Source organism: Aquarana catesbeiana, linkage group LG10, assembly GCF_042186555.1.
Source record: "Aquarana catesbeiana isolate 2022-GZ linkage group LG10, ASM4218655v1, whole genome shotgun sequence".
Classification (NCBI taxonomy): Eukaryota; Metazoa; Chordata; class Amphibia; order Anura; family Ranidae; genus Aquarana; species Aquarana catesbeiana.
In genome coordinates, this window is record NC_133333.1 from 17,125,443 (window position 1) to 17,249,258 (window position 123,816).

Consider the following 123,816-nt stretch of genomic DNA (forward strand, 5'->3'; position numbering starts at 1 on the left):
ATAGTGTCATGGCGTGGGCATGTATGGCTGCCAATGGAACTGGTTCTCTTGTATTTATTGATGATGTGACTGCTGACAAAAGCAGCAGGATGAATTCTGAAGTGTTTCGGGCAATATTATCTGCTCATATTCAGCAAAATGCTTCAGAACTCATTGGACGGCGCTTCACAGTGCAGATGGACAATGAACCGAAGCATACTGTGAAAGCAACCAAAGAGTTTTTTTCGGGAAAGAAGTGGAATGTTATGCAATGACCAAGTCAATCACCTGACCTGAATCCGCTTTGAGCATGCATTTCACTTGCTGAAGACAAAACTGAAGGGAAAATTCCCCCAAGAACAAGCAGGAACTGAAGACAGTTGCAGTAGAGGCCTGGCAGAGCATCACCAGGGATGAAACCCACCGTCTGGTGATGTTTATGTGTTCCAGACTTCAGGCTGTAATTGACTGCAAAGGATTTGCAACCAAGTATTAAAAAGTGAAAGTTTGATGGATGATTGCTAATCTGTCCCATTACTTTTGGTCCCTTAAAAAGTGGGAGGCACATATACAAATCGTTGTAATTCCTACACCGTTCACCTGATTTGGATGTAAATACCCTCAAATTAAAGCTGAAAGTCTGCAGTTAAAGCACATCTTGTTCGTTTCATTTCAGAACCATTGTGGTGGTGTATAGAGCCTAAAAGATTAGAATTGTGTCGATGTCCCAATATTTAAGTTTAATTTTTAAAAAATTGATACACTGCCAAACATGAGGTATACAGGTAAGTGGATACCCCCTTCACCACATCCCGACAATAATTTTTGGAGAGATAAACAAAAGAGACCTTGGGATTGTACGGGTGAGGGGGGGGGGGGGGGGGGGGGAGTGGAAGTAAATTACCTAAGAAGTAAGGAGTGAAGAGGGGTTTTTTTTTTTTGTTTTGTTTTTTTGAAAGGGATAATATGATTGGTAATACAGGTACCCAGGAGTAATAAAAAATATATATACTTTATTAGAAATATGCAAAAGAAATATTTAAAACAGTGAACAGTTCATACAAAATATCTAGACCATATACATGAGTGTTTTAATCAAGGAAAACATGCATATACGTGGTACTTGAGAACCCAACATGTTTCGGATAAAAAATGCAATTCCTTCTTCAGGGGTTTCCTGTAAGGATATTGTATGATCTGGGGGGGTACATAGGTAGAATATACCAATCATTAGTACACATATACAGTATACATTATACATATAGCTATAAATGGTAGGTCATAGGAGCTTATAAGGGCAAACAATCATGATAAGAACCTGGGAAAACGAGAAATATATGTATATTTGTATACATCATAAGGAAGAGAAAGGACTTACTCGTTCACAGAAATGTGTGCATATCCCAGGCCGGACTGTAACTTGGTAGCTTAACAGATGGTGCTCCAAATCCTAGTCACCACAGCATCAGTTACGCATTGTGTTTAAATATATATAGCCACATATAGGCTTATATAGTAAAAGCCAAGGGCCAAAGGTTGGATGGAATTTCTGTAGTGATAATACTGGGGGATCTTACTGTCCCAATATTTATGGACCTGACTGTATGTATCCAGGAACAACTGACCTCCCAGCACCAAAAGACCCCCTAGCAACAATAGATCCTCCAACAACAACAATGGACCCCCCCCCCCAGAACAATAGGCCCCCCTTGTGACAATAGATCTCACAGCAGCCAGCATCGATAGACCCTCCAGCACACCCCAGCACCCCTTGCATTCCACCCCCCCCAGGTTCCCACTGATAAAAAAAGCCCTGGTGGCCAGCCCAGATCTATTGTGCTTGAGTGTTAAAGACATAAACATGCACATATTTCTGCCATCTGTCGCTTTCTCTGATTTTCCCATTGTCTCTGCTCTTTCCCATAATCACATATTGTTCTAATGATCTCCTTCTCGTGTCACCCCAGTAGAAGCTCTGAAATGCAAACACTGCCTGGAGCCAAAATCTGATCACTGCGCGTCTGAAGACACCACAGATTGCGATGCCGACGATGGGTGTGCCGCAGTGTCTGGTTTCTTTCAGACTGGTAAGTGTCAATTTTCTAGTTTAATTTACACAGGTGGCCAGGGGATGGTAAAAATTGGGATGCAGTTTTAATGCCCCTCCACAGCCTGCTTTGATTTGCAATAGCAGCCAAATGGTGTTGTACACATGCAAAAATTATACCCCATGTTGTGTTGTGGGGGTACAGTGCTGCCACCAAATGTACACTATATTACCAAAAGTATTGGGACACCTCGCACATGAACTTTAATGTCATCCCAGTCTTAGTCCGTAGGGTTCAGTATTGAGTTGGCCCACCCTTTGCAGCTATAACAGCTTCAACTCTTCTGGGAAGGCCGTCCACAAGGTTTAGGAGTGTGTCTATGGGAATGTTTGACCATTCTTCCAGAAGAGCATTTGTGAGGTCAGGCACTGATGTTGGACGAGAAGGCCTGGCTCACAGTCTCTGCTTAAATTCATCCCAAAGGTATTCTATCGGGTTGAGGTTAGGACTCTGTGCAGGCCAGTCAAGTTCCTCCACCCCAAACTCGTGAATGGAGAAACCCCCTAGGGGGTGGGACTTTGAAGGCACTACCATACCAAAAATTATGTAAAAATGTATAAAGTGTATTATATATAGAAAACAAGACACATAATAAATGAAGAATAAACAAATACAAATTGATGCATTATGATGTACAAACGTTTGGCGAAAAAGATATGATACAAAATCCTAAACCCAACGATGTCTCAGAGATGAACCGTAGTCTCCTTCATCGGGGGTTTTCAAGGAAGTACATTGCCTATGAGATTTAAATACACAATGGTCAATCAATAGGTCCTGACATATAATGCATATTAATCAAACGTATATAACAATACTTACATCATAATAGCAAAACAGTACATAGACGCATCCAAACAAACTTTAAAAAGTGAGGAATAACTGAGACGAGGGGTCCCCCACGGACCACATCCACCGGACAATGGTCAATATAGAATAAAATGGAAAGATTGGTATGGAGGTAGGGAAGAAAAAAAGAGTAAAAATCCCTTCCTCCCATCCAACAGCCCCACTGGATTCCGATGAACAGACCAGCAGCAAACTGACACATGCACTGGGGTCCAAATTGTCTTTATGGAACTTGCTTTGTGCACTGGTCCAAATCATTTCTTGGAAGGGGGATTATGGTGTGGGGTTGTTTTTCAGGGGTTGGGCTTGGCCTCTTAGTTCCAGTAAAGGGAACACTTAAGGCGTCAGCATACCAAGACATTTTGGACAATTTCATGTTCCCAACTTTGTGGGACCAGTTTGGGGATTGCCCCTTCCTGTTCCAACATGACTGCGCACCAGTGCACAAAGCAAGGTCCATAAAGACATGGATGAGCGAGTTTAGGGTGGAGGAACTTGACTGGCCTGCACAGAGTCCTGACCTCAACCCCATAGAGCACCTTTGGGATGAATTAGAGCAGAGCCTGTGACCCAGGCCTTCTTGTTTACATCAGTGCCTGACCTCACAAATGCTCTTCTGGAAGAATGGTCAAACATTCCCATAGACACACTCCTAAACCTTGTGGACAGCCTTCCCAGAAGAGTTGAAGCTGTTATAGCTGCAAAGGGCGGGCCAACTCAATATTGAACCCTACGGAACTAAGACTGGGATGCCATTAAAGTTCATGTGCGTGTAAAGGCAGGCGTCCCAATACTTTTGTTAATATAGTGTATATAGCTGCATAAAGTGATCCTTTCCTGAAAGAAATATTGACCATCAAAGTTGTACCCGTAAGGAAGCCATTAAATACTTATCTGCTGCCCATGTGACCGAACATCACTCCGATCCAGAGAAAAAGCCCCTAAAGTCTTGTGCAGAAACGGATCGTTCTGGCAATGTCAGTCTCCTGGTCCCCCACAATGCTCAGTGGCTCCTCTTGTCAACCCTTCACATGGCTACAGGACACAATGGTGGTGTGAAGGATAGCAAGAGGAACCAGTGTTGCAGGGGACAGCAAAAATTTGCTTTGCAGGAGGAAATCTGCTGAACCCGGACATGGACACCCCACTTAGGTCTAAGGGAACCAAATCCTATTTTTTCTGCCCTCTTTCGAAGGCCAATTTGGAAGCTTTTCCCAAAAAAATTATGGATAACTTGGCATCATCATGAACTAATGCAAAAAAATAAAATAATTAAAAATACCATCTGCAGGGCTGAGCAGGTTTTTTAATGTGGCCTAAAGCACAAATCCGTTAACCACTTGACCACCTGAAAATTGAACCCCCTTCATGACCACCAGACACAGTGGTCACGGGATAGCACCACAGCACCCAGAGGGAACACCAGGATGTACGTGCGCCACAATGTACCAGTACGTTGCGTTGCCTGCAGCTACTGCCCACTCACAGTAAGAATACTGTGGGCGGGTGCCAAAGTGGTTAAACAACATTCATTGAGGAAGCCTTAAACCTGCACATGAAATTGTGAAGAAGTAAATATATTCTTAAAGTGCCCTTTTTTTTTTTTTTACACAGTGGCCAGGGATCTGTCATTTAGTGGTAGCAATGCTGAGGGATGGTCGAGGGACTCATCCCTCAGGGATGAGATTTCCCCACAGTAGTTTGTGTCTCCTCCGCCCCTCACAAAGCCTCAAAGGGAGGCATCACTTGGCTTGGCAATGGCCACAACAGTTGGGCGGAGATGGAAATCTAGGTGGAAATTTCTCAACTCTGGAAGGACAGACAAGTATGATTAAACCCACCAGCAAGAATACAGAAGTTAGATTTTATGGTGGGTGAAGAAGGCTTTTAAATGATTAAGATTTTATTTTCGATCCTTCAGTACCCAGAGAGAATGATCAAAGTAGCAGCATCGACTGCGGATCTTGATACGGAAGAGGCTCTACACAAAGATGCTACCCAACACAGACACGGCAATGTAGATGTGATGAGGTGCTGTGCATGAAATATGGAAGAGATGGCATTAAACCAGGTAATGGGGCCAGTAGTTATTGGTAGGGATGATCAAAAAAATTTTGGCAAAATTTCAATCATCAGGAGTTGCTGATGTCAGGGTTCCCCACTGCTACACAGCCAGTCACGCAGTATTTCCTTCTCGCATCAGACACAGAAATAAGCCCCTTGGCTTGCTTTTGTTGTTTTATTAGGGGATGATAACTTATGCCGTGTACACAAGATCGGAATTTCGGCCCGCAAAAGACCGATGAGAGTTTTTCATGGGAAAATGCGACCAAATTCCAGCCAGCAAAAGATTGTGAGCATGTTCTCAACTTTTCGGTCGGAAAAAGTTCCTATCCGAAAATGCGATCGTCTGTGGCAATTCCGACGCGCAAAATTCCTACGCATGCTCGGAAACAATTCGACGCATGCTCGGAAGCATTGAACTCCATTTTCTCGGCTCGTCGTAGTGTTGTACGTCACCGCGTTCTTGAAGGTCGTAAGTTCAGCAAACTTTTGTGTGACCGTGTGTATGCAAGGCAAGCTTGAGCGGAATCCCGTTGGAAAAGCCATCATATCTTTTTCCGACGAGAAGTCTGATCGCATGTACGGGGCATTAGATGGGGTAAGAGATTGTGGGATGTCCAACAAACAAAATCAAGGACTTCCTCCCTATTTACAGATTTCTCTTCTTCCTTATTCCTGCACAAACGTGGTTCCTTTGCACAGCTTCTGCTGGGTTCACTCCCTTGGATTTAACCATTTCTAGTTAGCTTAGCAACAGCCCATTACAGGCTAGGAACTCTCAGTCCCTTAGTGAAAGTGGCACATGTGAAGTGAACTGCATCTTGCACCACCTTCTGCTCCCTGTAGACACTGGTCCCAGTTCTACAGCTTGCAGAAATGCTAGACAGCTGGCTGCCACCTGCTGCTTTCCTCTTCCCAGTCCTCCTGACAGACATACACATGGAGACTCCCCAGGGCAAGGTTGGATGAAGACTTGGTGCTGTTTTCAAGAGAGCACTGCTACAGCTGGCAGTCTCTCCCCTTGTCTGTCCCTGCAGCATGCCGATCTACTCACTCTGTCTTTTTTTGCTCTTTCTGCCTCTCTAGTTAGGGTCCCTCCAAATGCCTCCTGTGGTGGGATCCTTCCAGGCCAGCCTCCCAAGCTCCAGCCTGAGGTAAAGCCCCTCCCCGGTAGGGGTCCCTCAAAGGCCACCAACAGGCTCCCTCAGCACTGCTTCTCTATCTTCCACCCAACTCCCCTGCTGGCATGACTTATGTCTGTTTAAGGGCTCCTTAGTTCCCTGCCAGGCCCACTTCTTGGCTAAGGGCCCTTAAATATTCAAGGCAACCCTTGCTATTGTTCCGCCCACTATTTTCTAGAAAGTCCTCAAACATTCTAGAAACGGGTAAGCACCAGAGAGCTGCCAGGATGAGTCATCCAGCCCTGGCCTCTAATAACCCTGACCCAGATCCAGTGACTGAGGTTTATCCCTGGGCCAGACTGTAGTTTGAGTACTCTAATTCTAGTAGCACACACTAGAGGGTGCTACAAATTCATTGCGCCTAGCTTAGGCAAAACTTGCTTGAAAACAAAAGATCTCCATGCATGCAAAGTAGAATGTCAGTGTAACACTCCCGTACTTCCTGGCCAGTGAACATGGCATTCCTGGGGGGCAGCCACATACCAGTAGGCTAGGCTTGCTTAGCTTATAGAAACCTATTAAGAAACTGACACTACACTGAGCTATATTCCCTGACAACTCGTACAGAGGTGACCATTACAGTACATTGGTTTTGATACAATTGGTTGATTTGTTTGACCTCACCTCAATGACCTAAATGAACTACCAAGGTGCTGTTGAGTGCTGTGGTAGTTCATTGATTCTTCCTGTCAGTGATGAAATTGCCTGCCCTTACAAGGTACGAGCAGACAGCTCACAATGACAGTCTGCAGGAGACTGGCATGGCACCAGCGATCTGCTGATCGCTGGTGCCATGCTTTCCAGGCACCTAAAAAAAAAAAAAAAATAGCAGATGCACATTTTTTTTGCCTGAAAATGTTTTTAATTCACTATTTTTTTTTTTTTAAAGGTGAACACAAATGGAGCTTTCTTTTGGTGGTATTTAATCACTTCTTGTTTATTTTTTATTTTTAGCTAAACAAACAAAAAAAGACTGAAAATTTTGAAACCAAACGTTTTTTCATATTTTTTATAACATTTTGCAAACAGGTAATTTTTCTCCTTCACTGATGGGCACTGATAGGCTGCACTGATGGGCACTAATCAGGAGGCACAGATGAGGCTGCGCTGATGGGTGGCACTGATGGGCACTGCTAGGCGGTACGGAGAGGTGGCATTTATAGGCGGCACTGATAGGTGGCATTGATAGATTGCACTGTGGTATACTGAAAGGTGGCACTGATGGGAACTGATGAACACTGATAGGTGGCACTGAGGAACACTGATAGGTGGCACTGATGGACACTGTTAGGTGGCACTGATGGGCTCTATTAGGTGGCTCAGATAGGCACCTACATGTACTGGTAGGTGGCACTGATACGCAGCACTGATGGACACTGATAGGTGACATTGGTGGGCACTGATAGGTGACACTAGTTTGCGCTGATTGATGGCACTGATTAACAGAACATGCGAGCACTAAGGGGGCCGATGTCCCTCTAATCCCTCTAAAAGAAGCAGCTGCTTTTTTTTCCTTCACGATGACCATGTAAAGAAAAAAAGAAACGATAAGCGGCATCTGTTTATTTCCGTAAGATTAATTAACAATGGTATGTGAATAAATCTGAATGGTGTTGCAGCTTCTTATAGCTGTTTAGCAATATGATTTCAACAGAGGCGTAACTAGAACCTTCAGGGCCCCGGTGCAAGAAACCATGATGGGCCCCCCTTCCATTCCAATTTTGGGAGGGTGTCCATGGACATCCTCCCAAAACCGTGCTTCCCACATGACCCCTGGGACAGGCATCCAGCGCAATCATTGTACCTGTAGAGGCAACAGTTCTACATTTTATCTGTACCTACATTCAATTGCGCGGATCCAAATCTCTATCTTTATTTCCGTAATACCGCTGTCATTGGCTGACAGCTGATCATGCGGTTAAAGGCCTGCTGTGATTGGCCCTTTACCCGATCCATGATCAGCCGAGTCTCACAGACTCGGCGATCACAGAGCGTGCCGCCCTGGGCGTGTGGGAAGCGCAAGAAATGGAGAATGTCCATGGGTGTCCTCCCGTAAATTTAAGGCTGCGCTGTAGCCATCTTTCGGCTATAGCGCAGGTGGCAAGAGGTTAAAAGAACAGGAGGAAAGTAATGTGCCCGCAGGATTTTTGTGATTAATACAAACAGAAGTCTATTGCAATATTTATAAGGTATTGCAATATTGGCAGCGCCTTCTCTTCTCTCCAAATCTAGACCACAATGTCTCTTTACTGAAGGTGTTTAACGTCAAGTCTATAAAGTCTTGCCAAGAGGAGCGTCTTGTATAATGGATGACAATCTCTTTCGTTCCCTCTCTTATGTATAAGAGTGCTGAGAATTTGCAGGACAGAGATAGAGAGAGAGAGAGAGAGAGAGAGAGAGAGAGAGAGAGAGAGAGAGAGAGAGAGAGAGAGAGAGGGATATCTGAGACTATCAGCCAACAATGCAGCTTCTAATAGTGTCCTTCTTCTGGTTTATAGTATATAATAGTGGTAAGCTAATTTTCCTAAATTTTCTTTTACCCAGATTTGTCCTAATATGCTGGTATCTATGTACGTACACATTGTCTTTTACCTCTCTCTTTAGCTCTCCAGATGTCTTTCTCTCCATCTATATATTATCTATTTTATTTCTCTCACCCTCTGTATACATTTTTTGGAAGTTTAAAAGGATATAAACTAGTTTGTGATATAATTTTCTAATTATTTGTATAACATATTTAATAACATTTAAAATGTTTTGTTTTAGGAACATTTTGTTTGATTTTCTAGTTGTTAGTGGGGTCAAATCGATGTTTGCTTTTGACCAGAGTGAGGAGGAAATTCGAAGGAGCAGGATGGAATTTTTTTTTTTCAAACAAATGAATTTCTAACCGTGAATGTGGTTTTCAATTAGGAAAGCCAATTTGTTTCAAAATTCATAAAATACAAAAAAGTGTAGCGCTAAATGTGCCAAGAAGGTGGAACACCACAGATATGGTGAACCAGGGAGAAAAGTGGGTAAAATTACTATGACGCAAGGTGATAGTGTTCAAAATCTCTTAAGGGTAAGAAACATAATAAGGTGTGTGATACCTAAACATAATAAAGTCCAGACACTAAATAAAAAGAAATATAAATAACTTCATGGAAAGTGTCCAATCAAATGGCTGTGATGAATGGTGAAACAATGTAGACCAGCCTTTTTCAACCTTCTCATCATTTAGGAACCCTTGATATAACTTTCCGGTCTCAGGGAACCCCTGCCAAAAATTACTTTATCTACAACTCATGATACATTAGTGTGATGGTCAGTAGGAAGAATTACCCCCTTACAGATAGTTAAAAAGAACAATGTTGAGAGGCAGACATTTCTCATTTCTCAAGGAACCCCTAGCAACCTCTGGAGGAACACTAGGGTTCCATGGAACCCTGGTTGAGAAACCCTGATGTAGACAAAAAAATTAACTGAGTGGCATATACAAAGCAGGATGGACATTCATCTGATAAGGGGTTGCGGTTAGATACTTCTTACCAGACAAGGTGGACCCACCTGCTGTACGACAGTGGGTCAATCGGGCTTAGACTGGCCAGAAGCCAGAAGCTCATCAGTGACACCAACTTGGAGATGGTCGTAGCCTGTAGAGGGATCACTCCAGGAGCAGATGTTAGATCAATCCACAAGTATGGATCCAGATATGGAAACCCAATCTCCAGGGCTCGGTTTGAGTCTTCAAAGCATCTAAGGGTAGAACCTCAATTGAGGGTCCACGTGAGGGACCAGTGACAAAATAGAACGTTGTCACATTAGAACCTTGTGGCCCAAAAAGAAAAAGGAAGAGAAAAAGGCTCCATATGGTGCAGGTCATAAAAATTAAAAGATTTTTAATCTTATAAAAAGCAGCACATCATATGACAAAAGAGTACATAAAAAGTGATCACAAAAATAGAATTAAAAGCAATGTGGGAAGCATGTATAGCAAGCCCAAGTTTCAAAATTGAATGTTAAAAGCAAACCAAATATTGAAGTACTTTTGAATGAAATTCGCCGAGTCAACAAATGTACTGAGAGTGTTTGTATAAACATTTTTACAAATCTTTGTACAACTTTAATATTAGGACAAGATCAGTGGGATCAAGGGAATCTTTACAGGAAACTATAATGGTTTTGGGCCAATTCCTTTAATTTTTTTTAAACCGGAAGGTTTTATCCCCTTAATCACCAGAGCACTTTTATCAATTTGGCACTGTGCTGCTTTAACTGGTAATTGCACGGCCATGAAATGTTTTACCTAAACAAAATTTGCGTCCTTTTTTCCCCACAAATAGAGCTTTCTTTAGGTGGTATTTGATAACCTCTGGGATTTTTATTTTTTGCGCTATAAATGAAAAAAAAAAAGTTGAAAAAAAAAAGATATTTTCTACTTTTTGTTATAAAAAAAATCCAATAAACTCAATTTTTGTCATACATTTAGGCCAAAATGTATTCAGCCACATGTCTTGGGTAAAAAAAATTCTAAAATGGCAGGGCAGTACAAACCCCCCAAATGATCCCTTTTTGGAAAGTAGACACCCCAAGGAATTTGCTGAGAGGCATGTTGAGTATTTTTCAGATCTCGCTTTTTCACACAAAGTTTTGAAAATTGAAAAAAGAAAAAAAAAGAGAAAATTTTCTTTCTTCATTTTCCAAAACAAATGAGAGCTGCCAAATACTCACCATGCCTCTTAGCAAATAGGTTGGGGTGTCTACTTTCCAAAATGGGTTCATTTGGGGGGGGTTGTGCTATTTTGACATTTCAGGGCCCCCGAAACTGTGATAGGTAGTAAGGAGTGAAGTCAATAATTTACGGCCTTAGAAAGCCTAAAGACGGTGATCGGTTTTCGGGGTCCTGTGCACGGCTAGGCAGAGGCAGCTCTAGGCTTTGTGAGGCCACTTCCAGGGCACCCTCCTCACCCATCAGACATATGCAGCCAATAAAAGATCTGGGACCCCGCAAGGTGGCAACCCCTCTAAGAATTTCCTGTGCCTTGGGAGAATAGGGAGGGGGTGTCACTGAGTCATTCCACATCTACAGAGGAAGAAGAGGATCCCAGCACAGCGCAGGGAGAGAGAGGAGAGAGGGGGAGAGAGAGACGGGGGGGGAGAGGGAGAGAGAGGGAGGGTGAGCAAGAGGGGGGGAGAGAGAGAGGGAGAGAAAGGGGGAGAGAGAGAGGGTGAGTGAAAGGGGGGAGAGAGGGGGGAGTGAGAGAGGAGGAGGCAGAGGAGGGGGGGAGAGGGAGGGAGGGGGAAAGAGGGAGGGGGTGACAGCGGTGGGAAGGGGTGAGTGGGGGTCAGGGCTGTCTTTAATATTAATTGGACCCTGGGCAAACATTTTCTTGGGGCCCCCATGCAATTTTGCCCCCCATCATTACACAGGACTCCCTTCCCCATACTACCCAAATCATTACATAGGACCCCCATTCCCCATATTACCCCTATAATTACAAGACCCTCCTTCCACATCACTACACAGGCCCTCTCCCCCATACTACGCCCATCACCACACAGGCCCTCTCCCCCATACTACCCCCCATTATTACACAGGATCCCTCCCCCATGATTACACAGTGTAGTATGGAGGGGGGCTCCATACTACATTGCTACTTATTAACCATCACCGCGCGGCTGTTTCTGCAGAATGGAGGGGTATTGCTGAGGGTGGAGAAGCAGGGAGGGTGGTTATTGGGGGTGGAGAGGCAGGGAGAGGGGTTATTGTTGGGGTGGAGAAGTGGGGAGGAGGTTATTGTTGGGGGTAGCGAGGCAGGGAGAAGCGGGTTATTGTTGAAGGTGAAGAAGTGGGGAGGGGTGATATTATTGAGGGTAGAGAAGCGGGGAGGGGTTTATTGTTGAGGGTGGAGAAGCAGAGGGGGGTTTATTGTTGAGGGTGGAGAAGCGGAGAGGGGTTTATTGTTGAGGGTGGAGAAGCGGAGAGGGGGGTTATTATTAAGGGTGGAGAAGCGGAGAGGGGGTTATTATTTAGGGTGCAGGTTATTATTAAAGGTGGAGAAGCGGAGAGGGGTTTATTGTTGAGGGTGGAGAAGCGGAGAGGGGGGTTATTATTAAGGGTGGAGAAGCGGAGAGGGGGTTATTATTTAGGGTGCAGGTTATTATTAAGGGTAGAGAAGCGGAGAAGGGGGTTATTGTTGCGACTGGAGAAGCAGAGAGGGGGTTATTATTTAGGGTGGAGAAGAGGGGAGGGGTTATTACTAAAGGTGGAGAAGTGGAGAGGGGGGTTATTATTAAGGGTGGAGAAGCGGAGAGGGGAGTTATTGTTGAGGGGGGAGAAGCAGAGAGGGGGTTATTATTAAGGGTGGAGAAGTGGGCAGGGGGGTATTGTTGAGGGTGGAGAAGCAGAGAGGGGGATTAATATTAAAGCTTAAGAAGCAAAATTATTATTTAGGATGGAGAAGCGAGGAGGGGGGTTATTATTAAGGGTGGAGAAGCGGAGAGGAGAGTTATTATTAAGGGTGGAGAAACGGAGGGGGTTATTGTTGAGGGTGGAGAAGTGGAGAGGGGTTATTATTAAGGGTGGAAAAGCGGGGACGGGGTTATTATTAAGGGGGTTATTATTTAGGGTGGAGAAGCGGGGAGGGGTATTATTAAGGGTGGAGAAGCGGAGAGGGGAGTTATTATTATGGGAGGAGAAGCGGAGAGGGGATTTATTATTAAGGGTGGAGAAGCAGAGAGGGGGTTATTATTTAGGGTGGAGAAGCAGAGAGGGGGTTATTATTTAGGTGGTTATTATTTAGGGTGGAGAAGCGGGGAGGGGGTTATTATTAAGGGTGGAGAAGTGGAGAGGAGGGTTATTATTAAGGGTGGAGAAGCTGAGAGCGGGGTTATTGTTGAGGGTGGAGAAGCAGAAAGGGTGGTTATTATTAGGGGGGAGAAGCAGAGAGGGGGGTTATTGTTGAGGGTGGAGAAGCAGAGAGGGGGGTTATTATTAAGGGTTAAGAAGCAAGGTTATTATTTAGGGTGGAGAAGCGGGGAGGGGGGTTATTATTAAGGGTGGAGAAGCGGAGAGGGGAGTTATTATTAAGGGTGGAGAAACAGAGGGGGGGTTATTGTTGATGGTGTAGAAGCGGAGAGGGGGTTATTATTAAGGGTGGAGAAGCAGAGAGGGGAATTATTATTAAGGGTGGAGAAGTGGAGAGGGAGTTATTATTAAGGGTGGAGAAGCGGGGAGGGGGGTTATTTTTAAGGGTGAAGAAGTGGAGAAGGGGTTATTGTTGAGTGTGGAGAAGCTGAGAGGGGGGTTGTTATTATTTAGGGTGGAGAAGCGGGTTTATTATTTAGGGTGGAGAAGCAGGGAGGGGAATTATTATTAAGGGTGGAGAAGCGGAGAGGGGAGTTATTGTTGAGGGTGGAGAAGCGGAGAGGGAGTTATTATTAAGGGTGGGGAAGCGGGGAGGGGGTTATTATTAAGGGTGAAGTGGAGAGGGGGGTTATTATTAAAGGTGGAGAAGCAGAGAGGGGGGTTATTATTAAGGGTGGAGAAGCGGAGAGGAGGGTTATTGTTGAGGGTGGAGAAGTGGAGAGGGGGGTTATTGCTGAGGGTGTAGAAGCGAAGAGGGGGTTATTATTAGGGGTGGAGAGGGGGGTTAATATTAAGGGTGGAGAAGTGGAGAGGGGGGTTATTGTTGAGGGTGGAGAAGCGGAGAGGGGGGTTATTATTAAGGGTGGAGAAGTGGAGAGGGGGTTATTGTTGAGGGTGGAGAAGCGCAGAGGGGAGTTATTATTAAGGGTGGAGAAGTGGAGGGGGGGTTATTGTTGAGGGTGGAGAAGCAGAGAGGGGGGGTTATTGTTGAGGGTGGAGAAGCGCAGGGGGGGTTATTGTTGAGGGTGGAGAAGTGGGAGCCCGGCTTAGGACAGCTCACAGTGTCTCCGAGGGAGACAGTTTACTTACTGTGCAGAGCGATGTAACCAGCAGCAACCCCCCCCCCCCCCCGCAGAGGAGGGATGGGAGCGGCGAAATGCAGCATGTCGCTGGGGAAGAGGCGGGGCCAGTAGAAGAGACATTGCGGGGACGTGACTTCACTTAACCCGTGCCGAGCTGGATAGTAAGGAGGACAGAACAAATGCAATTGACTTATCAGCGTTTGGGGCCCTCCAACAATGAATGGGCCCTGGGCAGATGCCCCATTTGCCCTGCGTTAAAGATGGCCCTGGTGGGGGTGAGAGGGAGGGGTGATAGAGAAGAGGGTGACAGAGGGGGAGGGGACTGAGAGAGAGGCAGGTGAGAAAGAGAGGGGGGTGAGGGAGAGAGATTAAAATTCGAGGGGTGAGAGAAAGGAGGGTGACAGAAAGAGGGAGAGGAGAGAGAGAGAGGGAGAGAAGGGGGAAAGAGAAAGAGAGAGGGAGGTGGAGAGAAGAAGGGGGAGAGAGGGAGCGAGGAGGGAGAGAGAAGGATGAGAGGGAGGGGTGGGAGAGGTGATAGGGAGTGGTCAGAGGGGGTAAGAGAGGGAAGAGGGAGAGAGGGGATGTGGGGAGGAGAAGGAGATGTAAAAGGGGGGGTGAGGGAGAGGGGCATTAGAGAGATCCCTCCTGTGCCACATGTCCCAGTCTGTAAGAGCACTGGGGGAGCAGAGAGCACTTGGTGCGAGCTGGAGAGCACTGGGGGGGGGGGGCAAAAAGCAGAGAGGAGCTGGAAAGCACTGGGGAGGCAGAGAGTAATGGATAAGGTGGAGAGTGGGGGGGGGGGGCTTGAGAGGGGGGCCAGAAAGAGTGGAGTGGGAGTGGAGAGCATGGGGGTGCTGAAGACTCAGAGCAGGGTGGGCAGAGAGCACTGACGGAGGAGCCAGGGAGGCCATGGAAAGATCAATTCTTCTATATGGAGATGCTCCACCGCTCCTCCTATCCACCTAGAGGCCTCTACTGTCCCACTCCCCGCACCTGCTGCCACCGGACTGGGACGCTCCATGATAAGACCGCTATTGGCCCAGGGCCCTCGGGCAGTACCTGGTTTGTCAGTCAGCTACTGGACCACAGAGTTCCAAGGGTGGGTAGGCGGAGCGCCGACATCAGTGTTTGATCACAGGCAAATTAGGTGTGTGCGAGGCCTTAGGCAACCGCCTAATTTGCCAAATTAAAGAGCCACCTTTGCGGCTAGTTTCCCAAAAAGTCTCACAAATGTGGTTTCCCCATACTCAGGAGAAGCAGCAGAATGTATTTTGGGGTGTAATTCCACATATGCCATGTGCAAGCAATATATAATTTTTTTTTTAAATCTTTTTATTGCAAGTTTAAGTCACAAACACATACACAGAACAAAGTAAGTGCTTAAAGGGGTTGTATAGGTTCATTTAAAAAAAATAAATAAATAACAAACATGTCATACTTACCTCCACTGTGCAGTTCGTTTTGCACAGAGTGGCCCCAATCCTCGTCTTCTGGGGTCCCTTGACGGGTGTCTCGGCTCCTCCCCGCAAGAGCTAACCCCCCTCTGGGAAGCACTCTCCCAAGGGGGTTAGCTTGCGGGTGCGCTCACGTGTGATACACTCGGCGGCCATAGCCGCCGAGTGTATCACTTGGCCCCGCCCCCCCGACACGCCACGTCATTGATTTGATTGACAGCAGCGAGAGCCAATAGCTGCGCTGCTATCAATCATCCAATGAAGAGCCCACAGGAGCTGGGGGAAAGCAACGCGGGATCGCGCCCACGAAGATTCGGGGGTCAGGTAAGTAAAACGGGGGCTCGTGGGGGCCGGAGAGTGTAAGGTGTTTTTTCACCTTAATGCATAGGATACATTAAGGTGAAAAAAACCCACAAAGCTTTACAACCCCTTTAACAATACATCGGTGAGACAACTGTATGGTGTTTCATTATATTTCTTTAGGTGTGAGTTGGATGAAAAACAACAAAGAGTTATGGGGTTCACCTCTCTATTACCTGAAGCGTCTACTCGCAAAATGACACATTGCCCACTAGCACATACACTGAGGGATGATAAGTTTCCTCTCCTGCGAACAAGTCATGTACATGCAAATATAGGAAGACGCACGGTACATGTAGTCCCTTCCCAAGTCCATTAAGCCGCTGTAGGTTCAGCTAACCATGTACCCCATACATTCAAAAGAAAGAGAGGATTTGGGAGGTATCTATGGCGGTGCTTATACAAATAATAATGGAAACCAATTAAATGTATATAAAATATACAACATTTTTTTTATTATAAACAGAGACTAAAACAAATAACAGAATACAATAAGTCATTGGATTTCATAGAATATCTCCATTATGTTGGTAAACATAGAGGCTTTATAGAGATTGAATGGTCGTATGTTATCCTGACATGTTTCGCCTCACGGCTTCATCAGGGGATATATGCATCAACCATAGACTAGCAAAAAAGCTATACAGAGACAAAAAAATATATGTAACATGAGAAAAATATTACAAAATTAGTTATTAAAAAACAGAAGCGATTTTGCCAAAGTTTACCAAAAGACAGAGAAAGACTCACCACCTCAGGCCCCCCCCCCCCCCCCCCCCCCCAGCACAAGGGGAGGAGAGGAGGAGGAAAAAAAAACAGAGTTTACTTCTTCTTTCATAAAAAAGTTATGTTCATCTTTACATTACTTTCGGTACAGTCCTCATACATGTTTTATGCTTCATATACACAATCATTGTTTTGCAAGTAAATATTTACTGCATGAATTGGAAAGTTGTTCAGCACTTCCAGTTTGCATTTGTAAAAGCTTCTTGTAGAAAAGAAGTGATTTCATAACTTAAGAGGGGATTGTTATAGAGTATATGATCAACTGTAACTCCATTTTGTCTTTTGTCTTGCATTTTACATTTTTTCTTGCATTATTTATTAGAAAAAGACGCAGCACATAGTTACATAGTTAGTCAGGTTGAAAGTCCATCTAGTTCAACCAAAAAAAATAATAATAATGCAATCCCATATACACAATCCTTCACCCACAGTTGATCCAGAGGAAGGCAAAAAACCCCAGCAAAGCATTCTCCAATTTGCTACAGCAGGGGAAAAAATTCCTTCCTGATCCCTTGAGAAGCAATCAGATTTTCCCTGGATCCACTTTACCTATAAATGTCAGTACCCAGTTATATTATGTACATTTAGGAAAGAATCTAGGCCTTTTTTAAAGCAATCTACTGAACCGGCCAGAACCACCTCTGGAGGGAATCTATTCCACATTTTCACAGCTCTTACTGTGAAGAAACCTTTCCATATTTGGAGATGAAATCTTTTTTCCTTTAGACGTGAAGAGTGCCCCCTTGTCCTCTGTGATGACCTTAAAGTGAATAACTCAACACCAAGTTCACTATATGGATCCCATATATATTTATACATGTTGATCATATCACCCCTTAATCTCCTCTTCTCAAGAGTGAAGAAATTCAGTTCCTCTAATCTTTCCTCATAGCTGAGCTCCTCCATGCCTCTTATCAGTTTGGTTGCCTTCTCTGCACTTTCTCCAGTTCCCCAATATCCTTTTTGAGAACCGGTGCCCAAAACTGAACTGCATATTCCAGATGAGGTCTTACTAATGATTTATACAGGGGGGCAAAATTATATCTCTCTCTGGAGTCCATACCTCTCTTAAAGCGGGAGTCCCGCGAAAATTTTTTTTTTTTAAAGTCAGCAGCTGCAAATACTGCAGCTGCTGACTTTTAAAATAAGGACACTCACCTGTCCCGGGGTCCAGCGATGTAGGCACCCGAGACCGAACTGTCCCTCGGTCCTCGGGTGCTGCCGCCGCCATTCTCAGTGAGGGAATCAGGAAGTGAAGCGTTGCGGCTTCACTTCCCGGTTCCCTACTGCGCATGCGCGAGTCGCGCTGCGTGTTCTCAATGGTCCCCGCTATCTCCTGGGACCTGTGTGTTTCCCAGGAGACAGCGGGGAAGTGTGGGAGGGGGCGTGACTCCCGCGGGAGTCTATTCCCGGAAGTGGGTGCAGATACCTGTATTATACAGGTATCTGCACCCCCCTCCCGCCTGGAAGGTGCCAACTGTGGCACCGGAGGGGGGGAGGAATCCGATGAGCAGAAGTTCCACTTTTGGGTGGAACCCCGCTTTAATACAAGAAAGGACTTTGCTCGCTTTGGAAACCGCAGCTTGGCATTGCATGCTATTATTGAGCTTATGATCTACCAGAACACCCAGATCCTTCTCCACTATTGATTCCCCCCCTTGTTCTCCCCCTAGTATGTATGACGCATATTCTTAGCCCACAAGTGCATAACTTTACATTTATCAACATTAAACCTCATTTGCCACATAGTCGCCCAATTAGTGCATTGAGGTCGGCTTGTAAATTGGAGACATCCTGTAGACATCCATATATGTGTATTGCTGTAGTAAAGGGGTTAAATCATCCCCTGGAAAAATAACATTTAATATTTGTGGCCAGACCAGATCTGTTGTGTTTGTGACTGGTAAAGACACAGCCGCGCACACGTTTCTGCATCGGTCTCTCCGATTTTCCCATTGTCTCTGCTCTTCCTCATCATCCCATATTATTTATAGTGATCTCTTCCTCTTGTCGCCCCAATAGAAGCCCTGAGATGCAAAAGCTGCTTGGAGCGATACTCGGATCACTGCGTGTCTGAAAAGACCATAGATTGCGGCGACAGCGAAGGGTGTGGTGCAGCGTCTGGCTTTTTTCAGATAGGTAAGTGCCAGTATACAGTACTGTGTTTTTTTGATATGTGTTTGTTGTATTCATTAGCAAGGGAATTTCTTTGTATAAAGTGTAATTTCAAGGAGCCATAAACATGATACTCTATAAGGTGAGTTAAACGCCAGAGATCCTATTTGTTATTGTTATCTGCATCTTTGGGTTTAATCACACCCATTCCACAGAATTAACGGCTCTAAAACTGGTTGAAGCAGAAATACAAACCTGTTATAAAGCTGAACAACCCCCCCCCCCCCCCCCGAGCTCAGGGCACTTTTTTATGGTCCTGCAGTGGGCCCTTCCACATGTTCTGCCATCTTGGGTAGGGGTTGCCACCTTTTCTTCACACCAGATCCGAACACTGTAGCGGCGCATGGCCAATTTATTTTTTATTTTTTGTAGTATTCACTTTACATATATTTTCTGATTAAATAACATTTCTAATCATATAGATTTAATCACAGGAGTCCCCCCTTACATCTAAATCCACAGCATTCCCCCTTTACACCTGAATCTGCAGTGTTCCTCTTTAAATCTGAATCCGCAGAGTTTTCCCTTACATCAGAGTCCACTGAGTTCCCCTTTACATTTGAATCTGCAGTGTTCCCCTTTAAATCTGAATCCACAGAGTTTTCCCTTTACATCTGAACCCACAGAGTTCCCCTTTACATCTGAATTTGCAGAATTTGCAGAATTCCCCTTTTACATCTGAACTTGCAGAGTTCCCCTACACTGTAAGGGGGGGGGGGCTCTGCAGACTCTGATGTAAGGGAGAACTTTGAGGACTCTAATTGAAGGGAAAAAACTGAGAATTCTGATGTACAGAGGGAACACTGATGTAAGGGGGGAACGCTGCAGACTCTGGTGTTAAGGGGAACTCTGATATAAGGAAGTCTTTGGTAACCAGAGCCCCAAATTACATCAGAGTTACCAGCATTCCCCTTTAATCAGGGTTCCCAGAGCCCCCCTTACATCAAAGTTCGCAGAGCCCCCCCTTACATCAGAGTCAGCAGAGCCTCCCTTAAATCAGAGTTTGAAGAGCCCCCCTTATATCAGAGTCTGCAGAGCCCACCTTACTTTAGCGTCCTCAGGGTTCTCCATTCACAGAGTCCTCCCTTACATCAGAGTCCACAAAGCCCCTCTTACATCAAAATCTGCAGAGTCCCCCTTACATCAGAGTCTGCAAAATTTACACAACCAGTGGTTGTGGAGGTCTGCGGGCGGAGGGCTTATCGGAATCTAGAAGCGCCCTTTACCAAGGGGGCCCACAGATCCCGCTATGTGAATAGGTATCCAGTATCCTGTACCCCTATCCATTCACCAAAAAAATGCCAAAAAAGTAAAAATGACAGGAGACAGTTTTGGACAATTCCTTTATTTATTTAAAAAAAAAAAAGTGTCCTGCGATGTACATCCATCATCAATCATGCCACCGACTGACCAAAAAAATAAAAACAAAATAAAAACGCATGCGCCTCTTTCAGAGGTGACTCTCTGAATGGGCTGTCTTTTTTTTGACAGCTCTTATATAGGCAAGGGCGGGGCCACTCGGTGATGTAAACGGGTGACCCGCCCCCTCTGAGGTCACGTGACATCACATGACGTCAGAAGGGGATGGGGAAACCCGGTTACATCACTGGGTGGCCCCGCCCTTGCCTATATAACAGCTGTTTTTTAGGCAGCGTGATTGACAATGGATGTACTTTGCTGGACAATTATTTTTTTTTTTTTTAATAAAGGAATCGTCCAAAACTGTCTCCTGTCACTTTTACTTTTTTGACACTTTTTTGATGAATGGATAGGGGTACAGTGTACCCCATACCCATTCACATAGGAGGGGCCTAGATCTGGGGGCCCCCTTGTTAAATGGGGCTTCCAGATTCCGATAAGCCCAATCACCCACAGACCCCCACAACCAACGGGCCAGGGTTGTGGGGGTGAGGCCCTTGTCCCCATCAACATGGGGACAAGGTGCTTGGGGGGGACTTCAAAGCACCCTCTCCATGTTGAGGGCATGTGGCCTCGTATGGTTCAGGATAGGAATTGGGTACAAGCTTGGCCCCCCTGTCCTGACCTGCCAGGTTGCATGCTGGATAAGGGTCTGGTATGGATTTGGGGGGACCCCTACGCCATTTTTTTTACATTTTGGCACAGGGTTCCCTTTAAAATCCATACCAGACCTGAAGGGCCTGGTATAGATTATGGGGGGGACTCCACACCATTTTTTTTTGTTTTTTTTGGCGCAGGGTTCCTCTTAACCACTTCAATACACTGTGTTATTTATACTACACTGATTGTACTATATTTTCTCCACTTTATTATATAAACTACAATGACTGCACTATATACTCTGAACTGCATTATATATACTGTACTGACTGCACTATATACTCTGAACTGCAATATATATATTGCAGTTCAGTTACGCTGCAGTTACGCCTTCTACCCCTGCAGGGGTGCAGGGTTCTGGTGAGTGGGGAACTGAAGGGGAGCACGGAAGTCACTTGTTTTATGGTCACGGCACGGACCACATTGGTTAAAGCACAAAAGTCACTGGAAACTCTGACACTACATGCAAGATATTGTGTGGACTTTAAAATAGAAATATTAATTGATTAAGTGTACCAGATTCTGTTGTAGAAATTCTTCACTGGACTTTTACCATACCTTTTTTACTGCATTTTTTAAGTTTATTTTTCATATTTTTCATCACTTTTCAAGATTGCATTTGTATGGTTTATATGGAATTATCAGTCACTGCGATCTCGCAGTGCATTATGGGGCATTCGAATTTGGCGCGAACACCCATAATGTTCACTGTTCGCGAACGGGCGAACACCCGATGTTCGAGTTGAACTTAAGTTCGACTCGAACATCAGGCTCATCCCTACTAGTTAGGTTGATGTGTCCAATGCATTTTGCAGCCAAGACATTTTGGAACATCCTTGGTCACGGCGTTAACAGAATTCTCTTGTCTCATTACACCAGGATCTGAAAGGAAGAATTTTATTTACAAAGGCTGCCGGTTTCCGATAGAATGCAATTCCTGGCTGCGCATTTCTATAAATGGTACCTATCTACAGTCCTACATCACGTGCTGCGATGGGGAGATGTGCGACCTGGATTATTATAGTAAGTAATGTGAACTGGAACAGAACCAACAAAAGGTCAGTGCCACCTACATTTTGCCCATAAAGTTAAAGCGGTTATACACTGTGGATGGTGCATACTAGCACATTATAAAATACTCAACTTGGAACTAAGCCCTCCAGCGCTGTAAAGTCACCAATGAGAGGACTGACATGTTCCCCCACCTGTCTTTCTTCTGGGTTTGCAAGGTCTGGCGCTGTTATTGGCCGGAGCTGCGATTACCTCGCTCTCACGCATGCCCGGGGGAGCCCCTGGTTCCGACACGAAGCTCTGAAGTTTCAGCAAGGTATGCCGGACCTTCAGAACACATGCACCAGTGATGTCATTGGCTAAATGCAGGGCGAATATCTCCTAAACGGTGCGTGTTTGGGAGATATTAGTTTTACCTACAGGTAAGCCTTATTATTGGCTTACCTATAGGTAAAAATTACCAAGCGGAGTTTACAACTAGGAATGGGCGAACGGTTCGGCCCGAGTATAAGTTCGGGCCGAATTTTTGCTGTTCGCATGTACGGCGAACATCCAAACAAACGGGTCGTTCGACCGTTTGTTTGGCCCCCCCGAACCAACCACAATGCATTGCGGTGCTGAACAGTGCATTGCAAGCCCTGATTGGCTGAAGCAGCCCCACAGTATAAAAGTATTCGTTCAATGGCAGCCATTTTCAGTGTGATTTCGGTATGGAGAGCGATAGAACAGGGCTCTGTTCAGTGCTATTAGTTAGTTAGTGTGCTATTTCGCTTCAATTGTTAGTGTAGAATATTAGTTTAGTGTCAGTCTAGGGATAGTGTGAGTATAGTGAGGAGGACCATCATTCAGCTTTGCATAGTGTGCAGCTAGAGTAGGGACAGCTCAGATAGTTTCAGTGTAGTGTAGTGAGACTGTGTCATTCATACATACATTAGTGTAGAGTGGGGACAGCTCAGATAGTTTCAGTGTAGTTTAGTGAGACAGTAATCTTTACATTAGTGTATAGCTAGAGAAGGGACAGTTCAGATAGCGCCAGTGTAGCAACGGTTGAACACCGTCTATTTGATTGCGTTACTGCCAGTTTAACGCCATATAGTTTTGTGTGCGTTACTGCCAGTTTAACACCATTTACTTCTGTTTGCATTACTGGCAGTTTAACAACATAAAGTTTTGTGTGCGTTACTGCCAGTTTAACACCATTTACTTCTGTATGTGTTACTGCCAGTTTAACGCCATATAGTTTTGTGTGCGTTACTGCCAGTGGTGTATTTAGGTTTTGTGCTGGCCCAGGTCTGACTGAACTTGTGCACCCCCTAATTTAAATATGACCCACCCCTCCCTGTCAAGGCCACACCCCTTCCTGTTTAAGACCCACCCTATAATCTGTAAACCACACCCCCTCCTCCGCCGCACCATTCAGAAAGCGCAACACGCTTCGCACATGCGCAGTAGGGAACGGCCATAATGGCGGCGGCAGTACCCGAGAGCCAATCCAAAAACAGCTGGGTTGTAGACATCGCGGGAACCCTGAACAGGTAAGTGTCCTAATATTGAAAGTCAGCAGCTACAGTATTTGTAGCCCTTTCACATGGGCTGTCCGATCAGGTCCGCCTGTCACCTTTTCAGGTGGACCTGATCAGATGCTTCATTCACTCCTATGGAGCGGTGGATGTCAGTGACAGTGGATGATGTGACATGTCTGCTGACACCTGCTGCTATCCGAAAAATCCAGACGAATGGAGACCTGATTTTCCATCATAGTTACATAGTAAGGTTGAATAAAGACACCAGTCCATCCAGTTCAACCTGAGTGAGTGTGGGTGCGTGTCTACAATTCTCCCTATCCCTGTACATTGTGTCTCATTAAGATGCTCATTTATTATATTATTATTTATTTATTTAAGGTACCCATATAGCACCATCAATTTACACATCGCTCCACACATACATTGCCCACTCACATCAGTTCCTGCCCTCAAGGAGCTTACAATCTAAGGTCCCTAACTCACATTCATACATACTAGAGACAATTTAGACAGGATCCAATTAACCTACCAGCATGTCTTTGGAGTGTGGGAGGAAACCAGAGTACCCGGAGGAAACCCACACAGGGAGAACATGCAAACTACAGGCAGGTAGTATCGTGGTTGGGATTTGAAGCAGCGGCCCTTTTTACTGCTAGGCGAGTGTGCTACCCACTACACCACTGTGCCGCCCGAATCCCCATCCGTCTGGTCGATCGGATGAGAATGTACAGGCGTTCTGTTTTCATCCGATCTCCCCATAGAGGACAGCGGGGCTCTGACAGGTCCGTCCCTGCACAGTGAGCAGAGACAGACCTGTCATCTGCCTGCTCAGCAGGGAATAAACCCCCCACTGAGCAAAGCGGAGTCCACCAGGAGGACCGCCCGTGTGAAGAAGACCTGAAATAAATGTAAACAAAATGGGGCAAGCACACCCAAGCACTTTAGGAAATAGTGGAAATAATAAGGATTAAACGTATCAAATGAGTGAGAATCAAAAAAAAAATCCAGTCTATAGGCAGCTGCTAAAAAAATCCAGATAAGATCCAAACATAAATATATAGCAGAAATGAGCACTGCTCATTTCTGCTATAGTAGAAGAAATTAATTTCACCTGCTGTCCAGGCTGCTGCCTGGGGTTCCCCTCATGCTCCTCTCTCTCTCCTCCTCCTATCGTCACAGACAGACCCGGACCAGGGAGAAGATGCAGCCAATGAACGAAAGCCGCACGGAGGAGGGTAAGCGGAGCATTAGGCTCCGCCTCCGCCAGTCAAATGGGATGCAGCCAGTCAGCGGCCGCTTATGGGGATGCCAGTCGCTCCACCCCCCTCGGCTAAGCACGCCCAAACTACTGCTGCCCACTACAGCAATACGGGAGGCAGTCGCGGGGGAGGGCGCGGGAGCTGGGACTCGGTAGGACGGGTCGGGGTTTTTTTTTTCTCGTGCACAAAGTGCCGCCCTAGGCGTGGGCCTTGTTGGCCTAGGCCAAAAGAAAGCACTGGCTACTGCCACTGGTACAGGCCTCACACCGGTACCATTTTTTAGAGCTAGTGGTCAGCTCTCTCATAATAACAACCGATGCAGATAATGAGCTACTCAGCCGTTATCATAAGGAGTGGGAGGGGACATTCCCCCCCCCCTCCCGCCGCTTTCCGCCGATCTGCCTGGGTCTCCCGTCCCATTCGGAGACCGGAGCGATCATCCGCCAGCTGTGTGGAGTCCCGAATGAAGCCAGAATCAGAGTCTCCGATGTAAAAACCCAGAGGGGACGTCACAACGTCACTTCCAGTTCAATCGGCTGCCAATGGTGCCGATTTAAAAAAAAATGTCAGTATTCCAAAATGGCGATCCTGGCATTTTTAATACTTTGAAGTGCAAAGGAGGGATTTGGGGTCTTTTAGACACCCGATCCCTCCATAAAGAGTACCTGTCACTGCCTATTACTCTCACAAGGGAACTTGGTAACACAGAACAGTCCAATTCTTATCTCACAGTATCTCGCTGTAGATCTTCACTCACTGAGCTCCCAGTCTCTCACTAGACTTCCAGATCCCAGTCATCACTGGATCTCCTGAGTTCTTCCACAGCTATCCCACTGTGTACTCCTCAAGCATTATGTCCGCTATCCTGCTGGGTCCCTGACTTGACACTTGCTGATGTTTCCCACTTCTTCACCGTTCCTGGTTGGTGAAAAGGCTGCTCTGGTGCTTGCTCAAGCTTACTCACAGTAGTCACCGGTAGTGAAATGGATGGTCCCTTAGTGGCGACAGCTTCCCTTCTACCTCCGACCACAACTGGTTCCCCGCTGAACCTTCTCAACTTGGTTGGACTCCAATCCTGCAATCCCAACCCTATGCTGCTTTTCCTGCTCCTGGATAGGCCTCAGGCAGCCTAGCAGCCAGGCGTCCCTGGGATAGGCCTCAGGCGTCCGGCCTAGCAGCCCAGGGCAACATAACACATGTTCACCTAGACAGCCGTCCAGGTGGCACAGAACCCCGATCACCTGACTCCACCCAAATAAATAGGCTCTCCCAGCAGGCTAAGGGACTAAGGAAACCCCTGCCAATTGGCTGAGACACCCCATCCATTCATACTCTGACCTTGCAAAGCCCTCTGTCATTATAATGTCACCAGCCACAGTAACACCTAGTGACAGAAGAGAAAAGGTGCAGCAATTCCAGAATTAGAGAGGAATCAATTGTTCTTCCAACAATTAACCAGGAAAATTACCACCTGGCAAACTAAATTTGTTAGCAAGCCTGCCTAAACACCAGGGTACTACACATCAATAATGAGGCGATTGACAAAATGCCCCAGGTGGACACTCCACCATCAGAGGCTGAAACCTTACAGGCCATCAGCCAGTTGTGCAGAGGCGATTTAAGCTGAAATCTATAAGGCTGGTGGTGCAGTGATCGTTGACAAATTTACTCAGCTTCTCCAGTCTTGGAATCAAGGATTCATTCCTCAGGAACTAAGACGCGTCCATTGTACACCTCTACACGAGGTAAGGAAATAGACAAGTCTGCCATTACCATAGAGAAATATCACTGCTTTCCACTGCAGGCAAGATCCTTGCATGAGTGTTGCTGAATCGTCTGATTGACCACCTGGAACAGGGTCTACTGCCCAAGACACAGTGCGGCTTCCGCAAAGATTGTGGCTTGGTGGACATAATCTTCGCAGCCCGTCAGTTCCCGAAGTGTCAAGAGCAGAGCAGTGTCAAGAGCAGAATTGTGAACTGTATACCATTTTCGTGGCTCTCACCAAGACTTTTGACACTGTCAGTTGCGAAGGTCTGTGGCGCATCATGTCAAAGTTTGGGTGTCCTGACAGATTCATCCTAATGGTACGTCAGTTCAATGACAGCATGGCGGCTCGTGTTCTGGATGACGGAGAAGCTTCAGAGGCCTTTCCCGTCACCAACGGCATTGAGCAAGGGTGCGTGCTAGCACCGACCCTGTTCAGCATAATGTTTTCAGCCACAATTTCAGATGCCTTTCATAACAGTCCCTCAGTTCTGTATCAGCCTGAGATGCAGAACCGATGGGAAATTATTCAACATGCAAAGACTCCAGGCTGTCACCAAGATAAAGGAGGTGCTACAAGAGTTCATTTTTGCTGAAAACTGTGCCCTGAATGCTGGACCACAGCAGGAAATGCAAGCCAGTATGGCCAAATTCTCAGCAGCATGCGACAACTTCGGCCTCTTTATCAATACAAAGAAAACCAAAGTAATGCACCAGCCAGCTCCAAAAGCTGAAAACCAAGAGCCCAACATCACATTGAGGGGACAAAAACTGCAGGCAGTGGACCAATTTATATACCTTGGCGGCAGCACCCTCTCCCATGCAGTGACGATTAACATCGAGATCAACTGCAGAATCACCAAGGAAAGCTCTGAATTCGGCAGACTGTGGACCAATATGTTGGACCGCCGTGGAATAAGCCTTGCTACAAAGCTTAAAGTCTCCTTGGCAGTAGTGCTAACTACCCTGATGTATGCCAGTGAGACTTGGACTGTATAAAGGAGGCATGCTAGGCAACTGAACCACTTCAACGCGACTTGCCTAAGCAGACTTCTGGGGATCCGGTGGCAGGACAAGGTGCCAGACACAGAAGTCCTCTCCAGAGCAGGCCTGCCGTCAGTTCACAACCTACTGATGAAAGCCCGGACACGCTGGGAAGGCTATGTTGCAAGGATGCCAGACCACCGCATCCCCAAACAGTTCCTCTATGGTGAGCTGTCTCAAGGAAAGCGTTTGTGCAGGGGACAAAATAAGCGATACAAAGACACGCTGAATGCTTCTCTCAAGCCCCTGGATATCGACACCACCTCTTGGGAAACCCTGGCACTAGAGCGATCGACGTGGTGTGTAGCAAGGTCTCTGGCCTTGTCCAGTCTAATGAGAACTTACCAGACCAAAGATAGCTGACATCCTTCTGTATGTGGTGGGTTGTGAGGCATAGTGGGTGCAAGGTGGACAAAGTTATTGGGCGCCAGACACTTCTTGAATGTAAAAGAGGTTTTATTTCTCTTAACAGTCCTTTTTGTATTTTTGGGGGAAAGGAGGGTTAGGGCCAGGACACCGTTAAGTAGCTGTAAATTCAATTAGCGGACTCCGACACTTTAATTGGAGGACAGCCATGCAGGGGAAGGCCCCAACAAGGTGCCACATCTGCACATGCAGGAATGCTGTCTCCTATGGTAACAGTCTTTAACAGTTCCCAACTCAAATGTAACAGTTCCTTCAGCTTCACTACAACTGCCTCTTGTAGTTCTTCAACACTGAGCTCCCGTTCTCTCACTAGACCCTCTGATTCACTGACTGTGAATCCCTTGAGCTCCTCTAATCTTTGCGGTGGTATCTCCCTCAAGTGTCACCCACGCTTCCCTGCTGGGTCCCTAGCTTGGCACTCCAGATACTTCTCAAGCTTCACCCCTGCTGACTGGCTCAGTCCCTAGCTTGACACACAAGGCTGCTCTGCAAGCGTCACCTTCGCTGGTTGGGTCCCTGACTTGTTCACCGCCTGAAGTTTCCCGATTCTCTGCCGTGCCCGTTCGGTGAGAATGCTGCTCCAGTACTTGCTTCAGTTACTCACTGTGGTCTCTGGTAATAAGGTGTGTAGGTCCCTTTGTGGCGACAGCTTCCTTTCTACCTCCGATTACTGACAGGTTCCCCAGCCGGCAGAACCATCACTTCTGATTGGACTGCAAGCCACAATCCCAACCCAGGGCTGCTCTCTTACTTCTGAATAGGCCCTCACACAGCCTGGCAGCCAGATGCCCCCAGGATAGGCCCAATGTCTGGCCTAGCAGCCCGGGGGGACACGACACACGTCCACCCAGACAGCCGTTGAGGTGTCACAGAACATAGATCACCTGACTCCACCCGTATATTTAGGTTCTCCCAGCAGGCCAAGGGATTCAAGAAAACCCTTTCCCATTGGCTGAGACACCCCACATACCCATAACTTGACCTTGGGTTGCCCTTCTCATATCTAGTACCCCCAAGATTTTTTGTGTGTATGGCCAACCGAACACTTCCAGCTCTCACATAAATCACAGTACTCTCTCAGACTGCCTTCTTTTCCTGTTTTCTCCAGGAGGATGGTGCCATCATTATTCAGGTATCATCCAGGGTCACTATCTAATTCCTGGACAGGAGATGATGACTCAGAGAAGCAACAATAATGCAAATCCTGGTGCCTGTGCAGCTTTTTGCTGTGTTTAAAATGATCTTATACAAATATCATACCTTCCAACTTTTTGAGATGGGAATGAGGGACACCTATCAGCAAAAGTATGCGAGCATAGGACACACCCCTTGCCACGCCCTCTTTAAAGGAGAATTGTACAAAAAACAAGATTGGTTAAACTCACAAGTGCTTTTTTTTTACCACTACTATTCCCTTATATTGGCTTTTGGAATTTACAAATGCAGCAATTTAGAAATCAGATAAAAAAGTTTAGTGCTGGGAAACATTTTTTGATAGATAAAAAGTGAATTTTATATACACCTATATAGATCAGACCGAAATGAGGGTCAAATGAGGAGGAATGAGGGACAGAGGGACATTGCTCCAAATCAGGGACAATCCGAAATCAGGGACAGTTGGGAGCTATGCAAATTAGTCCCCTATTTCAACCTCTTGACGTGTTGTGCCTTGCTGCACAATTACTATGTTGCAGTCTGATCACTAGGGGAGAGGAAACTGAGGAAATGCCTCCTCCTGTTAGCAGCAGACTGATGACATCATCTCAGCTTAGACAAAGTCAGTGAATTGTAGCTTTTTAATAAAAATTGGAGCTTTTCTAAATGATACTGTTGCTATTTATTTTTACGTTGTTACTAACAATTACTAAAAGGTCCAGCTAAAGTTGGCTGTATCTATTAATTACTATATCCACTTGCCGGTGGCTTCTTTTCATGAAAGCAGCCTGAGCGGCTCATTAGCCACTAGATCGCTTTCAGAAACAGGGGGTGGGGGATGGAAGGTCCCCTCACCCTCCCGCTGCTCACTGGTGCTCAGGGCTGGAGCAAGGATTTTTGACACCCTAGGCGAAACCTCATTTTGCCGCCCTCCCCCTTGTCCTGCCCATGTATACCCACCTTTTTTATGAAGTGCCCATCAAATGCAGCCTCACCAGCGCCCATCAATGCAGCCACACCAGCGCCCATCAATGCAGCCTCACCAGTGCCTATCTATGTAGCCTACCAGTGCCTATCTATGTAGCCTACCAGTGCCCATCAATGCAGCCTCACCAGCACCCATCAAATGCAGCCTCACCAGCGCCCATCAAATGCAACCTCACCAGCGCCCATCAATGCAGCCTACCAGTGCCCATCAATGCAGCCTCACCAGCGCCCATCAATGCAGCCTCACCAGTGCCCATCAATGCAGCCTCACCAGCACCCATCAATGTAGCCTCACCATTGCCCATCACTGCAGCCTACCAGTGCCCATCTACAGCCTCACCAGCGCCCATCAATGCAGCCGCGCCAGCGCCCATCAAAGGCAGCCTCACCAGCGCCCATCAAATGCAGTCTCACCATCGCCCATCAATGCAGCCTCACTAGTGCCCATCAATGCAGCCTACCAGTGCCCATCAATGCAGCCTCACCAGTGCCCATCAATGAATGTTGGCTTGCTTTCATACATTCGGGAGTCGGAAAACAGTCTGCCGTCCACTGCACCTCTGACACTATGTGCGAATGGAGCAATGGCTGCCTGCTGATGCTGAGACTTAGTTGCTTGCTGCAGAGAGAAGAGAGTAGGAACACCAATGGCTGGACGCCCTAGGCAGCAGTGCGCCCTAGGTGGCTGCCTAGTTTGCCTAGTGGTAGCACCGGCCCTGCTGGTGTTTCTCGGGCTAACCATTTTTACTGGTGTGCCTGAGAAATTATCCAACAGTGTGGCCGGCTGGTCACAGAGATGAACAGAGACCAGGTCATCTCTGATCGTCTCTATGGCCTTGGAGCGACACCATGACATTACTTCTGGTCTAGGGCGAAAGTAAACAATTTTTCTTTAAAACAAAAGATCAAAATTCTTTTTTTTGGTATCCTTTGCTTTTAAAAGCGAGATTTGGGGTCTTTTTGACCCCCAGATCTCTCCATAAAGAGGTCCTGTCATGCTTATTTCTATTACCAGAGATGTTTACATTTCTGGTAATAGAAAAAAAAGTGATCAAAACAAATAAATAAATGAAAGGGACAGTGTAAAAATAAAAAATTAAATAATAATAATATTTTTTTTATAAAGCACCCACATCTCTCTCTGCTCGCACTACAATGTGAGGTATTGCTGCGATGGTTAGAGTGAGAGCAATAATTCTAGCACTAGACCTCCTCTGTAACTCTAAACAGGTAACCTGTAAAATTATCTAAAGCATCGCCTATGGAGATTTTTAAGTAGCGCAGCATGTCACCATTCCATGAGTGTGCGCAATTTTAAAGCGTGACATGTTAGGTATCTATTTACTCGGCGTAACATAATTTTTCATATTTTACAAAAAAATTGGGGTATATATTGTGCTTTGTTTTTTTACATGTATTAAATTGTATTTTTTCCCAAAAAATTGCGTTTAAAAAACCACTGCGCAAATACCTTGGGACATAAAAAAATTGCAACGATCGCCATTTTATTCCTTAGAGTCTCTGCTAAAAATTATATATATATATATATATATATATATATATATATATATATATATATATATATATATATATAATGTTTGGGGGTGATCAGTATTTTTTGCCAGAAAATTACGTATTTAAACTTGTAAACAAAAAGTGCCACAAAAGGCCTGGTCTTCACGTGGATAAGCAGTTAAATGTGATGAGAAATAAATATATATAAAAAAATATAAAATGTTTCTTAACCACTTGCTGACCGCCCGCCGTCGTTATACGTCGGCTGTTTGAAGAGGAATATCGTTGTTATGGCAGTAGATAGCTACCATTACCCCAGTATACACTTCTTCAGTGGGCGTTCCGCTTTCAGATAAAACTGGTCTCTGCGGCGCTGATTCGCCGCAAGATCACTTTTATCGGTGGTGGGAGAGGGACCCCCCCTCCCGCCGCGCTGCGGTGCCCTCCACCGCTTACTGGAGCTGGCGATCGGGTCCTTCTACCTGTGAGGTATAGAGCTGAGTGAGGGGGAAGATGGCCCCCACCCGGCTCCATACCATTGCAGGGCGGAAGCAACGTCAAAACGTCACTTCCTCTAATAGCTCTTAAAGGGACATTTTTATTTTCTTTCAAACGAAATTTTTTGTTTTTTTATTGCATTTTAGTGTAAATGTGAGATCTGAGGTCTTTTTGACCCCAGATCTTATATTTAGGAGGTCCTGTCATGCTTTTTTTCTATTACAAGGGATGTCCTATGCCTGACTTTGGTTGCTGATGGCTGTGCCAGTGTTGTGATTTCGTCACTGGCCCATCCCATTGGGGCGTTCTGTCCTATCCGGTTTGCTGGGCGGATCATTTGTGGAGGTCAGTCCCGCCTACCTCCACCTGTACGCCCATCTGCGCCATGTGACGCGGCACGTCATATGTGTCACGTGATGGCCCAGGTTTGCAGCCTGGCATTCTGGAACCTGTAGGCAAATGGAGGGCCCACTGGCGCATGCGCAGTGGCCTTTTTTTTATCCGCACTCGGTTGGTGACGTCAGACGCCGACTGAGTGGAGGGTATATAAGGCCGGTGGGTCCTAGGATTACTGTGGGTGTTTCTGGGACTTCATGTGGGTGGTGAAAGGTGTAAAGGTGTCATAACTCCTCCTGAGTCATTCCTGTCCTGCAGCATACCAAAGAATAATGGCTTACTGCAAGTCTGCAGAGGAAGGGCTATGGGAGGTTATTATGAAGGTGTTTCCTTCATATGTAAATTAATCACTCCACAGAGAGGGGCATTTTTATTATTAATTTTTTTTTTACTAGTAATGGCGGCGATCAGAGATTTTTCTTGTGACTGCGACATTATGGCGGACACATTGGACATTTTTGACACATTTTTGGGACCATTATCATTTATACAGCAATCAGTGCTATACAAATGCACTGATTCCTGTGTAAATGACACTGGCAGTGAAGGGGTTAACCACTAAGGGGGCGATCAAGAGGTTAAGTATGTCCTGGGGAGTGTTACTAACTGTGGGGGGGGCGTGGCTACGTGTGACACGTCACTGATCTCTGCTCCGATCACAGGGAGCAGAGATCAGTGACACTGTCACTAGGCAGAACGGAGAAATGCTTGTTTACATTAGCATCTCCCCGTTCGTCCTCTCCGTGAGGTGATCGCGGGTATCCCCGCGGCGATCGAGTCCGCGGGATCCACGACCCGACTCACGGAGCTCCCGGCGGGCGCGTGCAATGGCACAGCGGCAAATTCAAAGGGACGTATGGGTACGCCCATTTGCCCAGCCGTGCCATTCTGCCGACGCACTTTGGCGTGCGCCGGTCGGGAACAGGTTAAAAAAATAGTTTTTCTTCGTTTCTGTTATAAAATTTTGCTTTCTCTTTCACTGATGGACGCTGATGTGCACTGATGGGCACGGATGAGGCAGCACTGATGGGCACTGATAGGCGGCACTGAACTTTGGATGAGTAAAACTTTGTTACGACTTGCAGAACAGAAAACTTTGTTTAGTTTGGTTTCTTTATTTTCGTGGGTTTCCCCATCAACAGCTGATTGGAAAAAAAGAATGCCGGTAATAAAAAAAAATAAAATAAAAAAAAAAGGCCTTTCAAGTCTGGTATAGATTGTAAGGGGAACCCCACACCAAAATTAAAAAAAAAAGGCATGGCGGTCCTCCCCAAAATCCATACCAGACCCTTATCCGGGCATGCAGCCCAGCAGGTCAGGAAGGGGGGGACGAGCGAGTGCCCCCCCCCCGAACCATATCAGGCCTTTAAAATAGAAAATAGGGGTTGCTTTGATGGACACAAGGGCCTCTTCCCCACAACCCTGGCCAGTGGTTGTCAGGGTCTGTGGGTGGGGGGCTTATAGGAATCTGGAAGCCCCCTTTAACAAGCCCCCCCCATGTGAATGAGTAAAGACACAACACGAGTTTTTGACATGTCCTTTATTAAAAAATAAAAAAATGTCCCCCCCAGTATAGATCCATCATTAATCACACTGTCCGCCGCCTCCACTGACCCGAAAAACCCCCCAAAACCCCTCCAACTGTGTAGAAGGCCTGCTCCTCCGTGTAATAGCTCTTAGATAACTAAGTGACATCACCGGGTGGCACCGCCCCCATGTGACCTCACTGACCCAGCATGCTCTCGGATGGTGATGTCACAAGGGGGCAATGCCACCCGGTCATCATCTCCTTGATAGGGGCCCCAGTGCATTGCCTTACCCAAGAGCCCATGATGCTGTTAAGGTGGCACTTCCCATAACAGGCTCCTGGTACCTTTATTGGGTCGACAGATTTAAGTCTGCATGTCGCCGAGCTTTGTGCTCCTCCATGCGGGCCTGCTGCATTAACGTTGCGTCATAAAGATGACTGCCGCGTGACAGCTATCCTTAAAACGTAACTCCACTTTTGTTGAAAAAAAGAACATTTTCCTCTGGGTGATCTGTGCACATTGCAAAGATTATAACAAACTTTGTTACAGATTCCTACCTTTTGTTATTTTGAGGAAATCCCTGTGTGTTTGTCTGTATCCATGTGTGAAAGTGAATCTAATAGGAATGGTTTCATAATTATCAATCAGCTGGTCACCTGCAGGGCACTAATGAGGAAATCTATTGGCCCTACATCCCTTTAGATGTGTTCCTATTTGAAGTATCTCACCAAAAATTACATTTTTGATGCAGGGGATGCCTGAAATCTGACTTGTATCTTAGTGCAGACTTCTGGGAAAATCATTGAGCCAATCACACAAGCAGGAAATGATGTTTCTGGGGGGCGTTCTGTATACAGAACACCTCCAGGACGCCATATTGCATTTTTATAAAATTATAGAGCTGCAGATTGAAAAAGAAAGGTCATTTTTAATAATGTTCAATTACAATATGACTTGTGTCGCAATTGTATACGCTATATTATTATTTATTTATTTGCTATTTTCTTCCCCCCACGAAAGTGGAGTTACACTTTAATCACTTAAGCCCCGGACCATTTGGCTGCCCAAAGACCAGAGCACTTTTTGCGTTTTCGCCACTGCGTCGCTTTAACTGACAATTGCGCGGTCGTGCGACGTGGCTCCCAAACAAAATTGACGCCCTTTTTTCCACACAAATAGAGCTTTCTTTTGGTGGTATTTGATCACCTCTGGGGGTTTTATTTTTTTTTATCTATAAACAAAAAAATAGCGACAATTTTGAAAAAAACGCATTATTTTTTACTTTTTGCTATAATAAATATCCCCAAAAAATATATAAGAAAACATTTTTTTTCCTCAGTTTAGGCCGATGCGTATTCTACATATTTTTAGTAAAAAAAAATCGCAATAAGCATTTATTGATTGGTTTGCGCAAAAGTTACAGCGTCTACAAAATGGGGGATAGTTTTATGGCATTTTTTAAAATATTTTTTTTTTACTAGTAATGGCGGTGATCAGCGATTTTTATCGTGACTGCGACATTATGGCGGACACTTTTGGCTCGATTTTGGGACCATTCACATTTATACAGCGATCAGTGCAATTAAAAATGCATTGATAACTGTGTAAATGTGACTGGCAGTGAAGGGGTTAACCACTAGGGGGCAATGAAGGGGTTAAGTGTGTTCTAGGTAGTGATTCTAACTGTGAGGGGGGAGGGGCTATGTGCGACATGACACTGATCACCGCTCCCGATTACAGGGGGCTGTGACCAGTGTCCTGTTACTAGGCAGAACGGGGAAATGCTTGTTCACATCAGCATTTCCCCGTTCTTCCTCTCCGTGAGACGATCGCGGGTATCCCTGTGGACATCGAGTCCGCGTGACCCGCGATCACACTCACGGAGGTCGCGGCGGGCAAACCGATTCTTAAAGGGCAATGTACAGGTACGTTAATCTGCCTGTACGTGCCCTTCTGCGACGTATATCGGCGTGAGTCGGTCGGCAACCGGTTAAAGGGAAAAAAATCAAAGTGATTGTAAAGTCTATTTTTTTTTAAACAACAAACATTTTATACTTACCTGTTCTGTGCAGTTGGTTTTGCACAGAGCAGCCCGGATCCTCCTCTTCTCAGGTCCCTCTTTGGTGCTCCTGGCCCCTCCCCCCTGCCAAGTTCCCCCACAGCAAGCAGCTCGCTATGGGGGCACCCGAGCTGAAATGCAGCTCCCTATGTCCATTCAGACACGAAGCTGCTGTTCGACCCCGCCCCCTCTCTCTCCTGATTGGCTAACTGACTTTAATTGACAGCCGTGGCAGCCAATGGCGCCAACTGCTGTGTCTCAGCCAATCAGGAGGGAGACTCCCGGATGGCCGAGGGACTTGTGAACATCGCGGGACTGAGATGGGGCTCCGGTGTGTATTAGGGGGTGCGGGGGAGGCTGCTACACACAGAAGGCTTTTTATCATAATGCATAGAATGCATTAAGATTAAAAAAAAAACCTCTGACTTTACAACTGATTTCATTTTTTTGTAAGGGCTTAAGACAAAAAAAAATTAAAAATTAGTCATAGCATTATGGTCACGTTAACTGACTCTGACGTGATTGAAAGTATAAACTTTATTGAATAGAATTCATACACAGAACAAGCACAGATCCCAGGCATAGGATAGCAGCAGATAAATGTTAACGTGTTTCACGCAGGAAGCGCTTAGTCATGACATTGTTATGTTATGACTAAGCGCTTCCTGCATGAAACCTGTTCACATTTATCTGCTGTTATCCTATGCCTGGGATTTGTGTTTGTTCTATGTATGGATTTTGGGGGATTTTATTCAATAAAGATTATACTTTCCATCACGTCGGAGTGTGGTCAAACTACAATTTCTGTATATGCGGAGTGCCACGATCACGGATCGGACCAGCACCTGATTGTGTGGAAGGAGCTCATCTGGAGAAATATTTGTCTTGTGACTTTGGATATTTTTGGAAACCATGCTTTAGTGACCTCTGGTCATGACAGGGTTAGAGGAATCACTGCAATACCAACACACGCATTATGCACTCGTTATGTTAAATTTGCGATATTATGGGGCTTTGTACTGAGTAGAATAAAGGATTCAAGCCCGTGGCCACCATTGGGAAACGCGTCATCAAGGGAAATGCCCTGGAGACATCATTGGAGGAACTGCAAAGAGGCTGCAGGAGATCAGAAGAACTTGGAGGCAACAATCAAGTAAATAAAAAGCAGAAACAAGAATTTTATTTAAAACGAATAACATTTTTTTTTTATGATACATAGGGCAAACTTAATATCTTTCAGTAAAGGTTTTCATCTGCTTTAAGTGAAAAGCACAATAAAATAGATATTGCCCAGTAAACTATTTGTTACAATTCTTACCATGGCATTTACAATTTACAACTTTCAGTGCTGCTGGCTCCTGTTCTTTCAGTGCTGCTTCCCTGAACTTCTGGTCTTCACAGGAAAGAGTTAAAGGGGAGTTCCACCCAAAAACTGGAAATGGAAAAATTGAACTTTCCGCCCCCCCCCCCCCCCCCTCCGGTGTAACATTTGACACTTTTCGGGGGGGGGGGGGAGCAGATACCTGTCTAATACAGGTATCTGCTCCCACTTCCTGCGATAGATCGCCGCAGATTCCGCGGCTATCAACGCCATGTCCGGCCCCTCCTCCATTTCCACCCCCCGCTGTCTTCTGGGAGACACACAGGTCCCAGAAGACAGTAGGGACCAATGAGGACTTTCCATTCTGAAGCAGTTTTAATGGGCCTTAACGCTCATCATAGGCTTCAAAACCTATGGGAGTTTAGGGAGCGTTTTAATCCTTGTAAAATGCCGCTTACTAAAGCTCATTGACACCAGTCTGGTGCCCATACTAACGCCATACAAACGCTATAGGAGCATTTGTTAAGCGTTAGAAATTTAGTCAAGTGTAAAAAAGCCCTAAGGAGACACATCTCTAGTCCCTGGATGTAAGGATGTCTCCATAGGATGCTGCAAGAAAAAGGAAACCTGCGGCAGTTGTCATAGCAGAAGCTTAAAGTGATTGTAAAGTTTCTTTTTTTCCCCATAAAAATAACAAACATGTTATACTTACCTCCTCTTCTCGGGTCCCTCTTCGCTGCTCCTGGCCCCTCCCTCCTGTCGAGTGAGAAAAAGTGTGGGGGGGTGGGGGCCATATAGCACTTTTTTTTCCCCAGAAATACCTCAATCAGGAAAAAAAAATACGTATTGTGCCCACTAGATGGTGCTGATGATAAAGGAACCACACAAAACAGAAGAACTACAGCAATTTTCGCCCTGATTGTGTGGATGTTTGTCACCTCTGCCCCACAAAACTATAAAATTATGTATAAAATTACATAAACCACTAAGTTATTAAATCAGCTGCTGAAAGTCCTTAAAAAAAAAAAATGAGGGTTTAATATCACTTTCAAATAAAAGATTTACGCCTTCTTTAAGTAAAAAAGTCAAAACAGTGCACTACACCTTGTTACATACAAAAATATACCAGTGTTTAATACTGACATTTTAATCGTCTTTTCTTTTAAATTTAAAAAAAATAAAAAATTCAGCTTTAGATATGGAACTGTGTAATGTAATATTCTAATGTAAGACCTTTATAATGAGGCCTATGGTAAGGAGGAGCGGAGAGAGACTGTAGTGGAGACCGGTACATCGGTCGGAGCAGGTGAAATCTGTTATAATTGTCATATCTGTCATCGATTCCTCCACATGGGAAACGTTGCAGATTGTTTTGGTAGCGCAGCCGCGCATGGAGGATTTTTTTGTCCCTTTATTTCCTGCGGGGAAAAGCACAGCATTATAACAGGACAACTCAAACTTAAAGTGATTGTAAACAATCATCTTGTAAAACAACCCATTCAGTTTAAAATAGAAATGAAATGCAAAACATTTTTCTTTAGATATAAAAAACATTCTAAATACTTTTTTTTTCCCTTTCTTTATAAGTGATCACATTCCCTCTGTTCTCAGCTGCACAAGAGCTGGGGGAGGAGAAGCAGCAGCACCAGTGGCGGCAGTTGATTTTTTTTTGGGGGGGCAGCAAAAAACCACCCCCCCAGGCGGCCGACGGCACTACCCCCCCATCTAGGTGGCGTGTGGCAGGTTGTGGTATCCTCTACATCTCCGGTGTCCTCTCCTGATGCGGCTCCCGTGTCCTCCAGCGTGGCGGGGGTGGCGGGTGGCGGGCTGCGGCTCCTCTCCATCTGCTCCTCTCCTCCTGCGGCTCTGGTGTCCTCCAGCATGGCTGGGTTGTGGGTGGCAGGCTGCAGGCAGCGGCTCCAGTGTCCTCTCCATCCCCTCTCTCCTCGTCCGAGGCACTAGGCATCTAATAGGATCACCTGACTTGGCCAATCGGGATACTCGTCTCGTGACCCGCTTCCTGATTGGCGGGGAGGAGATTTGGTGTGAAAATAAGCGAATATTCTTTTGTTATCGGCACACAACTGGGTGGGATTGGGGCACACTGCTCTGCGCCTCGAGCCCACCCTTTTTTGAAGCCTATTAGAGCCTCTGGCTCTAATCACATGCTTCAGAACCCCCCCCCCCATTGGAATCCATAGTCTGGCGCCCTGTATGTAGATCAGGGGACCAGACGACCATGACCCGTGTCAGGACAAGTCTGATCAGTGGAGGAGAGCAGGCTGAGTTTCCAGCATAGCTAGAGAACTGACCACAATGAGTTCTCCTGCTTGGTGTGGTCAGTTTTTAATAGGAAAGCAGAGGGACTGGCAGGATCATCAGGGATTTCACACAAAGGAAGCAATACAAAGAGAACAGGAGACTTTCTCATACAAGTACATGGTACATCAGGCCCATATCAGGAATATGACATTTTGTGGTTACAAACCCTTTATTAGGAGAAAAGAGAAACCATCAACCAAAGCCAAAGTGCCTGGAAAAAAATTGGTGACCGGTGTTATCGCTAGGGTTGTACCGATACCGTTTTTTTGCCGATACTTTCGGTCAAGTACTCGCCTTTGTGGTGCGATTTGAGCCCATGCAAAAGGAATTTATGTAAATAACAAATCAAAACAAAAGAAAACTTTTTTCGTTCTGTATTTTTATTGCACATAGGATGGGGAACTTTGGAAGCAGAAAAAGTGTTCATCCTGGAATTCAAAAATTTTGAAACGTCTGGAATAAACTTGACCTCAAACCATTATATGTTCCCTTTAGGACACACACAGTCCTTAGTTTCACTCACCTCATCAGGGTTGTACCAGGAGCTGGAGGAGAGGTTATATTCTCCTAGCAGTGTATGCTTGGCAGAGATTCAAACCGCTACCCCCCCCCCCACTATTCTACCCAACATGCCTTCAGAAATGGGGTTACCTTCCTGTTAATTGTCTCATATCAGTAGATAGAGATGGGCTGTGGTTGGCTAATGCCGCGTACACACGGCCAGACTTGCCAACGGGCTAAACTCCATTTCCGACGGAAAGATTTAGAACATGTTCTATATCTGAGTCCGTCGGAAATGCTGACAGAAAAAGTCCGATGGGGCATACACACGGTCGGAATGTCCAACCGAGAGCTCCCATCGGACTTTTTCTGTCGGGAATTCCGGCCCTGTGTACGTGGCATAAGGTGACTATTGCGACGTATGCGTCTTCATCATTTGAAATATTTAAATGGATCACCTTCAGGGCCATCTTTAATATGGATTGGACCCTGGGCAAAAAAAAATTTTGGGCCCCCCCTCCATGCAGTTTCGCTCTCCACCTGCTCTGAGACATACAATAAATAGCAGCTAGACTCAAAACCAGTTTACTGAATCAGATAAGACAGCAATTGCGATTGGTTGCCAGAGGTTACAGTGTATCGTTACCACTTACTGACTGGTTGCTAAAGGTTACAGCACATAATTCTGCTTGTTGATTGGTTGCTAGAGATCGCTGTATATCAATACTGCTCACTGATTGGTTGCTATAGGCTACTGCACATCCTTACTGCTTACTGATTGGTTGCTAGAGGTTAATGCACATTATTACTGATCACTGATTGGTTGCTAGAGGTTACAGAACATCATCTCCTCACTGCCTGCACACCATGGACTGTGGAGGTGAGGGAGCCCATTAATAGACAGAAAACTCCTAGGGATCCTAGGACTCCTGGGCTCAGTGGCAGTGCTGGGGGGAGAGGAGGGTGTGATCAATGGCAATGCTGATTTTTTTGATACTGACTACCAATTTAAAGAGGAGTTTCAACACTGACCACTGGCAGCATTCAGTATAGGTGATGGTACCTCAGGGGGGCATAATATACAGATGAATACTGCCTCTATTTACATATGAATCCTGCCAGTCTGCCACTATTTACATATGAATGCCGTCACTATTTACATATCAATCTCGGTATTTACATGTAAACACAGGGTCTGCAGGTGAGTCATCTCTACACAACAATAGGGCAGAGCTGGGTAGCATTAGTAACAGAACTTCACACTGCGATATCAGGACACAGCATGGGACTAAAACCTCAAGGTACGAGGGAATTTAAACTGGGATAGTTGCCAATTATGAGGCAGCTGCTTTGGGCCCCACAACAATGACAGGGCCCAGGGCAGCTGCCCCTTTTGCCCTGCCTTAAAAACGGCCCTGATCACCTTTAATGGTTTGATTCTGTGTGAAGCATTTCACTTCTTCTCCTTCGCATTGTATGTAGTCAGATGTCTGACACGACCCCTCCGTGATGCTCCTACAGGATTGGCAGGTGACGTTATTCTTCTCATTGCTTATCGGCAGCACTTATAGCAAAAAAAAAAAAAAAAAGAGAGGGAAAAAAAAGTATAAAACGCATTAAAATGTCTCCCCTGTTAGTTAGCACTTCGTGTTTTTAGTGTTATGCCGCGTACAAACACGGTCAGAATTTCCGACAACAAATGTTCGATGGGAGCTCGTTGTCGGAAATTCCGACCGTGTGTAGGCTCCATCGGACATTTTCCGTTGGAATTGCCGACAACAAAAATTTGAGAGCTGGTTCTCAAATTTTCCGACAAAAATAATAATAAAATACGTTGTCGGAAATTCCGATCGTGTGTACACAATTCCGACGCACAAAATTCAACGCGTGCTCGGAATCAAGCAGAAGAGCCGCACTGGCTATTGAACTTTACTTTTCTCGGATTGTCGTACGTCACCACGTTCTTGCCGATCGGAATTTCCAACAACATTTGTGCGACCGTGTGTATGCAAGTCAAGTTTGAGCCAACATCCGTCGGAAATAAAACCATGGATTTTGTTGTAGGAATGTGCGATTGTGTGTACGCGGCATTACAGTGCATCCGGAAAGTATTCACAGCGCTTCACTTTTTCCACATTGTGTTATGTTACAGCCTTGTTCCAAAATGGATTAAATTCATTATTTTCCTTAAAATTCTACAAAACAATAACCTCATAATGACAACGTGAAAAAGTTTGTTTAACCACTTCAGCCCCGGAAGATTTGGCTGCTCAATGACCAGGCCATTTTTTGCGATTCGGCACTGCGCCGCCGCTTTAAAAGACAATTGCGCGGTCGTGCGATGCTGCACCCAAACAAACCTGACGTCCTTTTTTTTCCCCACAAATAGAGCTTTCTTTTGGTGGTATTTGATCGCCCTCTGCGGTTTTTATTTTTTGTGCTATAAACTAAAAAAGAGCGACAATTTTGGAAAAAATGCAATATTTTGTACTTTTTGCTATAATAAATATCCTCTTTTTTTTTTTTTTTTTAAAAGCTATTTTTTTCTCAGTTTAGGCCGATATGTATTCTTCTACATATTTTTGGTAAAAAAAAAAATCGCAATAAGCGTATATTGATTGGTTTGCGCAAAAGTTATATCGTCTACAAAATAGGGGATAGTTTTTATAGCACTTTTATTATTATTATTTTTTTACTAGTAATGGCGGCTATCTGCGATTTTTATCGGGACTGCGACATTATGGCGGACACATCGGACACTTTTGACACATTTTTGGGACCATTGGCATTTATACAGCGATCAGTGCTATAAAAATGCACTGATTACTGAAAAAATGTCACGGGCAGGGAAGGAGTTAACACTAGGGGGCGATCAAGGGGTTAACTGTGTTCCCTGACTGTGTGTTCTAACTGTAGGGGGGAGGGGACTGACCTAGAGGAAGTGACGGATCGTGGTTCCTAGCTAATAGGAAGTCATGATCTGTCACGCCTCTCAGAACAGAACACACACTCGTCCCTGTTATGCCTCTCGTACCCGCGATTGCTAGTGGCCGGCGGTCATCACGACCGTCGGCCATGAGCATCGGCACCCACTGCTGTGCAGTGGGCGCGTGCGTGCCTGCTGTCCCAATCCCACAAGCCGACGTATAGCTACGATGGCTCGCGAGATCGTGTCGACCTGCCGCAGTAAAATGACGGCAGCTGGTCGGCAAACGGTTAAAATCTTTGCAAATTTATAAAAAATTTAAACGAAAAAAAATCCCATGTACATACAGTAAGTATTCACAGCCTTTGCTCAATACTTTGTTGAAGCTCCTTTGGCACCAATTACAGCCTCAAGTCTTTTTGAGTATGATGCTACAAGCTTGGCACACCTATTTTCAGGCAGTTTCTCCCATTCTTCTGTAGCAAGGTCTCCGGCTCTGTACAGTCCAATGAGGACCTCCAAAGCCAAAGACATATGACACCCTTCAATATGTAGTGGGTTGTGAGGCATAGTGGGTGCAAAGATGGTGAAAGTCATTGGGCGCCAGATACTTCTTGGATGTAAAAGGGCTTTTATTTCTTTTGACAGTCCTTTTTGTATTTTTGGGGGAAAGAGGGTTAGGGCCAGGACACCCTTGAGTAGTTATAGATTCAATTGGCACACTCTGAGACTTCAATAGTAGGACAGCCGCACAGGAAAAGGCCCCAGCAAGGCGCCACCTCTGCACGTGCAGGAATTCTGTCTCCTCCTATGGCAACAGTCTTTAACAGTTCCTGACACAAACATAACAGTCCTTTCAGCTCCACTACATCTGCCTCTTGTAGTTATTCAATACTGAGCTCCCGGTCTCTCACTAGAGCCTCTTATTCACTGACTCTGAATCCCTTAAGGCTCCTTCAAGGTTGGCGGTGGTATCTCCCTCAAGCGTCACCCCTGCTTCTCTGCTGGGTCCCTAGCTTGGCAATCCAGATACTTCTCAAGCTTCACCCCTGCTAACCGGCGAGGTCCCTGGCTTGACTGAGGACTCACAAGGCTGCCAGCAAGCGTCTCCTCCACAAGTTGGATCCCTGACATGATCACCGCCTGAAGTTTCCTGATTCTCCACCGTACCCGTTCGGTGAGAATATGATTCTGGTACTTTCTTCAGTTACTCCCTGTGGTCCCTGGTAAAGGTGGTTGGTCCCTTTGTGGCAACAGCTTCCCCTCTACCTCCGACCACTGACAGGCTCTCCGACTGGCAAAACCATCACTTTTGGTGGGACTGCAAGCTGCAATTCCAACCCTGTGCTGCCCTCTTACTTCTGGATAGGCCCTAACACAGCCTGGCAGCCAGATGCCCCCGGGATATGCCCAATCTTCCACCTAGCAGCCCAGGGCGTACGACACACGTCCACCCAGACAGCCGTCCAGGTGGCACAGAACATAGATCACCTGACCTCACCCTAATATATAGTTCTCCCAGCAGGCCAAGGGATCCAAGAAAACCTATAACCTGACCTTGGGTTGCCCTTCTCGTATCTAGTACCACCAAGCATCCGCCCACCTAGTGGTAGAAGAAAAAGTGCAACAAGGCCAAACCTAGGGAGAAATCAATAGATCTCTATCAATCGACAAAGATAACTACTCCTGGCAAGTAAATTTGTGAGGAGCTCCCTGACTAAACCCCAGGGTGCTACACTTCTTTGCAGAACCCCTCGAGCTCCATCAGGTTGGATGGTGAACATTGGTGCACAGCTATTTTCAGATCTCTCCAGAGATGTTCAATCGGATTCAAGTCTGGGCTCTGACTGGGCCACAGAGTTATCCCGTAGCCACTCCTTTGTTACCTTGGCTGTGTGCTTAGGGTCATTGTCCTGTTGGAACATGAACCTTCACCACAGTCTGAGGTCCAGAGCGCTCTGGAGCAAGTTTTCATCAATGAATCAATGATGTCTCTGTACATTGCTGCATTCATCTTTCCCTCGATCCGGACTAGTTTCCCAATTCCTGCCGTTGAGAAACATCCCACAGAATGATGCTGCCACCAGCATGCTTCACTGTAAGAATGGTATTGGTCAGATGATAAGCGGTGCCTGGTTTCCTCCAGACATGATGCTTTCCATTCAAGCCAAAGAGTTCAATCTTTGTTTCATCAGACCATGATGGTTGTTCTTCTGGAAGGTTCTCCTCTCTCCACAGAGAAACGCTGGAGCTCTGTCAGAGTGACCATTGGGTTCTTGGTCACCTCCCTGACTAAGGCCCTTCTCTCCCTTTTGCTTAGTTTGGCCGGGCAGCCCACTCTAGGAAGAGTCCTGGTGGTTCCAAACTTCTTCCATTTACAGATGATGGAGGCCACTGTGCTCATTGGGACCTTCAATGCTGCAGACATTTTTCTGTGCCTTGATATGATCCTGTCTCAGGCATCTACAGACAATTCCCTGGACTTCATGGCTTGATTTATGCTCTGACATGCATTGTTAATTGTGGGACCTTATGTAGCGCTGGTAGATTTCTAATCTACCGCTTATATGTAAATTTAGTGGGTCATCTGTTCTGTACATAGTTCAAATTTAATCTATGGGCAAATTAGCCTCTGTTCCAGCATTGGCTGTGTTGCGTGCAGTTCCACACTGTTGCCTGTAGGTGTCGTTATCACCATAGGTCAGTGTTGGAAAGCAACAAGCTGAAGTATATTGAGTGCCCTTCTTTCTTGGAGGCAACTCTGCAGAGGTGGTCCGCTGCAGTGCTTTCTGGGAGAGGGTATTTATGGACCCGATGATAAAAAAAATCTGACAGGGGTTATAACCCTCCCTTACTCTATCCAAAATGAAAAAAAAAAAAACAAGTGTTGCCCACGGTTCTACCCTAAGAGGAGTTGCCTTGAATATTTATGCAGCCTTAGCCAATCCTCAGAGGTATAATGGCAGGGGGCTGAGACCATGCCACGAATAGACATGAGCCATGCCAGCAGGGCAGTCGGGTGGAAGATGGAGATACAGCGTTGAGAAGGCTGTCGGTGACCCTAATGGGTGCCCCCTAGTCTGGGCGGGGGGGTCCTGCCCTGGGCCAGAGCTCAGGTGCTGGAAGGATCCTGCTAAACCACACAGGAGGAGTCTTTCCTGGAAGCTATTCTTTTATTTTCTATCCTATCCCTGTATTTTCTATTCATTTTTTTTCTATTCTTTTATTTTCTATTCTGTTCTTATTTACTCTATTATATTCTATTCTTTTTTATTCTATTATATTCTTTTGTTATTTCAAGTTTGTTTAAATGTGTTACTATTGTAATTCGGAAGTTCGGATACATTCGAATTTCCAAATAACAAAAATGTGTCCGAAATTTCAATTCGGAATGAAATTAACATGTCTACAAGTAAGCTCGGTAATGTCCGCAATGTCGGCACCCCTAGCCGATTCGTCAGTCAGCTTCGGGTGCAGGTGCTGGCATCTGTAGTAAGGGAAACAGGAAGTGAAGCCTTACAGCTTCGCAGATTGTTTCCTACTGCGAGTGTGCTGTACTTTCTGAATGATCCTGCTGTCTTCTGGGACCTGTGTGTGTCCCAGAAGGCAGCAGGGGGGCGGAAATATCGTAGATTGGCAATCTTATCTGGAAGTAGGAGTGGGTACCTCTCAAAACCAGTTACCCACGCCCCCCCAAAAAGTGCCATATGTGGCAGTGGAGGGGGGGAGGGTGCGAACAAGCGGAGCTTCCCCTTTTGGGTGAAGCTCCACTTTAAGTGCTTGGTGGATCTATGCCCACAACCAGGGCCGCTATCAGGGGGGAAGCTCATACACATGTAGGGGGCCCGCCGGCCGGGCCCAGGCCGCCCGCTGCGCTGTGTTTTCTTTAAGAGGGAGAGCATAGCTCAATAGACAGACTCCTCCTCTCACCTACCGCTTCCCTTGTTTGGCTGGTGGGTAGCAGGGGGCGTCGGTCATCACGTGACCGGTGGTGGAGAGCACGGTACACTTAAACTGAGGCAAAAAGACAAGGACGGAGAGGTGAGCAGAGCGGTAGTGTGTGCTCAAGGACAGGGCAGCATCGATTAGTCACTGACTAATTCAGAGCTTGGTTGGTGGCACGGTGGCGGTGATGAGGAAGGGGGGTCTGGTGAAGCTTTCATGGACCGGCTGTCTGCCCATTGAATGTAGGTGCTTACTGCTGCACAATTCCTATAACTGTGACCTGAGCTGACATTTCTGCAGACTGGGATTATAGGGATGCTGAGGGGCTTCATGTGTGGATGTGGGCCTGTGCTGCCAGCCTGCTGTGACTGTCTCTTTGTTGAATTGGTCTGTGACTGTCTCTTTGCTGGATAGAGCCATCTATTTGCTGGATGGGACTGTCTCTTTGCTGGCTTGGACTGTCTTTTTGTTGGATGGGGCCATCTCTTTGTTGGATGGGGCCATCTCTTTGCTGGATGGTGCCATCTCTTTGTTGGATGGGGCCATCTCTTTGTTGGATGGGGCCATCACTTTGTTGGATGGGGCCATCACTTTGTTGGATGGGGCCATCTCTTTGCTGGATGGGGCCATCTATTTGCTATATGGGGACGTCTCTTTGCTGGATGAAGCAACAGAGGGCAACACATCCCCTCCCGCCCCCTGTAAAAACCTGAGTGAGGGGGAACTATGTGTGCTTGATTACTATTCTCTTTGGAGTTCCCAAAGGTGTCCCAGGTCTGTTACAATCCTATAGTGTGTACTAAAGAAAAAACAAAAAAAAATTACTGTGCGGCTGCTAAAATGTTGGGGTTTGGCTTGTAGAAAAAGTTGAAACCCTATGCTGAACTGATTCCTGACTCAAGTGTGCCTGTAGATGTCTGGTGTGCCTGGCTGTGCAGGGTGGGGGATCCCAATTCACCAGCGGCTCCTACGTGGGGTGCGCTACACATATAGAATTAAGGATGTCTTCCTGGGACAGGAGTACAGAACCCCCTCCCCCATACCTTTTTCATAACATAGAGGCGCATGATCTGAGTACAGCTAAGTCCAGATACTTACAGACCGGCTTTTCAGGCGTACATTCGTCCGAGTAACAGCAGGTGGCGCTGAACTGGGTTTGGTTATTGGGATTACTGAAGCTTCCAGATAGATGGCAAGTAGCGCGGTCCCCGCATTGTCTAAAGAACGACGGATCTTTAGGTACCCCACCTGAAACAAGGGCAAAAAAGGAAAAATGTAAAGCCCAATGGAATGCTCAGTTTAATTCCACTATTGGTGTGCAAATTCTTGCAGTTAGTTTCCTTAAGAAAACAGACACAGCCTGAGTAGAAAAGCCAGTTAGCCTGTCAGCAGGCTGCAGAGAAGGAATCTTGCTGTCTGTGTAAGCAGGGGTCTCTATGCAGAGGTCTGATACCACACCATGCCAAGTTAGACTAACACAGCCAGCACAGCATTAATGCAGTGCATCAGAATGTCAAGGTCTGAACGGGTTCTTAGGGAATCAGATGATGAAAGAACACATTTATTAGTACACACAGATTATATTTATAGACCAAGAAAGATTTTCTACATACCGAATGAAGTGAGCACATACACCGACTTACAGATCTGATCGGGCTTGGGGCAGGTCTGTGCGGGTCCTGTACATGAATGCCCCTTAGGATTAACACATTGTATGCAGGACAGAGAGTGACCTATAGGACAAGAGGAGAAAAGAACAAAACAAGGTCATTGCTGCATGGTATGGCATAATTACCCACATGACAATATATCATCGGGGGTTGTGACAGTGAAACATGACCGTGCTTTCAGAAGGTGTTCAGAGATGTGTGTTTTTCTCAACAGTATCTGTAAAATCAATGTTTGTAAACAGGTTATTTGTAAATCCACTTGGGGACCGCCTCCACAGATATAGTGCAGCCGGATCACATACATGTACGTGATCCGCATCTTCTGGGTAGGCGGCGCACATGCGCACACGCCGCCCGGGCTGTGCTGCCATTCGCTGCAGCACAATCCGATCATCGGGTCCCGGCCAATGATATATGGCCGGCACCCACTGATCGGCTGAGCGAATGACAGAATTGGTAAAAAACCCAGAGCTCTTTACTGTAGTGACGATGTGCTGTTTTTGTTTTTTCTCCCTGCGAAGCAGGGAGGTAAAAAAACCGGCACATCGCTTAGTGAAAACATCACACAATGCGCACAGTAAACATTGCTAGGCACACGGTTAACCCTTTGATTGCCCCATAAATGTTAACCCCCATATCACCCAATTTTTTGAGATGGGAAAGAGGGAAAACTATTAGAAAATGTATGTAGGCATAGGCTACACCCCCTGCCCCGTCCCCTTAATCACTTCAATTCCGGGCACTTCCCCCCCCTTCTTGCCCAAGCACATTTTCAGCTTTCAGCGCTGTCGCTGTTTAACCACTTTAGCCCCGGACCATTATGCTGCCTAAGGACCAGAGGACTTTTTCCAATTTGGCACTGCGTCGCTTTAACTGCTAATTGCGCGGTCATGCAATGCTGTACCCAAACGAAATTTGCGTTCTTTTCTTCCCACAAATAGAGCTTTCTTTTGATGGTATTTGATCACCTCTGCCGTTTTTATTTTTTGCGCTATAAACGGAAAAAGACCGAAAATTTTGAAAAAAAATGATATTTTCTACTTTTTGTTATAAAAAAAATCCAATAAACTCAATTTTAGTCATACATTTAGGCCAAAATGTATTCGGCCACATTTGGTAAAAAAAATGTCAATAAGCGTATATTTATTGGTTTGCGCAAAAGTTATAGCGTCTACAAACTAGGGTACATTTTCTGGAATTTACACAGCTTTTAGTTTATGACTGCCTATGTCATTTCTTGAGGTGCTAAAATGGCAGGGCAGTACAAACCCCTCCCCAAATGACCCCATTTTGGAAAGTAGACACCCCAAGGAAATTGCTGAGAGGCATGTTGAACCCATTGAATATTTATTTTTTTTGTCCCAAGTGATTGAATAATGACAAAAAAAAATAAAAAAATTTACAAAAAGTTGTCACTAAATGATATATTGCTCACACAGGCCATGTGCCTATGTGGAATTGCACCCCAAAATACATTCAGCTGCTTCTCCTGAGTTCGGGGATACCACATGTGTGGGACTTTTTGGGAGCCTAGCCGCGTACGGGGCCCCGAAAACCAATCACCGCCTTCAGGATTTCTAAGGGCGTAAATTTTTGATTTCACTCCTCACTACCTATCACAGTTTTGAAGGCCATAAAATGCCCAGATGGCACAAAACCCCCCCCAAATGACCCCATTTTGGAAAGTAGACACCCCAAGCTATTTGCTGAGAGGCATGTTGAGTCCATGGAATATTTTATATTTTGACAAAAGTTGCGGGAATGTGACACTTTTTTGTTTTTTTTTGCACAAAGTTGTCACTAAATGATATATTGCTCACACAGGCCATGGGCATATGTGGAATTGCACCCCAAAATACATTTAGCTGCTTCTCCTGAGTATGGGGATACCACATGTGTGGGACTTTTTGGGAGCCTAGCCGCGTACGGGGCCCCGAAAACCAATCACCGCCTTCAGGATTTCTAAGGGTGTACATTTTTTATTTCACTCTTCACTGCCTATCACAGTTTCGGAGGCCATGGAATGCCCAGGTGGCACAAAACCCCCCCAAATGACCCCATTTTGGAAAGTAGACACCCCAAGCTATTTGCTGAGAGGCATGGTGAGTATTTTGCAGCTCTCATTTGTTTTTGAAAATGAAGAAAGACAAGAAAAAACATTTTTTTTTTCTTTTTTCAATTTTCAAAACTTTGTGACAAAAAGTGAGGTCTGCAAAATACTCACTATACCTCTCAGCAAATAGCTTGGGGTGTCTACTTTCCAAAATGGGGTCATTTGGGGGGGTTTGTGCCACCTGGGCATTCCATGGCCTCAGAAACTGTGATAGGCAGTGAAGATTGAAATCAAACATTTACACCCTTAGAAATCCTGAAGGCGGTGCTTGGTTTTCGGGGTCCCGTATGCGGCTAGGCTCCCAAAAAGTCTCACACATGTGGTATCCCCGTACTCAGGAGAAGCAGCAGAATGTATTTTGGGGTGTAATTTCACATATTCCCATGGCATGTTTGAGCAATATATCATTTAGTGGCAACTTTGTGCAAAAAAAAAAAAAAATTTGTCTCTTTCCCGCAACTTGTGTCACAATATAAAATATTCCATGGACTCGACATGCCTCTCAGCAAATAGCTTGGGGTGTCTACTTTCCAAAATGGGGTCATTTGGGGGGGGGTTTGTGCCATCTGGGCATTTTATGGCCTTCAAAACTGTGATAGGTAGTGAGGAGTGAAATCAAAAATTTACGCCCTTAGAAATCCTGAAGGCGGTGATTGGTTTTCGGGGCCCCGTACGCGGCTAGGCTCCCAAAAAGTCTCACACATGTGGTATCCCCATACTCAGGAGAAGCAGCAGAATGTATTTTGGGGTGTAATTTCACATATTCCCATGGCATGTTTGAGCAATATATCATTTAGTGACAACTTTGTGCAAAAAAAAAAAAAAAAAATTTGTCTCTTTCCCGCAACTTGTGTCACAATATAAAATATTCCATGGACTCGACATGACTCTCAGCAAATAGCTTGGGGTGTCTACTTTCCAAAATGGGGTCATTTGGGGGGGGGGGTTTGTGCCATCTGGGCATTTTATGGCCTTCAAAACTGTGATAGGTAGTGAGGAGTGAAATCAAAAATTTACGCCCTTAGAAATCCTGAAGGCGGTGATTGGTTTTCGGGGCCCCGTACGCGGCTAGGCTCCCAAAAAGTCCCACACATGTGGTATCCCCGAACTCAGGAGAAGCAGCTGAATGTATTTTGGGGTGCAATTCCACATAGTTAACCCTTTCATTGCTCATAGATGTTAAACCCTTCCCAACCAGAATCATTAATACAGTGACAGTGTATAGTACTAGCACTGGTCACTGTGTTAGTGTCACTGGTGATGTCAGTGTCAGTTAGTCAGTCCCCCCCCCAGCGTCAGTTCGTGACAGATTGCCCGTCGCACTATCACAGTCATATTATAAGTCACTGATCGCAGAAATTAGTAGTCTGTAACAAAAAAAAAATCCAGTATATATACAATCGTTTGTAGATAATAACCAATTAATATATGATATAATATATGACACAAATATTAATTTTCACAAAGTCTGCTGCCTCAGTTTTTATGATACCAATTTGCATATACTCCAGAATGTTATGAAGAGTGATCAGATGAATTGCAATTTATTGCGAAGTCCCTCTTTGCCATGAAAATGAAACTTAAAGTGATAGTAAATGATCGTTTTTTTTTTTTTTTTTTTTTTTTAAATAACAAACATGTGATGCTTACCTCCACTGTGCAGCTCGTTTTGCACAGAGTGGCCCCGAACACCCATTTCTGGGTCCCTCGGCGGCTCTTGCGGCTCCTCCCCGCATTAGATAACCCCCTTGGAGAAGCGCTCTCCCGAGGGGGTTACCTTGCGGGCGCGCTCCCGAGTCCAGCATTCAGTGTCCATAAAGGCCGAATGCCAAATTCCCCCCCGGCGCCCGCATCATTGGATTTGATTGACAGCAGCGGGAGCCAATGGCTGCGCTGCTATCAATCTAGCCAATCAGGAGCCGGGAACCCGTGGAGGGAGGGATGGCAGGGACGCGCCGACGGAAATTCGGGACTCAGGTAAGTAAAATGGGGGGGGGGGGGCTAGGGGGCTAGTGACTGCAAGGTGTTTTTTCACCTTAATGCATAGGTTGTATATATATATGTATATGTATATATATATATATATATATATATATATATATATATATATATATATATGTGTGTATATATATATATATAATTTTTTTTTTTTACTTTCTGCTATAAAACACATCCAATAAAAAAAAAAATCTAATTTCTTCATCAGTTTAGGCCAATGTGTATTCTGCATCAAAATCACACATTTAGAAATGAAGAGGCTGCACACCCCGACAAAAATTGCAATATGGAAAAGTTCCCCCCAAGGGGTTTTTTAGCAGCCAAAAATTGATATAAAAAAAAGGAAGTAGCTGTTTGTAAAATTCTTTTTATTGCTATATGAAATTCTAATGGCATGTATGAATTAGAATATGAGCTCTGGTTATACAATACAAAACACATTTCATCATGACTAGCGATGTTGACACAGTGGAGCACAAAATTACATTACAGAATGCCAGACACATAGATACACCGACGCGTCTCGACCTGTACTGTTATGGTCTTCCTCAGGCAGGTTATTTACTCTAAAAAAAATTATATACACATTAAGAAACTCAAAATTCAAAGCATTTCATAGTGCACACACATCTATGTACACGGCAATGGTATATTTACCGCTAAAAGATGAAATAGGGACAGAGATTCAATAACCAGAAAATTAAAAGAAATTGAAAAGTCCATGGTTTTCTACATATCGACTGACGTGAGCATATACACCGACCCACAGATCTGATTGGGCTTGGGACAGGTCTGTGCGGGTCCTGTACATGAATCCCCCTTGATCCATGATCAATCTTCTTACCCAAAAACGGAATCCAGTCCAAAGGAGCTTGCAAGAAGCCACACTCTTTACACCTCCAGAGGAAGAAACAAATGGCACCTGCAGTATGATTCCCAATGATGATAATAAATTAATATATGTTCTTGCAAGCTCCTTTGGACTGGATTCTGTCTTGGGGGGATCATGGATCCATCGGGACCTTTCAATTCCTTTTAATTTTCTGGTTATAGGATCTCTGTCCCTATTTCATCTTTTGGCAGTAATTATACCATTGCCGTGTACATAGATGTGTATGAAATGCTTTGAATTTCTTAATGTATATCATTTTTTTTAGAGTAAATAACCTCCCTGAGGAAGACCATAACAGTACAGGTCGAAACACGTCAAAGTATCTATGTGGCTGGCATTCTGTAATGTAATGTTTTGCTCCATTGTATCAACATCGCTATTCAAGATGAATAGTGTTTTGTATTGTATAACCAGAGCTCATATTTTAATTCATACATGCTATTGGAATTTCATATGGCAATAAAAAGAAATTTACAAACAGTTACTTCCTTTTTTTTTTTTTTGATCATTTTTTTGCTACTAAAAAACCCCTTGGGGGAACTATTCCATATTGCAATATGTATTCTTCTACCTATTTTTAGTAAAAGAAAATTCCCAAATAGGGAATGGTGGTGATCAGCAATTTATGGCTGGACTGTGATATTGCGGCGGACAGTCGGACACTAACTGACACTTTAAAAAACAATATAAAAATGCACTTAACCACTTCAGCTCCAGAAGGTTTACCCACCTTCGTGACCAGGCCATTTTTTGTGATGCGGCACTGCGTTATTTTAACTGACAATTGCGCAGTTGTGGAACGCTGTACCCAAATAAAATGTATGTCCTTTTTTCCCCACAAACAGAGATTTATTTTGCTGGTATTTGATCACCTCTGCGGTTCTTATTTTTTGCGCTATAAACAAAAAAAAAAACCTGACATTTTTGAAAAAAGTTATTTTTTTACTTTCTGTTATAAAACATAATAAAAAGAATTAAAAAATTAAAAAAATAAATTAGAGTTGCTGCAGATTTGTCAGCTGCACATCCATGATGCCAATCTCCCGTTCCACCACATCCCAAAGGTGCTCTATTGGATGAGTTGTGGTGAGTGTGGAGGCCATTGGAGTACAGGGACCTCATTGTCCAGTGGTAAGATGATTGGAGATTTGTGACATGGTGCATTATCCTGCTGGAAGGAGCCATCAGAAGATGGGGACTCTGTAGTCATAAAGGGATGGACATGGTCAGCAACAATACTCATGTAGGACGTGGCGTTTAACCGCTTCAGCCCCGGAAGATTTAGCTGCTCAATGACCAGGCCATTTTTTTGCGATTCTACACTGCGACGCTTTAACTGAGAATTGCGCGGACGTGCGACGTTGTACCCAAACAAAATTGATGTCCGTTTTTTTCCCACAAATAGAGCTTTCTTTTGGTGGTATTTGATCGCCTCTGCGGTTTTTATTTTTTGCGTTTTAAACAAAAAAAGAGCGTCAATTTTGAAAATAAAATATAATATATATATATACTGTATATATAATATAATATATAAAATATATAAAATATAAAAAATAAATAAATATTCCCATTTCTTTTTTAAAAAAAGCTCATTTTTTTCTCAGTTTAGGCCCGATACGTATTCTCATACATATTTTTGGTAATAAAAATCACAATAAGTGTATATTGATTGGTTTGCGCAAAAGTTATGGCGTCTAAAAAATAGGGGGATAGCTTTATGGCATTTTTATTATTATTATTTTTTTTTTTACTAGTAATGGAGGCGATCTGCGATTTTTATCGGGACTGTGACATTATGGAGGACACATCGGACACTTTTGACACCATTTTGGAACCAGTGACATTTATATTTATTCAGAGTTACAAAAATGCACTGATTGCTGTCTAAATGTCACTGGCAGGGAAGGGGTTAACACTAGGGGGGCAATCAAGGGGTTAAGTGTGTTCCCTGGGAGGTGTTTCTAACTGTATGGGGGAGGGGACTGACTGGAGGAATTGGCAGATCGTGTTTCCCAGCTTGTAGGAACTCACGATCTGCCTCTCCTCTCTTCACAGAACAGGGATTTCTGTGTTTACACACACATGTCCCTGTTCTGGCTCTTGTGCCCGTGACCGGCAGCCACGAGCATCGGCACCCCCACAGTGCAGCGGTATGCTATCCTGCTTGAAGGGATCTATGTACAGCTAGGACGGTTCGCGGGGTCGTGGCGACCTGCCGCAGTATAATGACGGCGGCAGGTCGGCAAGTGGTTAAACGATGCTCAATTGATACTAAGGGGCCCGAAGTATGGCAAGAAAATCTCCCCCCCACCATGACACCCCCACCTCCAGCCTGAACCGGTGATAGAAGACAGGATGGATCCATGCGCCAAATTCTGACCCCACCATCTGAATGTCGCAGCTGAAATCCAGACTCATCAGACCAGGCAACGTTTTCCAATCTTCTATTGTCCAATTTTGGTGATCCTGTGTGAATTGTGGCCTCACTTTCCTGTTCTTAGCTGACAGGAGTGGCACCCGGTGTGGTCTTCTGCTGCTGTAGCCTATCTGCTTCAAGGTTCGCCGTGTTGTGCATTCAAACATGGTATTCTGCATACCTTAGATGTAACGAGCGCTTATTTGAGTTATTGTCGCCTTTCTATTATCTGGAACCAGTCTGCCCATTCTCCTCTGACATTAACAAAGCATTTTCCTCCACACAACTGCCGCTCACTGGATATTTTCTCTTTTTCCCACCATTCTCTGTAATCCCCGAGAGATGGTTGTGTGTGAAAATCTGAGAATAACTCAAACCAGCCCGTCTGGCACCAACAACCATGCCACATTCAAAGCCACTTCAATCCCCTTTCTTCCCCATTCTGATGCTCGGTGTGAACTTCAGCAAGTCGTCTTCACCACGTCTAGATGCCTTAATGCATTGAGTTGCTGCCCTGTGATTGGCCGATTAGCAATTTATGTTACCAAGCAATTGAATAGGTGTACCTAATAAAGTGTCCAGTGAGTGTATTTCTCCAGATTGTAAAGTATATGTAGCCCAGATTGCTGCCATTAGCGGTATAAAAAATATAGTATAATATATAGTATAATATATTATATATATAGTATAGTATACAGTATATAGCATGGTTTAGTATAGTATAGCAGGGATATGCAATTAGCGGACCTCCAGCTGTTGCAGAACTACAAGTCCCATGAGGCATAGCAAGACTGACAGCCACAAGCATGACACCCAGAGGCAGAGGCATGATGGGACTTGTAGTTTTGCAACAGCTGGAGGTCCGCTAATTGCATATCCCTAGTGTATAGTATAGTATAGTATATGGTAAAGTATTGTATAGCATATAGTATATAGTATAGTATATAGTATATTGTATAGCGAATAGTGTATAGTATATAGTATATAGTATGGTATAGTGAATAGTATATAGTATACTGTATAGTATAGTATAGAATATAGTCTACTAAAGTATAGTGTAGAATATGGTATATAGTATAGTATAGTATTGTATAGCATATATTATAGTATATAGTATATAGCAGGGCTTTTTTTCTTAGAGAATAGGTGCAGGAACTCACCCATGGCCGCCACACACACATACCTGCCAAATGGCATCAAATAGTAGCTCCTCCCTCTGCATACAACCCCCTCCCTCCACTGCCCTCATCTTCTCCACCATCTGTCATATTCCCTACCTTTATAAGATGAAACAATCACCGTGCACAGCTACTAAACATTCCAAGTGGTACACCACACTCATTTCAAAATGCATAGCAAATAAATAAATGTAGCGCTATGTGTAAAATTATAAATGTAAAGTGCAAATCTCTAAAATAAATACATCTTACATATAAATAAATAGTCCATAAATTGAAAAAATGAAGAAATAAAACATAACAAAACTCTTCTTGTGATCAGTGTATCCACACAATTCCACCGCAGTGATTGTTCGTCCTCAAAAGGAGTGCACACCACCACCAGTAAAAATGCGCGCTCACCTCCCAGATGAGTCAAAACTCATATGCGGATCTCCCCACGAGCTCTTTGCTCTCACTTCCTTTTCCCAATCAATGGTGGGTAATCCAGATGGCTCTTTTCTTAATGGTAACTCAGCTCATTAATATCCAAAGAAGATCATCTCTCAGCTTGGCTCAAGGTTTAATGAGTTCAGGACATGTAAATAATAAGTATAGAGACCATAGTGTTCTCCGTATACAAATTTATTCAAAGCCCCCAAACAGACAAGTTGCACTTACAAGATAAAAACTTTTAAAATCACATAAAAACCTCCAGAGTAGCACCACCGTGTCCAAGGGAGATCATGCAGTAGGAGCATCAACAACTGGTCACCAGGGAAAAAATGGAGACCACAGAGGGTGCGGCCTACCACACACCCTCTCCTGCCCATGACTGCACTGAACCCTGGGCACCTGTTCTGTATCTCCCTTGTCCCAGTCCGGGACTCAGTGGGGTCTGTGCAGGAGATCTGACCTGTGGGAGCTACTGGCAGATAAGCTATCACTTGTAAATGCAGAAGCTGGACTTCAGTGTTACCAAGTGATAGTGGTGAGCAGGGAGCAGAAGACCTGAGCCAGAGGTGGTGGAACTGAGTAAAATAAAAATAAATAAAAATAAACTTAAAAATAAATAAAAATAAAAATAAAAAAATATTTTTTATTTTTGTTTTTTTATTTTTTTTATTTTTTTTTATTTTTATTTTTTTATTTTTATTTTTATTTATTTTTAAGTTTATTTTTATTAATTTTATTTTTATTTCTATCCTTACTTTTATTTTTCATTTTTCATTGTATTTTTATATTTATTTTTCAACTATTTTTTATTTTTATTTTTACTGATTTTTATTTTTATTTTTATATTCTTTATTTTCATACCTCACATCTTTCTATTTTTCTATTTTTCTTTTACTTCTCTATTCTCTTATTTTCATTTTTATTTAGGCTTCACTATCACAGCAGGTCATCTTATTCTCTTATATTTCTCTCTATTTCTTTTGTTTACCATCACGATATCACCATATATTGGACACACTGAGTGATAATTGTCATTGATACACTATTTTCATAATTACATACATTCACCTATTCATTTAAAGTTTACATTGATCTTTTGGTTGCGCAGATCCTAGCTAATGTTACTGCACACCGTTGATCGCTTTGCCGTGTCATCAGTATAGAGCTTAACTGACGTCACTGGGTTGATGGCGGCCAAAACAAGGCTTGAGGTCCACGAGAAGGGAAGTAACGTGCGTTTGACTCACTAGATGAGGTGACGCATGTCCGGTTACTCGCTCTCCCTATCTCGGAATACAATCTCATTAACAGAAATATAGCAACCCCATTGGTTCGGGTTTATTGGTAATTTCTTTCTTGAGGAAGTGGTCTATAATTATATTTATGATCCCATTATATTCTACAATAATATTCGGCATGAAGTTGGAACGCATATATACACACCATATTGAGGCTTGGAATGCACGCGGGTCCGCCATCTTGGCCAAACCCGGAAGTGCTTGTTAATTTTAGATACGAGCTGAATCCTCATTAAGGGGGCTAAGATATCTATATTAAGGGGCATGGCAGCAGTGGGTGAGTACCCCAGATGAAGTCTTATAAGACGAAACGCGTCGGGAGACTCAACTGCCTGCCATAATTTTACTAGAAGCGCTTTTTTTACTACTGAAATGTAAGTTGTTTACCTATTTTTAATAAATTTGCTTTACAAAACGGTATTCTGCTATGTGGCCCCCCTTCTTTATTTTCATATGGGCTATTCCTCTGAGATGATCCATGGGAAGGTTTGCCATCCATTTTAAAGAAAGTTCCTTCACGATTCTGGATACATTTGGAGTTTTGCCGCCATCCAGTTGGGAGGTCCTTCCTTTTTATTGCCCGTTGGTGATACAAGCTAGATTGACTCATTGAACGTATGTTCTTATGAGTTCAATTCCTCTGGTAAGCCTTCACTCTTTCTATGTGGAGGGTCCATCACACCTAATTCTTTGCATGTGTTATCCACGTTGTGATTAAGGAATTTTATATACCCTTTGGACTAACAACAGTCTTTTGTATCTGAAGAGACATCTGAAGAGTACCAGAGACTTTATTTTTGTATATTGTGGATTGACATAGACTTTTCTTTTCGTATGTTTATATAAGTTATATCATAAGCTTGTAAAATCTATAGCGCTACACTTGTCTGTGCACTTATTTTTGACAAAATCCTTATTTGTTGTGTGAGCTGCTGTTTTGTTGGGTAAGCGCAGGGTTAAACTTTTTTTCTCCTTAGTATAGTATATAGTATAGTATAGTATAATATATTGTATAGTATAGTTTAATGTATAGTATATAGTATAGTATATTGTATAGTATAGTACAGTATATAGTAAAGTATAGTATGATATTTTATAGCATATAGTATACTGTATAGTATATAGTATAGTGTATAGTATAGTACAGTATATAGTATAGTATAATATAGTATATAGTATAGTATAGTATAGTATACTGAATAGTATAGTATAGTATAGTATAGTATAGTATAGTATAGTATAGTATAGTATAGTACAGTATATAGTGTATAGTATAGTATTGTATAGTATATAGTATAGTGTATAGTATAGTATATAGAAAAAAAGGGGGAAAAAAAACTTGTCCCGCCACACTCCTAGGTAATTTTCATGTCTCAAGGAACCCTTCCTAAAACCAAATCATCAGGGCTCAATAGGAACAATGCTCCTTACATTGGTGGTCAATAGGAAGAATGTCCCCCTTAAAGTGGTGTTCAGAATGCCACCCTTAAAGACAGTTAAAAAGATATTTGGTGTCGTGCTGCTGGCTTTGCCAAGTGGTGCTGAACCTTGAACTCTGTAGACATCATCAAATAGGTGGCCACAGTTTATCAGCCACAGCTCAAGGAACCCCTAGCAACCCCCGGAGGAACCCCGGTTGAAAATGGCTGTCCTAGAAGTAGTAAAAATTGAACCGGTTTAAAGTGCATCTATAGGCTAAAAAGAGAAAAAAAAAACTTTCACTATAGTTCACAGATTCTAAAGCCCCGTATATAGTATAGTATAGTATATAGTATAGTATTGTATAGCATATAGTATTGTATAGTATAGTATAGTATAGTATAGTACAGTATATAGTATATAGTAAAGTATAGTATAGTATTGTATAGTGTATAGTATAGTATAGTACAGTATATAGTATATAGTAAAGTATAGTATAGTATTGTATAGTATAGTATAGTATAGTACAGTATATAGTATATAGTAAAGTATAGTATAGTATTGTATAGTATATAGTATAGTGTATAGTACAGTATATAGAAAAAAAGGGGGAAAAAAAACTTGTCCCGCCACACTCCTCCAATCTCAGCGCTATGTAAAAACAGGTCTTTAAACACTCAAGACAAAGATGCTAATCGGTAAAAAATAAGCACAAAGTTTCTGTATATAAGTGAATGGAGTAATATGTAAATACATGCAATTAGAAAAGAGGTTTCCCTCAGCAGCCACTTAAAATAGATTGTAATTACAGACTAGATGTAAAAATTAAAAACTCTCATGAGTAACAAATAAAAACATCAAAGCGACGCTCCCATCAGCCAATTCATATAAAACTGACAGGCTAGTACACAATCACTCCTGTGTACATAAAGATTTTTGAGCCAAACTCAACTAGAAATAAAAGAAGAGTCTCTAGTGGATATATAGGATATAAACAGCAGATAATTGATGAGTGCACCGTTCACAAAAACACTTTTCCACCGCATGCTCCACACACCCACAAGGGGTTCAAACTCACCAAAACCCGGAGGTTATCATGCCCCAATCAACATCCTATGGTCTGTAAATCTGGATATCCTCATAGGGTAGCTGAAATATCATCTCCGAAATCCACATGCATGTAAGAGAGACTCCACATAGTCAGCTGTCACACTGCAGGCTACCTCCGTACAACCTGCAACCGAAACTGTCTGTATCCTACATATCCACTAGAGACTCTTCTTTTATTTCTAGTTGAGTTGGCCTCAAAAATGGGAGCGCCGCTTTGATGTTTTAATTGTTGCTCATCAGAGTTTTTAATTTTTACATCTAGTCTGTAATAGTACAGTATATAGTATATAGTCTAGTATATTGTATAGTATAGTACAGTATATAGTATAGTATATAGTATAGTAACCCAGAATATCGGATCAGTTCATTCATGGGGCAGTCAATGTGGATATACTCTCAGTATGGACAGACAGTAAGAAACAAGTAGAATCTTCCTAAATGCAAACGTTCAATCTTTCCCACCATAGGCGTGCATACAGGGTGTGCCAGGTGTGCCTGGGCACACCCTAATCACCCAGTGCTGGGAAAATCCCCCTGCTGCTTGGCTGCTTAGACCCCTGATATCTCACCAAAGTCCCCCAATGGGGCTCCTAAAAAAAATTGTAAAAACAATAATAAAACAATATTGTGAAAAAATATTGTAAGAAATAATAAAACTGTAAAAAAGTAATAATAAAGAAAATATAAAAAATAAACTACTGACACCGTGCCCTGCTCTACTGACACAAACATCTGCCCTACTGACGTTGGCCACTGTTCTACTGCTGTGTATATATATATATATATATATATATATATATATATATATATATATATATATATATATATATATATACACACATACACACACGCATGTGCTTTGGGGTGCACACCCTAAGGTAATAGGCTGCGCACACCTGTGTTTCCTACCCATTTATGGGCAGCCTAAGTAATACACATCTGGTAAGAAATTATACTTTAATAAAAATAAATAAATAATTTTTCCAAATCCCACAACTATTAGATTTGTCTTTGAGACTTTATAACAGTTAATTAATAAACTAATAAATAAGTACAATAACAGAAAGAATTGACTTACTATGCCGGGAAAGCACTGAAAGTATCCCAGTAAAGAGAAGAAGATATCCGGTCATGATGGTGACTTGCTGGATGGAGAAGCTGGGAATGGGATGAGAGGAGTGGATAGGAGAGTGTTGCTCTCTTGGGGTTGTGTTTCGGAATGCAGAGAGAGTAAGCAGAAGCAGAGTATACAGAAAGCGGGGGGTGGGGGGGGGGGGTAATTATGTGAACCTAAATGATTACCATAGAAAAGCGGTTGAAGATTGCGATACAAAACAGGAAAGGAAAGAATGTACTGGAGGTGCAACCAGGTCCAAAGCACCTCACAACCCAAAAAATGAGTCTATATACAGTGGGGACGGAAAGTATTCAGACCCCCTTACATTTTTCACTCTTTGTTATATTGCAGCCATTTGCTAAAATTATTTAAGTTCATTTTTTTCCTCATTAATGTACACACAGCACCCCATATTGACAGAAAAACACAAAATTGTTGACGTTTTTACAGATTTATTAAAAAAGAAAAAATGAAATATCACATGGTCCTAAGTATTCAGACCCTTTGCTGTGACACTCATATATTTAACTCAGGTGCTGTCCATTTCTTCTGATCATCCTTGAGATGGTTCTACACCTTCATTTGAGTCCAGCTGTGTTTGATTATACTGATTGGACTTGATTAGGAAAGCCACACACCTGTCTATATAAGACCTTACAGCTCACAGTGCATGTCAGAGCAAATGAGAATCATGAGGTCAAAGGAACTGCCTGAAGAGCTCAGAGATAGAATTGTGGCAAGGCACAGATCTGGCCAAGGTTACAAAAAATTTCTGCTGCACTTAAGGTTCCTAAGAGCACAGTGGCCTCCATAATCCGTCCGGCCAAACTGAGCTATCGGGGGAGAAGAGCCTTGGTGAGAGAGGTAAAGAAGAACCCAAAGATCACTGTGGCTGAGCTCCAGAGATGCAGTCAGGAGATGGGAGAAAGTTGTAGAAAGTCAACCATCACTGCAGCCCTCCACCAGTCGGGGCTTTATGGCAGAGTGACCCGACGGAAACCTCTCCTCAGTACAAGACACATGAAAGCCTGCATGGAGTTTGCTAAAAAAACTGAAGGACTCCAAGATGGTGAGAAATAAGATTCTCTGGTCTGATGAGACCAAGATGGAACTTTTTGGCCTTAATTCTAAGTGGTATATGTGGAGAAAACCAGGCACTGCTCATCACCTGTCCAATACAGTCCCAACAGTGAAGCATGGTGGTGGCAGCATCATGCTCTGGGGGTGTTTTTCAGCTCCAGGGACAGGACGACTGGTTGCAATTGAGGGAAAAATGAATGTGGCCAAGTACAGGGATATCCTGGACGAAAACCTTCTCCAGAGTGCTCAGGACCTCAGACTGGGCGGAAGGTTTACCTTCCAATAAGACAATGACCCTAAGCACACAGCTAAAACAACGAAGGAGTGGCTTCACAACAACTCCTCTGTGACTGTTCTTGAATGGCCCAGCCAGAGCCCTGACTTAAACCCAATTGAGCATCTCTGGAGAGACCTAAAAATGGCCGTCCACCAACGTTTACCATCCAACCTGACAGAACTGGAGAGGATCTGCAAGGAGGAATGGCAGAGGATCCCCAAATCCAGGTGTGAAAAACTTGTTGCATCTTTCCCGAAAAGACTCATGGCTGTATTAGATCAAAATGGGCTTCTACTAAATACTGATCAAAGGGTCTGAATACTTAGGACCATGTGATATTTCAGTTTTTCTTTGTTAATAAATCTGCAAAAATGTCAACAATTCTGTGTTTTTCTGTCAATATGGGGTGCTGTGTGTACATTAATGAGGAAATAAAATGAACTTAAATGATTTTACCAAATGGCTGCAATATAACAAAGAGTGAAACATTTAAGGGGGTCTGAATACTTTCCGTCCCCACTGTATACTAGGGAGGCACGGATACCATTTTTTGTACAACCAGTATGAGTACCGATACTTTTTTTTTTTTTTTAGTACGTGCCGATACCAATTACCGATACCTACCGCAACTGTTTTGTTTTCACTTTGGCTATCAGCAATGGAACAAAGCATTGAAAAGTTATTTACAAATGAAATAAATTGATTTTTTTTAAAATGTTGCCCTTTTTCAAAGAGAAATCTGTAAATATATGTTAAATGTGTAAAAATATTAACAAACAAAGCAAACAGGAAAAACAAGTTTTAATTGTTTATTGTTTATAAAATAGAGGTGACCAAAAAAAAAAAAAAGCAGGAAAATAATAATTAAATGGAGGAGAATAGGACGTTAATTAAGGCTGATTAGAGTAAATTAAGGGTTAATGGGGTTAAACAGAAGAACATTTAATAATAATAAAATATATATATAGTTTTTTACTTGACAGGTTGCTTTAAACTGACTTTATCTGCAGATGGAAGTTCATCTCTTTGATCTGCAGATGAAGAAACAGAAAGATACAAAAAAAAAACAATGTTTCAACGCCTGAGCAATCTTGTTGATAAACATGTTGATAAACTTGTTGATAAACATTTATATATATATATATATATATAAATATTCCGGACCGCCCACTGTATATATACGTCATTACTTTGACATTATACAGCTTTATACCTTTATATCTTTATATATACCTTTTATTATGGCAGCGGCTAGCTGCCAAGACCTCAGCATTTTTTTATACAACGGACGATTCAACATCCAATAAAAGTGGTCCTGGCGACAGATTCGCCACGGGATCACTTTTTATAGGCAGTGGAAGGGGTGCCCCCCCTTCTGGCTGCTTCCTGTTAGTTTTCCTGCTCACCGGAGCTGTCGGTAAAGGGGGAAACAATCCGATTCTCGAGAGCGATGGGCAGTAAGTCAAGTGAGGGCAAGATGACTCCCACTTGACTCTATGCCCTTGGAGCACGAGAGCGATGTCACTTCCGCCTAATGGCCTTAAAGGGCCATATTTTTTTCTTTTGCTTCTAAGTGTAAATGTAAGATCTGAAGTCTTTCCGACCCCAGATCTCACAATAAAGCTTATTTCTATTACAGGGGATGGTTAAAGCGGTGCGCTTTAATTTTTATTTTATTTTTTTCTTATTTATTTTACTTTTTATTTTTTATTTTGACACTGTCCTTTTAAACTAAAAAAAAATTGGGTCACTTTTATTCCTATTACAAGGAATGTAAACATCCCTTGTAATAGAAAAAAAGCATGACAGGTCCCCTTAAATGTGAGATCTGGGGGGGGCGTCAAAAAGACCTCAGATCTCATATTTACACTAAAATGCAATAAAAAAAAATTCCCCATTAAGAGCATTGGGCGGTAGTGACGTTTGATGTCGCTTCCACCCTCCAATGTTATGGGGCCGAGCGGGGGGGCCATCATTCCTTCACTCAGCATCCAGGCAGTGAGGGGAGAGGAACCGATTGGCTCCGCCGCTACCAACGGCTCTGGTAAGGTGACTGGAGCGCGGTAGGAGGGGGGCCCTCTCCCGCTCCTGATAGAAATGATCTTGCGGTGAATCCACCGTAGTGACCACTTTTATCCTAAAGAGGACAGTCCGCTGTTTTTAAAAATACCGGGGTTATGGTAGCGATCTGCTGCCAAAACAATGGTATTTAACATCAAATTAGTGACATATAATGACAGCGGCTGGTCCTTAAGTAGTTAAAGTGTTGCTAAACCCAGTAATATAAATATAGTTCATCTGCCCCCCCACAGTGCCAACAGCTTATAAATCTTCTTTTTACATTGAAAAATACTGCCGCTATATACCTTTTTGGATGATCTGTATACCACGGTCAGTGATAAACTGCACAGTTTCTGCAGTGCTGAGAGTTCAGGTGGGAGGAGATTTCCACTGCAGCCTGTATACACGCCCACATGTGTGATGTCAATATCATGTGACCTGGCTAGCTCTGAGAACAAATAACTGTTCTCTCCAGCATAAAAGACACAACTGAGCATGTGCAGGTTGGTTACCCTGCCTATGTGTTCCCAAGATAGACATTGCAAGAAGAGAAGGATCTCTGGATACAGGATAAAACAGCCTTTTCACACAATTCAGAGGATTAACCCCTTAAGTTCCACAGTGAGTATAACAAGCATGCTATGCTGCATATACAGACTGATTTTACTGTTGTGGGTTTAGTAACACTTTAAGAGTTCCCTTCACTGGACTAAGGGGCCAAGCCTAACCCCTGGAAAACAACCCCACACCATAATCCCCCCTCCACCACCAAATGATTTGGAGTGGGGACCCAATACTTTTGGCAATATAGTTTGGATGAGCAAGTTTGGGGTGGAGGAACTTGACTGGCCTGCACCTCAAGTCCTGACCTCAACCCGATAGAACACTTTTGGATGAATTGGAGCGGAGACTGCGAGCAAGACCTTCTCGTTCAATATCAGTGCCTGACCTCACAAATACGCTTCTGGAAGGATGGTCAAACATTCCCATAGACACCCTCCTAAACCTTGTGGACAGCCTTCCCAGAAGAGTTGAAGCTGTTATAGCTGCAAAGGGTGGGCCAACTCAATATTGAACCCTACGGACTAAGACTGGGATGCCATTAAAGTTCATGTGCAGCCGTCCCAATAGTTTTGCAATATAGTATATATACTGTATATATATCTAATTGTATGTAGCACCCTCTACCTAAAGGTAGGTGCTAGAATAGTATTTTCTTTAGCTCAGGGCCCAAATTTAGCCAGGCATGTGCTTTAGGCTGGGCCTGGTTGTTTGATTTGGGACTGGGAGTGTTCAGTGCAGTGGTGGGTTGACGCAATTTCCGGCGGCACTGACGTCACTTCCAGCCTCGTGGAACGCATTTCCAGTTCTGTGGAACGCAGGCCGTTAGCGGTTGTGAAATAAATCTTTTCAAATGGTACTTTCACTATTAGCTCCATTCTTTATCTTTCTGGGTATTCTGCTGAGAACCTTCACAAAGAATCTTTTATTTTGATGAACTGACGTCCAAAACACCACTCCTGGACATCTTTGGATATCATTATTAAGCCTGAAGTGACCCCCAGACTGCGAAGCTGGGGGTCATCGTGATCTGATGAGTGGGGACACATGAGGAGGTGTTGATTTACACCTGAATAGTTTTGGAGCAATTGTTGTTTCTCTTCACCGTGGATTTAAACACTTTTGGTCACTTTATTTGGACTTTGTTTTGATCACTATATTTTATATAATATACTTACACTTGTTTGTACCTATATTACTATCTATGATATATTTACACTTGTTTGTACCTATATTACTATCTGCGAGTGCCATATCTACATATTTTTACATTTTTTCAAGTGATTAGCACTTTGTGTGTGGCAGCTGCTTTTGTTTTTTGATTCAATTAGCGCAAGTTTATATTTTAGTATATATTTTTTATAGGATGTATGGACTGTACAAATGTATATGTGTCATTTTGTACTTTTATACAAGTGTTACCCTTTTCCAAGTTTGTTTTCCCCATCCAAGTAATTTGATATGAGATGCCTTTCCTCCTTAATTAAGGAGGTATTTTGCCAATTAATTTTTCCTACAACTGAGGACAGTTGTGATTTTAGTGGGGGTTGAATGTAGCACCCTCTACCTAAAGGTAGGTGCTAGAATAGTATTTTCTTTAGCTCAGGGCCCAAGTGCAGGTAAATTTAGCCAGGCCTGTGCTTTAGGCTGGGCCTGGTTGTTTGATTTGGGACTGGGAGTGTTCAGTGCAGTGGTGGGTGTGGCCACCTGTGCTCTGACTCGGAGGTGCCTCCCCTGCTTTCAGAAGGATTGTTCTGGAAGAGAGGTTGGAGCTGAGGTTTGAGTGGAGGCAGCTCATGTGAGGAGCTCTGACCAATTACCCTTTGGTATTGGCAGGGGACAGGCCTCCCATATAAGCTGGGGTCACGCGCTGCCAGGGAGGAGTTCTGGAAAGTAGGAACAGACAGAATGTAGTATTGAGTTGCTGTTCCGGGTGTCCCCACGTGGGGATGCCGAGGGATGGAGGAACCGCTAGGAGGGAGTCCTAGATAAAGATCTTCATCCTTAAAGAAGTATCAAGCTGCTGTGACCGGGGAACACAGGACTTGCATGCTGGAGGAGATCTGGATAGAGGAAGTAGCAGTCAAGCGGGGGAGAGTAGAGCAGTGTTCTGTGACCGGGGACACAGAACTATTATTCCGCTTAAAGGTCAGTGCAGAATGCTGTGGCCGGGGAACACAGCATTGATAGTCATGGACTGGCTGAAAGCAGTAGTCCGCCCGTTACCATATGTCAGGCCGTCGTGTAGAGGTACCGAGTTATCTCTGGCCTGGTTAGGACAATGGTAATACCTTCCAAAGACTGTCTGGCTGTCTGATTCTTTGGCCCATCGGGGAGAGGCTGCGTGTGTGCTTCTGGCTCTTGGATTCGCATAGACAATACCATTATGGTCTGCAAGGAGGAATTATTCAGAGTGATTCTTTAATGTGAAGAAATAGAGTGTCAGTAGTTTTGCAGTAAAGGATTCGTACAAGCAAAGAAGAAGCAACAATCTGCGTCAAAGTTATTCAAATGAAGGAGACTGGGGTGCAAGGAGTGTATCCAGTTTTGCAAGGCCAAGGCCACTGAATAGTTGTTCATTGTCAGGTGAGTGTTCTTTGTCTTAATTGATTGTGGGGAGTCTGGCCGCTGGGTGATTGGCGAATTGCTAAGTAACCAAATCAGCAGCCTTTACGAGGGTACCGCTACAAATGGAGGGCCCACCGACATATACATGTATATTTAATGTCATTAGCTTGTGAGCACTGCAGCACAAAGGATTTCATATATATATATATATATATATAAAATCCTTTGTGCTGCAGTATAAATATATATGTATAATATACATTTATAAATATTGTATATACTGTGTGTACCTATATACATTTAAATTATGCACACAAACACAACACAATACTCCTTTTTTGGTATAATGTAAAAGATGATGTTACGCCGAATAAAAAGTAACCTAACATGTCACGCTTTACAATCCCGGATGTTATAAGCTTTTACAGGTTACCAGTTTAGATTTACACAAGAGGCCCGGTGATAGAATCATGGCTCTTGCTACAACTGTCGCAGCGAAACCTCACATGTGTGTTGCAAACACCATATACATCCAGTGCCTGGAAGAAGTATTCACACCCCTTGAAATTTGACATTTTTTTCATGTTACAACCAAAAACGTAAATGTATTTACAGACCGATGCTGCATCCACATAGGCAAGTATGAATGGGAAAAAAAAAACAAAAACCCATACTTCTCTTTTAACCCTTACCCTCCCGTTCCGGGCAGCAGCTAACTAGCTTGATTGCTCGCAACACGCTTACATGCCCAAGGCCGACTCCTGGTAAACAATTAAAAAGGTAAGAAAAACATTTTTTAAATTATTCTTAGGTATGCTGTGGGAATGGAAACAAACAACAGACATATAGTGGGGGTTTGCATTAAAGTAAAAAAACCTCAACGTGCAGACCCCCCCCCCCCACTATACTTACCTAAGCCCGATCTTGATCCAGCGATGTCCTTGACAGCAGCCGCTTGCTTGGCTCTCTTCCTCTTTATAGGCTTAGGCACAGCAGCGGGATCCATTGGCTCTCACTGCTGTCAATCACAGCCATTGAAGAGGGGGTGGAGCCAAGCCACGCTCTGTGTCTATAAACACGGGGGGGGTATTTTAAAAAAAAGAAAAAAAAAAAAGAAAAAAACCTGCTTGGTAAAAGTACACATACATTCAACTATTTTTCTTTGATTTAAAACTGAATGTCCCACATCTGGCCACTAGGTGCTTAGAGCAATAGGAAATTCTTATGATTAGCACCATCTACTGGCCAGATGCAGTACTTTCTATTTTAAATCAATGAAAAAACATGTATCCAGCCCTAAAAATAACTGTATAGCTTTTGTTTTTTAAAGCCTCCATTTATAACGAATAAATGCACGAGCTCTTTTACTGAGCAGATAGCTATGCCAATTGAATACACATACACAACTTTCACTTCTGTTTTTTTCCTGAGAAACTGCTTACCACATTTGCACACAGGATATAAAGGGGCGCTCAGAAAAAAACTCACATGTGATTTCCTTTTTACAGCGCCTGCGTTGGTTACAATCAGATGTAGGAGTTCTGAGGAAAAATGAGAGAATGTTAACCCTTGTGTCTCCAGAACAACGTGCCTGCATTTGAATTTTGGTGTGTGCTTAAAGTGGCGAACTGGCCCTTGAAATTGTCTAAAAAATTTGCATTCAATAAAAGGAATGTTGAGAAAAAAATGACACAAAGGGGCCCCATCGGGGAAAGTCCACAGTCCATATTCCCATCGCACGCGTTCCTGGTATAAACTCTTATGCCTCGTACACACGATTGGACATTGATCGGACTTTCCGACAACAAAATCCATGGATTTTTTTCCGACAGATGTTGGCTCAAACTTGTCTTGCATACACACGGTCACACAAATCTTGTCGGAAATTCCGATTGCCAAGAACGCATCAACACGTACGACGAGCCGTGAAAAATGAAGTTCAACAGCTAGTGCAGCTCTTCCGCTTGATTCCGAGCATGTGTGGAACTTTGTGCGTCGGAATTGTGTACACACGATCGGAATTTACCACAACGGTATCGGAAAATTTGGGATCCAAATCTCAAATTTTGTGCGATGGAAATTCTGATGGAAAATGTCCGATGGAGCCTACACACGATCGGAATTTCCGACAACAAGCTCCCATCGAACATTTTCCGTTGGAAAGTCCAACCGTGTGTACGGGGCATTACAGTACAGGGTGCTGTAGCGACACATCCAGCTGGATACTGGAGCCTATACAATATGTAGACATTCGCCAGAACACCAAGGATCATCAATTTTGTCCAAACGGTTTTTATTCCAGAATGATCACATCACAAAATGGTGAAGTGCAACATTTCGGAGCCGAGCAAGACCCCTTCGTCAGGCATTGATGATCCTTGGTGTTCTGGTGAATATCTACATACCATCAGGGAATTTGTTGCAATTGATTTAAATTCAGTAAAATTCCATGATGAAATTTGGAAGTTCTTATTCAGCGTACACACGGTCTGACTTTTTGACCGGACTTGTCTGACGGACGCCGAAGGACCAAATCCGGTGGACAATCCGATCGTGTGTGGGCTTCACTGGACCTTCAGCTGACTTTTCCAGTCGCAAATCTGACGGACTTTAGATTTGGAACATGTTTCAAATCTTTACGTCGTAACTCCACCAGACCCAGAAATCCGCTCGTCTGTATGGTAGTCCGACGGACAAAAACCCACGCTAGGGCAGCTATTGGCTACTGGCTATCGACTTCCTTATTTTAGTCCGGTGTACGTCATCATGTACGAATCCGTCGGACTTTGGTGTGATTGTGTGTAGGCAAGTCCGTTCATTAAAAAGTCAGTCGGAAGTCCGCTGGAAAGTCTTTTGAACCAGTCCGCTCGAAAAGTTCGCCCATGTCTACGCGGCCTTAGACTTCCTTTTACTTTTCAGCTTTGCTTGCAGCTCCTAGAACAGGCTTTCTCAAACTTTTAACCCTAGAGGAACCCAAAAAATAATTTTCATGTCTCGAGGAACCCTTCCTAAAACCAAATCATCAGGGCTCAATAGGAACAATGCTCCTTACATTGGTGGTCAATAGGAAGAATGTCCCCCTTAAAGTGGTGTTCAGAATGCCACCCTTAAAGACAGTTAAAAAGATATTTGGTGTCGTGCTGCTGGCTTTGCCAGGTGGTGCTGAACCGTGAACTCTGTAGACATCATCAAATAGGTGGCCACAGTTTATCAGCCACAGCTCAAGGAACCCCTAGCAACCTCTGGAAGAACCCCGGTTGAAAATGGCTGTCCTAGAAGTAGTAAAAATTGAACCGGTTTAAAGTGCATATATAGGCTAAAAAGAGAAAAAAAAAACTTTCACTATAGTTCACAGATTCTAAAGCCCCGTACACACGATCGGATTTTCCGACGGCAAATGTTCGATGACAGGCTGTTGGCGGAATATCCGACCGTGTGTACGCTCCATCGGACAATTGTTGTCGGACTTTCGTTGGCTAGCATGTCTTCAAATTTTCCGCCAACAAATGTTTGTTGTCGGATTTTCCGAGCGTGTGTACACAAGTCCGCCGGACAAAAGTTCAAAGTACAAACACGCATGCACGGAAGCAGAAGCGGTCGGTCTTGTAAACTAGCGTTCGTAATTAACATTCGTGACGCGGCAAATTCTGAAATCTCCAAATGCAGCGCACAATTCTCTTCTTCTTTAATGGGATAATAATGAAGCTGCTTTGCTGGTGATACTGATGGAGTTATTGCAAACTAATTTTCAAAGGCTTTTTTTTTTCTAGCGATGTCAAGAATATTATTATTATGTTTTTTTTTTTAATTGGGCAAGTTACCACAACACCATTATCCCGGAGTTTTTAAGATCAAAGATACAACTATGTTGGTGTCCCTTGTTAATTTTACATTGTATTTTATAAAATGTAACTGTCGACTCCCAAACTGTCATTTGAAGTAAAACACATAGCCAAGTATTATTCTACTCAATGTTTTAATTGTGCATTAAAAGAAAACAAATAAAATTAGACATGCTATCTGCCAATAGAACTTAACCAAAAAGTGCATTCTATGCATCCAAAAATATAGAAAATATACCAAATCAAATCATTATTATTCAACCAAAAAATAATGTCAAAGCAATAACTCCAAGGCCAATAATAAATAACACGTTATCTCCTCCGATTCCGCAACATGGCTGGTTGACGAACGGCCGTTCAGAAATGAACTGAAAAATGCGAACTGAAAAGCGCTAAATTAAAAACGCGAAAAGAAAAGCGCAAAACAACACTCACCAAACTTCTACTAAGACGAAATTAGCAGATGAGCCCAAAGGGTGGCGCTAAAGAGCTGAAAAACCACGTAGTACGTCTAGTACGTCACTACGTTCGTAATTGTTGGACAATAATTGTGTGGCCGTGTGTATGCAAGACAAGTTTGAGCCAACGCCCTTCGGACAAAATTCCACGGTTTTGTTGTCGGAAAGTCTGATCGTGTGTACGGGGCATAACAGTATACATTAAAATTCAGAGCTTACCTCATTCTTGGCTGAAGGACATACAATATCAGCTACTCATAGCGGGACTGCAATATTGTGGCGGACAAATCGGACACTAACGGGGGTTATTTACTAACGGCAAATCCACTTTGCACTATAAGTGCACTGAAAGTGTACTTGGAAGTGCAGTTGCTGTAGATCTGAGTGGTAGATCTGAAATGAGGGGAAGCTCTGCAGTGAGTGTGGAGGCCATTGGAGTACAGGGACCTCATTGTCCAATGATGAGATGATTGGAACTTTGTAAGGAGCCATCAGAAGATGGGGACACTGTAGTCATAAAGGGATGGACATGGTCAACAACAATACTCAGGTAGGACGTTTAGCTGCTCATTTGGTACTAAGGGGCCAAAAGTGTGCCAAGAAAATATCCCCCACACCATTACACCACCACCAGCCTGAACCGGCGATTGTCCAAATTTGGTGAGCCTGTGCGAATTGTGGCCTCAGTCTCCTGTTCTTAGCTGACAGGAATGGCACCCGGTGTGGCCTCCTGCTGCTGTAGCCCATCTGCTTCAAGGTTCAATGTGTTGTACGTTCAGAAATGGCATTCTGCATACCTTGGATGTAACGAGTGGTTATTTGAGGTACTGTCGCCTTTCTATCATCTGGAACCAGTCTGCTCATTCTCCTCTGACCTCAACAAGGCATTTTCCTGCACACAACTGCCGCTCACTGGATATTTTCTCTTTTTCGGACCATTCTCTGTTAACCCGGAGAGCTGGTTGCGCATGAAAATCCCAGTAGATCCCAGTAGATCGGTTTTTGAAATACTCAGACCAGCCCGTCTGGCACCAACAACCATGCCACGTTCAAAGTCACTTAAATCTCCTTTTCTTCCCCATTCTGATGCTCGGTTTGAACTTCAGCAAGTCGTCTTCACCACGTCTAGATGCCTAAATGCATTGAGTTGCTGCCATGTGATTGGCTGATTAAGAATTTGTGTTACCAAGCAATTTAATAGCAATTGAATAGATGTACCTAATAAAGTGGACGGTGGGTGTAGTTCCACAAGGTATCTCATAGTATGACAGCACGTTTTACAATGTGGCTCAACCCCAACTTTAACCCCTTGCTTACCAGGGACCTCCCCCCCCCTTCCTGCCCAGGACAATCTTCAGTTTTCAGCGCTGTCACACTTTGAATGACAATTGCGCGGCAATGCAACACTGTACCCATACTACATTTTCTTCTGACAAATAGAGCTTTATTTTGGTGGTATTTGATCACCTCTTTTCATTTTTTGCTAAACAAACTAAAAAAGATCGAATTAAAAAAAAAAAAAAAAGTTTTTCTTCGTTTCTGTTATAAAATTTAGCTTTCTCCGTCGCTGATGGACACTGATGGGCACTGATGAGGCGGCATTGATATGCAGCACTGATGGGCACTGATAGACGGCTCTGAACTTTGGATGAGTAAAACTTTGTTACGACTTGCAGAACAGAAAACTTTGTTTCGTTTGGTTTCTTTACTTTCGTGGGTTTCCCCATCGACAGCCGATTGGAAAAAAAGAATGCCGGTAATAAAAAATAAATGAAAAAAAATGGCATAGGGTCCCCCCTTCAATGTATACCAGGCCTTTCGAGTCTGGTATAGATTGTAAGGGGAACCCCACACCAACATTTTTAAAAAAAGGCATGGGGGTCCTCCCCAAAATCCATACCAGACCCTTATCCGGGCATGCAGCCTGGCAGGTCAGGAAGGGGACGACGAGGAGCAGGCCCAATGCCCTCAAAATACCAAATAGGTGGTGCTTTTGGGCAAGAGGGCCTTGCCCCCCCCCACCCAAAGCACCTTGTCCTCATGTTGATGGAGACAAGGGCCTCTTCCCCAAAAACCCTGGCCAGTGGTTATCAGGGTCTGTGGGTGGGGGGCTTATAGGAATCTGGAAGCCCCCTTTAACAAGCCCCCCCCATGTGAATGAGTAAAGACACAACACAAGTTTTTGACATGCCCTTCATTAAAAAATAAAAAAAATGTCCCCCCCCCAGTATAGATCCATCATCAATCACACTGCCCGCCCCTTCCGCTGACCCAGAAAAAAAACAAAAACCCCTCCAACTCTGAAGAAGGCCTGCTCCGCCCTGTGATAGCTCTTAGATAACTAAGGGTCGGGGTCACCAGTGACATCACCGGGTGGCACCGCCCCCATGTGACCTCACTGACCCAGCATGCTCTCGGATGGTGATGTCACAAGGGGGCAATGCCACCCAGTCATCATCTCCTTGATAGGGGCCCCAGTGCATTGCCTTACCCAGGAGCCCATGATGCTGTTAAGGTGGCACTTCCCATAACAGGCTCCTGGTACCTTTTATTGGGTCAACAGATTTAAGTCTCCTGCCACTCTGCATGTCGCCGAGCTTGGTGCTCCTCCATGTGGGCCTGCTGCATTAACATTGCGTCATAAAGATGACTGCCGCGTGACAGCTATCCTTAAAACGTAACTCCACTTTTGTTGAAAAGAAAAACATTTTCCTCTGGGTGATCTGTGCACATTGCAAAGATTATAACAAACTTTGTAACAGATTCCTACCTTTTGTTATTTTGAAGAAATCCCTGTGTGTTTGTCTGTATCCATGTGTGAAAGTGAATGGTTGGGAATGGGTATGGTTTCATAATTATCAATCAGCTGTGCACCTGCAGGGCACTAATGAGGAAATCTATTGGGCCTACATCCCTTTAGATGTGTTCCTATTGGAAGTATCTCACCAAAAATTACATTTTTGATGCAGGGGATGCCTAAAATCTGACTTGTATCTTAGGCCCCTTTCACACTGGGGCGGTGGGTGCGTTGGCGGTAAAGCGCCGCTGCACTAAGGGGCCTTAGTGCAGACTTCCGGGAAAATCAGTGAGCCAATCACACAAGCAGGAAATGATGTTTCTGGGGGGCATTCTGTATACAGAACACCTCCAGGTAGCCACATTGCATTTTTATAAAATTAAAGAGCTGCAGATTGAAAAGGAAAGGTCATTTTTAATAATGTTCAATTACAATATGACTTGTGTCACAATTGTATACGCCATATAATTATTTATTTATTTGCTATTTTTTCCCCCAAGAAAGTGGAGTTACACTTTAAAGGGAAAAAATCAAAGTGATTGTAAAGTCTATTTTTTGTTTTTTAAATAACAAACATTTTATACTTACCTGTTCTGTGTAATGGTTTTGCACAGAGCAGCCCGGATCCTCCTCTTCTCGGGTCCCTCTTTGGTGCTCCTGGCCCCTCCCCCCCTGTCGAGTGCCCCCCACAGCAAGCAGCTCGCTATGGGGGCACCCGAGCCGTCCATTCAGACACGGAGCTGCTGTTCGCCCCCGCCCCCTCTCTCTCCTGATTGGCTAACTGACTTTGATTGACAGCCGCGGCAGCCAATTGCGCCAACTGCTGTGTCTCAGCCAATCAGGAGGGAGAGTCCCGGATGGCTGAGGGACTTGTGAACATCGCTGGACAGAGATGGGGCTCCGGTGTGTATTAGGGGGTGCGGGGGAGGCTGCTACACACAGAAGGCTTTTTATCATAATGCATAGAATGCATTAAGATTAAAAAAAAACTCTGACTTTACATCTGCTTAAATTTTTTTGTAAGGGCTTAAGACAAAAAAAAAAAGAACAATGAGTCATAGCGTTATGGTCACGTTAACTGACTCTGACGTGATTGAAAGTATAAACTTTATTGAATAGAATTCATACACAGAACAAGCACAGATCCCAGGCATAGGATAGCAGCAGATAAATGTTAACGTGTTTCACGCAGGAAGCGCTTAGTCATGACATTGTTATGTTATGACTAAGCGCTTCCTGCATGAAACCTGTTAACATTTATCTGCTGTTATCCTATGCCTGGGATCTGTGCTTGTTCTGTGTATGGATTTTTGGGGATTTTATTCAATAAAGATTATACTTTCCATCACGTCGGAGTGCAGTCAAACTACAATTTCTGTATATGTGGAGTGCCACGATCACGGATCGGACCAGCACCTGATTGTGTGTAAGGAGCTCATCTGGAGAGATATTTGTCTTGGGACTTTGGATATTTTTGGAAACCATGCTTTAGTGACCTCTGGTCATGACAGGGTTAAAGGAATCACTGCAATACCAACACACGCATTATGCACTCGTTATGTTAAATTTGCGATATTATGGGGCTTTGTGCTGAGTAGAATAAAGGATTCAAGCCCGTGGCCACCATTGGGAAACACGTCATCAAGGGAAATGCCCTGGAGCCATCATTGGAGGAACTGCAAAGAGGCTGCAGGAGATCACAAGAACTTGGATGCAACAATCAAGTAAATAAAAAGCAGAAAACAAGTATTTTATTTAAAACGAATAGCATTTTTTTTTTATGATAGACAGGGCAAACTTAATATCTTTCAGCAAAGGTTTTCATCTGCTTTAAGCGAAAAGCACAATAAAATAGATATTGCCCAGTAAACTATTTGTTGCAATTCTTACCCCGGCATTTACAATTTACAACTTTCAATGCTGCTGGCTCCTGTTCTCTCGGTGCTGCTTCCCTGAACTTCTGGTCTTCACAGGAAAGAGTTAAAGGGGAGTTCCACCCAAAAACTGGAACTGGAAAAAATGGTACTTTCCGATTTTCCAGTCCCCCCCCCCCCCCCCCCCTGGTGTAACCAATGGCCAATGGCTCCCACTGCTATCAATCTATCCAATGAGGACAAAGACAGTGGCTGGAGCTGCTGGGCTCGTGGACGTCACTGGAATGGATGGGCTCAGGTAAGAAAAAGTGGGGGCGGAAGCCGCAGCATAGAAGGTTTTTCACTTTATTGCATAGAATGCATTAAAGTGAAAAAAAAAATGAGCCTTTACAATCCTTTTAATGCATAGAATGCATTAGGATGAAAAAACCTTCTGACTTTACAACCACTTTAACCGCTTGCCGACCAGCCGCCGCAGTTGTACTTTTTTTTTTTTACCAAAAATATGTAGAAGAAAACGTATCGGCCTAAACTGAGGAAAAAAATCGTTTTTTTTATATATTTTTGGGGGATATTTATTATAGCAAAAAGTAAAAAATAATGCGTTTTTTTCAAAATTGTCGCTCTTTTTTTGTTTATAGCGCAAAAAAAAAAAAAAAAGCGCAGAGGTGATCAAATACCACCAAAAGAAAGTTCTATTCATGGGAAAAAAAGGACGTCAATTTTGTTTGGGTGCAGCGTCGCACGACCGCGCAATTGTCAGTTAAAGCGACGCAGTGCCGAATGGCAAAAAGTGCTCTGGTCAAGAAGGGGGTAGAATCTTCCGGGGCTGAAGCGGTTAAACTGGAACACAGGCAAGGATTAAAAAGATAAGCTGCATACTCAGTAAGCGGTCTATGGAAAAAAAGTTTTCTGTGCAGATAGGACAAACTTTCACGAAATCAGCAGAAAAATTGCCGTAGTATCTCTAATCTGAGTAGTTCCCATATCACCAGCGCCATCTAGGGGCCATATAGCACTTTTTTTCCCCCAGAAATACCTCAATCAGGAAAAAAAAATACGTATTGTGCCCACTAGATGGTGCTAATAATAAAGGAACCACACAAAATAGAAGAAGTACAGCAATTTTCGCCCCGATTGTGTGGATGTTTGTCACCTCTGCCCCACAAAACTATAAAATTACATAAACCACTAAGTAATTAAATCAGCTGCTGAAAGTGCTTAAAAAAAAAACCAAAAAAAAAAACAAAAAACGAGGGCCTAATATCACTTTTTAAATAAAAGATTTACGCCTTATTTAAATAAAAAGTCAAAACAGTGCACTACACCTTGTTACATACAAAAGTATACCACTGTTTAATACTGACATTTTAATCGTCTTTTCTTTTCAGTGCTGTGATGTTAAAAAAAATTAAAAATTCAGTTTCAGATATGGAACTGTGTAATGTGATATCCTAATGTAAGACCTTTATAATGAGGCCTATGGTAAGGAGGAGCGGAGAGAGACTGTAGTGGAGACCGGTACATCGGTCGGAGCAGGTGAAATCCGTTATAACTGTCATATCTGTCATCGATTCCTCCACATGGGAAACGTTGCAGATTGTTTTGGTAGCGCAGCCGCGCATGGAGGATTTTTTTGTCCCTTTATTTCCTGCGGGGAAAAGCACAGCATTATAACAGGACAACTCAAACTTAAAGTGATTGGAAACGATCATCTTATAAAACAACACATTCAGTTTAAAACAGAAATGAAATGCAAAACATTTTTTGTATAGATATAAAAAATACCTTTTTTTCCCTTTTTTAATAAGTGATCACATTCCCTCTGTTCTCAGCTGCACAAGAGCTGGGGGAGGAGAAGCAGCAGCACCAGTGGTGGCTGTTGTTTTTTTTGGGGGGGGGGCGGCAAACAACCACCCCCCCGGGCGGCCGACGGCACTACCCCCCCCCATCTAGGTGGCGTGTGGCAGGCTGTGGTGTCCTCTCCTTCTCCTCCTCTCCTTCTGTGGCTCCGGTGTCCTCCAGCGTGGCGGGGGGTGGCGGGTGGCAGGCTGCGGCTCCTCTCCATCTCCTCCTCTCCTCCTGCGGCTCTGGTGTCCTCCAGCATGGCTGAGTTGTGGGTGGCAGGCTGAGGGCAGCGGCTCTGGTGTCCTCTCCATCCCCTCTCTCCTCGTACGAGGCACTAGGCATCCAATAGGATCACCTGACTTGGCCAATCGGGGTACTCGTCTCGTGACCCGCTTCCTGATTGGCGGGGAGGAGATTTGGTGTGAAAATAAGTGAATATTCTTTTGCTATTGACACAGAACTGGGTGGGATAGGGGCACACTACTCTGTGCCTCGAGCCCACCCTTTTTTGAAGCCTATTAGAGCCTCTGGCTCTAATCACGTGCTTCAGAAAACCGCCCCCCCCTATTGGAATCCATAGTCTGGCACCCTGTATGTAGATTAGGGGGCCAGATGACCCTGACCCGTGTCAGGACAAGTCTGATCAGTGGAGGAGAGCAGGCTGAGTTCCAGCATAGCTAGAGAACTGACCACGATGAGTTCTCCTGCTTGGTGTGGTCAGTTTTTAATAGGAAAGCAGAGGGACTGGAAGGATCACCAGGGATTTCACACAAAGGAAGCAATACAAAGAGAACAGGAGACTTTCTCATACAAGTACATGGTACATCAGGCCCATATCAGGAATATGACGTTTTGGGGGTTACAAACCCTTTATTAGGAGAAAAGAGAAACCATCAACCAAAGCCAAAGTGCCTGGAAAAAACTGGGTGACCAGTGTTATCGCTAGGGTTGTACCGATACCGTTTTTTTGCCGATACTTTTGGTCAAGTACTCGCCTTTGTGGTGCGATTTGAGCCCATGCAAAAGGAATTTATGTAAATAACAAATCAAAACGAAAAAAAACTTTTTTTCGTTCCGTGTTTTTATTGCATTTAGGATGGGGAACTTTGGAAGCAGAAAAAGTGTTCATCCTGGAATTCAAAAATTTCGAAACATCTGGATTAAACTTGACCTCAAACCATTATATGTTCCCTTCAGGACACACACAGTCCTTGGTTTCACTCACCTCATCAGGGTCGTACCAGGAGCTGGAGGAGAGGTTATATTCTCCTAGCAGTGTATGCTTGGCAGAGATTCAAACCCCTAACCCGCCCCCCCCTCCCCCACTATTCTACCCAACATGCCTTCAGAAATGGGGTTACCTTCCTGTTAATTGTCTCATATCAGTAGATAGAGATGGGCTGTGGTTGGCTAATGCCACGTACACACGGCTTGACTTGCCAACGGGCTAAACTCCTTTGGCATTTCCGAAGGAGAGATTTAGAACATGTTCTATATCTGAGTCCGTCGGAAATGCCGACAGAAAAAGTCCGATGGGGCATACACACGGTCGGAATGTCCAACCGAGAGCTCCCATCGGACTTTTTCTGTCGGGAAGTCCGGCCGTGTGTATGCGGCATAAGGTGCCTATTGCGACGTATGCATCTTCATCATTTGAAATATTTAAATGGATCACCTTTAATGGTTTGACTCTGTTTGAAGCATTTCACTTCTTCTCCTTCGCATTGTATGTAGTCAGATGACTGACACGACCCCTTTGTGTCGCTCCTACAGGATTGGCAGGTGACGTTATTCTTCTCATTGCTTATCGGCAGCACTTATAGCAAAAAAAAAAGAAAAAAAAAGTATAAACACATTAAAATGTCTCCCCTGTTAGCACTTCGTGTTTTTAGTGTTATGCCGCGTACAAACACGGTCAGAATTTCCCACATCAAATGTTGGATGTGAGCTTGTTGTCGGAAATTCCGACCGTGTTGTGGCTCCATTGGACATTTGTTGTCGGAATTGCCGACAACAAGAATTGAGAGCTGGTTCTCAAATTTTCCGACAACAAAATCTGTTGTCGGAAATTCCGGTTGTGTGTACACAATTCCGACGCACAAAATTGCACGCGTGCTCGGAATCAAGCAGAAGAGCCGCACTGGCTATTGAACTTTATTTTTCTCGGATCGTCGCACGTGTTGTACGTCACTGCGTTCTTGACTATTCACAGCGCTTCACTTTTTCCACATTGTGTTATGTTACAGCCTTGTTCCAGAATGCATTAAATTCATTATTTTCCTTAAAATTCAACAAAACAATACCCCATAATGACAACGTGAAAAAAGTTTGTTTAATCACTTCAGCCCCGGAAGATTTGGCTGCTCAATGACCAGGCCATTTTTTGAGATTCGGCACTGCGCCACTTTAACTGACAATAGCGCGGCCGTGCGATGCTGCACCCAAACAAAATTGACATCCTTTTTTCCCCACAAATAGAGCTTTCTTTTGGTGGTATTTAAACGCTCTCTGCAGTTTTTATTTTTTGCGCTATAAACAAAAAAAGAGGGACAATTTTGGAAAAACGCAATATTTTGTACTTTTTGCTAAAATAAATAATACATTTTTTAAAAAAAAAAGCAAATTTTTTCTCAGTTTAGGCCGATATGTATTCTTCTACATATTTTTGGTAAAAAAAATCGCAATAAGCGTATATTGATTGGTTCGCGCAAAAGTTATATCGTCTACAAAATAGGGGATAGTTTTTATAGCATATTTATTATTATTATTTTTTTACTAGTAATGGCGGCTATCTGCAATTTTTATCGGGACTGCGACATTATGGTGGACACATCGGACACTTTTGACACATTTTTGGGACCATTGGCATTTATACAGCGATCAGTGCTATAAAAATGCACTGATTACTGAAAAAATGTCACGGGCAGGGAAGGAGTTAACACTAGGGGGTGATCAAGGGGTTAACTGTGTTCCCTGACTGTGTGTTCTAACTGTAGGGGGGAGGGGACTGACCTAGAGGAAGTGACGGATCGTGGTTCCTAGCTAATAGGAAGTCACGATCTGTCACGCCTCTCAGAACAGAACACACACTCGTCCCTGTTCTGCCTCTCGTATCCGCGATCGCTTGTGGCCGGCGGTCATGAGCATCGGCACCCCCTGCTGTGCAGTGGGCGCGCGCGTGCCTGCTGTCCCAATCTCACAAGCCAACGTATAGCTACGATGGCTCGCGAGATCGTGTCGACCTGCCGCAGTAAAATGACGGCAGCTGGTCGGCAAGCGTTAAAATCTTTGAAAATTTATCAAAAATTTAAACGAAAAAAAATCCCATGTACATACAGTAAGTATTCACAGCCTTTGCTCAATACTTTGTTGAAGCTCCTTTGGCACCAATTACAGCCTCGAGTCTTTTGAGTATGATGCTACAAGCTTGGCAGTTTCTCCCATTCTTCTGTAGCAAGGTCTCCGGCCCTGTACAGTCCAATGAGGACCTCCAAAGCCAAAGACATCTGACATCCTTCAATATGTGGTGGGTTGTGAGGCATAGTGGGTGCAAAGATGGTGAAAGTCATTGGGCGCCAGATACTTCTTGGATGTAAAAGGGCTTTTATTTCTTTTGACAGTCCTTTTTGTATTTTTGGGGGAAAGAGGGTTAGGGCCAGGACACCCTTGAGTAGTTATAGATTCAATTGGCACACTCTGAGACTTCAATAGTAGGACAGCCGCACAGGAAAAGGCCCCAGCAAGGCGCCACCTCTGCACATGCAGGAATTCTGTATCCTCCTATGGCAACAGTCTTTAACAGTTCCTGACACAAACATAACAGTCCTTTCAGCTCCACTACAACTGCCTCTTGTAGTTATTTAACACTGAGCTCCCGGTCTCTCACTAGAGCCTCTGATTCACTGACTCTGAATCCCTTGAGCTCCTCCAAAGTTGGCGGTGGTATCTCCCTCAAGCGTCACCCCTGCCTCTCTGCTGGGTCCCTAGCTTGGCACTCTAGATACTTCTCAAGCTGCACCCCTGCTAACCGGCGAGGTCCCTGGCTTGACTGAGGACTCACAAGGCTGCCAGCAAGCGTCTCCTCCACAAGTTGGATCCCTGACTTGATCACCGCCTGAAGTTTCCCGATTCTCCACCGTACCTGTTCGGTGAGAATATGATTCTGGTACTTTCTTCAGTTACTCCCTGTGGTCCCTGGTAAAGGTGGTTGGTCCCTTTGTGACGACAGCTTCCCCTCTACCTCCGACCACTGACAGGCTCTCCGGCTGGCAAAACCGTCACTTTTGGTTGGACTGCAAGCCGCAATTCCAACCCTGTGCTGCCCTCTTACTTCTGGATAGGCCCTAACACAGCCTGGCAGCCAGATGCCACCGGGATATGCCCAATCTTCCACCTAGCAGCCCAGAGCGTACGACACACGTCCACCCAGACAGCCGTCCAGGTGGCACAGAACATAGATCACCTGACCTCACCCTAAAATATAGGTTCTCCCAGCAGGCCAAGGGATCCAAGAAAACCTATAACCTGACCTTGGGTTGCCCTTCTCGTATCTAGTACCACCAAGCATCTGGCCACCTAGTGGTAGAAGAAAAAAGTGCAACAAGGCCAAACCTAGGGAGAAATCAATAGATCTCTATCAATCGACAAAGATAACTACTCCTGGCAAGTAAATTTGTGAGGAGCTCCCTGACTAAACCCCAGGGTGCTACACTTCTTTGCAGAACCTCTCAAGCTCCATCAGGTTGGATGGTGAACGTTGGTGCACAGCTATTTTCAGATCTCTCCAGAGATGTTCAATCGGATTCAAGTCTGGGCTCTGGCTGGGCCACTCAAGGACATTCACAGAGTTATCCTGTAACCACTCCTTTGTTACCTTGGCTGTGTGCTTAGGGTCATTGTCCTGTTGGAAGATGAACCTTCACCACAGTCTGAGGTCCAGAGCACTCTGGAGCAAGTTTTCATCAATGAATCAATGATGTCTCTGTACATTGCTGCATTCATCATTCCCTCGATCCGATCTAGTTTCCCAATTCCTGCCATTGAGAAACATCCCACAGAATGATGCTGCCACCTGCATGCTTCACTGTAAGAATGGTATTGGCCAGATGATAAGCGGTGCTTGGTTTCCTCCAGACATGATGCTTTCCATTCAAGCCAAAGAGTTCAATCTTTGTTTCATCAGACCATGATGGTTGTTCTTCTGGAAGGTTCTCCTCTCTCCACACAGAAACGCTGGAACTCTGTCAGAGTGACCATCGGGTTCTTGGTCACCTCCCTGACTAAGGCCCTTCTCCCCCTTTTGCTTAGTTTGGCCGGGCAGCCCACTCTAGGAAGAGTCCTGGTGGTTCCAAACTTCTTCCATTTACAGATGATGGAGGCCACTGTGCTCATTGGGACCTTCAATGCTGCAGACATTTTTCTGTGCCTTGATATGATCCTGTCTCAGGCATCTACAGACAATTCCCTGGACTTCATGGCTTGATTTATGCTCTGACATGCATTGTTAATTGTGGGACCTTATGTAGCGCTGGTAGATTTCTAATCTACCGCTTATATGTAAATTTAGTGGGTCATCTGTTCTGTACATAGTTCAAATTTAATCTATGGGCAAATTAGCCTCTGTTCCAGCATTGGCTGTGTTGCGTGCGTCCAAACTGTTGCCTGTAGGTGTCGTTATCACCATAGGTCAGTGTTGGAAAGCAACAAGCTGAAGTATATTGAGTGCCCTTCTTTCTTGGAGGCAACTCTGCAGAGGTGGTCCGCTGCCGTACATTCTGGGAGAGGGTATTTATGGACCCGATGGTAAAAAAAATCTGAAAGGGGTTATAACCCTCCCTTACTCTATCCAAAATGAAAAAAAAAAACAAGTGTTGCCCATGGTTCTACCCTAAGAGGAGTTGCCTTGAATATTTATGCAGCCTTAGCCAATCCTCAGAGGTATGTTGACAGGGGGCTGAGACCACTCCACAAACAGACATGAGCCATGCCAGCAGGGCAGTCGGGTGGAAGATGGAGATTCTTATTTACTCTATTATATTCTATTCTTTTTAATTCTATTATATTTCTTTGTTATTTCAGATTTGTTTAAATGTGTTACTATTGTAATTCGGAAGTTCGGATACATCCGAATTTCCAAATAACAAAAATGTGTCCGAAATTTAAATTCGGAATGAAATGAATATGTCTACAAGTAAGCTCGGTAATGTCCGCAATGTCGGCACCCCTAGCCGATTCCTCAATCAGCTTCGGGTGCAGGTGCTGGCATCTGTAGTAAGGGAAACAGGAAGTGAAGCCTTACAGCTTCACAGATTGTTTCATACTGCGAGTGTGCTGTACTTTGTGAATGATCCTGCTGTCTTCTGAGACCTGTGTGTGTCCCAGAAGGCAGCAGGGGGGCGGAAATATCGTAGATTGGCAATCTTATCTGGAAGTGGGAGTGGGTACCTCTCAAAACCAGGTACCCACGCCCCCCCAAAAAGTGCCATATGTGGCAGTGGAGGGGGGGGAGGGTGCGAACAAGCGGAGCTTCCCCTTTTGGGTGAAGCTCCACTTTAAGTGCTTGGTGGATCTATGCCCACAACCAGGGCCGCTATCAGGGGGGAAGCTCATATACATGTAGGGGGCCCGCCGGCCGGGCCCAGGCCGCCCCCTCCGCTGTGTTTTCTTTAAGAGGGAGAGCATAGCTCAATAGGCAGACTCCTCCTCTCACCTACCGCTTCCCTTGTTTGGCTGGTGGGTAGCAGGGGGCGTCGGTCATCACGTGACCAGTGGTAGAGAGCATGGTACACTCAAACTGAGGCAAGAAGACAAGAATGGAGAGGTGAGCGGAGCGGTAGTGTGTACTCAAGGACAGGGCAGCATCGACCAGTCACTGACTAATTCAGAGCTTGGTTGGTGGCACGGTGGTGGTGATGAGGAAGGGGGGGCTGGTGAAGCTTTCGTGGACCGGCTGTCTGCCCATTGAATATAGGTGCTTACTGCTGCACAATTCCTATAACTGTGACCTGAGCTGACATTTCTGCAGACTGGGATTATAGGGATGCTGAGGGGCTTCATGTGTGGATGTGGGCCTGTGCTGCCAGCCTGCTGTGACTGTCTCTTTGTTGAATTGGTCTATGACTGTCTCTTTGCTGGATGGGAACATCTCTTTGCTGAATAGAGCCATCTATTTGCTGGATGGGAATGTCTCTTTGCTGGCTTGGACTGTCTTTTTGTTGGATGGGGCCATCTCTTTGTTGGATGGGGCCATCTCTTTGTTGGATGGGGCCATCTCTTTGTTGGATGGGGCCATCTCTTTGTTGGATGGGGCCATCTCTTTGTTGGATGGGGCCATCTCTTTGCTGGATGGGGCCATCTATTTGCTATATAGGGACATCTCTTTGCTGGATGAAGCAACGGAGGGCAACACATCCCCTCCCACCCCCTGTAAAAACCTGAGTGAGGGGGCACTATGTGTGCTGGATTACTATTCTCTTTGGAGTTCCCAAAGGTGTCCCAGGTCTGTTACAATCCTATAGTGTGTACTAAGGAAAAAACAAAAAAAAAATTACTGTGCGGCCGCTAAAATGCTCGGGTTTGGCTTGTAGAAAAAGTGGAAACCCTATGCTGGACTGATTCCTGACTCAATTGTGCCTGGGGATGTCTGGTGTGCCTGGCTGTGCAGGGTGGGGGTTCCCAATTCACCAGCGGCTCCTACGTGGGGTGCGCTACACATATAGAATTAAGGATGTCTTCCTGGGACAGGAGTACAGAACCCCCTCCCCCATACCTTTTCCATAACATAGAGGCTCATGATCTGAGTAAAGCTAAGTCCAGATACTTACAGACTGGCTTTTCAGGCGTACATCCGTCCGAGTTACAGCAGGTGGAGCTGGACTGGGTTCGGTCATTGGGACTACTGAGGCTTCCAGATAGATGGCAAGTAGCGCGGTCCCCGCATGCTCTAATGAACGACGGATGTTTAGATACCCCACCTGAAACAAGGGCAAAAAAGGAAAAAACGTAAAGCCCAATGGAATGCTCAGTTTAATTCCACTATTGGTGTGCAAATTCTTGCAGTTAGTTTCCTTAAGAAAACAGACACAGCCTGAGTAGAAAAGCCCGTTAGCCTGCCAGCAGGCTGCAGAGAAGGACCCTTGCTGTCTGTGTAAGCAGGGGTCTCTATGCAGAGGTCTGATACCACACCATGCCAAGTCAGACTAACACAGCCAGCACAGCATTAATGCAGTGCATCAGGACGTCAAGGTCTGAACGGGTTCTTAGGGACTCAGATGATGAAAGAACACATTTATTAGTACACACTGATTATATTTATAGACCAAGAAAGATTTTCTACATACCGACTGTTGTGAGCATATACATCGACCTACAGATCTGATCGGGCTTGGGGCAGGTCTGTGCGGGTCCTGTACATGAATCCCCCTCGAAATGCGTACATTGTATGCAGGACAGAGAGTGACCTATAGGACAAGAGGAGAAAAGAACAAAACAAGGTCATTGCTGCATTGTATGGCATAATTACCGACAATATATCATCGGGGGTTGTGACAGTGAAACATGACCGTGCTTTCAGAAGGTGTTCAGAGATGTGTGTTTTTCTCAACATTATCTGTGAAATCAATGTTTATAAACAGGTTATTTGTATATCCACTTGGGGACCGCCTCCAGCAGATATAGTGCAGCCAGATCACATACACATGTACGTGATCCGCATCTTCCGGGTAGGAGGCGCACGCGCGCGTGTGCGCCCACCACCCGGGCTGTGCTGCCATTCGCTGCAGCACAATCCGATCATCGGGTCCCGGCCAATGATATATGGCCGGCACCTACTGATCGGCTGAGCGAATGACAGAATTGGTAAACAACACAGAGCTCTTTACTGTCAGCGGTGATGTGCTGTTTTAGTTTTTGCAAAGCAGGGAGGTAAAAAAACCGGCACATCGCTTAGTGAAAACATCACACAATGTGCACAGTAAACATTGCTAGGCACACGGTTAACCCTTTGATTCCCCCGTAAATGTTAACCCCCATATCACCAAATTTTTTTGAGATGGGAAAGAGGGAAAACTATTAGTATGTAGGCATAGGCTACACCCCCTGCCCCGCCCCCTTAACCACTTCAATACTGGGCACCCCCCTTCCTGACCAAGCAAATTTTCAGCTTTCAGCGCCGTCGCTGTTTAAATGACAATTGCGCGGTCATGCTACACTGTACCCAAACAACATTGTTATAATTTTGTTACCACAAATAGAGCTTTCTTTTGGTGGTATTTGATCACCTCTAGGGATTTTATTTTTTGCTAAATAAATAAGAAAAAGACCGAAAATCTTGAAATTAAAAAAGGTTTTTCTTTGTTTCTGTTATAAAATTTTGTAAATAAATACGTATTCTCCTTCACTGATGGGCACTGATGAGGCTGCACTGATGGGGACTGATGAGGTGGCACCAAGGAAGTGGCACTGATGGGCACTGATATGCAGCACAGATGGGCACTGATAGGCGACACTGATGGGCATCTGAAAGGCTGCACTGATGGGTACTCATGGGTGGCACTGATGGGCGGCACTCATAGACAGCACTGATGGGGACTGATGAGATGGCACCGATGAGGTGGCACTGATGGGCACTGATATGCGACACTGATGGGCACTGATAGGTGGCACTGATATGCAGCACTGATGAGCACTTATAGGCGGCACAGATGGGCACTGATAGGTGGCACTGATGGACACTGATGGGTGGCACTGATGGACACTGATAGATGGCACTGATGAGCATCACTGCTATGGAGGCACTGGCAGGCATTGCTAATGGGCACTAATTGACATCAATTGTGGGCACACATTGGCATCCCTGGTGGCCATGGGTGGCATACCTGGTGGTCATCAGTGGTGGCCATCCCTGGTGGTCCTGGTGGCATCCCTGGTGGTCCTGGGTGGGCATCCTTGGGGCGGCTGCTTTGATAATCAATCAGCGCAGACCCCCCTGTCAGGAGAGCAGCCAATCGGCTCTCCTCTCCTCGCGTCTATCAAGTGAGGAAAAGCCAATAAACGGGCAGGCGCAGGCTTGTTATCCTGATCACGTCATATGACGTCCGGTCAGGATAACAGAACCACTTTGCCGACGTCATATTGCTATATAGCGTGCAGGAAGTGGTTAAAGGAAAATTAGTGTTTTTTTTTTTTCCCACTACTATTCCTTTATACTGCCTTTAAAATTTACAAATGCAGCAATTTAGAATTTGGATGAAAGGTTTAGCGCTGGGAAACACTTTTTGAAAGATAAAAAGTGCATTTTATATACAACTATATAGATCAGACCAAAATGAGGGACAAATGAGGAGGAAAGAGGGACAGAGGGACATTGCTCCAAATCAGGGACAGTTGGAAGCTGTGGTTAACCCCTTCCCAGCCAGTGTCCTTAGTACAGTGACAGTGTATATTATTAGCACTGATCACCCACCCGGTACTTCCAGGTAGGGGGCGCACACACGCGCATAGCCCTATCTGTGCTGTGATTCGCTACAGCACAAGTCGGTTTAGCAGCAGGTCCTGGCCAATGATTTATGGCCCGGGACCTGCTGATCGGGTTAGCGAATCACAGTACCATAGCTCCCAACTATCTCTGATTTGGAGCAATGTCCCTCTGTCCCTCTTTCCTCCTCGTTTGTCCCTCATTTTGGTCTGATCCAAATAGTTTTATATAAAATTCACTATTTATCTTTCAAAAAGTGCTTCCCATTTGAATTTGCTGCATTTGTAAATTTCAAAAGCCAATATAAAGAAAAAGTAGTGGTAAAAAAACAAAACAAAACAAAACAAAAAACAACACTTGTGGGTTTTCCTAATCATTTTTTTGAATTCTCCTTTAAGGGGGCGTGGCAGGGGGTGTGTCCTATGCCTACATGCTTTTGCTAATAGGTGTCCCTCGTTCTCATCTTTGCAAAGCAGGGAGAAAAATCAGACACATCTACTAGTAAAAGCAGCACACATTACACATTGTTAGGCACACAGTTAACCCCTTTCATTGCTCATAGATGTTAAACCCTTCCCAATCAGTGTCATTAATACAATGACAGTGTATAGTATTAGCACTGGTCACAGTGTTAGTGGCACTGGAGATGTCAATGTCAGTTAGTCATCCCCCCCCAGCGTCAGTTCGTGACAGATTGCTCGTCGCACTATCACAGTCATATTATAAGTCACTAATCGCAGCCATTAGTAGTATATAACAAAAAAAAATCCAGTATATATACAATCATTTGTAGATAATGATAACCAATTAATATATGACACAAATATTAATTTTCACAAAGTCTGCTGCCTCAGTTTTTAATGATACTGATTTGCATATACTCCAGAATGTTATGAAGAGTGATCAGATGAATTGAAATTAATTGCGAAGTCCCTCTTTGCCATGAAAATGAAACTCAAAGTGATAGTAAAGGATCGTTTTTTATTTTTTTTAAGTAACAAACATGTCATACTTACCTCCACTGTGTGGCTCGTTTTGCACAGTGTGGCCCCGAACACCCATTTCTGGGGTCCCTCGGCGGCTCTTGCAGCTCCTCCCTGCATTAGATAACCCCCTTGGAGAAGCACTCTCCCGAGGGGGTTACCTTGCTCCCGAGTCCAACATTCAGTGTCCATAGAGGCCGAATGCCAAATGCCCTCCGGTGCCCGCATCATTGGATTTGATTGACAGCAGCGGGAGCCAATGGCTGCGCTGCTATCAATCTATCCAATCAAGAGCCGGGAACCCGTGGAGAGAAGGACGACGGGGACACGTCGACGGAAATTCAGGGCTCAGGTAAGTAGAATGGGGGGGCTAGGGGGCCAGTGACTGCAAGGTGTTTTTTCACCTTAACGCATTGGATGAAAAAAACACGAGCCTTTACAACCCCTTTAATCCCATAAAAAAAAAAAAAAAAAAATTTCCACTGCATTTGTGAAAAAGGCTTCAGGGCGCCCAAGAAAGTCCAGCAAGCGCCAGGACCTTCTCCTACAGTTGATTCAGCTGTGGGATTGGGGCACCACCAGTGCAGAGCTTGCTCAGGAATGGCAGTGGGCAGGTGGGAGGACATCTACACACACAATGAGGAGAAGACTTTTGGAGGATGGCCTGGTGTCAAGAAGGGCAGCAAAGAAGCCGCTTCTCTACAGGAAAAACATCAGACTGATATTCTGCAAAAGGTACAGAGATTGGACTGCTGAGGACTGGGGTAAAGTCATTTTCTCTGATGAATCCCCTTTCCGATTGTTTGGGGCATCTGGAAAAAACCTTCTCCGGAGAGGAAAATGTGAGCTCTACCATCAGTCCTGTGTCATGCCAACAGTAATGCATCCTGAGACCATTCATGGGTGGGGTTGCTTCTCAGCCAAGGGAGTGGGCTCCCCCACTCCCCCACGCCATGAATAAAGAATGGTACAAAAACATCTTCCAAGAGCAACTTCTCCCAACCATCCAAGGACAGTTTGGTGAGGAACAATGCCTTTTCCAGCATGATGGAGCACCTTGCCATAAGGCAAACGTGATAACTAAGAGGCTTGGGGAAAAAGGCATTGAACTTATTCTCTCTGGAGAAGAGACACTTGAGAGGGGATATGATTGTAATATACAAATACCGTACTGGTGACCCCACAATAGGGATAACACTTTTTCGCAGAAGGGAGTTTAACCACTTGCCTACCAGGCACGAACACCCCCTTCCTGCCCAAGCCATTTTTCAGTTTTCAGCACTGTCGCACTTTGAATGACAATTGCGCGGTCATGCAACGCTGTACCCAAATTAAATTTTTATCATTTTTTCCCCACAAATAGAGCTTTCTTTTGGTGGTATTTGATCACCTCTGCGGTTTTTATTCCTTGTGCTATAAACAAAAGAAGAGGGACAAGTTTGAAAAAACACAATATTTTTTACTTTTTGCTATAATAAATATCCAATTTTTGTTTTTTTTTTTTAAACAAATTTTTTCCTCAGTTTAGGCCGATATGTATTCTTCTGCATATTTTTGGTTAAAAAAAAATCGCAATAAGCGTATATTGATTGGTTTGCGCAAACGTTATAGCGTCTACAAAATAGGGGAAAGATTTATAGCATTTTTATATATATATTTTTTTCTTTTTACTAGTAATGGCGGCAATCTGCGATTTTAATCGTGACTGCGATATTGCGGCGGACATATCGGACACTTTTGACACATTTTTGGGACAATTCACATTTATACAGCGATCCGTGCTATGAAAAAGCATTGATTACTGTGTAAATGTGACTGGCAGGGAAGGGGTTAACACTAGGGGGTGATCGAGGGGTTAAATGTGTGTCCTGGGAGGTGATTCTAACTGTGGGGGGGGGGAGACTGACTGGGGGAGGTGACCGATCGGTGTCCCTATGTACAAGGGACACACCATCACACACACACAGATCCATGGTCCTGCTCAGTTACTGGGCAATCACGGGTGCCCGGCAGACATGGCGGCATGCATCGGGTCCCCAGTGACGCGGCGGGCACGCGCGCGCCCCCTAGTGGCCCGGGAAGGAGATCACGTCATATGACAGTGGGCAGGCGGCTAGTGGTTAACAAGACTCGTGGCCACTCATTAAAATTAGAAGAAAAGAGGTTTAACCTTAAACTACGTAGAGGGTTCTTGATTGTAAGAGCGGCAAGGATGTGGAATTCCCTTCCACAGGCGGTGGTCTCAGCGGGGGGGCATCGATAGTTTCAAGAAACTATTGGATAAGCACCTGAACAACTGCAACATACAGGGATATACAATGTAATACTCACATATAATCACACACATGGGTTGGACTTGTGTCTTTTTTCAACCTCACCTACTATGTAACTATGTAACATTTTGGGTCCATGGCCAGGAAACTCCCCAGACTTTAATCCCATTGAGAACTTGTGGTCAATCCTCAAGAGACAGGTGAACAAAAAACCCCCCACGTATTCTAACAAACTACAAGCATTGATTAGAGAAGAATGGACTGCCATTAGTGAGAATGTGGCCCAGAAGTTGAGTGACAACACGCCCGGGAGAATTGCAGAGGTCTTGAAAAAGAAGGATCAACACTGAAAATATTAACTCTTTGCATAAACTTCATGTAATTGTCAATAAAAGCCTTTGGCACTTATGAAATGTTTGTAATTATACTTCAGTATCCCATAGAACCATCTCACAAAAAAGATCTAAAAACACTGAAGCAGCAGACTTTGTGACTAATAATATTTGTGTCATTCTCAAAACTTTTGGCCACGGCTGTACACTTATTGGGAATTTTTTTTGACATGTAGCAGAATACATTTTAGCCTAAATCTATGAAGAAATTTGAGTTTTCACTTTTTTTTATTAGATATGTTTTATAACAGAAAGTAAAAAATATCGTTTTGTCTTTTTTACATTTTCAACCTTTTTTTTTGTTTATAGTGCCTAGCCTAGGCTTACGACACCATGCACAGCTCTTTCTCTCACTCTCGTGAGAGTTTGCCAGGAAGGGAGGGGGGAATGAGTCATAAGAGGGCCAATGAGAGCTGCAGAGCTGGAGGTGTGCCTCTGTGCGTCTGTGTAAATCCAGGAAGTGAACAGGCAGCAGCTTCAGCTGCCCACAGTTAAAATGGCCGCAGCCAGACTCAGTGGAGGGAGATTTCTTGCAGCATATTTGGCAAGTACAGAATCGCAGAATGTATAAAATAATATACAAAGTGATTTTTTTACTAAACTGTAACTCAAGCCAAGCCCTTGCCATTTCCAGGAATAGTAAAGGAATCTGTCTAACTTCTGTTTGAACTTTCTCATCCTACCGGGACTTGTATGATTTTGCATTTCAATTTAAGGTACCGGCTTGGTGTTTCTTCCCTATGCTCGCAGTTGCTTAGCGCATGATTTTTATCGTTAACAGTTTGTTTATGTGTTAGTTGTGTGTGTCTAATGACATTATATCTCATTCTAGATAGAGAGATTTGTTTCCTTCTCTGTCTCATCTGTGAACCTTGGCCGTGTCCTGAGGAAGCCTAACGGCGAAACGCGTAGACATACAAGGGCTCACTGCACAATAATCATAGATGCATATATGTTACAATTGTCATCGTGTGTTGTTTTTTAGATATTTGTAATTTTCAATAAATATATATTTTTTATACTGCTATATCCTCTCCACTGTTTCTTAGCCCAAAAAGTCCGCCTTCCTGGGTAATACTCAGTACTACCTTAGTTTGTTTCCTGATGGTTATCAAAACATGTATTTTGATTAGGCAGATATACTTGATAAAAATATGTTAGAAGTCATATGATGTAACAGCTGTTTTGGTTGTGGTCGAATGCCATTCACACCTTCAGCTGTGAAAAGGTCTAACTCTGGCTTTCCCACAGAACTTGGGAAGTGACGTGTTTATGCTAAATGACCATCTGTTTATCAATGTAAATAACCAACACATTATTTAGGATTTCAAAGAGGCTCACAAGGTGCCCCCCCCCCCCTTTTTAGAATGTATAAATTGTACTGATGCCCTCAGCTTTAGCAGAGCAATTATGTCACCATGTACTGTATACGTTTGCTCCCCTGCCTATGGCTAGAACTATAGGCTTGAATATTAAATACATCTTTTTGAATGTGGTTCAGCAGTCAAAATGTCATTGAAAACCCCTAAGTTCTGGGATTTCCCTATCGATGCCAATCTCCCGTTCCACCACATCAGAAAGGTTCTCTATTGGATGAGATGTGGTGAGTGTGGAGGCCATTGGAGTACAGGGACCTCATTGTCCAGTGGTGAGATGATTGGAGCTTTGTGACGTGGTGCATTATCCTGCTGGAAGGAGCCATCAGAAGATGGGGATGCTGTAGTCATAAAGGGATGGACATGGTCAGCAACAATACTCAGGTAGGCCGTGGCGTTTAAACAATGCTCAATTGGTACTAAGGGGCCCAAAGTGTGCCAAGAAAATATCCCCCCCACCAGGGGCGTTGCTAGGTCTACAAGAGATCTGGGGCTAGAGCCCATAGTAGTGAAGTAAAGAAAGTCATACACATATATAATATACTTGTGGGTGTACAGTATATATATCTCTGAGTGTGGATTCCCCCTTACATCAGGGTCCCCAGAGAGCCCCCCCCACTTACATCAGGGTTCCCAGAGAGCCCACCCCCCCTTACATCATTGTCCCCAGAGCCCCCCTTACATCAGGGTCTCTAGAGAGCCTCCCTACTTACATCAGGGTCCCCAGAGCCCCCCTCATTACATCAGGGTCCCCAGAGCCCCCCTCATTACATCAGGGTCCCCAGAGATCCCACCACCTCTTACATCAGGGTCCTCAGAACCCCCCTTACATCAGGGTCCCTAGAGAGCCTCCCTACTTACATCAGGGCCTCCAGAGCCCTCCTCATTACATCAGGGTCCCCAGAGATCCCACCCCCTTACATCAGGGTCCCCAGAGTGCCCACCCCCCCTTACATCAGGGTCCCTAGAGAGCTTTCCTACTTACATCAGGGTCCCCAGAGCCCCCCCCCCATTACATCAGGGTCCCTAGAGATCCTACCCCCCTTACATCAGGGTCCCCAGAGCCCCCATTACATCAGGGTCCCCAGAGCCCCCCTCATTACATCAGGGTCCCCAGAGCCCCCATTACATCAGGGTCCCCAGAGCCCCCCTCATTACATCAGGGTCCCCAGAGCCCCCCTCATTACATCAGGGTCCCCAGAGATCCCACCCCCTCTTACATCAGGGTCCCCAGAGCCCCCCCATTACATCAGGGTCTCTAGAGATCCTACCCCCCCTTACATCAGGGTCCCCAGAGCCCCCATTACATCAGGGTCCCCAGAGAGCCCCAGGGCTCAGGAGTTGGCTACATAAACAATGCAGGGCTCAGCTGTGCCCATCTTTGCAGCCTCACCAGTGCCCAGCAATGCAGTCTCACCAGTGCCGAGCAATGCACCCCCCCACTGCAGTACCCTCGGTCCCCTGCACCCCACCACACACACTGTGTAAGTAGAACTCTTACCTTACACAGGTGTACAGCAAGCAGAGCATCTGAGATCGGCATCACAGAACAGGATGGGGACGGGAACTACAGAAGTTAACTTTTCACATCTACAGGCTGGTGATTGGTTGCTAGGATTGTCCAACAACCAATCACCTGCTGTTCCTGCCCCCATCCAGCCCTGTGATACTGGGCGCTCGCCACTGTCCAATGAAGGGGACAGCAGCAAAAATTTGCACAGGCCAGGTGCTCGCATTCAGCCGTGGCAGGCCGGGTACCAACCCCTGCCCTAGAGATTCGGGGCTATAGCCTCAATAGCCACCCCCTAGCAACGCCTCTGCCCCCCATACCATTACACCATCACCACCAGCCTGAACCGGTGATACCAGGCAGGATGGATCCATGCTTTCATGTTGTGTACACCAAATTCTGACCCTACTATCTGAATGTTGCAGCTGAAATTGAGACTCATCAGACCAGGCAACGTTTTTCCAGTCTTCTATTGTCCAATTTTGGTGATCCTGTGCAAATTGTAGCCTCAGTTCCCTGTTCTTAGCCAACAGGAGTGGCACCCGGTGTGGTCTTCTGCTGCTGTAGCCCATTAGCTTCAAGGTTTGATGTGTTGAGCATTCAGAGATGGTCTTCTGCCTACCTTGGTTGTAACGAGTGGGTATTTGAGTTAGAACTCTTTCACAGTGACAACACTTTTTAGGCGCTTTAGCGCTAAAAATAGCGCCTGTAAAGCACCTGAAAAGCGCCTCTCAAGCCATGTAGCCATGTAGTCATAAAGTGATGGACATGGTCAGCAACAATACTCAGGTAGGCCGTGGGGTTTAACCACTTCAGCCCCGGAAGATTTGGCTGCTGAATGACCGGGCCATTTTTTGTGATTCGGCACTGTGTCTCTTTAACTGACAATTGCGCGGTCGTGCGACGTTGCACCCAAACAAAATTGACGTCCTTTTTTTCCCATAAATAGAGCTTTCTTTTGGTGGTATTTGATCACCTCGGCGGTTTTTATTTTTTGCGCTATAAACAAAAAAAGAGCGACAATTTTGAAAAAAAACACAATATTTTGTACTTTTCACTATCACAAATATCCCCAATTTTTTAAAAATAAAAATAACGAATGTTTTCCTCAGTTTAGGCCCAATACGTATTCTCATACATATTTTTGGTAATAAAAATTGCAATAAGCGTATATTGACTGGTTTGCGCAAAAGTTATAGCGTCTACAAAATAGGGGATAGATTTATGGCATTTTTATTATTATTTTTTTTTTTTTACTAGTAATGGCGGCGATCTGCGATTTTTATCGGGACTGCGACATTATGGCGGACACATTGGACACTTTTGACACCATTTTGGAACCAGTGACATTTATACAGCGATTGGTGATATAAAAATGCACTGATTACTGTGTAAATGTCACTGGCAGGGAAGGGGTTAACACTAGGGGGCGATCAAGGGGTTAAGTGTGTTCCCTGGGAGGTGTTTCTTGCTGTATGGGGGAGGGGACTGACTGGAGGAATTGGCAGATCGTGTTTCCCAGCTTGTAGGAACTCACGATCTGCCTCTCCTCTCTTCACAGAACAGGGATTTCTGTGTTTACACACACATGTCCCTGTTCTGGCTCTTGTGCCCGTGACCAGCAGCCAAGCGCATTGGCACCCCCACAGTGCAGCGTCCGCGCCTGCTATCCCGCTTAAAGGGACCGACGTACGGCTAGGACGGTTCGCGGGGTCGTGGTGACCTGCTGCAGTATAATGATGGCGGCAGGTCAGCAAGTAGTTAAACGATGCTCAATTGATTCTAAGGGGCCCGAAGTGTGCCAAGAAAATCTCCCCCCCACCACCATGACACCCCCACCACCAGCCTGAACCGGTGATAGAAGACAGGATGGATCCATGCGCCAAATTCTGACCCCACCATCTGAATGTCGCAGCTGAAATCCAGACTCACCAGACCAGGCAACGTTTTCCAATCTTCTATTGTCCAATTTTGGTGATCCTGTGTGAATTGTGGCCTCAGTTTCCTGTTCTTAGCTGACAGGAGTGGCACCCGGTGTGGTCTTCTGCTGCTGTAGCCCATCTGCTTCAAGGTTGGATGTGTTGTGCATTCATACATGGTATTCTGCATACCTTGGATGTAACGAGTGGTTATTTGAGTTACTGTTCCCTTTCTATCATCTGGAACCAATCTGCTCATTCTCCTCTGACATCAACAAGGCATTTTTCTCCACACAACTGCGGCTCACTGGATATTTTCTCTTTTTCCCACCATTCTCTGTAATCCCCGAGAGATGGTTGTGTGTGAAAATCTGAGAATAACTCAAACCAGCCCGTCTGGCACCAACAACCATGCCACGTTCAAAGCCACTTCAGTCCCCTTTCTTCCCCATTCTGATGCTCAGTGTGAACTTCAGCAAGTCGTCTTCACCACGTCTAGATGCCTTAATGCATTGAGTTGCTGCCCTGTGATTGGCTGATTAGCAATTTATGTTACCAAGCAATTGAACAGGAGTACCTAATAAAGTGTCCGGTGAGTGTATCTCTCCAGATTGTAAAGTGTATGTAGCCCAGATTGCTGCCATTAGCGGTATAACAAATATAGTATAGTATATTATATAGAATAGTATAGCATAGTATAGTATATAGTATAGTACACAGCATACAGCATAGTATATAGTATAGTATACAGTATATAGCATGGTTTAGTATACTATAAAGTATAGTGTATATATAGTATACTGTATAGTATAGTATAGTATAGTATAGTATAGTATAGTATAGTATAGTATAGTATAGTAGAGTATATAGTATATAGTATACTAGTATAGTATATAGTATAGTATATTGTATTGTATAGTATACTGTAGTATAGTATTTAGTATATAGTATAGTATAGTATTGTATAGCATATAGTATAGTATACTGCATAGTATATAGTATAGTGTATAGTATAGTACCATATATAGTATAGTATATAGTAAACTATAGTATAGTATTGTATAGCGTATAGTATATAGTACAGTATATAGTATAGTAACCCAGAATATTGGAGGGGTTCTCTCATGGGGCAGTCAATGTGGATATACTCTCAGTACGGACGGACAGTAAGAAACAAGTAGAATCTTCCTAAATGTAAACGTTCGATCTTTGCCACCCATTTATGGGCAGCCTAAGTAATACACATCTGTTAAGAAATCATATTTTAAAAAAATAAATAAATAATGTTTCCAAATCCCACAACTATTATGCCGCGTACACACGGTCGGACTTTTCGTCTACAAAAGTCCGACAGACTTCCGGCGGACTTCCGGCGGACTTTCGGCGGACTTGCAGCAGACTTTCTAACGAACGGACTTGCCTACACACGACCACACAAAAGTCCGATGGATTTGTACGTGATGACGTACACCGGACTAAAATAAGGAAGTTCATAGCCAGTAGCCAATAGCTGCCCTAGCATGGGTTTTTGTCCGTAGGACTAGCACACAGACGAGAGGATTTCGGGGTCCGTCGTAGTTACGACGTAAAGATTTGAAGCATGTTTCAAATCTAAAGTCCGTCGGATTTGAGACTGAAAAAGTCAGCTGAAAGTCCGGAGAAGCCCACACACGATCGGATTACCGGCCAGCTTTAGTCCGTCGGCGTCCGTTGGACTTTTGTAGACGAAAAGTCCGACCGTGTGTACGCGGCATTAGATTTGTCTTTGAGACTTTATAACAGTTAATTAATAAACTAATAAATAAGTACAGTAACAGAAAGAATTGACTTACTATGCCGGGAAAGCGCTGAAAGTATCCCAGTAAAGAGAAGAAGATATCCGGTCATGATGGTGACTTGCTGGATGGAGAAGCTGGGAATGGGATGAGAGGAGTGGATGGGAGTTTTTTATGTTCTGCTCTCTTGGGGTTGTGTTCCAGAATGCAGAGAGAGTGATGGGAAAAAGGGGGGGGGGAGGGGGGGGTATGGGAACAGAAATTATTACCACAGCAAAGCATTTGAAGTTTGTGATACAAAACAAGGAAGGAAAGAATGTACTGGAGGCGCAACGAGGTCCAAAGCACCTCACAACCCAAAAAATGAGTCTATATATATTAGGGAGGCACCGATACCATTTTTTTTTCAGTATGTGCCGATACCAATCACCGATACCTACTGTTTTCACTTTGGCTGTCAGCAATGGAACAAAGCATTGAAAAGTTATTTACAAATAAAATAAATAGATTTTTTTTTAATAATTTTGCACTTTTTCAATGTGAAATGTGTAAATATATGTTAATTGTGTAAAAATATTAACGAACAAAGCAAACAGAAAAAAAAAGTTTTGTTTATTGTTTATAAAATAGACGTGACCCAAAAAAAAAAAAAAAGCAGGAAAATAATAATTAAATGGAGGAGAATAGGGTGTTCAATTTCAGGCTGGTTAGAGTAAATTAAGGGTTAATAAGGGGTTAAACAGAAGAACATTTAATAATATAAAATATATATATATATATTTTTTTTAATTGACAGGTTGCTTTAAACTGACTTTATCTACAGATGGAAGTTCATCTCTTTGATCTGCAGATGAAGAAACAGAAAGATACATAAAGAAACAATGTTTCAACGCCTGAACAATGTTGTTGATAAACATTGCCAGCTGCTTTTTTTTTTTTTTTTTTTTTGACAGCTCCAATTATCGAACTTCTTTAACACATTAACACTTCAGCTGTCAACAGGGGAATCCCACTGACAGCTGAATGAGTCATCGGTTGTTAAGGATGTGGCGGCCCCGCTCCTTAACCACCTCAATACAGGGCACTTAAACCCCTTCCTGCCCAGACCAATTTTCAGCTTTTGGTGCTCTCACACTTTGAATGACTATTACTCAGTCATGCAACACTGTACCCAAATGAAATTTGTGTCCTTTTTTTCACACAAATAGAGCTTTCTTTTGGTGGTATTTAATCACTAATGGGTTTTTTATTTTTTGTGCTATAAATAAAAAAAGACCGTAAATTTTGTGAAAAATTGCCTTTTTCTTTGTTTTTGTCATAAAATTTAGCAAATTAGTAATTTTTCTTCATAAATTTTGGCCACAATTTATACTGCTATATATCTTTGGTAAAAATAACCAAAATTAGTGTATATTATTTGGTCTTTGTGAAAGTTATAGAGTCTACAAACTATGGTGCCAATCACTGAAAATTGAAAACATCTGATCAGGCCTTCAGTACATCAGGTGAATCTCATTTCTTGAGGTACTAACAAGTCAGAAAAGTACAAATACCCCCCAAATGACTCCTTTTTAGAAAGTAGACATTCCAAGGTATTAAGTAAGTAGCATGGTGAGTTTTTTTAAGGTGTAATGTTTTCCCACAATTCTTTGCAAAAGGAAGATTTTTTTTTTTTTTTCAAAATTTTCATATTAACTGGTTATTTCTCTCACAGAGCATATGCATACAACAAATTACACCCCAAAATACATTCTGCTACTCCTCCTGAGTATGGCGATACCACATGTGTGGGACTTTTACACAGCCTGGCCACATACAAAGGCCCAACATTGAAGTAGCACCATCAGGCGATCTACGAGCATAAATTGCACATCTCATTTCTCAACCACCTATTACACTTTTGAAGGCCCTGGAGCACCAGGACAATGGAATTGCCAACAAAATGACCCCATTTTGGAAAGCAAACACCCCAACGTATAATCTATGAGGCATAATGAGTCTTTTGAACGGTTATTTTTTTTCCAGAAGTTTTTGGAAAATGTGGAAAAAAAATAAAAACGCATTTTTTTTACACAAAGTTGTCCATTTTATAAGATATTTCCAACACATAGCAAAAATGACACCTCAAAATACATTCTGCTACTCCCCCTGAGTATGGGGATACCACATGTGTGAGACTTTTACACAGCTTGGCCACATACAGTGGCCCAACATCCAAGTAGCACCATCAGGCGTTCTAGGAGCATACATTACATAGATAATTTCCTGGCAACCTATCATTTTTGAAGGCCCTTCATATTTCTAACACATAGCATGTACATACCAAGAATTACAATCCAAAATAAATTCTATTGCGGAAAGGATTAAAAAAAAAGTATTACCTGTGCTTTTAGTAGTGTCCACAGAAGAGAGCACTGGTCCAGGCAGCAGTCAGGGATGTGCTTAGCGACAGCAATAACTATCCAGGCAGCAGGCAGGAATATTGTCTATAGTCGGCACAGCACAGTCCATAGGAATTGTCCAGGCAGAGACAGCCAGCAAAGCCATAATATTGGTCCTGGTACACTGTTACCTGCAGACACACATTATTGTACCACTCTCCAGCCCTTCATAAACATACTGCCTCTTGCTACAGCGAATTATTTGCATAGTCCAGGTAGCAGGCAGATGTGTGGTCCGTTCATGCGGCAGGCAAAGGCATGATGGCAGTAAGTCAGCAGAAGGCTGAGGGCCGCAATCGGGTAAGACCTGTGCACAGGGGCACAGGGGTAGAGGCTTCGACCCACCCAAATCTCTATGAAGCCTCCGGACTCCAGACCCTAATCCGGAAATTACAAAACCGGGAGAAAACAAAAAAAATTGTTATCTCCATCCGGAAAAACTATTCTGGAGCCCCTCACATATGTGAGACCCCTGTGTACTATAGTAGCAGGGCAACAGATCAGTCAAAGTGGTAGGCAAAAGCATAGTCCATAAAACAAGCCAGGGTCAGTTAACGTGCAAGCAGTCCAAGCGGTAGGCAGAAGAGTAGTCACAAAACAGGCCAGGGTCAGTTCACAAGCAAGCAGTCCAAACGGTGGGCAGAGGCATAGTCAAAACAGGCCAGGGTCAGTTCATGTGGAAGCAGTCCAAACGGTAGGCAGAGGCATAGTCAAAAAGCAGGCCAGGGTCAGTTCACATTGAAGGCAGTGGCATGGTTATTTTGGGGAAGCATGGAAAATGATCAGCGAAAATGGGGAAAATATGGGCTAATAACTTGGGGATGTATGATACAGTTCGAAGCATTCACCAATGCAAAGGCCAGGTTGGGAGGGACACTGGGGACAATGGTAGCTTGTATCTTTTCGAAAACCTCTTCTGCTGCACACACAACATTTTTTTTGCCGTCTTCGGCCTGCTTCCGATGGTGGAATGTTGTACAGGAAGTGGCGTTCATGAAGTCGGCTAACAGCATCAGAACGAGGTAATTCTGGGGGGGGGTCTTTGTGGATAGATGAGGGACGTGACTACTTCTTCTATGAATTTTAGGAAGGAGGCGGGGCTTTCTGTGGATTTTGTGTAGATTATGTAGGAATTGTAAATGGCCAAATGGATTAGATATATTGCTACCTTCTTATACCAGAATCGGGACCTCCTTATTGACAAATAGGGCTGAATCATTTGGTCATTGAAATCCACCCCCCCCATGTAGAGATTATAGTCTTGGACACATGTCGGTTTTTCAATGGGACCTCGTCTTCCCTGAACTACAACTGCAGTGTCATCATGAATGGTGGACATCATGTGCACGTTCCTGTTATCCTTCCACCTCAAGGCCAGCACTTCATTACATCTCAGTGTTGCTCTTTCCCCCTTTTTCAGCCTTTTGTTCACAATGGATTGTAGGAAGCCCTTCCTATTTTTTCTTGAAGTTCCGCAGGCCAGGGTTTTTTCAATATAAAGGTGTCTGAAAAGGGGCAGGCTGGTATAAAAGTTGTCCAGGTATATATGATAGCCTTTTTTTAGAAGTGGGTAAGCCAGGTCCCATACAATTTTTCCAGTTGTGCCCATGTAGGCCGGGCACTCAGGGGGCTGGAGCTGGGAATCTCTTCCCTCATATATGCGGAATGCATATAGATATCCCGTGGCTCTCTCACACAGCTTGTAAAATTTGACTCCATATTTGGCTTTTTTGGTAGGAATATACTGTTTTATTCCTAGCCGGCCTGAAAATGGTACCAGGGACTCATCCACACATATATTCTTCTCGGGGACATAAAGTTCTGCAAATCGTTGGGAAAATGAATTTATTAGTGGGCGAATCTTGTATAGCTTATCGGAATCTGGATGATTGCGGGGAGGGCACTGGGTGTTGTCGTTAAAATGAAAGAATCTCATAATCATCTCATATCGGGACCTGGACATAGCGGCAGAATACATGGGCATATGATGGATGGGGTGGGTGGACCAATAGGTATGTCCTTCATTTTTTTTTGTAAGCCCCATATTTAGGGTGAGGCCCAAAAACAATTTGAACTCCTCCATATTCAAATCTCTCCACTCAAACGGACGGGCATAAGATGATTGGGGGTTGCTGGCAATATACTGCTGGGCATACAAATTTGTCTGGTCCACAATGAACTGCAGCAAAGTGTCGGGCAAAAACAAGTGAAAAAAATTGATCTCTGTAAAATTTTGGGTGTTGGCCTGCACACCTGGCTGTGCTGTGAAAGGGGGAATATTTGGTGATCCCGAGTTGGAAGGCAGCCATGTTGGGTTGGCAAGACCATCTGGCATATAGGTAGCGGCCCTGGCTCTTGGGGGACGTGACACTCCAGTAGTTGGGGGAGTTGAATTTCCTGTGCTGGAACTCAGGTGTGATGTGGCAGCACTGGTACTGGGCATTTGTGCGAGGGGCCTATCTCTGGTGGCAGCACTGGTACTGGGCATTTGTGCGCGGGGCCCATCTCTGGTGGCAGCACTGGTACTGGGCCTTTGTTCCTGGGGCCTATTGCTGGTACTGGGCCTTTCTTCCTGGGGCCTATTTCTGGCGGCAGAGCTGGTACTGGGAATATAATCCCGGTTGCTGGCGGCTTCCTGGGTTCCAGAGTGTCGTGCCCTTTTAGCAGGGACCCATTCTTCATCCGAACCATTGCTACTCTCGATCGGCTCAAATGCCGAACTTGTTTCGAAATCAGAATGGGACTCTGATGAGAGCTCCCCGGTGCTCTCATCAGTCATAGAGAGGATCTGGAACACCTCCTCACTTGTATATCCTCTTTTGGACATGGCTGTGTGGCGGGTAGCTGTGCGACAGGTGACAGATGGGTGGCAGGTGACGGTCACTGATGGGCTGTGCGATGGGTGGCAGGTGACGTTCACTGAGAGGTGATGGTGTGATGGCCGATGGTCACAGATAGTTGACAGGCGATGGTCACTGATGGGTGACAGGTGCACCGCTGATGGTCACTGATGGGTGACAGGGTACAGTCACTGATGGGTGACGGGTGAGAGGGCACGGTCACTGATGGGTGACAGGCCACGGACGGTGACAGGTGATAGTCACAGATTGTTGACAGGCGACGTCACTGATGGGTGACGGGTGCACCGCTGATGGTCACTGGTGGGTGACGGGTGACAGGGCACGGTCACTGGTGGGTGACGGGTGACAGGGCAGGTCACTGATGGGTGACGGGTGACAGGGCAGGTCACTGATGGGTGACGGGTGACAGGGCAGGTCACTGATGGGTGACGGGTGACAGGGCACGGTCACTGGTGGGTGACAGGGCACCGCTGATGGTCACTAATGGCAGTCTCTATGTGACAGGTGCACTTTTTATGGGGTGACTGTTGGGTGACAGATGACAATTGGGGGGGGCGATGGGACAGAAGTGGTGTTGGTGCAGACACTACAAATACAAAGATCTGTAACTCACTGCTCCTGGCTCTTCTCTCCTCACACTGGAAACGGTGTGTGAGGAGAGAAGGGCTAGTAACAGCTAGTGACAGGTCTTTGTTTACACTTAGTGATCGGCTGTGAATGGATCACAGCCGATCACATGGTACACAGTACTGGCCAATGGCTGTAAACTATTGTCGGTGACAGCAGTGTTCCCGGGGAACACGCCGCCACCGACGTGCACGCGCAGCGCGCTCACGATCGCGCGCATGCGCCGTGCAATGCGGGATGTACCATTAGTGATCGGCCGTGACTTCATCACGGCCGATCACGTGGTAAACAGCCATGCGCAGTGGCTGTTCACCCCTGTCGGTGACGAGCAGTGTCTCGGTGACACGCCGCCACCGACAGTACAGGGCTGCGCGCTCACGATCGCGCGCATGCCCTGTTTAAACGGCGGACGTCATATGACGTCCACTCAGAACAATAGGCTTACTGTCCGGCCGTCATATGACGGTGGGCGGTAGGCTAGCGGTTAACAACAGATAATTGCCGTTTTTTTTTTTTTACCTTTCAGCTGTCAGTGGGGGAAATCCACTGACAGCTCAAAGAACCGAGCCTGAAAGTATCGGTTTTAGGTATCGGTGCATTTGAACCAATAACGATATGCGTGCAAATTCTAGGTATCAGCACCAATACCGATACTGGTATCGGTGCAATCCTAATATATACTGTGTATATATAAATATATATATATATATATATATATATATATATATATATATATATATATATATAATATATATACCCTGTTTCCCCGAAAATAAGACCTAGTGTGATTGTCGGTGATGGCTTCAATATAAGCCCTACCCCCCAAATAAGCCCTAGTTAAAGTCCTTGTAGGTCTTATTTTCAGGGTAGGGCTTATTTCCGGGGAAACAGGGTATATATGTCATATGTCACTTCCACCTAGCGGCTTAAAAGGCCAATTTTTTTTTTCTTTTGCTTCTAAGTGTAAATGTGAGATCTGAAGTCTTTCTGACCCCAGATCTCACAATAAAGAGGCCCTGTCATGCTTATTTCTATTACAGGGGATGTTTACGTTCCTTGTAATAGGAATAAAAGTGATCCACAAAAAAAAAGTAATCCAAAAAATTTTTTTTAAATTTCTTTAAAGGGACAGCATAAAAATAAAATATAAATAAGTAAAATAAATAAGAAAATAAATAAATAAAATGAAAACGCCCTGTGCCTCCCTGTTCACGTGCAGAAGTGAACTCATACATAAGTCACGCCCACATATGTAAACGGTGTTCAAATCACGCATGTGAGGTATCGCTTTGACCTCCTCTGTAACGCTAAAACAGGAAACCTGTAAAAATGTTTACAGTGGAGATTTTGAAGTACCGTAGTTTGTCTCCATTCCACGAGCGCGCACATTTTTAAAGCATGACACGTTAGGTATCTATTTTTACGGCGTAACATCATCTTTCACATTATAGAAAAAAAAAAAATTGGACTAACTTTAATGTTTTCTTTTATTCAAAAATGTGTATTTTAAAAAAAAAAAAAATTGCGTTTGTAAGACCGCTGCGCAAATAGGGTGTGACATAAAATTTTGCAATAATCTCCATTTTATTCTCTAGGGTCTCTGCTAAAAAATATATATATATATATACAGTGGCGGCCCATGCATTAAGGGGTGCACGAGCGCCGCCCCCTCTCTCCTGCCACCCCCCTCTAGCACCAATAGATATAGATTCATGCATTGCATGAATCTATCTATGGCCGCCACTGCCACCCCCTATTCAGGCGCCCGGCCCCTTTTCGGGCGCAGGGCGCCCAAATTACAGCGCCAGGGGGGGGTGGTTTTGAATCACCTGATTAGAGCCATAGGCTCTAATAGGCATCAAAAAAACGTGACCTGCGAGCGCTACTCAGGGCTGCATGCGAGCTCGGCGGGACGGGGCGCGTTTAAATATTTTAAATTTTTTTCTTATTTATTTTTATTTTTTATTTTTACACTGTTAAAAAAAAAAAAAATTTGGGTCACTTTTATTCCTATTATAAGGAATGTAAACATCCCTTGTAATAAAAAAAGCATGACAGGACCTCTTATATATGAGATCTGGGGGGTCAAAAAGACATCACATCTCATATTTACACTAAAATGCAAATAAAAAAAATAAATTCAATGTCATTTAAAAAAAAATAAAAAATTCCCCTTGAAGAGCATTGGTCGAAATGTTATGGAACCGAGCGGGGGGCCATCATTCCCTCACTCGGCATCCAGGCAGTGAGGGGAGAGGAACCGATCAGCTCCGCTAAGCGGCGGAGGTGACCGGAGCGCGGCAGGTGGGGGGCCCTCTCCCGCTCCTGATAGAAATGATCTCGCGGTGAATCCGCCTGCAGTGACCACTTTCATCTCAAAGAGGACAGTCCGCCGTTTTTGAAAATACCGGGGTTATGGCAGCGATTTTCTTTTTACAGCGCCTGCATTGGTTACAATCTGAGGAAAAGTGAGAGAATGTTAACCCTTGTGTCTCCAGAACAACGTGCCTGCATTTGAATTTCGGGGTGTGCTTAAAGTGGTGAACTGGCCCTTGAAATTGTCTAAAAAAAACTGCATGTAATAAAAGGAATGTTGAGAAAAAAATGACACAAAGGGGCCCCATCGGGGAAAGTCCACAGTCCATATTCCCATCGCACGCGTTCGTTCCTGGAATGAACCCGTGCACACGATCGGACTTTCCGACAACAAAATCCGTGGATTTTTTTCCGACGGATGTTGGTTCAAACTTGTCTTGCATATACACGGTCACACAAATCTTGTCGGAAATTCCGATCGCCAAGAACGCATCAACACGCACGACGAGCCGAGAAAAATGAAGTTCAACAGCCAGTGCGGCTCTTCTGCTTGATTCCGAGCATGCGTGGAACTTTGTGCGTCGGAATTGTGCACACACGATCGGAATTTACGACAACGGTATCGGAAAATTTGAGATCCAGATCTCAAATTTTGTGTGACGGAAATTCCGATGGAAAATGTCCGATGGAGCCTACACACGGTCGGAATTTCCGACAACACGCTCCGATCGAAAATCCGACCGTGTGTACGGGGCATTAGAGTACAGGGTGCTGTAGCGACATCCAGCTGGATACTGGAACCTATACAATATGTAGACATTCGCCAGCACACCAAGGATCATCAATTTTGTCCAAACTGTTTTTATTCCAGAATGATCACTTCACAAAACGGTGAAGTGCAACGTTTCGGAGCCGCGCAAGACCCCTTCGTCAGGCATTGATGATCCTTGGTGTGCTGGTGAATATCTACATACCATCAGGGAATTTGTTGCAATTGATTGAAATTCAGTAAAATTCCATGTTGAAATTTGGAAGTTCTTATGCCGCGTACACATGAGCGGACTTTACGGCAGACTTTGCCCGGCGGACGGGATTTCGTCGGACAATTCGATCGTGTGTGGGCTCCAGCGGACTTTGTTTTCTCAAAAGTTGGACGGACTTAGATTTGAAACATGTTTTAAATCTATCCGTCGAACTCGAGTCCGGTCGAAAAGTCCGCTCGTCTGCAGGGCCGTCTTTACTATTGATTGGGCCCTGGGCAAAAAAAATTCTTGGGCCCCCCCCATGCAAATTGTCTCTCCGCCCCAACATTCAAAAAAACAAAACAAACACATAAACTTATGTATTGCATTGTATTGTACTTGTACTGTCTGCCCTCATGTTGTAAAGCGCTGCACAAACTGTTGGCGCTATATAAATCCTGTATAATAATAATAATGATGGGGGGGAAGAGATAGAGAAGTCCAGGATGGGGGGGGGGGGAGAGATGGGGGAGTTCAAGATAATGGGGGAAGGGGGGAGATAGGAGTCCAGGATGACACATGGGGATTGGGGGGTGTACTTTGAGGTGTTTGTACTTGCATATCCTCCTCCCTCCCGCAAAGTAACTATCTATTGGTCACTTCTGCACATCACTTTGCTTACCTCTGCTTCCTCATCCACAGCTCACTTCTGTATTCCCTGTCTACCTCTGTCCCCCCCTATACACAGCTCACCTCTGTACACCTCTATCCACGGCTCACCTCTGTACCCCTCTATCCACGGCTCACCTCTGTACCCCTCTATCCACAGCTCACCTCTGTACACCTCTATCCACAGCTCACCTCTGTACCCCTCTATCCACAGCTCACCTCTGTACACCTCTATCCACGGCTCACCTCTGTACCCCTCTATCCACGGCTCACCTCTGTACCCCTCTATCCACAGCTCACCTCTGTACCCCTCTATCCACAGCTCACCTCTGTACCCCTCTATCCACGGCTCACCTCTGTACCCCTCTATCCACAGCTCACCTCTGTACACCTCTATCCACGGCTCACCTCTGTACCCCTCTATCCACGGCTCACCTCTGTACCCCTCTATCCACAGCTCACCTCTGTACACCTCTATCCACGGCTCACCTCTGTACCCCTCTATCCACAGCTCACTTCTGTATCCCCCATCCACCTCTGTACCCCCCCCCCCATGTCCACCTCTATATCTTTCCGTCCACCTTTGTACCCCACATCCACCTCTGTGTTCAGCTCTGTACCCCCATCCACGTTCACTTCTTTATCTTTCCGTCCACCTCTGTACCCCCCCCATGTCCACCTTTGTACCCCCTATCCACCTCTGTAGTACCCCCCATCCATATTCACCTCTGCACCCCCCCACCGCCTCTGTTCACCTCCGTACCCCCATGTCCATCTCTGTACCCCCCATGTCCATCTCTGTACCCACCATGTCCATCTCTGTACCCACCATGTCCACCTCTGTACCCCCCATGTCCATCTCTGTACCCCCCATGTCCATCTCTGTACCCCCCATGTCCACCTCTGTACCCCCCATGTCCATCTCTGTACCCCCCATGTCCACCTCTGTACCCCCCATGTCCATCTCTGTACCCCCCATGTCCATCTCTGTACCCCCCATGTCCATCTCTGTACCCCTTCCACCTCGGTACCCCCATGTCCATCTCTGTACCCCCCCATGTCCACCTCTGTACCCCCCATGTCCATCTCTGTACCCCCCCATGTCCACCTCTGTACCCCCCATGTCCACCTCTGTAACCCCCATGTCCATCTCTGTACCCCCCATGTCCACCTCTGTACCCCCCATGTCCACCTCTGTACCCCCCATGTCCATCTCTGTACCCCTTCCACCTCGGTACCCCCATGTCCATCTCTGTACCCCCCCATGTCCACCTCTGTAACCCCCATGTCCACCTCTGTACCCCCCATGTCCATCTCTGTACCCCCCATGTCCATCTCTGTACCCCCCATGTCCACCTCTGTACCCCCCATGTCCATCTCTGTACCCCCCATGTCCACCTCTGTACCCCCCATGTCCACCTCTGTACCCCCCATGTCCATCTCTGTACCCCCCATGTCCATCTCTGTACCCCTTCCACCTCGGTACCCCCATGTCCATCTCTGTACCCCCCCATGTCCACCTCTGTACCCCCCATGTCCACCTCTGTACCCCCCATGTCCATCTCTGTACCCACCCCATGTCCACCTCTGTACCCCCCATGTCCACCTCTGTAACCCCCATGTCCACCTCTGTAACCCCCATGTCCATGTCCACCCCTGTACCCCCCCATGTCCATCTCTGTACCCCCCCATGTCCATCTCTGTAACCCCCATGTCCACCTCTGTAACCCCCATGTCCATCTCTGTAACCCCCATGTCCACCTCTGTAACCCCCATGTCCATCTCTGTACCCCCCCATGTCCACCTCTGTAACCCCCATGTCCACCTCTGTACCCCCCCCATGTCCATCTCTGTACCCCCCCCCATGTCCACCTCTGTACCCCCCCCATGTCCACCACTGTACCCCCCATGTCCACCACTGTACCCCCCATGTCCACCTCTGTACCCCCCATGTCCATCTCTGTACCCCCCCCCCCATGTCCACCTCTGTACCCCCCATGTCCACCACTGTACCCCCCATGTCCACCTCTGTACCCCCCATGTCCACCTCTGTACCCCCCATGTCCATTTCTGTACCCCCCCCCCCCCATGTCCATCTCTGTACCAGCAATTCTCTGCAGTCTGAACAAATGAATCCTCTTCCCCTTCTCTTCACCTTGTTCTTTCTTACCTGATCACACGGCGGAACACAGTCCCAGCCTATCAGACCCAGCACACAGCCAGAAAACTTCACTCGGCTGTGTGCTACACAGGTCTGCCAGGCGGGGGTGGGGGCGGGAGGAACACAGAGCGCCGCTCTCGCTCTGTCATTGACTAGGGTCCGCAGCTCCTGACAGAGGGAGAAGCGGGACGAGCGGGCTCAAACACATGAAGCCCGCAGCTGTCCCGCTCTCCTGTATAATGAATGTAGCCGCTTGGGAGAGCAGGGGGGATCGGCTCCCCCCGCTACTCCGCAAAAACTGCGGGCAGCGCAGGGCTTAAGTGGCAGCTGCTTTGGGCCCCACAGCAATGACAGGGCCCAGGGCAGCTGCCCCTTTTGCCCTGCGTTAAAGACGGCCCTGCTCGTCTGTATGCTAGGCAAAAAGCCACGCTAGGGCAGCTATTGGCTACTTGCTATGAACTTCCTTGTTTTAGTCCGGTCGTACGTCATCACTTACGAATTCGACGGACTTTGGTGGATTGTGTGTAGGCAAGTCCGTTCATTCGGAAAGTCCGTCATAAAGTCCAGCGTAAAGTCCGCTGAGTGTGTACGCGGTATTAGACTTCCTTTTACTTTTCAGCTTTGCTTGCAGCTCCTAGAACAGGCTTTTAACCCTAGAGGAACCCTTCCTAAAACCAAATCATCAGGGCTCAATAGGAACAAAGCTCCTTACATTCGTCGTCAATAGGAAGAATGTCCCCCTTAAAGTGGTGTTCAGAATACCACCCTTAAAGACAGCTAAAAAGATATTTGGTGTCGTGCTGTTGGCTTTGCCAAGTGGTGCTGAACCTTGAACTCTGTAGACATCATCAAATAGGTGGTTTATCAGCCACAGCTCAAGGAACCCCTAGCAACCTCTGGAGGAACCCCTAGCAACCTCTGGAGGAACCCCAGGGTTCCACGGAACCCCGGTTGAAAATGGCTATCCTATGAGGCGCATGCGCGGGACTCCCGAGAAGACGCTCTGATGGAGAGCTCCGCACCGCTCCGGCCTCTCTCGGTCCCCTGAGCGAACGGTTCAAGCGGGATCAGCCCAAAAAACGTCCCCACGGCTCACCGGACCACCCAGGCACCGATTCACATGCCGAGCGGCACACAGAAAAGCGAGGTGAGCCGCCAGCTAAACTTCAACCTGGCGGCCCCGGACCCGTCCAAGATGGCGACCGCGGCATCCCTGGGAGACAGCATGGAGGATCTGGACCACCCAACCTCCATCCAGCAGCACACAGATATGCTGGCAACACCTGTGAGTCTCTGCTTGCCCCAAGGGATATCCCCTGCTTCCACAGAGTCCCTCCTCAACAGAACACTAGGGGATCTACTACATACCCTCCTGCTGCATTCCCCTTTAGGCCTAGCAGGCCCCCTCCACTCCTCACCCTCACAGCAGCCCCAGACCCAGGATCTGCAACTCATCTTACAAAATTTCTCTGATATGCTGGCCGCAAGCCTGGCTCAAAATGCCACCTAGATTACAGCTATCATTAAGGCTAATTTACAGAGCTTGGGCACTCGCATAGATGCGATTGAGCAGGTAGTTAATAACACGGCTGCTCGCACTAATCAGAACACTGACTGTATCCAGTCATTACAAGACCAATTAGTTTCTGCCTTATCCAAAATAGACGATTTGGAACAGAAGCAGACTTTATTATTTCCGAATACAAGGGATCCCTGAAACAGTAACGGATATACCGAGCACCGTCAAATTGTTTATCAAGGGACTCATACCGGAAATCCAGGGCCATAGACTCAAGCTCAACAGAGCACACAGAGCCCTTCAGCTTCCCCGCCAAGATGGCCATCCCAAGGGACATTGTGGTCAAGCACCATTATTATGGCATTAAGGAGGATGTCATGAGAAAATCCCGTAACATGGACAACCTCTCCTTCCAAGGGCATAAGATCCAAATTTTTGCTGACATTTCACCTGCCACGGTCCAAAAGCGGAGAGCTCTCAAACCGCTGTTGGAAATACTTACCCAAAAGTCCATCAAGTACCGCTGGTCGTTCCCTTTCCACCTTCAGTTTCACTTCAGAGACAAATCATATCACTTCACCAACTTCCAGGAAGGGGAGCGCCTGCTCCTGCAACTAGGACTGATATCCCAGGATCTTGCTCCTCTGCACACGACATCCAACCCGGGCTCTTCCAAGCGACCTCCCCCGGGCAGCCCTTTAACTCCGTTGTGGAACAAGCAATTGCCAAAAAGACTCAGAGACTCTCGCCCTCCGAGATGAACCTCCCTCCGCACTCCTGGACTGGAAATGTTTCTCCCAACTTTTCTCCTGGACTGAGGACCCATCCCTCTCATTTGTGTAGGGGGCTTCCCTACGCAGACCTGCCTTCTGACAATTTGGCCAGGTTTGAACCTGCATTCGGTTAGGCCCCACTAGCCCCCTTAATGGCTAACTGGGACTCCTCTCCGGACTTTACCATACTTTCCCGGCCGGGATGTATACTACCTGATATGGTATACTTTGTAACATAAAAACTACTCTTTTTGAGTACCCTCGCCTCCCCCCCCCCCCCCCATCTGCAGTGATTCCCTTCCTTGCAATATTGGCTTTGGTTCTTTATTATTGCCAACTGTTCCCTTGCATGTTTACCCTTGCTAGTGTCCCATTTCTGAGGCTGATCCCACTCCATTTCATTCCCCCATGGGGGATCCAGACGACTGGAGCGGCCTTGCATGCCACCCTCTCTGTTGTGACACAGAGGGACCCACTCTCCCTCTGGTGACATCAGGCAGGCAACCCACTTTGAGGTTGCACCTTCTCCGGGTTCCCCCGAAACGGGGAACTTGGACTAGGACTAGGAATACTAGTCCGGTATTTTGGTTTTATCTTTTCAGTTTGTTTGGTTGTTTGGTTTTGCACTTAATGTATGCGGTATTCATATACCTTTTTACTCTTAATGTTCTCTTTTTTCCTCTTCCTCTTTTCTCCCTTTCTTTGTCTCTTCCTCCACCTTCTTCTTCTCTTTACCACCCTCTTCTCTTTACCACCCTCTTCAGATTGCCATCTAGCCCACCCCTAAGGCGATATCGGGAATCCATCACTTCACATGAGGAAGTCCACTCTCCGGCGGCAGGGGTAAGCTCCCTTTGCTTTTTTTCGCCCCTTGCTCTTTACGCCCATGGCTGACATGAATATCCAGCTGCTATCGTTAAAGATAGCCTCACATAACACCCAGGGACTCAATTTGCCCTCTAAACGTCGAAAGGCTTTTCAGAGCTACCACGCTAGAGGGCTCGATATTGTTCTACTTCAGGAGACCCATTTTCCTGCCAGCTATACCCCCACCTTTCTCCACCGCAACTTCCCGACCTTTTATCTGGCGAATGCTGATGCCAAAAAAAAGGGAGTAGCCATTCTCCTTTCTAAACGTATACCCTTCGTCCTCACACACACGGTCAAAGACTCAGACGGCAGGTATATACTCATAAAAGGACACATAGAGGGGGTCTTATATTCTATTATTTCTTACTATGCACCTAACCAAGGCCAAGCACGTTTCTTTACCTCCATGCTATCAACCCTGTCCCCTTACCTGGAAGGCAGGGTGATTATAGGGGGGCCAATCCAACATCACCTTTGATCACATGTTGGACAAGTCCTCTCAAGGTAGACCTCGTTTAAAGAAACCACCCAAACAAAGCCTCAGAATAGCCCGTCTTCTGCATGACATGAGTTTGATAGACTCTTGGAGGGAACTAAACCCCACGGCGAAAGACTATACCCATTACTCGGCACCCCACAAAACGTGCGCTAGAATCGATCATATCTTTCTCCCTAACTCGGATATACACATAGTGTCCCAGGCCTCCATACAGGAAGTCCCCTGGTCGGATCACTCATTGGTGATCCTTAAAATCTCTAGCTCCCTCTCGCCCCCTGGGCCACCCCAGTGGCGCCTAAGTAAATCACTGCTGTCCAACCCAGTCCACTGTTCAATCTTAGAAAAAGACATCAGGGAGTTTTTTCTTCTTAATGACACTGGAGATACGACTCCAAGTTTCCTCTGGGGGGCTCATAAAGCTGTTCTGAGGGGGAAAATGATTCAACTGGCATCTATACTCAAAAGAGAAAGGAAAGAGGATGTTGTGAAGCTAGAAAGAGAATTCCAATCCCTCAGCAAATCCCACAAAGCTAACCCATCTCCAGCGACCCTGGCCAAATTAGAAGCCACTCGAGTGGCCCTTACATCCAACGCTGATAAACACCTGAGCTGGGTAAGTGGCAGGTTCTACATACAGGCAGATAAAATTGGCCCCCACTTAGCTGCAAAACTCTCACCCAAAATAAAATCCTTTTCTCTCCCAAAGATCAGATCCCTGTCAGGAACTCTTACCCAGAACCCCCAAAAAATCCTGGAAACATTCCAGGCTTTTTATTCTAAACTCTACTGCACCTAACCCTATAAATTCAGACTCCATAGACTGCTTCCTGAAGAACATTGATATCCCTAAACTTTTGGACTCCCATCGGTCCATCATGGAATCTCCTTTCAGGGTGGAGGAAGTCCGCAAAGTTATAAAGAACCTCAAAACAGACTCTACCCCTGGCCCAGACGGATTTTCCGTACACTATTATAAAGCATTCTCAGAGGTCCTCTCTCCTTGTCTGGTCCGCCCCTTTAACTCCCTTTGCGAGGGATCCCCAGCTGCCAATCTGGCTTACATATCGGTAATCCCCAAACAGGGCGAAGACCCCAGTGAGGTTAGTAATTACAGGCCAAATAATTTGCTGATCAATAATGATTTAAAGATTATGACAAAAATTTTAGCAAACAGATTAGCCTCCTTCATTGCTAATTACATCCATAAGGATCAGGTGGGCTTTATCCCCGGAAGACAGGGGCCGGACCAGATCAGGAGAGCGGTAGATTTAATTTCCCTCATTCAATCCTCATGGGATGGAGGGCCTTCCCAACCTGGATATGTCCTCTCTATAGACCTCCAAAAGGCCTTTGACACTGTCACTTGGCCATACCTTTTCACAATTTTACGAAAATGGGGCTTTGGCCCGGATTTTCTTAGAACCCTATCTTCCCTTTATTCCTCCCCGAAAGCCCACATTAAAATGCAAGGCCACCTTTCCGAACAAATTTCTATCCTAAAAGGCACTAGACAGGGCTGCCCCCTTTCACCTATCCTCTTCACCATAGCGATAGAAACACTAGCCCTAGCCATCAGACAAAACCCGGACATTCATGAAGTGAAATTCGGTCAACGGACTCACAAATGTGCCCTTTTTGCCAACGACGTCCTCCTGTTTGTCACTTCCCCCCTCATTTCCACTCCCAACATCCTCCAATTACTCAATTCATTCGGCTCCATCTTGGGACTTCAGGTCAACATGACCAAATCAATGGCCCTAAATATCTCTACTCCCCAAGACCTTGTAGAGAGACTCAAAACCCACTCTCCCTTCTCCTGGTGCACCTCTTCCCTACCCTACTTAGGTGTATTCCTTTCCGCAATAACAGAACTTCTATACCACCACAATTACCCCTCAATGCCTCAAAAAACTCTCGGACGATCTCTCGCATTGGGCCCTGTATAAAATGTCCTGGCTGGGCAGAATAAACTCGGTCAATATGACCCTACTTCCCAGGATCTTATACCTCTTTCGATCCCTCCCTATACCCATCAAAAAACGTATTCTGGACAAATTGCAGGCTTCGATTATAAGATTAATTTTGGGGGGAAAGGGTCACCGTTTCTCCAAAAAGGTTTTATACAGACCAAAGGAAAAAGGGGGTCTAGGACTACCTAATTTATGGTGGTATTATCAAGCCGCACAACTCTGCCAATTCTCAGTTATTTACTCCAAAGGCCCAAAGCCAGACTGAGTGGACATAGAAAGACAGGCTACTCCCAACCACACTCTGGACTTCCTGGTGTGGAGACCGCAAAAGGACAGACCTCCGATTCTCTCCCCCTCTCTGTCTCACTCAATGGCCTTATGTGATACACTGTATAGAAGACACTCCCTGACCTCCCCATGGCATCCCCTGGCACACATCTTCCACAAACCCCAATTCCCTCCGGGTCTGAACATCAAGGCATTTAGGTGGTGGCTCGATAAGGGCCTCTATAGAATAGGGCAATTTTTCAATAGCTCTGGACCTATTTCACTCAAATATTGCATTTCTAAACTAGACATGCCAGTCTTGGAGACTTTCCGCTACTATCAATTATTACACTTTCTGCGCAGGGTCTGGAAAAGTTCGGACACTCCGCTCTCTGTCACGTCTTATGAACTCTGGTGCTCCTCAGCCATGGGCGTCAGGGGACGGATTTCCCTTATCCACTCAGCTCTAGCTGAGCCCCGGGTGAAAGCGAACTATATGATGCAATAGGAGCGTGATCTGCAACTGGATTGGGACCTGGATACTTGGCACACATGCTTTGCCCGCTCCTACAAGGGCATACTTAACTCTTCCCTTGTGGAGGCAGACCTCAAAGTTATATCCTGCTGGTACCTGGTACCCATCCGTATTACTAAATTTTACCCACAGTCATCACCCCTCTGTTTTAGAGGATGTGGCCACTTAGGCTCCCTCCTCCACACTCTCTGGGAATGTCCCAAAATCAGAGGGTACTGGAACGGAATTTTTAATCTCATACGCAAATCCACCGGTTTCGCAGTCAAACAAGACCCCACCATAGCTCTCCTTAATGACAACATCCCGAAAGTACCTAAATTGACATGATCACTGATCCATTTCATCCTACTAGGCTCCAAGATCACGCTAGCTCATGCCTGGATAAAACCCTCGGTATCCCTTCGCCAAGTCAAACAGAAAATCTCCTGGATAATGGCGCAGGAGAAGATCTCGAGCAGGATTGTAGACACTTCTGAAAAATTTAGACTCATATGGGATCCATGGGCTAGGTTCTTAGGAATCCAATTACTCCCCTAAAACACAGAAATTGCTGTACACCCTCTCGATTCTAGGAGGCCCACGGGCCCCCCTCCCCTCCGTGAGGATTTCTGCTCCCAACTCTTCCCCTATCTTTGCCTTTCTCCCCGCTTTTTTTTTCACCCCTCTTTCCCTTTCCTTTTTCTTTTTCTCTCCTGAAGCCCAATTATAGGTTGTTCGCACATATCGAGCATAACAGACTGTGCAGTTTTTTTTTGTTTGATGTTTTTGTCTTTTCTCTGATTGACAACCCAGCATGTCAGTCTGTACCACTTAAGATTTTGGGGACACTTCCCGTACTAAGCGACATTATTTCTGTTCTTGTTTTTGGTCTTATAATAATACCAGACACTCCAGCAGGTCATTTTCCCACGAAAGGCTGTTTTTGGGTTCAGGATAGGTCCCGGCAGGATCATCCCGATCCCCCGGACCTTCACCCGGATGCCCCGTGCACAGCAGGATCCCATTTGGGGTGCGCGGTCCATTCGGGGGGAGTCCTGATTCCTGTGAATCCTGGCTCCTTTTTTATTTCACCCAGCAGCCTTTTCTTTGATATAGAGTCTGATAATTCACCTTGAAGGTTATCAGCTCTCCCACTTGTATTATGTCCACCCTCGCTTTAGGCCTACTTTTTTCACTATGCCAATGTTAATCACACTGTACTTACCTTATTTTTGGTTTGTTGCCGATTTGATACTTTTGTACTGTTATCAGCTTCAATAAACAGTCTTTAAACTTAAAAAAAAAAAAAAATGGCTGTCCTATAAGTAGTAAAAATGGAATATTCGGGAAATATTCAATGACAGGCTGTTGGTGTAAAATCCGACCCTGTGTACGCTCCATCGGACAATTGTTGTCAGACTTTTGTTGGCTAGCATGTCTTCAAATTTTCCAACAACAAATGGGTGTTGTCAGATTTTCCGAGCGTCTGTACACAAGTCTGTCGGACAAAAGTCCAAAGTACAAACACGCATGCTCGGAAGCAGAAACATTCAGTCTTGTAAACTAGCGCTCGTAATTAACATTCCTGACGTGGCAAATGATGAAATCTCCAAATGCGGCGCACAATTCTCTTCTTCTTTAATGGGATAATAATAAAGGTGCTTTGCTGGTGATACTGATGGAGTTATTGCAAACAAATTTTCAAAGGCTTTTTTTTCTAGTGATATCAAGAATAATATATATACACTTATATACGTGATCCTGCACAGTGCGCCCGCCATGTAGCAGTAAATCTGCTATCAGGCGATCAGCGACTGGTTAACATCATCAGCTCTATGATAACTCCCAGGCAGCAGGCACTCTATCATGGCTCTGGCTGGCTCTGTCACAGTGTGTCACATAACATGGATGCTGGGTGCTGATTTTGTTGTATGACCAATACAGTAAGTTAACCAAATCAGCACCCAGCAGCCATGTTATGTGACACACTGTGACAGAGCCATGATAGAGTGCCTACAGCCTGTGAGTTATGATACCATCCATTATTCCAGAGAGACAGACAAAGCGCAATGTAGTCTATTCACAGACACCCCCAAAGCACACCTGTGTTGAAGCCTTGAAGGCACTGGCAGCCCCACGATCGGATCCACTTCCCCTCCTGCTGCTGGACGCCATCAGCTCAGCTCAGCTGCCTCTCTCTGCCCATTGCTGCCGCCGCCCGCCTCACAGGCTCCCAAGTCTCCCTCTCCGGGTCCCGGCTACTACTGGGTGGGGAGCAGAGGAAGATCACTCTGGCAGGGAAGGCAAGGAGATAAACAGGCAGGCAGCTGGCCGGCACTTGAGCCAATGCAGAAGAACATGCGAGCGGAGCTGAATGGGAATGCGCCCGGAACTGAAGCAATGGTCCCTCCATTCTGACCAGCACATGATCATCAGAAAGGGGCACAGATAATGGAAAAAAATACACCCCCTAAGCTAGTAGGTACGGCAGAGTGGGAGAGTGTAATTCAGAATTTTTTTTTTCTGCACTGACTGACTGTCTTTGAAATTGCCCCAGCCCCTGTTCAAATCCCATCCGGGGACAAAACTGGGGACAGACTTGGTCCAGGGACAGTGTCCTTAATCCAGGGACTGTCCCCAGAAACCAGGGATGTCTGGTCACCCTAGATTGAATATATCCTAATTAGAATTCAATCCAGCTCAGTCACATCTGACAACGACCCTAAATAAACTGCCAGAGCTACAATGGAATGGTTTATATCAAAGAATATTCATGTGTTATGCCCTGTGCACACGGTCGGACATTGATCAGACATTCCGACAACAAAATCCATGGATTTTTTCTGATGGATGTTGGCTCGAACTTGTCTTGCATACACACGGTCACACAAAGTTGTCGGAAAATCTGATCGTTCTGAACGTGGTGATGTAAAACACGTACATCGGGACTATAAATGGGGCATTAGCCAATAGCTTTCGTTTCTTAATTTATTCTGAGCATGCGTGGCACTTTGTGTGTCGGATTTGTGTACACACGATTGGAATTTCCGACAACGGATTTTGTTGTCGGAAAATTTTATAGCAAGCTCTCAAACTTTGTGTGTCGGAAATTCCTATGGAAAATGTGTGATGGAGCCCACACACGGTCGGAATTTCCGACAACAAGGTCCTATCACACATTTTCCATCGGAAAATCCTATCGTGTGTACAGGGCATAAGAATGGCCCAGTCAAAGTCCAGACCTAAATCCAATTGATAATCTGTGGCAAGACTTGAAAATTGTTGTTCACAGACACTCTGCATCCAATCTGACAGAGCTTGAGCTATTTTGCAAAGAAGAATGGGCAAAAATGTCCCTCTCTAGATGTGCAAAGCTGGTAGAGACATCCCCAAAAAGACTTGCAGCTGTAATTGCAGCGAAAGGCGGTTCTACAAAGTATTGACTCAGGGGGGGCTATACAAATGCATGCCAAACCTGCTGTATACAGCTAAAGGAGGTAAATTCTAAAAAAACTGACAGTGGGGTTGCGATTAATTTACATGCATAACGCAATGTGTATAAATAATGTCACATGATTTACTTTAAATAGTTTTAATATACACATACAATTTCATAAGATTTAGCATTATTACTAACATAGACATGAAAACTCACAAAAAAATTATAAGAAGCCTTTTATTTGGGTAACTAAACATTTATTATTTTCAAATAGTTTTTTCTGTTCAATTAACTTTTGCATAGAGTATAATAATTAGGTACAGCAATGGGATCAAACAGAACCCCACCCAAACCATTTATTAATTTCATGCAATGTCTCGCTCACCTATCAGGCTTATAGGGTCATAGCTGATTACTTTGCATAACTTGTACTATATTGTACAGTGTCCTATCTTTATCATGTAGCTATGCAAATATCTTTTTGACATAAGACATAAACATAATGGGAATATTTAGAGTGACTCTAAAAAAAAACTTAAAAATAACTTTTCCCTGTAAAAAGAGATATAATATGCACATGTCCTGCCACTCATGCAATCTTTGTACTATTGAAGAGTTACAGTGGCTGCAATGCCAGATGCTTGTGTTCCTTGCTGGGTGCTCTAACTTGATCCTCTGGCCCCTACCTCGCAACAGCATCCTGTAGGTATGCAGTCAGCAGATAAAACCACAGCAGAACTCAGTGGGGGTTTCTTTGAGTGTCATAGATCTTCAAGAGAAAAGAAAGTTTATGTCTGCGGGTGGCTCTGATGAAAGGGGATGGGGCCCCAGAAACACATCAGTATTTTCAGCATTATCTATTGACAGCCATGCTGTTAATTGCTGGTAGCTGCTGTTGGTGGTCCATCCTTCACATTCATTAGGTTTGATTATAATGCAAAGAATAGAAATGGAGCCACTTGACTTCAGAGTCCAAAGTAAGTTTATTCGTTGCACAATACAAGGTAAATCCACCTGCTCCCTGCTTACGCGTTTCACTCAATCCAGTGCTTAGTCATAG

General features: G+C 44.8%; 1 protein-coding gene across 1 annotated transcript; it reads right to left on the reverse strand.

Annotated features, from left to right (window-relative positions):
* Positions 1–78,169: 78,169 nt before the first annotated feature.
* LOC141110397 (phospholipase A2 inhibitor and Ly6/PLAUR domain-containing protein-like) lies at positions 78,170–101,084 on the reverse strand. The gene is made up of 5 exons (XM_073601728.1): positions 100,926–101,084; positions 88,506–88,625; positions 87,990–88,139; positions 81,842–81,982; positions 78,170–79,969 (listed from the first exon to the last, which is right to left on the reverse strand). The coding sequence occupies exons 1-5, from the start codon at positions 100,978–100,980 to the stop codon at positions 79,773–79,775; spliced, it is 663 nt and encodes a 220-aa protein (XP_073457829.1). The 5' UTR covers positions 100,981–101,084; the 3' UTR covers positions 78,170–79,772.
* Positions 101,085–123,816: the final 22,732 nt, after the last annotated feature.

Bases quoted from the DNA above. Each gene is read 5' to 3' on its own strand.
- LOC141110397 (XM_073601728.1), bottom strand. From the start codon at position 100,980: ATGACCGGATATCTTCTTCTCTTTACTGGGATACTTTCAGCGCTTTCC. The intron at 81,983-87,989 runs GTAAGTATCTGG...TTTTGCTATAAG, and splicing joins TACGCCTGAAAAGCCAGTCT to TGCTGCCGATAAGCAATGAG. The intron at 79,970-81,841 runs GTGATCCATTTA...TTTTCCCCGCAG, and splicing joins ACAGAGTCAAACCATTAAAG to GAAATAAAGGGACAAAAAAA.